The sequence below is a fragment of the Ixodes scapularis genome, unplaced genomic scaffold, assembly GCF_016920785.2.
Source record: "Ixodes scapularis isolate PalLabHiFi unplaced genomic scaffold, ASM1692078v2 PGA_scaffold11__112_contigs__length_91849675, whole genome shotgun sequence".
Classification (NCBI taxonomy): Eukaryota; Metazoa; Arthropoda; class Arachnida; order Ixodida; family Ixodidae; genus Ixodes; species Ixodes scapularis.
Genome location: NW_024609837.1, coordinates 31722725 through 31866903, shown reverse-complemented (window position 1 = coordinate 31866903; position 144179 = coordinate 31722725). Strand labels below are relative to the sequence as shown.

Genomic DNA, 144179 nt, shown 5'->3' with positions numbered 1-144179 from the left:
GTTTCGAGACATCTAATGTTAACAAATAAGGTTAATCCTAAGTACTTTTTCTACATCTGCTTTTCTTTTCATAAACTAGATTGATTGCGCTGAAGTTCAACAGCAGAAACTTCACATCTTTCACCAAGAGTAAATTAGGCCCATTGATCCTAGGCGTGCACTGAACAAAAAACGTCACGTGTACCATTATCTAGTGAAGAGATAGAGCGCAATGCTTTTTCTGATAAGCTCTAAGCAGCCTAGCTGGACGCACTTGAGCGAGAGCGTTAATTTTAAGAAAAGAACTCAAGTTACACGCTAATACCACTTCTTAACACTCGTCTAGAAACCAGCTCTCTCTAAAATAAATAATCCACGTCTGTCAACAGCATCTTTGGCCACTTTGTATGGACACAAACCTGTTTCACAGCTAAGCTGTATATAATTCCTTGGTGGGTATTTCTTCGTGTCCGTCGAGAAAACAGCAGTCGGCAAAATACCGTTCCATGAATCTTAAAGCGAAAAAAAAAAGTTGTGCGGCCCTCAGGAATTGAACTCTGGCCTCTGCATGCGGGCCGGGTGCGTTGCTACTCGGCCACGCACGCGGCAATGTGCAAATTTTATAAAACTTACTGCACTTTGCGCAGAATAAACATTACAAAAAGTTGGTGCTCCAATCCACGTTGTGGAGGTGGTTGGCCAGAGAAGCTCTGGTATCACCTGCAACTATTGCCCACTGCACTATACGAAATGATGAACGACAGAAAAGAAAATGGACTGTTCCAAAACCTTTCCAAGTTAGCCTACCATCGAGCATGGGTCATGCATTGATCTAACGTTAGCTAACGATCTCTTTTGAGTGAGAACGGAAAACATCACCGTGTACCACAGTGATCACAAAGTATCAATGCACTTTCAAGATGAAAGGTTTGGTCCAGCGCATTTACTATTTTTCTTTCATCAATCATTTGGTATAGTGCAGTGGTCACTGGTTGCAGGTGATACCAGATCTTCGCTGCCCGACCACCTTCACAGGGTAAATAGAAGTTAATTTTTTTTTCAGTAAAGTTTTTGCATATGCGCCGTTTTACAGCCAGCGCTGCCAACCTTGCGTGACAGCAGAAATATGAGTTTCCGGATACCGATTGCTTACAGATGCTTAGTGCTCGTTCTACTTGCCGCAAAGATATATTTTGCAAACTGGCAAGTGCCGAGTCGCATAATTACATCGGTGGTGCAATCGCATCTACCATGAAACATCGGACTTGCGGACATGGATTTAAAGAAAAAAATTATCTTGCGAAATTTCCAATTTTGTTTTGGAGCCGCTCGTACTGACGGTGGCGCGCAGTCACGAGCCGCCAGCACGGTCTGAACCTTGAAGCAACTAGTGGAGGATTTCTTCCGCGTCATCACAACCAGTGTTATGGCTCCCTACGCTGATCCTGCGTCAGGCAGGGATCGATATTAGCAGCTCGCATCAGCCGCCTCGCAAGGATGCTTTAGGACGTCGACTCCGCCCATAATTACACCGACAAACATCTTTATTCACTGGCAAGTTCCAAAAACACCTAAACAACCTTAGTCACAACCTTTTCTTTCATGTCGCTGCGCCTGATGCGGCCTCCTCATTAATCTGAAAGCATTAAATGTCCCATAAAGCGAAAGACGGCGTTGTCTGTAGCAGTGAAAAGCGGGACCTAGATACACATTGGGGCTGAGCGAGACGGCACCTAAATTCTCCTTTGGATGCGATGCGTCATATGCGATATGGCTCCATAGCGACGGCATCATCGTTACTAAAAAGCCAGCTGAACTGCTGGCGGTGCAGCAAGAGGAGGGGGGAGGCGGACGCGGGTATGCGCTAGCCTGACTTTAGGCCTAATGTTACGCCTATCGTTACGCCTTGAGGTCTAACGTCGTCAACCGGTACGCACTGCTGTTTGACGTGAGGGGAGGGGGGGGGGGGGCGGGTATGCGCTTGCCTGACATTAGGCCTAACGCCAGGCCTAACTTTACGTTTTGATTGTCGTTTTGGGGATTGTTTGCGGGCTTTATGGCGCAAGAGCTACGATGGCCATACTGCGCCAAACTAGGTAAACTAAAATAAACTAGAGGAGATGCACTAAGGAAGAATTTCCACACTAGTTTGTGTAAAATCGCTATATTTTCCAGAAAAAGCTAAGTGACGGCCGATTGATATCAGAGGCTGTTCCCCTAGGAACAGGCTAGGATGGAAATGTATACCAGTACTTGAAAAGCTCTGGAAAAAAGGACTTGTGTTGTTCTAGAAGACCAGGGAAAAAGAAAGACATATAGAACAAAGTGTCTTCACAGGGGTCGTACCACCGGTGGTTCCTCACTAACAAGCAGCTATCGATGGGTGAGGAAGGTGTGGCCAATCCTCAAGCGGCATAGAAGAACCTCACGGAAACGTTTCCGGTTATACAGCTTTCCCAGGTACCGAGGCCTGGCTTAATGGTATGAAGTTTTTTGTTATAGGCCAAATCCAACTCGGCCTGCGACACTTCTAAAAGTGCAAGCCGTATTGGCCTTGCAAGATCTTGGTATGGTATGCAGGCGTGTGATGGTAAAAGGTTACGCGAGGAGGCGGCCAGTCTATGTGCAGCCTCGTTGCCTGCAATGCCCACATGGCTCGGGATCAAACAAAACTTAATATCCTTCTCATCTCCGAGACCCAGTTGAACTTTAGCTCGTACGAGTTGAGTAAACTTATTCTTGGCTAGTGTCAGGGAACATACCACAGCAAGAACACTTTGAGAACCCACGAAAAAAACAGCTTTCATCACTTTGTTTCAGGTAATATAGTCAAGTGCTGACAGCACGCCATATAGTTCAGCAGTAAAAATGCTAGCAACGCTTTTTAGCCGTGCCACTTGTGTAAACGAGTTTGAATGAACAGCAGAGCCTACATACATTGAGAGCTTGGCTCCATCAGTGTATACCCTACGGTGAAAGGGAATCCACGTGGAGCGTATTTGAGTTGTAAATAAAACAGATCAGCGTTTTTTTGTGCAGTTATGGTTCACATTGGTTTTGTTTGGAAACCGGAGATAAATAGTAGGAGCCGAAGTTGCTTGCTCCTATTGTTCGGGGATCCAAAAATATCCGCCGTGGAGGGCGGAAGAGGGCCGTTCCGTGGGAGCACGGCGCTGTCTCCTCGCTGGCGCCAACGGTTGGTTGCAGTGGCAAGCAAGCGCGACTGTTATCATAAGTTTTCGGAACCAAGGCCTTAAGCAATGGCCTTTCTCAGCGACTTGCGAAATTCGAAAACAATTCAAATTTCTAGTTTTTGTGTTTTTTTTTTTTTCAACAAACAAAGCAAAAACGTTCACCAGCTCTTCATTTAACAGCTACATCGCTGTTTGTTTCGTCTCTGCTTTAACCGTACGAGAGAAGTGTTCGTCGTTTGCGTCGGTACCATTCCCTTTGTTTGTTGACGGTACCCTTCCTTTCCTGAAGATACGCATAACAGCCCGTTACCAACAGCGAGTTCAAAACCGGGCCAGAAACCATCTCAACTCGTCGCGCCAAAATCGGGGCTCAGAACGCCGACAATCGTTTTGGCCTTGTCGCTTTAGTTTAGGCCTTTTTGTTTTCATACTTGGTTATTGTAGTTAAACTAAAACTTCATTCCAGAAGGATGCCTCACTTTTTTTACATGTAATCAGCGTACCAATCTTTTTAAGAGGAGTAAAAATAGAAAGCAATATTTATATCGAATATGCTGCTTCCCCCACATAAAAATTCTGACTTACATATCCCATAGCAACAATAAAACGTCAAGTCACAATCTAAAAAGGGAAAGAAACAACAATTTTTTTTTCATTACAAAAAGTTTTGTTTTTGTATCAACTTCCATAGCTCTCATCACACATCATTCGATCACGAGAGAGTTTACGAAGGCATCTCCTCTCTCTCTCGTTGCTTTTCTTTGCTCGACCCTCTTACACACTTACGTATTCATCCTTCACCTTGCGCTTTCTTAATCTACGTGTAGGAGGTCCCCGGCGAAGCAAGCGCCACGCATCGGCTCGGCAGCCCTCCCCACAGCATAGCTAGACCTGATATCCCTGACTCTCGAGGCAACTTCCTTGATCCCCTTTCTCTATATTCTCTTTTCCCCTTTACTTCTTTATTAAGTAATCGACTCTTAATACTTTCTTTTCCTGTTTCTAACTTTGGCGGGCACTGTCTTTCCAGAACCCTTCTCTTTCGTCTTCGTCACTGTCATTGACTTGAGGCAGCCTGTCTGCTTCCTCTGCGAAACAAAGACCTAAGATGGCAGGCCCGCGCAAGGATGCCAAAGTTGAATATAACGGGTGCTCCCCGGTTAACATCAGAAGAAGAAAAATCTCTTGACAGTATATGTCTGGGTTAAATGAGGTTATCGGTTAGTAGGAAATCGGTCAGGCCTGCCAGATTCTCAAATAACTATCATGGCGTATTGATTATTTGTGTATGTTTGTGTAATAACGCCTAAACGATGGCACAACGCTCGCGCGTTACGTCCTCGTCAGTGAATTCTGGATCTGGTCCAGGCAGAGAACAATTTCTTTTAACTAGGTGACGTTGCCTTGCGAAATATATTGGCGTCACATCGCACTTACATGGCGCTCACTCTGTGATTTATTCAAAGTTTTGGGAACGCGTTCACGGTGTCGACCAGGCAAGATTGAAGTGATCTCGCAACAAATGGTACTCATCGACTTCTTTATTTTATCTTCGCTTTTAAAGCCATCTCCAGAGAAACTTCTGAAAGCCCCGTGCTGTGGCTAACATCCCAGACTCAAATATACGTTTTTTTTTTTCGTTTTTTTTTCTTTCTTTCTCTCTCTCTCTTTCTGTGTTTGGTTTGACTGAAATGCGTAATAGCCAAGGCCATGCGTTGGCAGATCAAACGATTCAAGTCGACTTCCGTTCAAACTTTGAAAGGGGAATTTTTTTCCGGTGGAACGAGGCCGTAGTTGGGGTTAGATATGTAAATGTCTTTCTGTAAAATAAAAAAAAAAAATAAGATATTGATTTCGGCTTTGCTACTGATAATATCGACCGAATTGACTTGCCGTATGGCGGCACATTAAGTTCTTCTTGCGGTTTTGGGAACGGGATGCCGTATTGGCATATCTCCTGGTTGTTAATTGCAGTTTTCAATGTGAATAAATGTGTTTCGTCACGACGTAAACGTAATCAAGTTTCATTGTTCCAGTGTTTCCGTTATATATAATTTTTCATTATTTTGATATTTTTTCAGAGGGACTGTCCTTAAGATATATATCGAAATTGAATATTTTACTTAAAGAATCAAAATATTCACGAGGAAACGGCGCCGCGCCGAGGCAGACTGAGGGCGCTGAGTTGGACGTGTTAAAGGGTACCAAAGGATTTCAAATGTTATCGCATTACATATCCTTTGACAGCCCCCAGATAAAAGGAAATTCTTCATGTTGAAATACCATTCTCTCAACTGACTTTCCTTGGCGTGCGGTTAGCTTTAACCGCTTTTCATAAAGACCACCGAGGTCGCTCACGCCGGTACGACGGGCACGGTCAGAGCATGAACAACGCCACGTCATGTCCAATCCCGGGAACATGGTAATGACGGGAAGCAACCACGACCAAAACCACGCTGCACCTATGTACTGAGGGGAAAAAAAAAAAAAGAGCGGTTTCACCAACGAGGTAGAGGTACTTAGAGCGATAAACTGGTATCCCTTTCACCAGGCAAAAGTGACCCACACTTGGCTGCCGCCATGTTGTACAATTTTGACCACTAAACACGTGACCGTACCAAAGTCTGAGTCTTTTACGCGAAACTGAGCCGAGATTTTATTGCGATAGCTGTAAAAGTACGATAAACTATTTTTTCAATACTGTTTGCCGCAGAGATTAGTGTCTAGCTTCAATAAAAACACAATATACAGCATCGCGGCTGACGGCAGCTAGTGGAGGCATCGGGAAGCTGCCCGAGTTTTTGTCGTAAAACCACACTTCGGACTTCAAACAAAAGAAACGTTACTTATCTCGTCCATACTGTTATTAAAGATCAATAAGCAATTCTTTGTGTGCGGTACTTCGTTAAAATCTAGACGTAAAACTATAAGTTCACGTGTCCAGATGGTAAAAAATGTGCAGCATGACGGCGGCCAATTAACGGGTCACTTTCACATGGCAGTTTATCGCTTTATGGCCCTCTACTTCAATGGGTTTTATCCTCAATGATTGAACGAGCCGACCCTTTTGTAGGAAAAGCCGTTGTCCATCCTGGTTTAATTAAGCCAGCGGTTTCGTCCCGACAGCCGGCGCTTCGATACAATTTAGCGAATCGGACAGCGCCAAAAATGCATCGTCATGGTATTTGCCGTTTTTGCGCGCTTGCTGCGATTGGCTAAACCAATCACGCACAGTGAATGCGGCGTAATCCCGTTTTTTTCTTAAGTGGTGTGTTTGGTTTCGCCCGTGGTAGCAACCGCACAAAGACGTTGAGGGCCCTGGCGACGGACTTTTGGCGCGGCATCATGCGCTTTATTGCTTCGAAGCTCTGGCTACGGCCGGACTTAATAAGGAGTTTTAGGCGAGCGTTATTGCACATCCGATACGGCATGATGGGTGTTCCGGAACGAACCGCGCATGTGCAGCCCGCAGAAGACTCGCACATCCGCAGTTCGTACCGGAGGGCTCATCGGACCGTATCGCATGTGCAAAATCAGTTCCTTAAAACTCCCTAATGTGAAACGCAGTGCACCGTGTTTATTCAAAAGGAGGTTGACAATTCTATTTACACTCCCCTGTGTCTACTGTCCCACAGAATCCACGGAGACCAATAAGTGAAACGTACGAAAGGAGGCGCCGAATGTCGAAGCAGAGATAACGTTTCGAATAAAAAAAAAGTAGATTCAAACAAATCTCATTTTTGCTTTTCCACGTTATCGGTGCCTTGTCATTCGCCTGGCTTCTTCCGTAAATCGCAATGATTGGCTCTTTTTTAACGTTGCCGAGAATTACACGCGCAGGCATTGTTCATAAAGAGGTCAACCTTATTTCGAGTAAATACAGTAGTTGTTCTCGCGCTGAGTCGCAATGAGCCTTTGGAGAGTATCTTGACTGATATGTCGCCGGAAATATACATAGGCCTTTCGGGACATAATGGAGAAACCTCTACATGTCCTCATGTATGAGCGTTAGTTTGTATGATGTAAATTGTTCTGTACATGCTATGTATACCCTGTTTTTATGGGGTAGGTCTGAAAGTGAGGCTGTTTGTTCTATCTCCAACGTTATTTTGGTAAGGGTAAGGAATATTTGTAGTAAGGAATATTGGCGCTGCTAGTGGGAGCTGCGTTCACTTGGTGCGTGAATTGAGCACACCCACAGGGCCCGCAGTCCTCAGCGTACAGTCACACTAATCTTCAATTAAACGAATCCGGTTCTTTTATTTGACACTAATCACTGCAGAAAGTGCGCTTTAGAGTTTCAGAACAAGACAAACTGTAGGCTGCTTTATTCGACAAATTGTAATCGCACATAGGATTCATTGAAGAGTCACGTGGTGCATTCTGTAACTGAGAGGAAGCGGCGTACGATAAATTTTTTTTTGATACTCTACTCTCCGTTTCACTAATCGCTTCGTCGAATTTCTTTCGGAATCGCTACCGGAGACGCGCGCCAAAATTGGTGACAACCGACCTTTGAATTGCTGGGGCCATTCTTCGGACTAAATAAACATATTAGAGAAACCTTTGCAATATCAAACTCTGTATTTAGCGGACCTTATAGCACCGGCTTGTTCTCGCGCCCCTGAGCCTCCCAACGGGGTCAAAGACGGAAGTAAGCGAACACGTTTCTTTGACGCAACATCGACCAGCAGAGTAGATGTTGTCAATATACCGAAGCAGTGAGGCGGGTTCTTAATCGTTTAGTTTTAAACTTTTTCTAACTCATTCTTGCTTCTCTTGGTACTCGTTTATTATGCCTTGCTTTTTTTCTTTTTTTTTTTCTTTTTGTAGGCGTGGTTGTGTTTTCAAATTAGAGCAACTCAGTCAAATATGGTCGCCATATGAAATCTCAGGGTATGAGGGCATTACCATGGGGTAATGCCCCCATGGTAATGGGACCAGCTGATTGGCCCCATGGGACCAATCAGCTGGTCCCATGGGGGCATTATCGAGAAGGATCGCGTAGGAAAGGAGGAGAGTACAGTGAAACATGCATCTTCTCCTTTCCATGCTTATGACTGCGCTCGGGCTATCCCGTTTTTTGGGTCGGAGTCTGAATCGACTGCCGAGATTACGCGTGTGGCCCACTAATTACAACCGGTTTGGGAGCTACCCATAATCTTTGCGCGCTGGGACGTTCAACGCTATATCGTTTATTTTGGTAACCTCCTTTGATCTCTACACTCTTCGATATCTCTCTCTTTCTTCCAGCCTGCCTTGCATCCCTCGATGTAGCCTTTTTTTTTTTTTACTGCCATTCCAATGTCCTTGTATATGTCTATTAGGGCGTCTCTTGAGTCTAAACCCTTTTCTAAACATTCCCAATTCTTAAATTGCTGCCCTCCTGAGCCGCCTTTTTTTCTTCTCTTTCTTACGCTGTGTTTTGGTTTATTACATAGCTTTCTTTTTTAGTATTTTAACTTCTGGTGTTTGTTCGTGTTTTCTTAAGGTGTTTAATTCGACTGAATTTTGAGCCGTCCTCAACTGTTTAGTAAAATGAGTTTCTGTTCACAGATCTTTTTCGAAGGTCCGTCAAGCAACATTGACGGTCGCCATTTTCTTGGGCACGAAGGTTGTGATGGGATACAAGCCCTCGGCGAACTCCTGACTCAGCAATCGGTTCCTAAAAGAGATCCACCGAGTTCTCGCCCAACACATACGCTGCCTTTGTGTCCAATACATACTCAGTGCACGTTCCCAAGCAATGGCAGACAGACGACGGCGCGCACTCTTGAAAAAAATATGCTAAAAACGCATCACCGCTGCTGCCATTAGGACAATTAGCAACACGAAGCTTGTGTCTTTTCTTTATGTGTGAGTAGATAAAATGGCGTTTTGAGTTTTATAACCTAAGAGTCGACTGCAGAGCCACGCTACAATCCTACTGAGCTAAAAAAAATTGCGCGTTCGAGAGTGAAGGAATGAGAGTAACTTCTGGCAGTTGTGGCGCTGCAGTCAAGTTCTTAATAATAGTAATGATACCTATTACATCAAAAAATACATGATGCAAGAGGCCTGCAGTAAAAGTTGTAGCACCAACAATAGGCGATGACCTGCTGTGTTAGCTGAATTAAGAGACTCATTCCAACCACTGGTCAAAGCGAGCGATCCATATACTTTTCTAGCCCACCATAACAGTGCCTTGATATCATCCTGAAATACGTTATTTCCATAAATAGTAAAAAACGTGGCACAATTATGTAGGATGGAAGAAGAGCTGACTGCGTAAAAATGTGCCATTTCCAGTTCCTTTTATGAAGCATAGTTGGATGTCGTTTTATCCCGCTACTTTGTTTTCGAATTCGTGGTGTATTTATGGTTACTAAATTTAGTCGTCTTGTTGTATTGTATAGGGTGAAACAAGGAGACGCCAGGCTCTTTAAATCGACCGGAAAATTCGGTTTCTTAACCTATCGCGCTACGACTTTGTGCAGCACGTTGCCCACAGATGGTGCTTTTTTTTTTTTGTTTTGTAAAATTTGCGAAGAGCGAACTTACTTGAGGAAAAAGTAAAGAAAGAAAAAGGCAACACGGATCTGATATTTCAGATCGGAAATCTAATTGGAAAGCAAATGGACCTTTTCCGAGAAGCGTTCTGCGCACGCGCGAGCGCCCGATGCCAAGCGGCGGAAGTCGCAACAAAAAATCGAGGAAATTCGGAAGGAGGCTATATATCAGCGAGTAGAACACGTAACTGCAGCATATATATATTTGTGTTAGACAAAAAAAGAACGTCCACGGAAAGGAAAACACGACGTTTGGGTGGACGCTACGGATGCCCCTCTTTAAAGTCGCGTTGGGCAGGCGCCGCTGCTCAGAGAGCGAAGAAACTGGTAGCGTAGCTCCCTATATCGATTGGTAGCGCAGGCAGGTGACTTCCTCGATTTTTAGCTCGTACAGCCACCGCCTGGTGCCGTCGGTATGTGGAAAAGGTCCATTACCTTGACCGACATCGAAACTTGCCACCGCGTTCCGACTAGGGAGATGCCGTAAAGTAACGTCATAGTCCAGTTTCAAAGGCAGCAAAAACGAGACGCCGTTCTCGATAAAGCAAAGAAAAGAAGGATTACATGCCGGGACCTAGGTCTTTCAGATACCACGCCTGTTGACATAAACGAGCATTTATGCCCCACCCTCAAAATACTACTTGAAATTGCAACGTCATGGAAGCGTGAGATGCAATGGCAATACGTTTGGGTGCGAAATGCCAAGATACTTGCTCGTAAGGCAGACAATGCCCCCATCGTTACAATTTCCGATGAAAGAGATCTTGATATGATCTGCTAGCCGAAAGCTAGTTTTATGAAAACTTCAATGTTTGATTTTTTTTCCCGATATGACTGGAAATCTTGGAATAGTGATAGTAGAAGTCCTAAACCGATATTGAAAACAGTGGACTAATAAATCATTGAGCTTATTTCACCTAAATGTGCAATCCGCCAGATTAAAAGGCGAAGATCTCACGTTGCTTTTCGAGTCACTAGATACCATTTTTGATGTGGTCATGCTCACCGAAACGTGGTATAGAGACGATGATGCTTTCTTTGTTCTACCGGGTTACAGTCATTTTGTCCTTAATTGGGGTTACGGTCGTGGTGGCGGTGTGTCATTGCAGGCAAGTGTTTCTGGATTTGAGCTGCTCAGTGATTATTCTATTGTGACGCCGGCGCGCTGTGAAGAACTTTAAAAAAAAAACAAATCGTGATATTTACTCAGTTTTATACCGCCCACCTACTGGAAACGTTGCGGCTTTTATTAGCTTCTTAGAAAATGTATTTTATTTTGTCAATGATGAAAGATGTCAGTTGTTCTGCGGTGGCAATTTCAATATAAACATGTTAGAAGACTCTCGCCTCAAAGATGAATTGATTGTTTTACTGACGTCTAATAGTTTTTTGTAATGTGATTATAACCCCGACACGAATTACAAGCTCATCATCAACATTGATCAATCGTTTTGTGACCAACAATGATGAGAGCAATATCACTGCGGGTGTTCTTAGCTATGAGCTCAGTGATCACCGTCCCATATTCATGTTTGTTAATCAAAATATCCCACGAAAAGAAACCATAAGACCTCCTTTAATATTACAAGACATAAGTTCTGAAACACGTAACAAATTTAGAAAAAATATTATCACTATTAAATGGAGTCATGTGCTATGATCTAAAGATGTCAACGAATGCTATGACCTTTCCCTAAAGGAGCTAAAACGTGCCTACTGCACAGCGTTTCCATACACAACAATTTATGTCAACAAGAAGTCTCGAAAGCCCTGAATCAGTACACAGCTCTTGAAACGAATTAAAAAAATTAGTTTTCTGTACGATTCCTTCCTTAAAACTCGAGACGAAGTAAAGTTGCGTGAATTCAAAAAATTTAGAAACTTCGTAAATACGCAGTTAAAACGTGCAAAACAACTTTATTTTGCTTCCAAATTTGATGGGTTTTGTTTTAGGCAGCCCGAAATTATGTGGAAGCGTTTGAACTCTTTAATGCGGAACCCGAACCAGGACGGTATTGAAAGCATGACCATTAATAATAGTGAAGTACTCGGTACCGAACTGAGCAATAAATTCAATGACTATTTTGTAAGTGTGGGGAACGGTACTTGTAACAGTACAGCAATAAATAATTTTACCACCTGCAATGAAATCTTTTTTTTTTTTTTTCAATCCTACTGATGAAGGTGAAGTTTTTTCTATATTTATGAATATAAAAAATAGACATAGTCATGACTGTGAGGATCTCCAAATCGGACCTGTTAAAATTTCTTGGATTTGATACTTTCATGCTTAACTCATTTGTATAATCTTATATTATCATCCGGTATATTCCCGAAGAGGATGCAGGTTGCTAAAGTTTCTGTTCTTTATAAAGGTGGGGATAGGAATGATCTGAGTAACTACCGTCCGATTTCCATTCTTCCTATTTTTTCAAAGCCCATTGAAAAAATTATGTGCTCTCGACTTTTCAATTTTCTGGGCAAATACTCCTTGTTGACGGAATCGCAATTCGGTTTTAGGAAACATAGATCCAAAGAAACAGCTTTACTAGTACAGAAATAATTAATATTAGAAAATTTTGAGACTAAACTTTTAACTTTACGGATTTTCATAGATTTTAGCAAAGCGTTTGATCGAATAAACCACCAGACCCTTCTAGACAAGTTAAAATGTTACGGGGACGCAAGGACGCAAGAAGCGAGGACGCAAGAATGTGGAGTAGGGGTTTGGTGGGAAGGAGAAGGGCGCGCACCCGAAAATCTCTCCCCCCCCCTCCCACTACATTCGACACACGGACACACCAATTCCCCAAGGACGGGAGAAGGTCGAAGGTCGCCATTTTCAACACGCCGGCCAAGTGACGTACAAGACGTACAAGCAAACACGCTTTTTTCTCTTTCTCTCTCTCTCTTCAGTTTTTTCGTGGGCCTTTTTTTTTTTTTAGTTCGCATTTGCTTTGTATTAGCAGGGTGTCGCCATGGGTGACATTCTGAGCGCAGTTCGTTCTTCGTTCTTCATCTGGAATGTTATCTTAAACAACGATGACGATGGCATGAAGACGTCTGGATACTGCCCCTGAATGTGTTGTTTAAGTAGAACGTGCCATGCATCAAGTGTGTCGTTGGGGATTTTGAGTTCGACATTGGACTACCCAGAAAGGCGGTTGCGGGGAGACGCAGAGACGAGGTTTGATTTGTTCTCAGTAACTCAGTTTTAGCGATTGAAGGGACCATTTATTCTGACTGCGAGACCCCGGTGTTGAAAGCGCGGCTTCTACGAACTCCTAAGTTTCATTTAAGAGAAAAAAAAAAGTGTCAGTATTTGGAGGTGTTGCGTTTGGATAAATGCTCATTTTTTGCGCGAAGGCGAATTAAGTGAATGTGACTTGTGAAATGTCAACAGATCATTTTTGACAAGATAGGTGGGTGAAGTAGAGTTAACACATTCGTTGACTCGCATTCGCAAAACCCGTGAAGCTCTACCATGTAATGTCCGAACGTTCGTGGCACATTAAACAACTTCGCCGGTTTCGTCCGAGTTTTGTCAGCACTTTCAGCCGTGCTGGGCTGAGTCTCGCCGATCCCCAAGACAAGCGAAATAGCGTCCGTCCTCCTGGCGAACATTCCGTTTGCCTTCGGGGACTAAATCCTACAGATGCACCCTGTCTGAGGGGGACGAATGGCTGCTTTTGCTCGCGCACGCCTATCGGTTAGTCCCAGTCGAGCGTAGTTAGTCCACAGCTTTTGCGCACGGTACCAAGCTTGAACCAGATGATCCTTTCGGGGAGCAACTGGGAGTTCAGAGGACCAAATGCTGCCATTAGTCCCTTGAGGCCAACTTTTTTCTTAGAGTGTATAGGGCCAGTGTGGCCAGACGGGTCTGACGTTTTAATGCAAGGCTCACTTAGGCGCGCTTAGTGTCACTAAATAAGCAACTCATTTAGTGGCTCTAGGCGCGCCTTTAGACTAAAAATAAAATAAAGTGTCACAAAAGCAAACACAAATAATATTTAGGTTTTCAATGTGATATTTCACACTCAATAATCAATAACTGCGTGTCAAACAGATTTCGAAGAATAATTGTTTATCACGTGCTCCTTTCGCGGGTTAGCAGGAATGTAGTCAACATCAACTTAAAGTGATCCGTTTATTTATCGTGTGATCAAGAACGCCGTTTACTCCAGGAACATTTAGCTAAGGGACCTAAGCTAAAGGTACCTTTACGCTGCCGTGTGAATTGGTATTAGTCAGCATCCGGAAACTCCATCATCGTTGCCTTCGCCCCGAAGATCATCCCGACGAGTGTGTGCTCCGCGTCGTCTAACTTATGACGACAACTTTGAGCAAGAGGGATATTTTTTTTGTGTGTGTAATGCATATATGTATAAAGGTTTTCTTCTTTTTTTTTTTTTTTTTGAGGCAGGAAGTTGTATCTGTTATCTGCCTAGTACGACCGAGCAGCACGGGGAAGGTTGCTTCACATGCGAATAAAAAAGTCACGCGCTGTTCCAACCAGCAGCAGCCATGACCACACCGATCTGCTTGTTTGTCCTTATTATCTAAATGACACAAATAATAACCACTCGAACCGATCTAATCAGAAATATATGCTCCTAGGCAATAATAAAACTTGCAACCATTATCATGCATAATCATTGAAATAGCACATGTTTGTCAATTATACTCACCACTAGCCATTGGTAGCCATTTAAAGTCAATCTAAGTAAAAAAGATATGCTAATAGCCAATAATAGCCACTTCAACCAATTTCAGTTCGTAAACACAAAATAGCTTATACTTTTTAATACTTGTCACAAATAGTCATTTGTAGCCATTTTAAGTCAACCTAATAAAAAAGATAAACGCATACATCAACAATAGCCACTTGAAGCCATTGACATCCATAAACACTGAAATGGAACAGAATTGTCTATTATACTCACTAATAGCCATTGGGAGCCATTTGAAGCCAATCTGGTCAGAAATAGATGCCAAAAGCCAACAATAGCCACCTAAAGCCATTCCAGTCCGCAGACACAAAAATAGCCCTGATAGACATATGTAGCCATTTCAAGCGAATATAATAAAAAAATTTACGCTCATGGCATTATTAGCCACTTGAAGCCATTCACGTCCATAATCACTGAAATTGAACATAATTGTCAATTATACTCACTAATAGCCTTTGCTAGACGTTTGAAGCGAATCTGGTCAGAAATAGATGCTAATTGCCAACAATAGCCGCTCTAAGCCATGCTAGTTCATAAAACGATTGTAATTCAAAGTTTTCAATACCAGTTATTCATAGACATTTGTAGTCATATCCAGCATATATATGTAACTGGATACTTATCTCCAATAATAGCGAATCGAAACCATACTCACTTACATCCATCGAAAGAGCACATAATTTCCAATTCTCTTATCAAAGGTCATTTGCAAATTTCAAGTCAATCGGTTAAAGATGTGAATAGCCAACAAAAGCTACTTAAAACCATTCATGTGTGTAAACAAAAATAAAAATCGCTTGTTTATCAATAATATTCACTCGTGTCATTTAAAGCCCATTTCAAGTCGAACTTATCAAACATGTACGCTCATTGCAATCTATGGTCACTTAAAGTCAATCACATCTAATAGGGCATGTCTCAGAAGAAATAAAACAAATAAGTCAACAAGCTCAAAAAGTGAAAGCTGTTTACAACTCCCTGTAACGCCGAATTGGAGCGCAGCTCTTGAGGAGGAGGAGGGAAGGGTACTGAGGAAAGGGTAGATCCCTCCTCCTCCTCCCCTCATTCTTTAATATGCTCCGGGGGGGGTCACCTGACCTTGGGGGGAGAAGGTCACGTGACCTCGGGGAGGGGGGGGGGGGTGTCACGTGACTTCGGAGGGGGAAGGGGGGTCACGTGACCTCGGGGAGGGGGCCACGTGACCTTGGGGAGTCACGGGGGGGGGGTCACCTCGGGTGGTCACGTGACCTTAGGAGGGGTCACGTCACCTCGGGGAGTCACGTGACCTTGGGGGTCACGTGACCTGGGGGGGTATCATGACCTTGGGATGACCTTGGTTACGCCGACGCCGACGGCAAAGCCGACGCCGACGCCGCTCAAGCCGGAAACGGGCGCCTAAGAGCTGCGCTCTAAAAGTAATTAATTGTTTAGATTGTACGCAATAGCTATGGCGAATCGTGACTCGTCTAAGAGCACACACTGCATTTCAAGATCAAAATAATTATGCCCATTAAAATAAATAAATATTTCGTACATTATCAATTTCTTTACAAAGTCAGACCCACCTGCTCCAGTACCGGTGAAAATGGTTAGTTGTTCACTCCTTGACGCCAGGACATAGCCTCCTCTATACTCACAAAGCCTGGCAGTTCGATAATGGAGCCTTAGAGTGCCCGGTCAATGATTTGGATCTCGAGGCGTAGCACAGAGCATTTCTCGGGGAGTCTGGTATTCAGCGCACAGCTATTGCAGCCGCGAGGACCCGAAACATGCTTTTCAAACCCGACGAGAAAAGAAGCGGTAGCCCGAGGAACGCGAGAAGCACGAGCGGACATTCCATCGTTCAGGCCAAGTTTGTTTGGGTTTCTCGCCGCAGCGGGGCGCCTGTTACATCACTCTTGTCTGCTGCTAAACCTTTTTACTTTCAGCGGCCGCGTCACACAAGGATCCAACGTTACTGGAGCAAGCGCAGTTTCACAGCTCCGCCTGCGACCTGGCTCAGTGGCGGTCACGAGAACTAGCAGCGCTGCAGTCGAGTCTTGCTTCCGGATTGTCTAGCCCGCCCAGCTCGAGTAGCGATACTTGAGCTTGGGCGGATTCTTGATTCATACTAACACTTCACAGCGCAAGAAAACAGACGAGCACAAAAATAAATTGCAAACACTCAAGGAAAGAACACTTCGGTCGTCTCACTCAGTCCTTTCTAGAACACTCTACGAAGGTGGCGCTGCGATCGAAGTTACTTGGGTCCACCTGATCGCTTTCCCCATTTTGAGGTGCAACTGGAAGCATGAGCGGAGCCTGTAGCTCGTCCCACTCGTTCCTTCTAGTACACTCTAACGCGGTGGTAGTAGACAACGCGCGAGACAGGAAAGCAAGATCCGACTGCAGCGCCGCTAGTTCTCTTGACCGCCATCTGGGCCACTCGTCTCTGCAGGCGGGAATAGGGAGCTGGGAAGCTGAGCTTGCTCCAATAACGTTGCAACGATCTGCCAGGCTTTGTCAGTATAAAGGAGGCTATGGCGGGGATCGCAATTTCTTCTTCCGTAGCCGCCTCGGTTGCTCCAAAACAAAGCGCCGGCCTACCGATCCCAAAATGGCGGGTTCGAATGCTGGCCGAGGTGCTCGCAGTCTGACAGAGGCTTATTGCGGAAATCGCGCCGTGTAAACGAGCTTTCGGTTGCACGTCAAAAGATACCCAGGTGGTCGAAATTAATCCTCAGTCCTCCGCTAGGGCGTGCCAAATGCCTTCGTTGGTTTGGCACGTAAAACCCCCAAATTTGACTTTCTACTTCAGTTTCTCACTTCACTCCGGAGTTCGTGCATTAGTCTCCAAGGTATTTGGTTTCGCCTTGAATCGATGTAACGTTGCCAACTTAGTTTTTGCGGGAAGAATTCAAGGGGTCAAAGTAGTTTTGCAGGTCGATTGGTTCATACATAAATTAGAAGTGCACACGTGTCTTGTGATCTAGATATGATTTAATCTGCGCACGCAAAACCGCTAACTTCTGACAAATTCCAGTTGTTCTTTTCATCCCGAAGCGTCGACGTTCCTACTATCATTATCATTATTATACTCCTGGCTGTCCAAACAGGAAAAAGCAGACGCCATGACCGGCATTTTTTGTACTGCCGGAATTGTAAATTTTCCAACGATTTCGGGTAGCTTATAACGTGTTTTTTTTTTTTTTTCTTTTTGCCCGGGGGGGCAAGTTAACTTTTATTTCCGTCCTTGGACTGAAGCTTGAAGCGCGCTCATCACGTGACCCGAACAGCTCCTTACACTCTTTCTGCTGACTGCCGTCAAAGCCCCAAGAGAGAGGAAGAAACAACAAAATTTGCAATCCGCAAATTTTATGTATATTTAAAAAAAAAAAATATATATATATATATATATTTTTTTTTTTTTTTTTTGTTATGCACTGCATTTGTTTTGTCCTGTTTAGACGGCCCTTTCCTCGGGCGTGCGCGACGTTCTTGCGAGATTCAAGCTTCCGTTTCGTGTTCTGCCGCGTTTAACCCAGATAACCGGGACAGAGCAGAGGTAGTACTGGTGCTACTATTTCGCCTTCTTTCCCTTTTTGGCCATTCCGCGTCCTATGTTTTTGATTTGTTTTGTTTTCCTTCATATTTCAAACGAACATGCCAATCCTGTCGAGGTTTCTTTTCTTTTTTTTTTCTATTTTCGATATCTGTTTGCATTATTCCTTTTCAAATGTGCCTAAAAATTGCCGTCAAGCGTAGTTGTGCAGTCTGTAAAATAGGCTTCCATACCAACAACAAATATGACAAAGGAAACGGACAGCCAATAAAAACAGCGCGTTTTTTTTTTTCTTTTTTTTTTTTTTGTGGTGAGTTAAAATAGGCACGACGAAGCGGAAATTGCCGTTTACTTTGGGTTGAATTGCTCGAGCCCACAAAAGAAGCGCTTTACGTATATGGCGTCGTCTTCAAAACCTCATATCTTTATAGACCGTTTTACTGAAAGAGGGCGAGAGAGAAAAGGGGAAAGGGCTACAGGCGCTTTCCTCCTTTCTGATTGTGTAGAAAGAGTGAAAGTCCCGGATGAGAGGCTTCGCCGGTGTTGGGTGTCTGCTGTGCGCGAACTTCGTTCGCGCTTTCTTTTCTGTTTTAAACTCGCAAACTTAATTAAAGCCAGAGGCTTCGATGGCAACAGTCGCCCGGTCATCGGGACACCACTGCTGGGTCATAGGGTGCACGAATAAAAACAGAAAGCATAGAATACTGTCCGAGGACATATGTAGCTTGCAAGGAATCCAGCAAGGCGAGAGCGGCTGCAATGTCTTTGAACTCCATCGCTTTCCACGTGACTCCTGTCTCCGGGGGCAGTGGATTGCTTGCGTCCGTAAACCGAAAAGGCGTTTTCTCAACGCCATCCTCTCGACTTCGCTCGGAACATTTCGTGAATGGAGCGCGCACCGAACGCTGTACCGCCGATAAACATGGGGTACGCTCGCAATGTGCGTGCGAGTTTTCTCATGATAACTGCTGTTTCAGATTGTAAAATTTCGTAACTGAATTTATCTTAATAGTGATAATTTGTAGTGGTGACTGAATCGATTTTATCATCTACAACACTTAGTTAGAGGCTTTTATTTCCGCCGCCGGGTGAGGCTGGAAATTGTTGAAAACGTAGTTCTATTGATTTTTTTTTTTTTTTTTTTTTTTAATTGCGATCTCCTGCGCGATACCAGAGAGCCGGCAAAAGCGCTCCTTCGAGTGCCGCTGGTGGGTTGTCTCCGTTGACTAAGGCGCTTTGAGGCTCTTGATAGTCACTGCAGGGAACGACTCGTGTGTTGCGATCTGCGTTTTCGAGCCCAGTGCGCACGTTTCTCTGTTTGAGTCATGGCATCCGCCAGTGTGGCGACGGGGAAAACAGCGGCAGCGAACGTGCCAGCGATAGAAATTGGAGGTGAGTACTCAAAATATTGCATCAAATAGTAAAGTAATTCGTGGCTGCTTCGAGGCTTTCTGCGGTTCGATAAAAGTACATCTACAGCGTCTTCATCGTTCATTCACAAGGAAATATAAGAACACGGACACGTAGATAAAAGCAGCGCAGCAAAACGATCAGTAGCAGCTCCGGGCGTTTACAAAGTTAATTGAGGTTCCCGTTTCGTGTATCGCTTGCTGATTACAACTAAAAGCGGCTACGTTTAAATAGGCCCATTGCTGGCAAAAATGTATAAATGGTTCATCATTTCCAGTCATTCGGAAAGCAATGGAGCTTAAAAACATTCCAGCCGTACTTGCCTTGCCGGATTCCATGCAAGCTACATAGGTCCTCGGACAGTATTCGACGCTTTCTGTCGTTATTTGTGCACCCTATCACCCAGCAATGGTGTCCCGATGACCGGGGGACTGTCGCCATCAAAGACCATGGCTTTAATTAAGTTTGGGAGTTTGGAACGTAGAAGAAAGCGCGAACGAAGTTGGGGCACTGCAGACGCCCAACACCGGCCAAGCCTCTCATCCGGGATTTCCACTCTTTCTACACAATCAGAAAGGAGGAAAGCGCCGGTAGCCCTTTCCCCTTTTCTCTCTCGCTCTCAAAATGGCGCTACCCACGATAAAACGGTCTATACCGCCGTATCTATGCTCACAACAGCAAGAAAAAAACATTCGTTATGTTTGTTTTTTTTTTGTTTGTTTTTGTCAATAAAGCTGTTACAAGTCGTTGCATGAGTCTGGACATAAAACGAACATTTTTCTGCTATATTTAACTTCATAAATTTTGAGACACTACGTTCAATATATATTCGTGTGTTATCGTTTTTCTCTGTAAGTATTTGTTTTTGCGTCTGCGAAAATTGGCAAGTATCAACCAAACCTTGTAAACCGCATCAATTCCGTCGTTTTGAAACGTGAATATATTCATTTCATCGCGAAGCACTCTTAATAATAGTAAATCTAGCATAATGAAGAATACAAGCCATATATTAAATAACAAAAAAGCTAGAAAAGTTATTTTTCTTTGTGCTTGAGATATACAATTTAATATTAAAGCGCCTTAGTGGCGAGGTCATCAGGTAAGTTTGTTTTTGATGGGCTGTGGCCTTTATTCGTTTTGTTCAACTCATAATTACACACGTCAGTATATGCACCTACGCCCACAAAACTTAGTCAGGCTACTATAAGCTAGGCAGTATAAATTACTCCGACATTTTATTAGATTGTAAAGGTTCAGAGGTATAAAGTCCTTTTTTTAGGAACTACTGTTGTACACCAACAGTTGTAGGGTTATCTGTCCGGGTGCGCAATATAGGGTAAAACCGCTAATATGCCATGCTACAAAATTGCAACATAATAATGTAGATGCATATTACCTAGCGCTTTAAATTACACTCTTTAAAAGGGCCACGAAACGAATTTCGGGCTGGGATAAATTATTGTAAATTGGGACTTTACTAATCGGATATCGTTTAGTTGGCCAAAGGAAAGAAGCTAGAATGTCAAAAGCCAGCATTTCGGTACGAACATTTGAAAACATAGCGGACTATTTTGTACCTTCTTTCCTTCGAAAGCTCTCCGCCTTTTCACTAGGATACATCCGCGGCTTCCAAAGCGCGTCGGCGGTGCCAACCTGACGTCAGCCGAGCCCAGCTCACGCATTGGACACGAGAACTGCGTCACTCGGACGTATGCGCTCCTGAACAATCAATTCGTCGACAAATATTTGGATTCGCGTTCGCGGCGAATGAGTGCCTTGACGGAACTTATCGTCACTGGGACATGACAAGTTCTATGATGTGCATAAAAATCACGGTGGAAGGTAGGAGTCATCACAAAGGTGCCGAAGAATGTCAAGACGACGTAATTTCACAATTCACATTTGAGTTGTGGATTAAAGCTGAGGAGGAAGAAGTAGGAAAATCGGTTCATGACGCCTTTAAGAAGACCTCACCAAAAAAGAGAAGTGTGATCTGCGCCTCGTATGATAAATCATGCGGGTTCAAAACTGAGCAGTTGGTTAATCTATTTAAATACTGCGACTGGCGTTTTCGTCTACGCAATTAAACGTTTAATTAGAACTGACACTGTGACACAATTTGTGAAGGTGTGTACAAATATCCCCATGAAAAAGAGAGAGAAAACATTTCTTACCTCCAAATAGTGTAAAGTTTATTTATATACTTATGTGGTACTTAAAGGCAAGCTGAGGCGGTCTTGTATTTTTTATTTTTCAACTCGGTATACGCAGCTGCCGGAAATTGTTCTCAAAGTAGCTGAAGCCCCTCCTTCTTGAAGCGTTACGTCATAAAAGGAGTTTTCGTAATCTCCGTTCTCGCGCATCTTCAGTGCCTATCAAAGGTACTCACGTGCACTCTTGCTATTTGCTTTTTAAAAAGTAAAAAAAGGCGTAAAAAATGCTGTCAGTGCAGGGCAATATAGAAAATGAACCGATGTCACCTAGCGTTCCACGCATGCGTGACGCTGCCATAATGGTAGTTCACAGCGGGCAGGAGACAGTGGACGGGTTAGCTCGTGTCGTCTCGTGCTTTTCTCGTGCCGACCCATAGTGAGGTTGTCGCGCGTGCAGAAAGACTACAGTTCCCACGAGGCGTGCCGGCAGCGGCGGCGCAAGGAAACTAACTGGTGAGTTCATAGAGCTATTATAATGTAATCTAGAAGTTTAACTGGCGCTAGTGTATATGCGATTTCTGAGAAGCAAATTGAAGCAGACAGCAACCAGACTACTTTTGCGGTGCTCCTGTACGTTCCTATAAGAAAACACGCCTGAATTTAGTCTCTTCGCCGTAAGAAAAAGCATAGAACACTTTAGTCATTTGGGTCGTACTGAATAATATGTTCGCTCTATTTCAGGCCCAAACCTGTGTTCCACAGCAGGTATGTAAAAACAAGCGACGATTCTAGGCAAAATAAGAATAGAAAGAAATGTAGAGTGGGTGTTCAAAGTTAGCCAGCATTCCGGTGACACATACATATTTCTAAAATGCCAGTCCTGCAACTATAGGAAAATAACCCGTCTTGAATCTTTACGAGCAGGGTAAAAACATTCAAAACGTAAAAACTAAAGTACGTGGTTTATGAAAGCTGTCTACTTATATTATTTTTTATACCGGGCAGTTTTTATCAGGCACTTGTCTTTCAAGTGTTTCGAGCGTGTGGGCGATGTTCTGAAGGTAGAACAAACGTCTTCGCACAGAGCAGGAAGAATAAAGCAGTACGTATTGAAAATCGGACCATGTTATTAAAGCCTCCAATTTATCATCGTGCATTTCATAACATTTATTTAATTTATTATGTATCTCAGCGCCCGAAGGCATTAGAGAGAAGAGTGGGGCACAGTAAATGGAACAAAGCAAATAACAACGAAAGGAAAAACATACACAAAATAACTACTAAACATAATTTAACACGTTAGTAATGGCACAGTACATGGAATAAAACAAATAACAATGTAAAGGAAAAAAATACAAAAATTTACTACTAAACATTATGTAAGAGGTTAGTAATGAAAATTTTAAATTTATCTGAGGCAGTGATTGTGACAATGGCTGCGGGAAGGCGGTTCCAGTCAACCGAGGTTTGATGCAAAAAAGAGGCATTAAAGGTGGATGTGCTGCAATGAGGGAACCCAACTTTTAATTGACGACTGGTGCGTGATGATATGTAAAATGGTTCAGAAAATCGTTCTTGGCGGAGAGTAGCGTCAGAGTGATATATCTTATGGAACAAGCATAGACTCTTTCGACGAAGAAAAAGAGTGGGAAACGATATAGATGCTTTCGTTAAAGTGGTGCTAGCTGTGCCGATCATAGTCAGAAAGGTTTAAAACGGGCGGAGCGGTTTTGAATAGATTCTACGGCAGATGCAAGGGTGACACGGGGGTTCTAGATTGAGGTGGCATATTCAAGTTTATGGTGAATTAAGTTTATATCAACTAGAAGCTTTAATAAAAGAGGGGCAAGGAATATTTTCTTTTGATGTAGCCTAATAATTGATTAGCGTTTTTCGTGAAATAGTTGACATGAATATTCCTGGGCAGTTGAGTTGAAATGTGACCACCGACGTATTTATAGGAGGACACAGGAAGGAGGGTAGAGTTATTGATGAAGTAGGATGGGTAAATATTAATTTGACGAGAGACACAAATGGATTTTCATTTAGAGATGTTAAGTTCCATAAGCCAGTCGTTGAACCATAGGGTTACCTTGTTAATATCGGTCTGAAAAGCAGAGATTTCGGAGTCGTTAAGGATTTCTTTGTAAATAACACAGTCGTCAGCAAAAAGGCTAATAGAAGAGGAGACACGGGTAGGGAGATCATTAATATAAATAAGAAATAGTAGTGAACCGAGTATAGAACCTTGTGGACACAGGAGTTGACAGGCGAGTATGGAGAATTAGTTCCCTTGGCGTGGACAAACTGAAGACGGTTAGTCAGAAAGGCCTCTATCCAAGCGAGAATGTTCGGGCAGATGTTAAGGCTACTGAGTTTATGGAGAAGAAGGGACTGGAGAACTTTGCCGAAAGCTTTGGAAAAATCAAGGAATATGCAGTCAGTTCTGGAACTCTTGTAAAGTGTGACATGAAGATTATGAGTAAAGGTAAGAACTTGGGTTTCGCATGAGTAAAACTTCCGAAAGCCAGCTTCTGATGTGTTAAGCAGAGTTAGAATCCAAAAAGTTTGCAAGTAGAGAGTGAATTACGGTGTTCAAGGATTTTGCATGGTATACTCGTTATGGAAATGGGACGGTAGTTAGATGGATGTTGTTTGTCGCCACCTTTGCGTACAGGAACCACCTTTCCCACCTTCGAATCCAATGGCAAGACACCATGTTGAAGTGAATGAGAAAAATTTTGGACTGGATAATGCTAGAATACATTTTAGTTTTCTTCAAACATTTTGTGTTAATATGTTATCAGTACCTACCGCAGAAGACATTTTTTTAGGTTATCAATAACCTTAGCAATTCCTAGACTATCTACAACAACAGGATGCATAGGTAAAAAATCACAGGCTAATAGAAGAGGAGACACGGGATAGAAGAGGAGACAGGGAAACAAGAATTCACTGGAATAGAGAAAGATTTAGTGAACACTTCATTTAAAACGAAAGAACACTGATCATTGGATAATTCATCTCCATCAGCATCCCTAAGCGCTATATAGGAAAAAAAGAGGGATTTTAAGAACCTTCCAAAATTCACGCGGGTTATTTAACAACAAGGAGGGTAACGTATTATTAAAATAATGGGATTTCGCATCTAGAAGTGATTTTTTTACACACTAGCTGCAGTACGGTACGCTGACAATCGCTGTTCGTTGTCCGATAGCTTTGCAGCACGAAATACGCCTTTTTTCTTGTTTGCTAGCTTTTTTAAAAACATGTTATACCAAGGCGATTCAGGAGAGGACGAGATAGTGCGAAGTGGCATGTGCGCTTTCATGAGGTACGCAACTTGTTTTTTTAAATAAACACCAGTTATTCTCAACCGAGCGCTCATCAGAACAATCCAAGTAAAAATCAAGAAAAAGGCAAAGGTTCCTATTACTGGAATCAAAATCAGCTCGTGCATAGTCAGAAATTCGCTTAATTACTTTCGACCTAAAGCATGTAGGTAGATCTAAGGGAAAATGCAATAAGGAACTATCACTAAGATCTGGCAAATGAGTTATGGAAGAGATGAGCTCAGGCGATGTTGTTAAGATGAGGTCTAAAACACAACAGGTCGAAGCAGCAGTATGCGTAGGTTGGTTAACCATTTGTGACAAATTAAAATCAATACACAAGTTCTCGAATTCCTTGCACTCAGACGAGAGGGAACTAAGATGAGTAAAAACATCCGACCAAACTATGGAAGGATAATTAAAATCGATTTGGAATTTCAAAACGGGATGCACAAGTAAGATGTTTTAGTAAATTGTTGCAAAAACTCAGAACCTATACCTAATACTCTGTTGACGCCTTCGCCCATGCATCGTGTCGTTGATATAGCTCTCGGTGCTCTAGAGCGGTATAATAAGACTCCCACATAACGCAGAGGGCGTCTGATTTCTAAATTATGTCAAAGGAAGGTGATACATTTATCAAGGAATGTCTTCGTGTTTCTTTTTTTTTTTGCGTGTTGAGTGGCTATCTTCTAAACTGCAATTGCAACATGGGCCATAAAACTTGTAATCAAATGCCAATTAGTGAATTTTTGATAATTAGTCATCATTCAGTTGCATTCTTTTTGAACACATTGTTCAAGAAAGAATGTGGAGCTCGCCAAAAAAATCACCGGCGGAGACCGCATTAGAAAAGCCTTGACAGCTTTTTTTACAAAAAACTGGACGGAGTAAAAAAGAACATTGTATATTGCTCTTCCAAACACCAGGGAATAAAAGAATAGCGTAAAGTATTGGGTGCTTAGAAGCCACATCTGTCTAGGAATGTGCCTCCCCAGCATCTGCATTCACACACCAATCATTTTGGTTTCCGTAGTCCCCGGCTGTTGCTAAGCGCTTTCCAAAATCCTGCCACGCCATTCGCCAGTGTTCTCAATTCCACGGAGCACTTTTCAAGCACGTTAGGAGACGAGTAGGACAGTATAGGTCCACAGTTTCGTTTTACAGTCTTGCCTAAGCATACTCACCCGTTTTGCTCGGGTTTTAGTTCAACTTCAGATACTTTGGCGCAACCAGCTTTGCAGATGCATCACAAAAATGTTCAGGGAGTACACATGAAGGCACAAAAAGACACTTTCTATGCACGTGAGTGCAGGCGAATTTCTTTTGTACATTAGTGTCATCCTAGTCAATGCAAGAAAACGAGGACTTTAGCAATTTTCCTTAACCCCCCTCTCCCACCTTTACAAATGAAAAACAGAAAAAACAACGACAAAAAAACCGAAACGGAAACAACAGGAAGCAAACTGTAGGTTCTCCTGCCGTCTTAAAAACTCCGCTAGAACTGTTCCGCATGTCTTCGCTGGAAAATGCGTCAGCGAAGCATTTTTTGTAGACATCCGCCGTAATAGTTTTTCAACCGCACCGTCTTATTCGTATCACATAAGCCAGTCATGTTTTGGCGAACAGCGCTATTTGAGCGAATCGACGCTTTATTGAATAACAGGGGGCGTGCTTTATGTGGCTTTCATCATTTGCTATACTATCCAAAGGCGAATATTATGTAAAGAGTCAACCGTTACCTAAATACATTCAGAGCGACACAAAGACTGGGATGCATAATTGGCAGAAATGAAATTCGCTACGCGCACAACAATCAACCGGTTCATGGGTTCTACTCTGGCTCAACTTACCTTTGGGAAAGAGCTCACTTTTCCCCTAGTAAATGGCCTTCTTTACACAGATCCCGCAGGCATGCAGCGCCCTACGACGCAATTCGCAGAAGATCTCCGGAAGCGTTTCCCGAAGAACCTGTGTGAAGCTTGAGAGAGCCTCGACGTTTCTGGGCTGCAGCGGGGAAACCAGTACAACAAGGGGAGGCGAAATCTGCAGTTCAAGGTAGGAAATCTTGTAATGGGCGAACTCGTCCGCTGAGTGATGCTCCTGAGAATTCATGACCTCTTTGGCAAAGAAATGGGAGGGTCCCTGCCCTGTTAGCAAGCAACTCTCCAACCTATCCTACGAGCTGGTGCATTGCGAATCTGGTGGAGTGTACGGGTTTATTGATGTCGCCAACCTAAAATATTTCCACGAACCCAAGGATGTAGATGTGTTGCAGGTTCAAGATGGCGACGATTCGGGCCCTCTCGGTCGATTACACACCGTCTCTGCCACGATACCACCTGCGACGGTGGTGAAGGCGACGAAAGGAGCACGAGCTATAAGGGCATTATATTTCTGCCCTCTTCGTTTTTTTTTTTTTTTTTTTTTTTTTGTTTTTTGTTGTTTTTTTTTTGGGGGGGGGGGGGGGGGGGGAGGGAGCAGAAGAAGTAGCCGTCCGTATGCGCTGTTGGGTAGGCGTCGTTCTTGGGCGCGGCCACTTCTTCCTGCCGCGCCATGGCCTCATGTTTTTTTTTTTGTTTTTATTTTTTTTATTTTAAGTGTTTTGTGTCCGACACATAACGGCGGCGACACAGCTCTCACCATCAGACCCACCACAGCCGCATTGGTACCGCCCATCTGCGAAGACCATTTCTTGACCCAGGAGGAAGCCAACGCTTTGGATCCCCGAAACCTCTACAACGTCCCCTGTTTGTTTTTTTGGAAGGGGCGAGGTGTCTGGGCAACCTGGGGATCCAAAATGTTGGCCCAGGTTGCCCATCTGCCAAATCGTCAGGGGTCATTTCCACCCCAAGGGGGCCAAGGGCAACTGGCCACGAGAGCCACCGCTGATATAGGCCGTCACAACGGATGTGCGGAGGCTCTTGGAATAGCGGCGCGGGCAATAACGGTCATTAAATGTCTATGTGTTGTTGAACCAGTGTGTTATGTCATTCTCCAAGACGGAGAGCAGCAAAGGAATTCCGACAACACACACACGCACGCACACGAAAATCGAATTTTTTTTATTCTTTGTGTTTTTCAAATAAAAATTCCAGTTTCTCAAAACAAAAAATCATCATGAAAAGTGAAGACACAGACCACTTTATGTTCCTCGCTCTACAGACGGCAAAAGCGCAAAACAGTACGTAAAACAAGCAGCTATATAACAAAACAATGACAGGGAATCCACATATCGAAGGGATGACTCAAGAAAAGGGCATTCCTCTTCTTTCTAAAGGAACCTGAATAACGGGTCTGATAACAACAATGTAACAATCCTCCAACGAAAACGAAACTCGAAGGAAGAATTCCCGTAAAGGGAAGTGAAGAGCACGAAAAAGTTCACTATGCAAATTAAAAGCCTTCTTTACGGCCGAGCTGTTACGGGCTAGTTTCCCCAGTATCGTGTAAGTCAGCAACCAAATGATAACGCGAAAGTCTGGACAGCTACCGCCATCTATGAGCGACGAAGGCAACCAGACAACCGGCTTGCCGGTCGTCTGAATGCCATCGTCGCTCATATGTTGCGCAACCTTTTGCAGTTTTTCCACTCTGGCCTGCGGACTTGCGGCCGGCCATTACTTCATTCCCACAACAGTACAGCTTCGCTGGTCTTCCTTCCCCACCAGAGTGGAAAGGCTGAACGTTTTTGTAAGGGATGCCTGATATATTCAGAACGATTAATGATTGGCCCCATCGCAGTCATTGCGGTGCCCTGCAGTATAAAAAGAGGGAATCCTTGATTCTCCTATTGTCTTTGCCACCGCTGCTCGTGTAACATAAATAATCACTCGCGCCTGCAAGCATTTGTGATCTCCATCACATTAGGGGGGGAGGGGGAAGGAGCAAAATAATAAAAAAAAAGATAAATACACTAGTAAGTTTATATTGGCATAAAAATGATTAAATAAAGGAGTTCAAAATTTTGAGTTCTGGACAGATCATTTGCATTTTGAAAAGCCTCCCCGACCGAATTATAGAGGTCGGGGAAAAAACTGACAAGTTTGAATTATGATAGAGTTGGGCCTGTCTCCGGAGGTGGGTGCAATTTTCTAAATTGGCGGACGTCAAATTTCAAGCTCTTTCTTATCTTATATTCAACGTCCTTTTTCTCTCCTTCTTTGCTATTGTCAAGCTCACCTCGCCTTTCTTTCTTTCACCTCTCCCACTCTTTCGACAATACTGTCGCTTAATTTTAAGCTCCACACCTATGGGAAGGCTAGCATACTTATAATGACAATTCTTTTTCTCTTTTGCTCTTTTTCTCCTTTGCTCTAATTCTTTTTTCATTATTTTTAAAGCTCCTTATTTTTTTCCTTTCTTTATGAAAAAAAAAACATTCCGCTTTAAGAAATAATTGCTTTGATGTGCGTGTTCAAAGAGGTAGATACGTAAAGTTTTGGATGGAAGTTTAGTCAGCCGGAAGTTAGGCTCCACCAAGGAACGTGTGTTGTCTCGTCTGCTAACGAGACATTTATCGCATGCTATACGACCGCAGACCTAAGTTATTCAGCGTGCATCGCGCAGTTGTGATACACGACAGCACGCCGATACAATGCCTGTCTATACTGGTATTAACATTTAAAGACCAGCAGTAATAGAATGCGCTCGTGTTTCTGTTTCTCTCTTGTGTCCGCTTTTTTTTTTTTTTTTTTTTTTTTTCGCAAAACCATGTATTTATACGATCACCAACTCGCCCAACAACAAACTATTTTGCAGTAATAGACGCCTGGCTCCTCGCAGAGAATTACTTATTTCCCCTTTCATGTTTCGAATTAAGTTATATGTACGTTTGTCTTAGATTACCTTCTTTGTTATTTTCTAAAGACGTTCACGTTTCAAACGCGGAGAGCATCATTTCTTCCTTCGACAACTAAGCCTTGTGATGACTATTTTGCGCAGCGAATGAAGAATGTGTTAATCTTTCTTTTTATCTTGATGTGACAAGGAGTATATATCAAATTGGACGATAGCAAGGCCCAGTATATCTGGGATCTGGCTGTCGCTCTACGTACTCCGACGTGCTGCAGTTACACTAACACACACCACTGTAATCCGCGTTTCAGGCACCGTACTGGTAGGAACGTTCTGGTAAGCTGCTGTGACAATTTTGTTTTTTGCGCACATTTAAAACCTCCAGTCTGGTCATGGTACTTTAACGGCCGAATTTTTGAAATAACAGAACAAGCCAATTAGTGACACAAATAAAATCTTAAAAACGGAGATTTACAAATTATGGGACAGGATGCAAATAATTTTACGAGTGTAAAGAAACAACCGTAGAAAAGACGAAAATACTCCCTGGAGAAGGGGAACAAGGGAGACAAACGGCAAAAATAAATCTCTAAACAAAGCTAAGTGACTGGTGCGCGACCAAAGAAATCCAGCTCGCTTCCACCTTTGCATTAATTTCACTATCAATATAACCATAGACAGCTGGGTCTAGCGTCTCATCAAAATCTCTGCAACGAATATTGTGAACAAAAAAAGTCGAGCAATATTCTTTTCTCCAGTAATGCAGTAGTCTTCGTTACTCTAGCGATCCAAAGCTAAACTTTGCAGATTTGACTTTGCTGACTAACACGTCATTCACGAAATGGGAGTGCGGTGGCGTTGCAGGCATATGTTTGGTATGTTAAAATCTCAAGGGTGGATTTTAACCTCAATACAAAATAGATTTTTCACTGCAATTTCAATCTATGGCTGCAGTTGATAGGTATAAAAGGGATATAAGGGTACATTATGTGGGTCGCCTATCAATATCGCCCGATCAGGCCGAGTTCCACTCGTTCCGAGGAAGTCACATGGGGAGTGCTATCATGGAGAAATACTTTATCGGTACTCAATTGTGTGAGTCGGGTCACGGCCGCTCGATGTCCTAATCGAGTGGCCGTGGTCGGGTGCTGCGGAGGGCCAAGGCTGCCTTGTGGTCCGGGTCTTCCCTGGGCTCGCTGAGCACCGTCTCTTCCGTTCGTCACTGCCCTTGGAACTGTCTTTGTCTCCTCGCGCCCTGCCACGAGCCTCCTTTCTTCTTGCTCGCTCACGGCGCCGTCCATCCACGTGCAGTGCGGCTCATTGTCCCCCACACTACCCTGCCTTCAAGCCTCAAACTCCGGGGGGGTCCGGAGCATCCGGAGTCACTGGACCGAGTCACTGGACTCCAGGCCACCCATCTTCGCGTCGCTGGTGGCGGTGGACGTGCATCAGGTAGTCGGTGAACTTCTGGTAGGGGGACTTGAGCCCTCGCTCCCGCAATAGTTCCGGGGCCAGGTAGCTGTACGTCTGCTGGATGGCCACGTAGGTGGTCTAGGCAAAGTTGCCCAGGATGGCCGTCGAGCCGCAGGCCGAGGTGTAGCATTCCTCGATGCTTGCCATGTGCAGCAGCTTCTTGGGCACTGGGCCGGACACGATGCTTGTGCCGCGGGGCGTCGGATAAGCCGCACCAGCAGGCTGCCACATCTGCCGGTCACCTTGCAAAAAACGGTGTGGGGCTTTCCGATCTTGTTTCCCCAATAGTTCCTGCGGACGGGGATGGCGGACAGCTTGGCCAAGATGGTGGCTTCAGGGATGGCCGTGACCACCTTTTTGGAGTACTTGACACCCAGGCCAACTGGCCGTTGAAGTCCCCAATAGCAACAAAGGCCTTGAAGCGGGTGCGCTGGCCGGCACGCGTCTGCTTATGCACCAGCATGATCTTGAGCACCTTGTCCTTCCGCGTGTCCCTGGCACTTCCCCGGTCCTCCGCGCCTCCGCCGCCCTGCCTTCGTTGACGTGGTCGACGTCGGGATTGCTCACCCCATATCTGCCAACCAGGTTGACCACCCTGACGGTTGGTCCGCCGTGCTCTTGCCAGCCGAGTTGACCACCCTGTCGGTTGGTCTGGCCGTTCCCCCGCCAACCGTGTTGACCACCCTGTCGGCTGGTCTGGCCGGTCTCCTGCCAAACGTGCTGACCACCCTGTCGGCTTGTCTGGCCGGTCTCCTGCCGAACGAGTTGACCACCCGGTGCGTTGGGCTGACTGGTCCCCCACAATTATTAAAAGTAAAAAAGGCCATGCATGTCAGGCACCACTCCCAACCCGTCTCTTTTAACACTGTGAAATTTTAATTTAATGTAACAGTTATGAACATGAATTTTAGTGTACTCTAAGATCGTCGATTGCTTTACACTGTAAAAGCTGGCATGCTCCGGACATGTTAACAATGAGAAGGTTTCACCGCAACCTCTCCAAATCAAAACTTTTATGCACGACTCTGGAATCTGTATACCTTTCCGTTGGCAGTAGAGTCTAGCGAAAGGTGGTAATGACGTCCGTCTCCTTGAAATGAAGATAAACCGCTGCGTTTTCGCGGTAGCGCACACGTCCCAACTGGGTAGGTCCTTGTTTTTTTGGAGAAGTAGTCTCGCATTTTTGCTTCATTTTTTATGCGTAGGCATTAACTAAACTTAGAGTTGCTTGCAAACTGTGGCAGAAAAAAATCTTCCTTCTAAAAACAAAGACGGCAGCATCTACAAAATCATAATTTCTTACTTCCTCCAACAACACTCTGACGTGCGACACTTTTCGACCAGGCAAAAACCTTCAAAAGTTCGCAAGCGCACCTGTGATACTGGCAGAACTGAAGCAACCTGCAATTACGAAAAGATGGCAACGTACGACAAAGTAAAATAATAAAAAGACTATCGACGCAAAAAAAAAAAGAGTTCAAACAATATTTATTGTAGAATGTGAGTCTAGGACTAGGCAAACAGATTTAACTTTCTATCTGGCGCAACCTTTTTTGTTCGAATTTAATTCTTTTATTGCGTTTTGGTGAAAAACCTTCCCCCCTCCAACCCTTAAACTAAGCTTTACCCTTTCAGCTCAGTGCCTATCTTATTATATATATCTCTTTTTTTGTAAACGACTATAACATAATAACAAGGAAAATAAGACTGGATTCGACAGATCAAAGACAAGATTCTTGTCTTTGATCTTTCGCAAATGAATGGAAGAGACTAAAGAGGGTAAATAAAGCGTGCCGGTGCTGAATCTACGGGCAACAAAAATTGTGTCAAAGTTTGTAGCAACGTGACGCTCTCAGGTCGATAGCCATCCTGCGCTGGGACTTACAAACTTCTGTGGTGTCACTAACGCAGCAGAAAAATTGTGCAGCCTTTGAAAATCCCGCCGTGCAATGGCGGGTGCCAAAGTATGTGGTATCAGCAATGGTAGCGCAGTGCTTGAATGCACGGAGACTACTTAGGTCAGCGGTGTGAACTGGCGCTATAATATTTAATTTTAAGGAGTAATTAGCGTTCAGGTCGCAAATAAAAGGAACTCAGTTTTTGACGGTTTGAATTAGTTCCCACGAGCACAGCTTGAGTGAGGCAGGGTCCGTTCGTAACTATGATTTTGAAAATAAATCGTCTCGAATAAGTGTCCTTTATAAGTTATAGTCGTACACTATTACATTTAACTTAACCTCTGAAAGCATTTAGCTACGGTGAACGTTTCGTGAATCCAGTGGTTTCAATACCTTTTAAGGTTATATCTTAGTTCCAGCCTGGACATGTATTTTACTTATTTGAAACTGTCTTTGTTCATGAGTATGCGCCCCTCTTGCACCCTCTGCTACGTCAGTCGCCATCTTAAATTCTTCTCCTCGCGTTCCTTCGCAACCGTGTTTGTGGCTGCATACGTGCGTTTATTCGTTCAAAAAATAGAAGGTACAAGCTTTATATGCCTTTAACGTATTTACATAGAGAAAAAGACGAAAATTTTATAGGCGCAGGAAGGAGCGGCAGTTTGATACTTTAGACCCATGTTCCAGATAAAAAAAGACAGGACGCGGGATGGCCAAAAAAACATGCTTTTCGTGCAAGGCTCGTCAAATTATGAGGCGCTGGAGAAATGCAGCCTTCTGCGTTGAGTCCTTATTTCGAACTCTTTTTGTTCGCCTTCCGCCCATTGAAAAGCATGCGGGAAGGGCCTTAGAACGCACCTAATATCGCTGCGCGGCAGCGTTCTTCCGCATCAAAAAGTTCGTCTGCTTTCCTCGCCGTCACCATGGCAACGAACGCCGAATGAATAGAAGCACGCACGGTACCGCCGCGTGAAGCCAGCAACAGCTGACGCCATTTTACGAACGCCGTCTGCAAGCCAAAGCCGAACGCGGTGTGTCAGATCAACCGCCTCCACCGGTGCGCCGCTAGCAAAGACGACGAAGCTGTGACACGCCGACGGCGATCGAGCAAGCAACAACACCGCGGGACGACTGCAACGGCGGCATCTATTCGGATCAAAGCCCGGCTCCGCCGGTGCGCCGCTAGCAAAGACGACGAAGCTGAGCCACGCCGACGGCGAATGGGCGAGCAACAGCACCGCGGGACGACTGCAACGGCGGCATTTATTTTGATCACAGGCGCGAAATAAGCAAGAACAATTTTTATTTGAATCATAACACCCGATATCCAAGTTGGGGACCACATACCTTTGCTGGGTCTTTCCTGTGAACTTTTTACAGAGACACGGGCTGCCGCCTTAAAAACACAGCTCCGTTTGCAAAATATCGGGGCCCTGAAAAGGACCGTTTAGACCGCTACCAGAACCTATAACTGACGTAACGAGCACTTGACGAGCGGTTGGCGCATAAGTCGTCTTTATGCATGCAGGCGGGTGACGGGCTCAGCGCAGCGGATCCCTCGAAGTCACCGGGGCCGTCAGAATCCTCGCTCTGTCTGCGTCGGGGCTCTAGATTTTGGCGGCCGCGGCGACGAACGACTGGAATCTATCAGTGTTTCCGCGCGCCTTCTCTCTCCTCCAAAACATGAACTTTGCAAGGTGACCAGTGAAATGGTGGCTCTCGCGCCGTCCAGGTGGAAGAGAGTTTTTGACGTGGGCCCGGGTGCCCTCCACCGTATTGGTGTGCGCACCAGTGTTCGCGTCGACAAAGTTAAGCTTATGTTTGACGGTGAGGTGCGTGAAGCTACCGTCATCTGCAAGCTTGCGATAGCCAGCCCAACAATCAGTGATTATTTTTGTTTCAGGGCGGACCCACTCGGCTATTATCCCTTGCAGGGTTTTAGCGTCACGGGTCTCCACGGGAACAAGAAAGCAGCACCCGCTGCAACGCGCCACACCGCCGAAAACCCACTAACCAGGCCTTAAATACCCGCGATGGTACTTGTGCCGACCGAACATACTCTCGTCTGGTTCTACAGTCACGCCGTCGCCACCAATCATGTCTGAATGCTTAAAGACGGCATTTACCACAACCTCCCGACAAAGGCTCGCCCAATCAGTTATTGTCTTACTTGCGATATTAGCCTCCCGCTGAATGACGGCGCACGGTAGGTTCTGGCATCCGGAGGATGATTTTCATGAGTTGGAGAAGCGTCAGGTGCGTGCGATCCTTCGAAAAGGGAACCGCTCCGTATCGAGGCTTCGCCCCGGCACTGAACTTTGACCGACTTCCTCTTGGGCACCTCACGAATCATCCACACACCGCACCCCCCCCCCCCCCTTCCCCCATGTAGCCATCCGCAGATCTAGCGCGGACTTGCAGCTTGTCATCGCATCTTCGCACTCTGGACACGCACGAAAACCCAGGAGCCAGGAGCAGGCCAACGCGCTAAAGCAAATTAATTGCTTCAAGAGGGACTTTCATGGCGCCAAGAAGACGGCACAAGTTGAACGCCATGGCACTGCGATGCTCGCCTCTGGAAGAACAAAGCGCCGAGAGGGAACTGGGCGCTTCTTTGCATTTATTATATTTATTTCATCCGCCATTTTATACCTCGTGACACAATTCTAACAAACTCATTGGTTGATCGGTCGGACCACACCATCGCGTGAGAAAAAAAAAAAAAAAAAAAAAACGCCAAACGTATGTCTACGGGCGGCATCGTCACAGAGAAGACAGCAGTCGAACCCAACAACAAAATGAAGTAACAAAGTGAATAAAAACAAATAAAATAAGAAGGGAGCCGTTGGAGTTTCGGACGGCGTCTTCTTTGATGAGAGGAGCTGCTCTGGCCAGAGCGGCCAGAGCAGCCGTGCTGCTCTGGCTGCTCGGAATATTCCTTTTTGTACTTTTTCTTACTCTACAGGGTGCCACGACCTTATTTGAAGCTGATTTGTTAGATTAACAACAAACAACGCGTTGGAACGGAAGAGGTAGAGAGTCTTGGCGTCAGAATTTGACGCGGTAGAAAAGAAAAGAAAATAACGAATGCACAATACATACCGTATGCCAAGACCGTTATACTCCGCACTTGGCGAGGCCTTATGACACAGCCGACGACCGTTAAGCTATTTATTTTGTTTCTTTAGATTTTTTATCGTGACGACTACTCCAATGTGCCTCGGAGTCTCCAGCGGAGATCCGGCATGCAGGCTTTAATAATTAATATTGTCGTTTGAAGGGCACTCTTTCTATGCTGCTTCGTTCCTGACGCCATAAAAATATTCTTTCTGTTTAGATTATAGGCGCGAAAAATCCACACTGACTGGGGCCTGAGTAACAACTCTGCATTACTCGGGCTCTAGTCCGTGTGGATTTTTCCCGCCTACAATCTAAAAAGAAAGAATGGCATAAACACACATCAGACGCACACGCACTCAAAGTCGGTCCAGAAGTCCAGTGTCCCCGACGTGTTTTTGTATCGCTTTCAAAACGATACACTGATACCGCCAAGTGTTCACCGCCCAGGAATTTGGTGACATTAAATAGTCTACTTTTTGTATCCCTCACTCCCTCCCTGTCTTGCGGCGCATTTTCTCAAAAGTGGTCTATGATCCAGCCGTTGCAGCGTTTTTCTCGTGTCTTCTCGTTGGGTGTTGTATTTCACGCATGCACACAAAAAGATGCTAATAATGAAGCTAAATAATCGTACTTATCAATTATTGGACTAATTTTATTGGACTCATTGTATCCACAAACGAATCCGACCATGAACTAAACTTTTTTTATTTTTGTTTATACGTGGTGCAAAGTAATCCGCCCCATATTTTTATGGCGTCAGAAACGAAGCAGCATACGAAGAGTGCCCTTCAAACGACAATAATAATAATTATTAAAAACTGCCGGATCTCCGCTGGAGACTCCGAGGCACATTGGAGTAGTCGTCACGATAAAAAATCAAAAGAAACAAAATAGATAGCCTAACGGTCGTCGGTTGCGTCATAAGGCCTCGCCAAGTGCGGAGTATAACGGTCTTGGCATACGGTATGTATTGTGCATTCGTTATTTTCTTTTCTTTTCTACCACGTCAAATTCTGACGCCAAGACTCTCTACCTCCTCCGTTCGAACGCGTTGTTTGTTATTAATTTAACAAATCAGCTTCAGATAAGGGTTGTGGCACTCTGTACAGTAAGAAAAAGAACAAAAAGGAATATTCCGAGCAGCCAGAGCAGCACGGTTGCTCTGGCCGCTCTGGCCAGAGCAGCTCCTCTCTTCAAAGAAGACGCCGTCCGAAACTCCAACGGCTCCCTTCTTATTTTATTTGTTTTTATTCACTTTTTACTTCATTTTGTTGTTGGGTTCGACTGCTCTCTTCTCTGTGACGATGCCGCCCGTGGACATACGTTTGGCGTTTTTTCTTTTTTTTTTTTTTTTTTTTTCTTACGCGATGGTGTGGTCCGACCGAGCAACCAATGAGTTTGTTAGAATTGTGTCACGAGGTATAAAATGGCGGATGAAATAAATATAATAAATGCAAAGTAGCGCGCAGTTCCCTCTCGGCGCTTTGTTCTTCCAGAGGCGAGCATCGCAGTGCCATGGCGTTCAACTTGTGCCGTCTTCTTGGCGCCATGAAAGACCCTCTTGAAGCAATTAATTTGCTTTAGTGCGTTGGCCTGCTCCTTGCTCCTGGGTTTTCGTGCGTGTCCAGAGTGCGAAGATGCGATGACAAGCTGCAAGTCCGCGCTAGATCTGCGGATGGCTACACGGGGGAAGGGGGGGGGGGGGGGGGGTGCGGTGTGTGGATGATTCGTGAGGTGCCCAAGAGGAAGTCGGTCAAAGTTCAGTGCCGGGGCGAAGCCTCGATACGGAGCGGTTCCCTTTTCGAAGGATCGCACGCACCTGACGCTTCTCCAACTCATGAAAAGCATCCTCCGGATGCCAGGACCTACCGTTCGCCGTCATTCAGCGGGAGGCTGATATCGCAAGTAAGACAATAACTGATTGGGCGAGCCTTTGTCGGGAGGTTGTGGTAAATGCCGTCTTTAAGCATTCAGACATGATTGGTGGCGACGGCGTGACTGTAGAACCAGACGAGAGTATGTTCGGTCGGCACAAGTACCATCGCGGGTATTTAAGGCCTGGCCAGTGGGTTTTCGGCGGTGTGGCGCGTTGCAGCGGGTGCTGCTTTCTTGTTCCCGTGGAGACCCGTGACACTAAAACCCTGCAAGGGATAATAGCCGAGTGGGTCCGCCCTGAAACAGAAATAATCACTGATTGTTGGGCTGGCTATCGCAAGCTTGCAGATGACGCTCGCTTCACGCACCTCACCGTCAACCATAAGCTTAACTTTGTCGACGTGAACACTGGTGCGCACACCAATACGGTGGATTGCACCTGGGCCCACGTCAAAAACTCTCTTCCATCTGCACGGCGTGAGAGCCACCATTTCACTGGTCACCTTGCAAAGTTCATGTTTTGGAGGAGAGACAAGGCGCGCGGAAACACTGATAGATTCCAGTCGTTCGTCGCCGCGGCCGCCAAAATCTAGAGCCCCGACGCAGACAGGGCGAGGATTCTGACGGCCCCGGTGGCTTCGAGGGATCCGCTGCGCTGAGCCCGTCACCCGCCTGCATGCATAAAGACGACTTATGCGCCAACCGCTCGTCAAGTGCTCGTTACGTCAGTTATAGGTTCTGGTAGCGGTCTAAACGGTCCTTTTCAGGGCCCCGATATTTTGCAAACGGAGCTGTGTTTTTAAGGCGGCACCCCGTGTCTCTGTAAAAAGTTCACAGGAAAGACCCAGCAAAGGTATGTGGTCCCCAACTTGGATATCGGGTGTTATGATTCAAATAAAAATTGTTCTTGCTTATTTCGCGCCTGTGATCAAAATAAATGCCGCCGTTGCAGTCGTCCCGCGGTGCTGTTGCTCGCCCATTCGCCGTCGGCGTGGCTCAGCTTCGTCGTCTTTGCTAGCGGCGCACCGGCGGAGCCGGGCTTTGATCCGAATAGATGCCGCCGTTGCAGTCGTCCCGCGGTGTTGTTGCTTGCTCGATCGCCGTCGGCGTGTCACAGCTTCGTCGTCTTTGCTAGCGGCGCACCGGTGGAGGCGGTTGATCTGACACACCGCGTTCGGCTTTGGCTTGCAGACGGCGTTCGTAAAATGGCGTCAGCTGTTGCTGGCTTCACGCGGCGGTACCGTGCGTGCTTCTATTCATTCGGCGTTCGTTGCCATGGTGACGGCGAGGAAAGCAGACGAACTTTTTGATGCGGAAGAACGCTGCCGCGCAGCGATATCAGGTGCGTTCTAAGGCCCTTCCCGCATGCTTTTCAATGGGCGGAAGGCGAACAAAAAGAGTTCGAAATAAGGACTTAACGCAGAAGGCTGCATTTCTCCAGCGCCTCATAATTTGACGAGCCTTGCACGAAAAGCATGTTTTTAGACCGGAGTTTGGAGATAGTTTTTTTTACAATAACATGGGTCTAAAGTATCAATGTGCCGAAGGGGCATTCATGTGATTAGCCCACTGCAATGCACAAGCTGCTCCCGTTTCTTTGGTTCCGCCGGCGGCTGGATGTCTTACAAGTCCTGTAAGGATGCGTGACGAATTATCTCCAAAATGAAAGATGATCAAGCAAATATTGCAGTGGTCGCGGTTTGTCCCGCAGCCGAAGAATCAACAAAAGCGTGCCAAAGAGTCCTAAAGAAATACGCAGCCTTGTTTCGTGGGAATTCCCTTGCTGCGACCAGTCTAGTGGAATGACAGAGCGCACCGTTTCAACAGCGCGTAGACATTTAATGACGGTGATCGCACGCGCTGCGATTCCAAGCGCCTTCGCGCTTACGCTGCGACGGCCCTTTCTGAAGGTCAGAGTGCCGCCCGCGTGGCCAGTGGCCCTTGGTCCCCTCGCGGCGCAGATGACCACTGATGACTTCGCAGAGGGGAAGCTGGGCCAAAGCCTTAAAACCCCAGGTTTCCACTCATCCACTCCCTTCCAAAAACAAAATAGGGGACGTCTTAGAAAGTCTTGGGTGCCCTCCCTCTGGGTCAGTAAGGGTCTTCGCAGATGGGCGAGCACGGGTCCGACGTCAGTAGTTCCGGACAGAACCGATGCGGCTGGGGTGGGTCTGATTGGAGCTGCGTCGCGCCGCTACGTGTCTGGCACGAGGAACTAGAGATTAAAACTGCATGAGGCTATAGCACCAGAGGAATAAGTGGCTGCGCCCACGAACGACGCCTCCCCAACTGCACATACGCACTCCCAAAGAAAAAATATTCTTACACCCCTTGTCACATATACGACACCCCTAAACCTCAGTTCGACGTACAGCGTGCTGACGTCGAACTGATTGCCCGAACTTTTGCGAGAGGGTTGATGACGGTGCGATATAACATATTGAACAACCAAAGTACGTATCAAAGTCTACAGAAAAGAAACAGAGAAGTTTTGCAGTTCAGCCAAGAAAACCCCGGTAACTTCTTTGCAATCAGTCGCAATTACATTAGCTATTTTAATAAGGTGTACTACTTGGCTTTCAAGCCGCTCGTCAAATTTGGTAGCGTCGGTAGAACTTCTGCCACTACCTGGCAGAAGGCCTCATAAAGAGACTTCGGGGAGGATGTTGTGTTTTAGGAGAGAAGCCAAGGCGTCGACCAGTTGTAAGACCTTATGTGAATAAGGTGAGCCACAATTAAAGAAAGTGGGGCAAAGACATGGCGTTCCTGTATTACTCTCAACCCCTCAAAAATGGGGCAGATTATATGGAAAGGTGGGACGAGGGGAGCCACGCGTCGGTGTCTGTCAGAAGAAACATAGGACCAGGTAGTGGAGTGCAGCGAGGGCGTGGTTTACAAGATTCATTTATCATGTGGCGAAGTATACATGGGCCAATCGGGACGGTGTATAAATGATAGGCTCAGGGAGCATGCATTGTCAGTTAGATCGTCACTTTTTAAACGTGAATGTTTGCTTTTAATGCCGGGGTTAGACAACGAAACAAAAGAGGTTTTGGAAGCGGCCATCACTGTCGAGGAAGTTTTGTTAGCCATTGAAGCCCTGGACCGGGGAAATTCCCCTGGACCAGACGGGCTCAGCGCTGAATTTTATGAGGCTCTGAAGCATTAACTTTCAATAGTACTGGCTGATGTCTTCAATGAGGCTTTCGAACTAGGTGTCCTACCTCCATCCTTCTTGTCGTTTCACACCCTTTTAATCCCTAAACGAATGACATTGTCAAACTTCGGCAGGTAACTTCTTATAAACCTATCAGTCTAACTAATGTTGATTATAAAATACTTATGAAGATGGTGAGGAGGTTACAGACTGTAATTGCGAAACTAGTTTCGCCCCCACCAAATATGCGGGATTAAAGGCATGAGGCACACTCCAACACACGGAGTGTGTTGGAGTGCGTAGTGGCGTGCATAGTGGCGTGGCAATGCTACAATTAGGCCGAGACGATGAAACGCAAATATGCGTTTCATCGTGTACCTTACGACGTGTTGTTGGCTGCTCTTGATCATGTTAGTATGGGGTCAGTGATACGCGAAGGCGTACGCATGGCTTAGAGTGACTGCATGTACAACGAGCCTTGTAATAAGTCAGTCCGTCGGCTAGCTAATTCAAGTGCAGCGCTCTGTTCGTCAAGGGTTTCCCTTGTCACCTCTTCTTTTTTTTTTTGCATTTATTTGGAATCACTTTCTCTAAGTATTATAAGGCATGAAATTGTCAGTGTGTTTAAATTATATTCATCTGAAGTACGTGTCCTTGCTTATGCGAACGACATATCCATTTTCTGTACGAATCACGAAGCATCATCAGAGCTGTCACTAGAGTCAAACATTTTTGTCGCGTAAGTGGTAGTGCTGTCAAATGGTATAAATATCTGGGCTTCTGGCATGGAGAATAAAGTTGTACCCCAAGTGAGTTTGCTAATGCTAAATGGGTCACCACTCCTGTAAAGTACTTAGGAGTGACACTTGAGTATTACCGTGAGAGTGAGGAATATTGGCACAGTCAATCAGTAGAGCTTCGCGAGAAGTAAAAAAAAATTGGAGGGGTAATGTTTTTTTTGTTTTTTTTTGCGCGTTCTACAGTTTGCAGTTTATTTCTTGTGAGCAAACTGTGGTACGTTTTGCAGGTGTTACATTGTTCTCCTGCGAACGTGCAAAAACTGCACTGTGTTTTTGCGGTGTTCATTTGGGGCTCCTCTTGGGAGCGTACAAGCAGAATCAACCTTTTTCGAAGAGTTCGCGAGGAAAAACTAGGCTTATCGCACTTGGTTTTGCGCCAAAGAGTAAATCGTTTTTGTTATTTTCGTGATCCGTTTTTGCGTACTGTTTGTCAAGTAAGATTAGGTCGTTATTTGCCTGAGTTTGTTGTTTCCTCGTCCAGTGTGACCGGCGGTATTCATGGGTACCTCAAAGAAGTAGTCGCATCATGCCGCTTTTTGGCGGCCCGTTTTTCTTCGGAGTATTTGAGCACAGTAACACGTAAGTGGTTGTATAAAGATGTTTGCAAAGCTGTTTTTCCTGTTTCCTTGTACAAGACCAGCTATGCAGGCGCAGGACAGGACGTTTTGAAACGTGTGAAAAAGATGTTCGTTCCACCCGGTGTCAAGTCTTTTTTCTATTTACATACCGGCACCTTACCGGTTAAAACATGGATGGAAGAGAGGGGCTTGTTTGTCCCGTGGGGTGTTCATTGTTTCCTACGTCAAAAGCCAGAGACTATTCAACGTGTCTCTTAGAGTGTTGGGATAGCGTCTTTCTATGGATGTCCTACAGCGCACCTTGAAGAAAGACTTACCACTTGACTCTCACGGGATTAGGTACCTGGCGGTCGAAAACCAGGGAGGCGGCCCATTCGATCTTGTTATGTTGCTGGGCCTGCATAGTATCTGGAGGTCTCGGATGGCTGTGCGCCATGCAGACAGTGATGTGCATGAAGCTAGAAAATATTTCTGTGGAAGTACACTTTTATTTGTTCAAGTTCATAAGGCTCAGCAATGCGCGCCTGAGTGGACGCCCTGCATTGAAAAGCCGTTAAAAATGAGAAAATTTTATCCCTATAATGGTAGCCGAAGGCCGGCTGGCAATTTTAGCATTACCTCTCGTGTTTGGTTCTGTGTGTGTGTGTTTTTTTTTAATCTGTTTTGTCGTGTTAAAATCCGGCAATAAAGAAAAAAAAAGCGTAAGTGGCCGAATGGTTACCGTGCTTGGCTGTTGCGCGGAGGATCTGGGTTCGATTTCAGGGAGCGCAATGTCCTTTTTTTTTATTCTTTCTACTTGGCGTTCTCGCAAATTTGAAAACTTTCTCGTCTGATCGAGGTGCGATAGTTCTACGCGCCGAACGTTCTAGTTGAATGTCCCAGAAGCCCACGCAGTTGCAAAAGGTGGTCCACGTGGCAAGCCGGAGTCAGTCTGGACCTGACGTTCGATCCTGTTGTCACGCCGACTTCGACGCCCGCGACGATCTATTGTTCTCTTCTGTTTCCTTTGTCTTTTCAAGTACAAGTTCGCCCCATTCAACGTTTCAATTTCCTCAGTTACTCTTTGTTTTGTCACCTCGTCATTCGTGACAATATCCACTCCCCGGCGTTTTACCAAATATCATGCAGAAATACAAGTGAAAGCGATCTTAAATGTAACGAGAGCAGCCACTAGGACAAAACCGTTACCACATAAGGTTACAAAACCTATTGCCTGTCAGTCCCTGACGTCCCTCTCTTTTGAGAGAGCCACGCGCTCGATTCCATACACTTGAATAATAAAGACCCTTTCGTAACATGAAGGTTCCCTAGGAGCCCAAGAAAGAATCCTCTGAATTTTAGAGCGAGTGTCCTCTGCTCCGCCAGCGCCTGGAGTGTCTGGAGGCTGTTGGGCAACGGACGAGTCACCCGTCGCCTCCATGGAGCGACGGATTTGCCGTGACGCTGAACGAGAATCTATAAAACGTTAATTGTTCTTCGAGTAGCAGAGTTTGTTGTTGCGCAGAGCGACCGCGATGAAATTAATTTGAGATTTACTGCCGCTACCGCTGGCTTGCGCAAAGGCGTCGGAACGTCATTAAAATTCTGGCACAATGTTGTAGAAATTTTTAAAATCTATTTTTATTAATTTTTTAAAGCAACGCTAATATGGTTATGCAGAAAGCAAAAGAGCGTTTGGGCCGACGGACCACTACCAGGCTTCTATAAAACAAAACATCATTGAATTTATGCGGAGGTGATGAATCTGATCAGCCCCGTCCTGCGTTCTGAGATATGCGGCTTCAGACTTTGCGCAAACCCATATGACGGGTAATTGCATCAACGTTAAGGATGCACGGGCGTAATTCACTATCTGAGTCGTTTATAAATTTTATTACTAATACCTTATATAAAAAAATGGAATCAAATTGCGCAATTGTTTCTCTTAAACCTTTGAGTGGTTCTTTTTCCCTGTTTTGATAACCAAAGTTCTTACAAATAATACGAGCATTTTGAACCGAACCGACATTCCGGTGAATGGGGTCCCAGTTCAAGTGGAGAGTTAATAGCTGTGAATTGTCGGTTTAACAAAACAACTTACTGTCAGCCTACAAAAAAAAACAAAAAAAACGTCGTACTTCAGTCGTGTGCCAATTTGTGGTACTAACCAGTAAACTCGACAAATTTTCAAGTAAAAGTAGTAAACTCGACAAGTAAAAAAAAAAAAACTTGTATTTTAATATGGCACGAGTAGAGCACCCAGAACACATATCCGCAATGAAAGCATCAAATATGTGTTTTATTCATAAACGTCAACTTCTAGCTTGCCAGAAGCAGTTGACGTTTATATGACCAGCATAAATCTACAGGGAACATAAAAGCTCAAGCGGCAGTCTTTCGTTTTACGCCCCTTCACAAGCACCTTCGAAAAATGAGCAACTCATAAATATTACGCCTCATTAATACACTCTTCACAAAAGTCAGTTTAACGTGAAACAAAATAGAGTTGCCGATCTATCGTGCAGCGCGCGTAATTCACAAATTTGGTGCTTAAAAAAGGTTACCAAGTTGCTTTCTATACTGACTATAACTTGTTTCACCTTAAAGAGAACATGAAATTATTTCTTAACTTCTTTCTCCCTTTAATCTTCAACTCAAAAGTGAAAAAAAAAAAAAAGATCACGTGGTCGCGACGTGCTTGGGCAGCGGAGGCGATGCCTCAAAGTTTACACCGTGCACACCTTATAAAATGTGATTCTCAAGTGATTATAAGTGCAATCACGGCCCTTATTAGCCATGAACGCGAATTCCAATTAGCGGCGAGATGTTTTGGTGGGGCCCTCCTATGGTTCCCCCTTGTGACGTCTTACCTTGCGAACAACAAGTTTGATGGTGTTTGTAAATAGCATGGTGGAAGCCTGAAATCATTGCGCTCTCAAACCAACACTGCCAACACCGTCGAAATTAAAGTTCTTTCATTCCTCTTATTTCCGTCGATGGTATACCCTTTCCGACGTCATCGTCAGCTTTTGGGCCAGTCGTGGAAGGCCGACCACAGCGACGCTTTCGGTCGCGCACGTCGCCAATATTCGTCGACGGATGGATTGTTGACGAGCGCATACGTCCAGCGACGCAGTGCTCGTGTTCAGTGCGTGAGCTGGGTTAGGCTGACGTGCTTGGGCGCCGCGGATGCATCACAGTGAAAAGATAGAGAACTCTCGAACAAAAGGGGGTAAGGAATAGTCAGGTCTGCCTTCAAATGTTCGTACCAAAAGGCAGGTTTCAGGTTTTGTGCACTCCTTTACTAGTGTTATTTTGGCACACTAAGCGATATGCGGTTAGTAATATCCCAATTTGTCCCGGCCGAAAATTCATTTCATGGCCCCTTTAAGTACATTGCGCAGCCAAAACTGCAACCCGATGGATCCAATCCAGCTGCGCCGATACTATGACGTCACGTTCGTCGTCATCTTTTGTGCTTGCGCGACCATCGGCTAAACAAATCAAGTGCAAGGAGTGCGCAGCGACCTTCCCCATTATGGGTTCGCGTCCATATGTCTCCTAGTATTTCACTGCGTAAAGACTATTGGTTAAACAGAAAATATAGGACTAAACTCCGCATGGCGGTTGCTATAAGAAGTGGAGTGCACGATAATAAAAAGAACAGTGCTCCATATGTTTTCTTTTCTCAACTATTACTCCGAAGCTGGCGAGAGGCATTCGCAGCGCTCGTTTCCTTTTATTAAAAAAACAGGTCGGCCAGAGTACAGTCAAAATTAGACGAGCTATGACTTTTACTTAATTATTTATTTTATATTATTTATTTAAGATATCGTTGACATTTCGGTCTATGCAGGAGGAAAAAAAATGCAACACGCACAAAGCAAAAAATTCAATCATGCACTCACCGCGTGAAGCGATCGAGCGAAGGTTGGTTGTAGCCTCCCACGCAATCTGAATATATGCATTCCCACGTGCAAAACTTAACTAAACTCATTTGGCTATGATTCAAATAATACAGGATTACAAGAATTCGCAACTTGCTATGGTAGAGCGTTTCAATCAATAATAGTTCGGCATAAAAAAAATGTATTTGAAGACATCATTTTTGTACTGGCAGGGTGAAATCGCTTAAGTATTGCCCCTCCTTTTGGAGCGTGCTGTTGAAGGAAAAATGTACAGCTCAGGTGTAATCTGCGTCAATCCATTGTACACAATGTATAATTCTTTCAAACCAAAAGCTTTCCTTCTTTTCTATAAACAGTCAAGCCGCGCTTTATATATCAATGCAGTAACCGATCCAATGCGCCTGTACGAAGAAAACACAAACCGAAGTCCCAGATTATGTAAATGTTCTATTCGCGCGACATGTTGCTTTCTCTATGGGTCCCTTACGCACCCCGCATATTTCAATATTGGGCGTGCAGAAAATTTGTAGGCAGCTAATCGAAAATTTTCATTTGCATGTCTAAGACGCCTTCAAAGATAGCCTAACTTCTGATAAGCCATGGCGCATATGTAATCCACGTGACTACTCCAGCGTAGGGTATTGACTAAAATAACTCATAAATCCTAAATTATCATACTTTAATAATTTAAACGCCGCCTATAGAATAGCGGAAGTCTAAGACCTTCTTCTTACTTGTAATACTGCACGAGGCAGTTTTATCAAAATTATTTAACATGCCCCATTCTTACTGCACGAGAAGATTTTTGAGAGGTTGAAAATATCCTGGTACTGTGTTGTAGACACTTTTGAAAATACCATACAGTCGCCTAAGAACAATTTAACTTGAAGAGATGAAGGGAATGTGGTTGCTATATCATTTATATAGATTAAGAATAAAGGAATCCCTTCCACTGATCCTTGGGTTAGAGTAAACTGCTAACGGAAAAGAACAAACTTTGGTGCAACTAACATACTGCATTCGTGCTTCTAATTAAATAAGAAAGTGTACAAAATATCAAAACTCGATTTAATTCCGAAGAGTGAAACTTTTGAAATTATTTGTCGTGGGGTACCTGCTCCAATGTTTTAGGGTTTTCTATAAATATTATGTCAACCTTACTTCGTTCGTTTATAGCCGATGCAAGCTCACGTGTTCTCTCAATTGGCTGAGTGACAGTCGATGTACCCTGCCGAAAACCGTGCTGGTGTTTAAACAGTAAGATATTTTTCTCTAAGCATTCATTTATATGTTTAGATATTAGGTGTTCTAATAATATAGTATTTGTAGCATGCCGTTGCTAAAAATATAGAGCGATAATTTTGAAGGTCCAGCTTATTTCTGGACTTGTAAACGGGCAAAATCTTTCCGCATAGCCAGTCTTCTGCTGACTTGGTCTAAAAGAGGGACGCTTGAAAAATTAAATATAATACCACGACACCCACTCGTCATATCTTCTCAGACATCCGTTGGGTATATTGTCATGTTCGGATACTTTTTTATTGTTTATATTCATAAGTAAATTAAAATTACCACTTTATGACAAAACCAACTCTGGCATTTGTGAGTCATTTGTTTTCGTTGACAATGTATACCAGCGGGTCACGTTACACCGCAAAGACAGATGATGCTAACTTCAAGCTTTTTTACCCGTACCATGCGCCCGAGGGATGCAGTGTGGCATCAAAGGACCGCCAAGATGGAGAACCGTCGCTTTCCTTTGTGATATCCACGCAGGTGAGATAGCGAGGACAAAGAAAGGTATTCGTTGGATCCCCGCGCCGAGACGGATAAGACAAATGGTGCAAACCCCCCTATTCCCCAGTTTTGTTTTGCGCAACCTGCTCCACCAGCGTGTTCGTTCACATTATATGGACGCTATTTTTTGTGGTGTGACACAAATCGGGAGAACAAGTGTGCGTAATGTATTCAAAAGTTCTCTTTAAAAAAAAAGAATATTTAATAAAACCAAAGACTTGTCATGTATTCACCTTCACTGAACTAGACGTGCACAGTGCTCTAATAAAACAGACTTCCAAACCAAAGTGCGAGAAAATACTTTTTTTAAAGTAAACCAGCTTTAAACCAGTATCCGGGTTAAACAGGTCAAACCCCAAAAGCAACTCTCGACTGGCAAATATAACAAAGACACAACACCGTTGGAGTTGATGAAATTATTGCCATCAACCAACAACAGACAAACACGTTTGTGAGCACGCAGAATCACTGAATGGTGGCTCTATTGCTAACAGGTTTTATTAAATCTTATGTCACGAAACAAATGACGAAGATAAGCAAAGCTATCATAGATATCTTGAAGTACCTTCTGGATTACTCAGAGGGAGAGTTGACGTTTACTGTGAGCCGTATCTTCTTTAGTTTGTAAATATCGAAGTTATTATTTAGTTACAGGACGCGTGCTACACGTGCGGCATGGAGCGATTTTTTTTATGTCCACGAGAACGCTTGTCTGTTGTAAACTACTTTTAAAAACCGAACACCGAGTTGTTAAAATGTACAATGTATGAAAAGTGTTGCTTTACTAGGTGTCATAATTAAGCACTGAATTCTTTAAAACAAGTTATGTATTTTTTTTAACATTTGAATTCGAATTGGTGCAGCACATAAGAATAGACAAACAAATTTGGCACACTTAGAATCAGTTAAGCAGGAAATACAAATACAAAGACATTGAAAGTGATACGGCATAATTGGTTAACTGGCTCGAAGTTGCGCTTTGATATTGAGATAAAAAAATACACAAATTGCAGAGACATAAAACTTCTTTCAAATTTCACTAATTTCGTACGGAATTTTGAAACAAAAAAATGCAACTGAAAAAGATAAATAAGATATAGGGCCAAAGTTTCGTACCTAATCCCCCGACAAAGACACACAACTTTTTTTCCGAGCACTCCGCTGCTATATAATACCCCCTACCTCCTATTTATCTTCACTAACTCCAAGTAACATGGTAGTATTGTTCTTCGTAGTTTTATATTATATGTCCTCATTTTACACTTCACTGAGCTTTCTTACAAAGCACGCTGACCCTCTCTTTTTTATTAGACCGAACTAAGACACGACTTCATCTAATTATTAACTATTTTTTGTTTCTTTTGTGAAGACTTCGTCGGGTACTATCTTTTCGTTCAACCTTGTTCGAAGAAGGACACAACCCAATCTGCACTCTGAGCTAGAAAGAAAAAAATACTCGCTTCGTCAGCTAAATAAAAGAAGCAGCAAGAGCGGCAAACAAAGGAGAGTACGGTAACAAGCGTCCGACTGATCCAGCTAGCAAAGAAACAAACAAGGAAAGAGCAAAAAGGGCGACACACTAAGTGATAATGAAGAAGGAGGAGCAAGCCGAGGGGGCAACTGAGAGCCACTTAATCGATTGGAAGGGGATGACGTCAGAGTTTGGGGAAAAGAACTCGGATGATAAATAAACCGGGGTCACTTGGAAATATGACACAGTAAAAAGGTTTCTGTATGTGACATTGTTTTGTAAGCCGTATCAACCTCAGAAACTCTCAAGAACCTCTGTGCGGTGTTTAATTAGTCTTCCACGTCTCCGCGAGTAGAATGCGTGATACAGTTATCGTGCAAAAGAGATCGGCTGTTTTTTGTACCTTACTGAAAGGTCGCTTCGAGGCTGTGATTAAACTACTACACTTTGTTTCACCGCAACTTGGCAAGCGGCGAAGGCTACAGTCCGAGCGAGCAAGTCAAGCCTTTGGGGGGATAAACGTGACTATACTTTTTTATACTAGTTGTGTGTAGTGCTGTCCAGGATGCAGACGGGAAAAAAAAGAAAGTCGCTTCTGTGCAGATTTTGAGTGGTGGGCTCATTTTCTAGGGAGAGGAAAGCGACGTCTGGGATACACGAAATAGGGTCCGGTTAAGAGGAGAGTTCCTCCTTTCCTTCATCTTCAACTCTCGGCCCTGTAAATATGGTAAGGACTGTCAGGTGCTTTACATTCACGCCTTCATCGCTGCGATTGGCTTGAGTGGGCCGTACATTCGAACCTTGCAAAGAACGTTCGTTCTTTGCAAGGTTAGGGTAAACCGAAGTATAGCACACTGCACACACATAAACGAATAAAACGTATTCACAATAAAAAAGTGGACATATGCAAAAACTTAAATAAAAAGAAGAAAACTCGCAACTGAACAGTTACCATATTTGTAGAGCATCAATCTGTACCACGTGCCACATGAACATATTAAAACATACCTGACCAAGTGAACTTTGTGAGCGAGTTCGCGAGTTCGCGAGATTCGAAACATGGTTTCAGCGTGTAGCCTCTAACTGGGAATTAACTTGGGCGCCGTTTTTGAATGCGCTGCCGGCCGTTCCTCACTGCGCGGGAGCCCAAAATCGCGTGGCTTGAGCGGCAACAGCGTGCCTCGAGGCAAATGCAGCGCAGCGGGATCGATTCGGCAACTAACCGATGGTATGTGCTGGAAATGTTTTCATACGCCTCAGGCAAGGCCTCGCCCCGCTTCGCAGTAAGCCTAAACATTATCGCTCCTTCGCGGGCTGACGCTGGAAGAAGCAAAAGGTCAACTAAGCAGCACTATCAATAAAAAGAAAAACAGGAACAAGAGCTAAATGAAGAGCACTACAATGCGGAGCTTCTTTTAGCAGAGACTCCGGAGAAGTGAAGTCTTTCCTTAGGAAGTCAATACGCCCGTTAAGAGGATAGAAAAAACAGAGAAGAGAAAGAGAGAGTGAAATGCGACATTACTTACATTGCTTACACGTGGAGCTTAGTGCTCTGTTTGAGATAAACTACGACGGGTGTGAAGAGAAGACGACAAATCGTAACTTAATAAATATCGTTTAAGGCTTCTTCGGGTGCGACTGCAACCACTTGTACCTCGTTAAGACTGCTTGCGTGGAGCTGTTGCTATAGCGACACTCACGACGAGCCAATGGGGAGGCGTTCTGGTACACGACGGAACGTGGTCGGCGCAAATGGATGAACCTAACTTTATTCGCGTGAGCAAAGAAGAGAAAAAGATAAGTTTAGCTGACAACACTACTCCCTATTTCTGGTACCGTTCCCACTATTCTTACGAAATGCGCTGACTTATTGCCTCAACTATATTTCAGGCCTTTCACTTTTTTTATGTGCTAATTGCACTTACAATAATTTTATGTAGCTCAACTGTTTTGCCACCAAATTGTAACTTAATGTAACGTTCCTCCAAAATAGTGTGTAAGTGTTGAGGGCTCTAAATTAGTGCTCCGTTTTTGTGATGCAGACTTCCAACCTCCTCATAAACACTTTGCAATTTTCTAGATATACTCGCATTTCTCTAGGTGCTGTGGCCTCCACTTGAACTACGAATCTCAGACTTACTTATGATAATTGTGATCGGCGCCGCGGCTCAAAATGTGCATGCCCCCCCCCCCCCCCCCCCCACCTTTATTCTTCCATTCCCAACTGCAACCGATCGGTATGGTGGAGTAACCTCGACTCTGACATACATGCATCAATTTTCTAACGCACATGAGTGGCCAGGTGTACAGTCCCGCACATGCATACGCAGACACAGGAGCACGCACATGCATAGTGAAACAGCTAGCGCAACGAAAAAGGCACCAAAGTTCCTTTTTATATTCGTTCATTCGGGGTATCTCTATACTTCAATTGAACATGTGCTGCAAATGTTTGTACTTTGGGGGTAGGCACATTACATCACGCTGTTTTGATAACGTTTTAAGAGTAAAAAAGCGGGAAAATATCAGTGCTTCATCGTGCTAGTTGTGTCGGGCTCAATACGTGCAGGTAGCCGCTCTATTTACGCGTTCTCGCAAAGACGCATCTATGCCCACGTACGCTGAAGCGTGAACCGGCAATAGAGAATACAAATGGAAAGACCCCACTTGGTATACGGCTTGCGGGGAGACAAAGAAAATAAAAAGCACAAAAAGTAACACAGCTTTTCGTGAGAGCATAGCATATTGTAGCGATAAATTAACACTTCATCCGCGCACAACAAAAGCCCACCCCTCATGGAGGTTCTATCTGTAAAAAAAGTGGAAATATAAAAAAAAAGAATGGATTTTAAAACACGCCCCGATATTGCCTCGCTTAAGGATTAATTTGTTTGCTCCTAATGCCAGCAAGGGCTGATTACCACACCCCGATCAAAAGGGTGAGAAAAAAAAGAGTCGCTCAAATTCACGTTGAAGCGCGAACACCCCCAAGTCATCGCCCCGGATTAAGAGAAAACACAGATTACGCTGTTCCTGTTACCATACGGTTCTCTTAATGTCACGTCTGTTAGAGTAACAGTCCGGTCATTATCACAGCTGAAGACAAGTCAACCTGGTAAGGCTTTTGAGATAAAATGTGAAGATGCAGACTTTTGGTTACGACAAAGACAAACCATACCAAACCTAAGTACTTCCACGTGTGGCGATATGGGTGCAGCTACATCAACTTCATTGCTCGGTGTTTTTAAGAGCTACATTATCTAAAACACCTCAAGCTACTTCCAGTGGTTTCTTGCATGCTCACTGAAGAGGGGTATTTTACATTGACACTAAATTAGCTGTTAATATATCATATCCAAGCATAATAGAAAAGTGGGAAAAAATGCGTAGTGCCATAAAACAGGTAAATAACAATAATAATAACAATATTATACAGAATAATATTTATTTGCATACAAAAATGTTATCCTGGGTTGCGTGCAAGGCTGTGCAGAAAGTTTAGAACCCGAACGCGAGTGTGCCTGTCAGCCCGCCACCCAAAATATGAATTGAAAAAGAAGCGGAAATGAGAAAAAAAGTACATGCGTACATATACACGCGTACACAAGCACACAAATTTGTACCTAAGTCCTCAATCCAAAGTGTTTAAAAAAGGTGGGTGAAATGTAGTTTTCAACATCACTCCCACGTACCTCTATAGGACTATATACACATCGCCACACACACACACACACACACTGCACCACTGTCATGACACCAGCTTATGTGGATGCCTTGAAAACAAGCGACACATTACCACAGATTCAGTTCAATGTGGCGTTTGGTACGAGCTAAACTAAGTTCATGCTGCCCTGACCTCTTGTCAGTCCTTCGGATCTACGCAAGGTATGTCCCTTTGAGAGAGCCGTCGATGAGTCGGGAGGTGAGACCCACCCTGGACGACTCTTCTTCGATGAGCCAGGGAATTCAATTTGGTGTTCTTCAAGCGACTGTCTTAGGGAAACGCAGGTTTGTGTTGGTGGGCAAAGAATGTCCGTGTGGTACGCCGCTGCACGCTTTCCAGGCTGTCAACCAAGTTAGTTTGATGTGGGCACCACACAGCACTACAGTACTCTAGGTACGGAAGCACGAGTGCGGTGTATAGAACACAGAAGGAGGTAGGACCACATGCTTTGCAAACCCGTGTCACGAATTTCGAAAGACGTCTGGCTTTAACAACAGCACTGGCAAGGTGTAGAGACAACGTCAAGTCAGAGGTAAACGTCATACCAAGAATTGGTAATGATGTGACCGATGTAAGGGAGATTGCAGACACGGTGTACAATAGGGCTCCTGAGCTGCGGTTCTCACAGACCCGCCTGACGGCACACTTTGATGTGTTGATAAGAAGGCAGCTCGAGTCAGACCACTGATGCGCTAAAGACAGGTTCCGCTGAAGGTTAGGACATTTTGAGTGAGGTGTAGTCCGTGCCAGCAGAGTGATGTCGTCAGCATATTGGACTCTGTGAGTGTCGATATATTGGGAAACATCGTTGGTGTAAGTTAAATGGAGAACAAAGTAGGGCCAAAGACGGACCCCTGAGGTATCCCTACTGAGGTGGCGAAACTTTCGGAACCGGATCTTTGCAAGAGGACGTAGTTTGCGACGCCAGTAAGGAACCGAGCTGACCACAGAAGCAGAGGGCCGCGGATACCTGCCCTTTTTATTTTCCGAAGCAGTATAGCATGGTTCAGAATGTCAAACGCATTACTAAAATCTAGTTGCATTATATCAGTCTAAATACCCCGATCAAAGTTGTCACTGACGTAATGCATGATTACGTCAGTGACAACTTTCCCAGCTCCTGTTCTTCCTGAAGCTATACTGTGTGGGAGCAAGGACATTGTTTTCCTCGTAGATTTCAAACAGCTTACTGTTGATCATGCGCTCAAACGTCCGACACAATATAGATATGATAGACATTGGTCGCTAGTTGCATGTGGAGTGTGTTTATTTTCCTCTGCCCTTGTGAATGGGCAGAGGAAAAAACCCACTTCCCACTTCCATATGTCCGGAAAACCCACTTCCATAGGTCCGGAACAAAAACACTGTCTGTAAATGATTGCAGCATGTTAAGCAGGAGATGGAAGATGAGAGGCTAAAGCAGCTTGAGGAGGGTAAGAGTAAGGTGGTTAGGCCCGATGGAGCGTGATGACTTGACTCGTTCGATGGCTCATTGTAGATCGTCAGGAGAAAGCTAAATGGCGGAGAGCACAGTGGTGTAACGGATGCGGTGTGCTTCCATTTTATCAACAAGCGTGTCTATATCGAAGTCACGTGAGTGGCTACTGTAGACCAATGAGAACATTGTGGTGAAGAGTTGGGCAATATGTAGCGCAGCCTTTACTCGGCGAACTCCGGATAGGAGGCACGGTTTGTGAGGGGTGAACCACAGTCGACTAATGAATGCCCAAAACAGGATAGGATTGTCCTTGATCTTTCCGGCGATGATGCGTGCATAGTTGTTAAATGCAAAGTGAATGGTTTTTTTTAGATGCTTTTGGAGCTGCTTAGCTTCTTGGAATAGGACAGGGCAGTGTATGCGGGTAGCCTTTTTAAACAAAGTCCGCTTCCTACGAGCCACCTTCAGTAACTCAGTGGTCATACATGGGGACCGTGTCCGTCGCGCTGAGGTTGGCGTGCTTGGAACGCACTCTTGCTAAATAGCGGCGACAAGGTCGCACCAGAAACCATAGTTTGATGCACAGTCAGTTATGCCAGCTGTGACATGGGGGCATGGTTTGTGTCGGCATAATTTCAAAACGTCCCAGCCATCCGTCCCCTCCGGGCAAGCGTGATAGAGTACGTCAGCTCAATTGCAGAGTGATCACTTCCGGTGAGGCCGGCAATGACATCGCAACCCCCAACTTTTGCAGGGTCTGAAACGAACGCCAAATCGAAGAAGCTAGTATTGCCGTCGTTTGAAGTGTGCGTGGGTGACCGACATACCTGGTAGAGTCCGGCGGAAGAAACCGCGTCAAGAAGAAGGTCATCCCATCGGTCGCAAGAAAATGCCTCATCATGACAATACCAGTCAATATGGGAGTTTAAATTGCCAATTATCAAGAAGTCTTTGCACGTATTCGCAGCACGGGTGAAAGAAGAGCCAAGGTGTTTGTACGGCGATTCTTTCTTGCGAGAAGGACACTAAACGCAGCCAAGAAGTAGCATACCGCATGGCAGCAATGGTAGTATCGTACCGCGTGGCAGCAAAAGCTCGAAAAACAGCGCTACAACTTCAGGGTGTTCCAAATCATCGCGGCGTACTGCTCTGAGTCCTGAAGGGAAAGTGATTAATACACTTCCTCTCCTGATTTCTCGGTCTTTCTGGATTACAGCGCGCGACGAAAGGTCAAGAAGCTCATCGTCACTCACGCCAGGGTCGAGCCAGGACTCCATGAGCAGTACTAGTACTACTGCGTTATGGTACGTTTATTGATTGATTGGGGGTTTATGGCGCATCAGCAACTAAGGCTATATTGCGCCAAGCTTAGACTATTGCAATTCGGGTTTAAGAAGAGGAAATAGCTATAGTAGCGAAATATATGATAAAACCATGAACATGAATGTGTATAAGTGTAAACAATATGACAATGAGTTTAGGATAAAAAGTAAAATAACAGTCGGTGTAGAAGGCCGATATCTGTGAGGAAATTAAAAACACAACTATATGGAATGAGCGCCTCGTCACCTAGTAGTAGGGCAAGGTGTAGTGGAATGTGTTCTTTATAAAGCAGTGAGTAGTGTTTATACCGGCATTGGTCATACATGGGGCATTCAATGAGTATGTGCATAATACTTAGAGGTAGGTTGCAATGCACACATTCAGGGGCATCCTCCCCGCTCAAGAGGTGTCCATGTGTAAGACGAGTATGACCGATTCGTAGCCTACACAATACGACTTCATAAAAGCGCTCCCGATGTCGGGTGCTCTCCCACTCGCCTAGAAGAGGTTTGATTGCATGTAGTTTGTTGCCGGTTTCGCCGTTCCACTGCAGCTGCCACTTTGCTTTGATGCAACGTTTCAGAGAATTGTGGTAATCTTTGTAGGGTATTTGGTGTGTGTCAATTTCTCTATTATTAGCAGAACTGGCTGCACTATCAGCTGCTTCATTTCCAGGAATGCCAACATGGCTAGGAACCCAGCATAAGACTATGTCAAAATTTTTCGTTGCAGCCAGGATTATCTTGTACTTTAACTCGGAAACCAGTGGGTTTTTTACGCGGTTCATTGATGCGACAGCCTTCGGAGAGCTTAAAGAGTCGGTGTAGATTACAGCGTGAGAAAGGCGTTTTTTGATTATGTAGTCAACAGCTAACAACAAACCATAAAGCTCTGCTGTTAGTATAGAGGCTTTTGAATTTATTCTCCTCACCTGATTTACCAATGGTCCCACCATAGCACAGCCTACTACGGAGTCTTTTTTTGTCCCGTCTGTATAAAAACTGGCATACTCGTGATATTTGGTCTGAAGCTCAAAGAAGTCCTGCCTTATGACTTCCTGTGGAACATTCTTTTTGTTATACTTGGTCAGTGTAAGGTCGCGATGTATCTGGCAGTTGTTCCATGGAGCTATATCCGGAGGGTATTGGACCAACTGAGGCTGTGCATCCATCCCAACGGATTGTGCTGCAGTATTATTCCTCATAGAAAAAGGGGGGACTGTGGAAGGTTTGTTTTCAAATGTGCGTTGGAACTTGATTGTCTCAATATTATCTCGAACGGGGTGCTTTGCGACCGAGCGAACCCTGACAGAGTACATAAAACCCAGGGAAAACCTCCTATACTCAAGGGACAATTCGTTTGCTTCCGCGTAAAGGCTAAGCACTGGGGAGGTACGAAATGCACCAGTAGCCAGTCGCGGTCCTTGATGATGAATAGGATCTAACATCTTTAGAACTGATGCCCGAGCAGAGTTATAGACAATACAACCATAATCAAGCTGGGAGCGAATGGCTGAGTGATAGATACGCAGCAGACACAGTCGGTCAGAGCACCATGATGCATGTGACAAGACCTTAAGGATGTTTAGAGATTTAAGGCACTTGAGTTTTAATCTCTTAATGTGTGGAACGAAAGTCAACTTGGAATCGAACACAAGGCCCAAAAACTTGTGCTCATTTTTTACAACAATAGGAGAACCATACATGTTCAAAGACGGTTCCTGAAGAGCACCACGTCGACGAGAAAAGTTGACACAAGCTGTTTTTTCGCGAGAAAATTTAAACCCATTCGTATCGGCCCATCTGACTAAATCATTGACCGCAAGTTGAACGCGACGTTCACAAATTGAGAGATTACAGGATGAAACGGAGATCTGGAGATCATCAACATATAAGGAATATTGCACCGAAGGAGGAATTACACGGCGAATGGAATTAAGTTTGACAATAAAAAGAGTGACACTCAGTACACCCCCCTGAGGGACTCCATTCTCCTGTAAAAACTCCCTAGAGAGAGTTTTTCCCAGCCTCACGCGGAACGTACGGTGCTGCATGGCACTCAACATTCGACCACGGAAACCAAGATCGAATAAATCTTGCAGAATGCCGTAACGCCAGGCTGTGTCGTATGCTTTTTCCAAATCAAAGAAGATGGAGAGACACTGTTGTCTGTTGACAAACGCCTCACGTACGAAGGTCTCAAAGCGGACGAGATGATCGACAGTGGACCGTGCTGACCGAAAGCCACACTGGAACTTATCAAGGCAGCTGTTTCGTTCTAGAAAAAAACATGAGTCTCTTGTTAATCATCCTTTCTAATGTCTTGGAAAGACAGCTAGTTAGAGATATTGGTCTGTAGCTAGATGCACAAGAGGGATCTTTGCCGGGCTTCAGCACTGGTACAACCACAGCGGTCTTCCAGGAGGATGGAAAGTGGCCCTCGAGCCAAACTCTATTAAAAAGGTACAAAATTAGCTCCATAGTGGATGGATGAAGATGTTCGAGCATTTTATAATGAATACCATCTGGTCCAGGGGCAGTTTGTTTGGAACAAAGAAGTGCCATTTGATGTTCGTATAATGTAAATAGAGTGTTGTAGGGTTCGTGCGTGCCACCTGATGTGATAACAGCTTTTTTTTCTGCATTGATCTTGTATCGCTGGAACGTTAGGGTGTAATGTTCCGAACTGGAGACATACTCGAAGTGTTCACCGAGGATGTTGGCCTGTTCCTCAAGGCTTGCAGAACAAACTCCATTCCGACTCAAGAGTGGGACAGTGAATGCCCGGTAAGAGTGGCTTTATTGATACCGAGATCGTCAAGTGATGTGCATGCAAAAAGAGATGATTCTTTAAAGGTAGGCCAGTTGGCATTTTCGAATTTCCAACGAGGACAGCGTGTTGGGACTGTCGTGGGAAGATGGTTAAATTCTAAGATGATGGGAAAGTGGTCACTTCCGTGAGGACTCGGTATGACCTTCCATGAAAGCAATGGGAATAATGATGGGTGACAAATAGATAGGTCAATGGAAGTGAAAGTGTGAGTTGCTGAGCTAAAATATGTAGATTCATTTGTGTTCAGCAGGCACAATCCCGCAGAAAACAAAAAACGTTCAACAAGGGCCCCTCTAGAATCCCGTCTGTCACTACCCGACAGAGGATTGTGTGCATTAAAATCTCCTAAAAGTAAAAAAGGTGAAGGAAGTTGATTAACAAGGTCTTCTAGCTCCTCCATATGTAACTGATCATTGGGAGGTACATACAATGAGCAGACTGTAATTATTCGATCTAACAAAATACGTGTAGCCACCGCCTCAAGTGAAGTCTGCAGGGCTACAGGGCTACCTCGTTAGTAGGAATTGAACGTTGGACAACCACCGCAACACCTCCAGCTGCGTGAGCTGCATGTGTACGGTCCCTACGAAACACCTGGAAGTGTTTTAAAACATTGGTATGGGTGGTTTTTAGGTCCGTTTCCTGTAAGCAACATGCAATGGGCCGGTGATCCTCTAAAAGATCGCTCACATCATCGTAGTTATACAGGAGGCCTCTACAGTTCCACTGAAGGAAGAAAGACATTTATCTTCAATAAAGGAAACGCCTCAAAAGTGTTTTACGCAAAAATTGTGAAATGTAGTCTATGTGTCTTTTGGTGCCACAATCCGTGGGATGGTTTTCTTTTTTGCAGTGTCTTTAGGCCGTCCTCCAGCCTCGCAGGAGGCCGAGGAAACAGAGCCTGTTTTAGAGAGAGGAAGGTCCTCATCGGAGAGTGGGACGCTCACATCCATCTTCTCATCCAATGAGACCTTGGGTCCTTTGGGCGGTAGAGGTGAATCTGACCGCCCAGGCTTTGAAGAGCTTCCAGAGGCACGGGGAGGCAGCCCCCGACCCCGGCCAGAAGGGCCAGCTAGTGCCGGTGACGACACGTCTGGCTCCTTGGAGGGTGCAGCACCCTCCTTAGAGGGCACAATACACTCATTGGAGCATGAAGGCAGTGGGTTGCCCACTGTCTTCGGACGTACGTAAAAGGACCCTTGTGGGGATGACAGTTCTTCCGGGGAAGTCTGCGTCTCCACGGATGCCATAGACAGTTGGGGTCCCCTTCGCACTGCCTCGGCATATGAACCCCTTGCCATGAAGGCAAGCTGTTCTCTAGCGTCTTGGTAGCTGAGATTGTGTTTGACCTTAAATGTAATTATCTCCTTTTCTTCCTTCCATTTCGGACATGTGCGTGAAAATGCGGGGTGTGGTCCGCCACAGTTTATGCATTTATGGTCGTTTTCACATATGTCAGCGACGTGGTCAGTGGCACTACATTTCGCACAAGTTTCTCGGCCGCGGCAGTTTCGGGAGCCATGCCCAAAACGCTGGCAACGAAAGCACCGCTGTGGGTTTGGAACGAAAGGACGAACTCTACAGTTTAGATACCCTGCCTTCACGGTGGAAGGCAGAGAGTGGATTTCAAAAGTCAGGACAAGGTGTCGGGTTGGTATCTCCTGTCCGTCTCGTCGTAGCGTGATTCGCCGCACGGCCACAGCAGCACTCCGACGCAGCCCTTCAAGGATTTCTTCTTCAGTACACTGAAGGAGGTCATCCTCAGAGATGACGCCGCGGACAGTATTCAAAGTCCGGTGCGGGGTTACACAAACTTGGTGTTCGCCTAAGCTAGTCAACTTCAGTAATGCTGTGCTTTGAGTTTGGTTTTCTACCTCAACCAGGAGGTCTCCAGCAAGTTTTTTTTGCCTTGTAATTCTTTCCGATCGTCTGCTCTAGGACCTTAGAGACAAGAAAAGGTGACATCTTTGATAATGGTTGAGAGTCGTTCGCAGCATGAAGTACAAGAAATCGTGAAAAGGTGTCGGGTTCTTTGGCTTTTTCAAAAGCAGGGGGAGCGGGGCGAACTCTTTTGGGGGGTCGCTCTGCTCGGGGTTTAGAAGAGAGGGGAGCCATAAAAAGGCAAAGGGTGTTCAGAATCTGTGGCACGCCGCCCACCACGGAGCCCAACGAGGGAATAGGTAACACCCCATAACAAATATGGCTTTGCTGGAAGCATTACTCTATTAGCGCTACCCAGAAACTATAACCAAGTGTGGATCTGGACGAGAGTATCTGTCACCACCCAAGGTTAGCCCTTGCCGCCAAAGAAGTTGAAAAGGAAAGAAGAGAAATGAGAAGAGTGAAAAGGAGGAGGAGACAAGGGTGAAAGTAGAGAGGGGATAGTAGAAGTGGCGACTAGACTGAATCATCCTGGCCGGGCCTTACCAGGACTCCCGTCTGCGAGAAGCAGGGGCCGAAGTGGTGTATTGCCTCGCCCCGGGGGCCCCGAAGGGTCCAAACCTACCCCGGGCTCGGCTCAACCACCAGGATGCCCTTTTCCCCGGACACGGGAAAGCCACGCACAGCCATACCTGGGCGGGTGAACTCGCATGGCTCGGGGTCCGTGGAGACGCCACTCTCCAAACACCTGCTTTCAAAGGTGCCCCCTGCGGGGTATGGTACGTTTACACTTGCGGATCCACCAGCGAACCCGCCCAGCTTTTGCCGCTGGGGCGAAACGCTGGGCGGAAAACGCGGCGGCGAGCCGTTTAGGTCCGGGATCTATTTCTGCCGCCGAACGAGGCGTTTCGCTGACCGGATGTGACATTCTTGCGCAGCGCGACGCTGCCTACGTCATGAGTAGTCGTTCTTCCGGGCGCTGCAACGCCCGGGATTGGCCGGGAGACAGTCGAGGTGGGAACTCTCGCGCCTCCTCGTCATATTTGACGGGATCTTACGAGAACAGCTGCCGCAGCCGCCGCCGCCGCCGCCGCTCGAAGGAAATAGATGTAAACGCAACCCGCTCGACGCCGCCGCCGCCGGGAGCGGATCCGCTCCCGCGGCAGCGGATTTCGTCTCAGGTGTAAACGTACCATTAGGCGGGAAAACCCGCCACCGTTATGCGCTAGTCGGTAACTTTGTTTTCCACACTGCGGCAGTTGGTATACCAGAGTGTGACTCTTGTTGGTGCTGTATCAGGCAGGCCCAAAAGCGTTTACAGGCCGAGTTGCTTTATCGGGGATGGATCTTAAGGGGGCGCAGACTGTTGAAGCTCATGCAACATTGAGAGACGGTTCCGAAAAAAATTCATCGTCAAGGACTGGGAAAGAGCACGCGATGCAGTTCCACGGGTCCGAAAATCTGTGGAGCTTTCGGTACTGCGGCAGGGCCATATAAACACATGACAGACGACACCAGTGATCATAGGAATCCCAACATAGGGCAGCTTGGTTGTCGCGAAGTCGTCTGTCACAGTGCCGGCAGACCATCACAAGACCAGGGCTGGGTGCAACGTTACCTCTGATCAGTGATGTCCAAAGATGGACGGGCCGCAATCGACGGGGGCGACGGTGCCGCGGAGGAACACAGTAGCAGAAGGATGACCCACCGAGCACGTATGCAAAGTCCGATTGCCTTGCTTGGTGTAGCCATCAGGCCTGACTGGACGGAGAGAACGAGCGACCCTTGCACAGCTGGGAAAATATCAGGACCTTGGGAGACCGGCAGGTAATCTCTAGTAAAGCGTCTGGGAAACTGCAGAAGGATGACGCTGCAGATGGATGGCACTAAGCACGCCGCACCTCAAAAATGCGAACTTTGGTGCCGGTGCGGCTACTCGGTGCCCATCGTCTCCCCTTCTGCCTGTTCTAAACTAAATTTAATACGAGCCATTAATTCGAAGTGCCACATTTTGTTACAGGAGTCTGCGTTCGCCGACCTAGAAACAAGCGAAGCAAATGAAAGAATAGACTTTTTGCAAGTCATGCGGATGATGAAAAAAAAACAAAAAAAGTCGCGGTTCAAATAGGACGAAACAAATTGGTATCCCACTATCTTGACGCTTATAAAGAGAGTGGCGGTCGCGTTATCTCCGCTAGTTGCAGTAATTTCAGCTTGAAGGCGCGCGCGTGACCATGCTCCGTGCTGAACGGGGACGCTTCCCCGAACTTTCGAGGATACAAAAGGGGCCCTGACGGCCCGTCGCGGGGCGTCACTGCAGTCGCGGAGTAGCCAGAACGGTAATAAACTCTTCCATCTGAGTTTCTGGCTGGTCTGGTTGACGGGCAGAAGCGGACGGCGGAAGTCCAATGCCGCATTCGGCACCCAATGTGAATTATGTCGTTCGCCGCCAGTGGCCAACTCGTCCAATTAGTTCGTATTTTAATGCGATAGCATTATTAAGGTACCACTGAAGATTTTCAGCTATATATATTTTGACCTCCTAATGCTCTGGAGGTATGCACCTTAGACCGTTTGAGCTCACAGTGCTTGCACAACATTGCGCCTCGCGTATGCGGATCGGCAGTAATGACCCCTTCACATTCGCACCCTCTTCAAAGGACCTGACGATCTTGATGTCGTCCTAGAGGTCGCCATTTGAGGTCAACCCAGAGATCGTCCTAGACGTCGTTTTCTAGAGGTCGTCCTCAAAGTCTAATAGGACATCATTCTCAACGTCGTTCTTGAAGTCTTTTTAGAGGTCGTCCTAGAGGTTGCCCTTGAGGTCACCCAAGAGGTCGTCTTAGAGGTCGTTCTGGATGTCGTCTTTGACGTCGTCCTCTAGGAATTCGTCCTACACAACGTCAAGGACGGCATCTAGGACGACGTTGAGGACGACGTTCTAGAGGACGACGTTAAGAACGACGTCTAGAACGACCTTAAGGACGAGCGCTGGAATGGTCTCAAGGACGACAAATATTTAGCGTCGTCCTAGGGGACGAAGCTAATTTTAACGCAAAACTTGACGTCACGTTCTATGCACCAATTCAGTTTCCCCACTACATTGGGCGATGTTCAAAGATAAACGCTATCGCATTCATCGATAACACCCCCCCTGTGGCTTCTACAAATCTCGATCCTTGTTGTTTCGTGACGCGTTTATTTTTGCATTTTCTTTCTTTGTGCCGGCATAAATTTTCTTGTATTCTTAATTTTTTTTTCTGCCCATCTTCCGCGGTTTTTTAAAACACGTCTTTGTTATTAAATGCCCGCTTACTGACTTTTTTTTTTCGACATGTCTGGCGTTTTTATTGTTTTTCGATCGGCGCGGCGGTTGAATGCATTGTCTTGTTTTCAAGTTTCCCGTGTTTTTGCTCGGCATGTTTTCTTCACGTCCGGGTACCGAATTTTCACCTTTCTTTCCGGAACCAGCTTTTATTTTTTTTATAATGCGATAGCGTTAAGGAGCTCTTGTCGCAAAAAAAGCCAGCGTCGGTGGCGTGACGGGAAAAATTCTGATTGGTCGATAGTGTTTTGACGCCACAGCCACATAACCTCACGCGGGAATTTCAAACAACCCACAACGCTCACGTAAAACGGGACGTCACGCATGGAATGAAGGTGGTTAAAGCATGACATGTTATGTGAAATAAAGATCGTGGCATGTCTCGAATGATTTCACTTTAAAAAGTAAATCAATGGCCTTAAAAAAAATTGAGAATTTTAGGCGGGACTGGAACCCATAATCGTTCATTTGCAAGGTAGACACGCAACTGATAAGGCCACGCAATGCGCGCTTGCACGAATGAGAAGCCAATGCAAACGGTGCCCGATAACTCTATCGCGTTCCACTCTTAAAGACGAAGCATAAGCGTCCTCCAATATTTTTTTTTTTTTCGTTTTACCGCGTTCACGCATTTGGTTTCTTTTCTTTTGCCGCGCGTTTCTTTTTTTTTTTTTTATCTTGTCCATGCATCTCAAGCTGCGAGCCAGGGACAAAGGGACAAGGACGACCCCAGCGACGCGGAGTTGGACGCTGGACCGTCGGCGGCTCAAGTCCTGGCCCTCATGGACCGCATCTCTGCCACGCTCGTGCTGGTGACAGAGCGTCTGGTAGCCAGCATGGGCGGGACAGACGGTCAGCGCCAGCTAACGTAGTAAGTAGTGAACTAAGCTAACCTAGTGAATAGCTTTCATGATTTCTGAACGGGCTAGTCATAAAACGGATCGGCGACGAGTTGTAACTTCCAGCATCGATCCCAATACCACTAATCTATTCCAGGCCTCTTTTTTGCCCTTTCTATACTTCGTTTCAGCTTCGGTCCGAGCGCGGCCGATGTTATGAGCCAAAGGGCCAACCATACAGCGCAAAAAGCGCACCGTCATGGCGTGCTCTCTGCGCTTGATAGGACTAGCCGGCGGAGGAGCGCGGACAGAGAGACGGCGAATAGCGGCTGGTCCTATCAACTGAAGAGAGCACGCCATGACGTTGTGCCTCTTTCGCTGTTTGATTGGCCCTTCGGCTCATAACATTGGCCGCGCTCGGACCGAAGCTGAAACGAAGTATAGTATGTACAAGCTGATTTGTCCAGCTCTGCGGAGTGGCTCATCTGAGTTTAATAGTGTATCGCTTAAGAAATATTTGTTTGTTTTATTATAATGTCTGAATAAGGCCGTACAGTATGCATATATGTTTTAGATCAATATAGGTACATAAAGAGGACTGTTGTTCAACGTTTATTTTTCACGAGACCCACAACCCGAAGGTCTTTACGGTAAAACGTGCAACTTGAGGTACACGTTAACTACAAATATAGATACTTAAAAATTATAGGAAAGCTTAAAACTTTTCACATGCTTAAAATGCATATACATGCATAAAAACGGGCAGATAACGCAAAAGGGAGAGCAAAAAGGGGAATAACCGAGTGATGGAGAAGGTGACTGGCTGTATGCTTACCACTTCCTTTTTAAACAAACCAGGCTGGGCGAAAGAAGATAATAAAGCAACCAAAATAAAAAGAAACAGCAAACTGGTGACAGGAGCCAAAGGCTCAGACACCGGTTTCTTGTTTGTCTTTTGTGTGTGTTTCTATCTTCTGTGTTTTCTATTTAAAAACAAAGCAAAAAAACGTAACATTCGTATTAATTTTTAAATAGCATTACCGTCCATAGGTAAATAGGGGCCGTATTTTTTGTCTAAACAATTCATACTAATTTCTTTGAGTAAAAAGACAACACAAAATCAACCGCAAGGCCGCAAACGTGCCCAACTCTCTGCGCATCCAAGCAAACGAGGATGCAACACGATGTTCTCACACAACCCAAGCATGTTCGTTTGAAAACTTAGAAAAACAAAACGTGAAAGCTACACAAATGCGATCTGTGTAATAATGTCGCATGTGCGACGCACGCAGACAAATAAACAAACAGACCTCCCACGCATTCTTCCCCGATCCCTCTTACATGGGTCAAACCCGGCTGGGTTTGGTTGGGGGTTCACCCCGAGCCCGGCGACGGAAGTGCGTCTTTTTTTAAATTCAAGCCAGGGTGACAAGTCGAAAGGAAGCCAACCCAAAATAACATTACGAAGAGGGGATATCATTGCTGAGAACTAGAGTATGTGTTTGTGGGGAGAGTGGGTGCCCCTTGCTGATATACTTAGTTTCAATTTACGAACGAACGCAGTGAACGCTGCGAGCCATCCCAGCAAATCTCGCGCTGAAAACATATCACGAGACTGCGCGCCCCGCGCGTCGCTCCGTCCATCCGTAAGGTCACGTGACACCTAACGACGTGGGGATTGGCTCCGATAGCTAGTGTAGCGTCCGCCGTGCTCCGTCGTGAGGTGAATCGTATGGTAGTCAGAGGGGATTCGCAGTGACAGATCAGGGCCGCTTGAACCGGGTGGGGGCAGATGGGCTCGGCGGAGATCGCTCCTAAGCTGACCCCCTCGAGGCTTGCTTTTAAGGAAGAGAACACTCGCAAAAACAAAACAAACTGAAAAAAAAAGAAAAAAATCTCAGCATTTTTGTTTGGGTTTACGTATTTTTTGTATGTTTTGTTTTATTTTTATACCAGCTCATGTTTTTTACGTCCCACCAAGTCGTTGTGAGACGCTGCAGGCACATATGCCTCGCGATATTAAAGAGATGCGGGTTCTTGCACATGAGCAATAGGAAGAGCTCCTGTGTGTTAAATAGTGTGATTATAGAAAACGAGGTTTATGAAGAGTGTAAACCTTCGACCTGTCTTTTTTTTTTTTCTTTCTTTGTTTTTGTAGTGTTGCGAGATTGTAGTACTTACGGTGTCTTCGTGTGTATGAGGTGTATTGTTGTGAAACCTTGGTTTTCATTTTGATGATTAGTGGACGTTTCATTTTAAACTTTTTTTTAATTTTCTACCAGGGTAACACTCTCTTTGTTTTTTTAGCCTGAATGCTCGATATATACAGATCAATAATATTTATTTCTTTTGCTACCGTATGTAGGATGCACAGTAAAAAAGAAGAGCCTTTTTAATTTGCGTAATATTAGACACGGCATGAAAAAAATTCGTCACTTTCCAAACCCAGTTTTTGCACCTTCAACACATGTGCGCAGACGCTTCACCACCGCTTGTACGATATCGCTTCTGCGATTCCCACAGGTAAATATATAGAACAGCGCAACATCCAGAGGGAAATTTGTTCTTCGAAAAGCTCTGTCCGCGGTAGATAGCTTATCTCAACTATATTTTCTGACTCTCACAAACGCGTATTTAAAAGTCCCCCACACTGCTTCAGAAGCACTCTTGACGACCAAAAGAGGGTGTAATAACCCTATAGCTAAAAAGCAATCATTTGTTTTCTCCAGACGCTTGCTCTTTTTGTGATTCGGGCACGATCAGCTCATTCTTAAGCTTACAGCGAACCCCGCTCACCCCTCCCTGCGAGTGCGTAGGGGCAGGAGCCAGATCACGCGGAGAAAAATTGACTTTTTACTAGGTCCAGGGCCCGTTTGCTCGAAGAGCTAACCGCGGTTAGCGTTGGCCAAAGTCCCTAGTAGGTACCGAAAGTACCTAGTTGTACCTACGTTGTACCTACTACGAAACTTTAATGGCTGGACATAAAACAAATCCGTCCTTTATTATTGGGCTGGAGCCTGCGCCACCTTGTGCTGAAAAAAATAAATCGTTATTTTTTTATGATACAACGTTTGCTTTATGGGAACCGTTTTCGGCTAAATCTAGTTGTAACTTGCAAGAAACGTTTGCTCAATTGAAAAGAAAAAGGATAGTTTCTTTTTTGCATCGAAATTCTTTCTTTCGAAGTGTGGAAGCGTAGACAAGACACCTAGTCAAAGTGCTTTGCAGTTTTCTGTTGTCGTGTTTTGCAAAAAGCAAGTGCGTCGACCGTCGCTTCCAAGTCTGGCAACGCCGTGTGTGCCGTGTCGCGTGCACGGCGTTTGTTTATACAACCAGTTTCGCCTCGTTGCACGCAACGCGCCTTTCTCGTTTTCAGTTATCATCTGAGTTTTCCTGTCTGTATTCTGCCCTTCGACCGACCGACCCACCGACAAACCCTCCGACCGGCCACGGACTGACTGATAAGATTTGCGGACCGATTTCCGACTTTGCTACCGGGCAGAATGTCCAACGCAAGGAATCGCCGACACAGAAGAGACCGCACGGACGCGCAGTACGCAGCGGCAATGATGAGGCGACAGCGTGTGCTGCGGGACCGCCTGAACCCCTTTGAGGATTTCGACGAGGATGGGCTGCAGCAACGGTTCCGATTTGGAAGAGCGGGCATAATGTTTCTCGCCGACACACTGCGTCCGGACTTGGAGCGCCGTACACGTCGTAGCCGCGCCCTCTCTGCGGAGCAGCAAGTGATCATCGCCTTGCAGTTCTACGCAACTGGGAACTTTCTGATCACTGCAGGCGACTATGCATGTGTCAAGTGCTTCACGGGCTGTGAGGCAAGTCACCGTAGCGCTGGCTCGTCGAGCACAAGACTTCATACGGTAAGGGTCCTTTTTTTTTCCTTTTAATTGTAGTTTGCCAGCCGTATTGAAGTAAAGTAAATACACTAAAAATATATCTGAATTGCTGGTGATAGGGATGTTTTGTAGGTTGCCTTTTTATGGCAGTAATATTCTACCTACTAGTAACTAGCCCTCCCTCCCCCCCCCCCCCCCCCCCTTTTCAATAGAAAAAAAAAATGATTACGGCCGTAAGCGTCCTACTTGCCCGATTGGAAAGGGCCCGGGCACGCCATTTTTCTGAGAAACCTCAGAAAGCGACCCGTTTGCACTTTTGGTAAGGACTTGCACCGAATCACAGTCACTTTATAGGTCTTGGTAACTGAACAAAAATAAAAAGGGATCCTATGAAAACATGCAAACTTCACTATTGAACAGGTGCTACTGAGGCACTTTACTGCTACCACAAACTTGAAGGGCACAGCCAAAGTCCTTAGCATTCCTCATTAAAAAGGTATTCATAAGCATTGTAGCTGTAAGTTTACTATATGTGGTTTAATTGCTGAGGGGATCAACGACGCAGATGGCCTGACGCTGCGGAGGGGGCAGCCTTGCAGCACAAGTTCTACGACATGGCCGGCTTTCCTTTGGTCGTGGGTGCTGTTGACGGTACCCATGTCCGGATCCAGGCACCCCATGTGCACGAGGAGGCGTACGTCAACCGCCATGGATACCATTCCATCAACGTACAGGTGGTCGTTGACGCCTCTTCTCGGATTCGCAACGTGGTTGCAAGGTGGCCTGGAAGCACCCACGACTCTCGGATCTTCACGGAGAGCACCTTGGCAGTCAAGCTGGCCAGTGGAGAGTACGACGGCCTGCTGCTTGGTGACAGCGGCTACTCCTGTCAACCATGGCTGATGACGCCATTCCTGTCGCCGTCATCAGCAGCCGAGGTCGCATACAATACGGCACACACGACGACAAGAAGCATTGTTGAACGGTAAATCTAGGCCATATATTGTGAAGGGCACAGAGATATTCATGCAAGACATTTCGAGACGACTAGCTGTCTTGACGTAATATGTGCAACACGTGCATGCTCCTTACGTCTGTTGCTATTCTTTATGGCATAAAAATATTCATACAAATTTTTATATTAATCTAACGAAGCATAAGATACCGTGGTTTTATGTAAGCAAGATGAAAGTAGTATCCTGAGATTACGAATCAATACAACTTATAATAGCTGCCTAGGGTTCTGCGGTTTCAGTTTTTATTTTTCTGGAATCGGCATACTTTTTTCGGTTGTTATTGTGAGTATGAAATTTTCAGTTTTTATCGATGAATATTTTTAGTCGAAAGCTTACTGCCTTTTTCCGGTCGATATCTATTGACCAGTTACGTTTTTTTTCAAGCAGGTTTGTCGAGAATGCAGTAGATTAGGTTCATATCTGAGTTATTCGTCAAGCGGCAACACTTGCGGACATGGCAAACGTAACCTTGGTTATACATGTGCTGTGACGACAAATTCTTAATCGCAAAATTTGCAAACGTAATTCTTGGCAAGCTTCTTTGTTCTTCACATGTGGAGGACTATTAAAGCTGCTTTCCTCTAACCAGATAGCACCTTGAGAGAGGCTGTTTAAACAGCTTTGGTTTTTTTCTTATGCTCCCTACAATGGGAACAGAATGACATTCCATTCCTCCCAGAACAAAAGTAAGACCAAATGGCTTGACAAACAATGAAAACGCTCCAAATCCGCCCTCTAGACAACCACAGCAAACTTGATGGACAAAGGAACGCAAATTGCATCGATGACAAACCCAAATACTTCCTAAAGTGTGCTTCCAACAGAATAGTTTGAAAGCACGGAGATAAGATAGTTGACTACTCGGTCACATGCTTCTATACTCTGTTTACTCGGTCACATGCACCTGTAATGGTCTAAAGTACTGACCATTTAGGTTTAAAATCAAACTTTCGAAACTTACCTCACCACACTTTATTGGGTTTTATCGCTTGAGACTGAAAATGCAGAAACTCAGTTATGTCTTAGGTCCCCAGGACTGGCAATAATGGGGAAAAGCACTAAACTCACCTCAGGTGCCAGTGCTACGCAAGACCCGGACAGAAGTTGATATTTTGTTAATTGGACAAAAAGAAGCATTAATGACAATGGAATTTTTTTCCTAGACACAGCAGTGGAAGTAACACTGTGCCTTGGCACTTTCATATGTCTACTTTTTGAAATGTCAGTTTCGGGCTGTTTAATGAAAACTAACTAAACGTGCTAGATATGTATGTACTCATATTGAGTGCACAAGTACAGCTAAGCTCGTGCGTGCTAAGATGCGTGTGATCCAAAAATAGCGGCACATCGGTGTAAGTCGCAAACAATTGTGTGTTGCTGACCGTCTTGACCGATTGGCCAAGAGTACATGCCTAGCATGACCTATTCTGCTCTCATCGATGGATTTAAGAGTAGTGCCAAGGCATCATTTTGGACAATGTTGAAGTTGAGCATGCAATAACAAGTTTCCACAAATAGTCTCTAGACACCATCTTACACGTCATTCACGACTGATGATGAGTCGCTGCAATCTCAAATGTTCAGGCAAATCTTGCTTGGGATTCCGTTGTGAAAGCGCCATAAGACCCTCTACCAAAACTTTGGCTGCATGCGTCCAGGAGCTTCCACTTGAGTCAGAAATGGCGGTGCGTGGACCACTAACTAATAGGAACACTAGCGGCACAATCAAAGGGTAGGAGTACTTGGATAAGGCGTTATATCAAGTGCTTTACGTTTTACATCTCCCAGACTTACAAGACGGATTCTTATTGATCAATGACAAAAGTAGATGGGTTGCGCTACCACGAACATCTATTCCTGGAGAGTGGAAGGGAAAAGGCTCAACAAGACAAGAGTCTGGCTCTCTTTCTCTTTTCACTCTGTCTCACAAGTAACATGTAGAATGAAATTTTGATGGTACTGTATTTGTTGCAGTATAAAGCTTGGTTACAAGTTAATTCTTACAGCGTTGGCAGCAATCAGGTAGCAAAAAATTCTAACATATTGGCCTGTGCATATGCAGGTGTTTGGTTGGAAGCATATCCACGAAACCCTTTGAGGATAGCGCTTGAATAAAGCTGCACTTTGCTTGTTGCTTTCTATAAAATACATTGCACAGGCTAACCTCAGGTGACCCCGGATGTGAACGCAGTGTAAAAATAATTCGGAAGGAAAATAAAATGGTATGCATAATGCCCAGCTTTCGATATCCTGGAGCAATGGGCTGGAGCTTGGGCTGGAAAAATTAGGAGGTGTGATATCGGGCACGGCAGCCAATTTGCGATTCGAATTCTGCTGTAAATTTGTCCTTGTTGCGTGTCATCCTCTTGAGTATTTGCGTTCCACGCTGTTGTCCGATTTTGCTATTGGGTTTCTGGGAAGGAATAACATGTGGTTTTGATCCATGCGCTCTGTACAGGACAATCGGCCAACTCAAGCGGAGGTTCCATTGCCTTCACGCTGAGCTCCGAATGGCTCCAGAACGGTGCTGCGACATCATTGTCGCGTGCTGTGCCCTCCACAACCTGGCCAAGAGGTACCCCTGCAGGACACCCGTGGCCGCCATCCCCGCTGAGGTTCCCGTTGAGCCCGTAGCAGCCAACCGTGCTGAGAGCAACGAGGCCCGAGACTTTATTGTCAACCATTTCTTCGGCTAAGTGTAAGTGTCTGGATAGGTATCTTCTGGCTGTCCATTTCTAATGCAAGATGCTTTGTTATGATCGTGGCTATTGCTTTCACCTTTTGTTTATCAGGCTTTGCAGATAATTATAAGAAAATTATGTCAGACAGTTGTCTAACTAGATCAAATAATTGCTTGAAATAATATTTATTGTTTTGCTACTTAAACATCAATTGTATTTTTGGAAACTGCAACAGTTAGGGGCTCAACCGTGCTGCACAGTTAGCAAGAAGCCAACAGCTTTGAGATATTGATTAATTTTATTTTAAGCTTTTTTTGTATGATCTAACTGGATGTAAGATTATCATAAGTTCTACCCAAAATAACCCATAAAGGAGTGTGACACACGTGACAATGCTGAAAGTGTGTTATCAACATGACAATGACATTCCAGCAATGCATATATCACTCTTGCACAGATCAATTCGGGTAGTGCTTGCAGATATCCCACATAGAGTTTCGAAATTTGGATGATAGAAATGTAAAGAATGATTGATGGACATCCCCTTATACCTGTTGCTTCCATAGCAGTATGTGTAAATTGCAGCATGAGCGACGAAATAAGTAATGAAAAAAAATTTTCTTACTTCCCGCATTATTGTTACAAAGCTCGAAATGTGTCATTTGAGGCACTTATAATTAGCTCGTTGGAAAGAGTGTGCTCGAAAAAAATCCCTGCCGAAGCTATTGGTCAAACGGGAGTGCAGTGCAATGTCCAACACTCCTGCAATCGCACGCTGCAGCTCAACTGCTTGTTACTGCTTTGGTCTCCTCCCCATCAACTCCTGCACTCTCGCAGAGCTACAAGCATAGGCACACACGGGCTCTCTTAAACTAATAGATTTTGAATTTGATTTCCGGAGTTCATAACAATGCACTTTTCAAACTTCTAACTAATGACACGAGGGATGCTTCTTCAAATTTGTGCACTTCTTCGCACTCTCTGGAGCTCTCTTTTTATACTGTCATTATTTTTTGTAATACATTTCCCACACCGACGGATGCTTTATGGGAAGTGCTGAAGTCAGCCCTATAACAGACTATGTGTGCACAGTTTATAATGAGGCAACTGAAGAAGACAGTTATTTTCCCATTCAATATCTACAAACCGATACTATTTAATGGGTACAGAAGCATGAATAGGAGAGTATAGTGAAACAATGTTCATTTGATACCAATTTCAAAGCTATCAGTACAAATTATATATACTACCCCATAGAATGTTCATTTTTCACTGCATACTCATGGTTACTAGCTCATAGGATTTACATAGTGTACGCTTCTGAGTGTTGAGTCATAACACCTTTCACAGGTTTTTCCAACCTGCAAAGCTTTTCTCTTATTTTTCACAAACCTCCTAGGGTTAGTTCATATTTTCTTCATCCTGGCTGGCATGATAACATCATTTGCAAAACATTTATTTTTAGTAGGGCATTGTCCAGAGAGGAGCTTTATTGTACATACTACACTCTCATTAATTCAAACTCCAGAAAGTCACATATTTTAGTTGGATATATATGATACTAGAGAACATTATGATTTGTTACATGGATAGCGATATATACAAAGCAGATTTTGGCCAGTTTCCTCTACATAGCACAGTAGCTTGCTTATAGTTAATGCATAACTATAAGCAAGTACAGGCATAACACATTTGTGAAAGAACCGTGACTAAGTTTATTCATCCGGCAAAAAAGTCGTCAATTGTGGACTGTTTAGTCAGCACATGAGATCTCAAAACAAAATTTTCAATGCCAGCCAACGCAAGTAGCTCTTTACGGGACTTTTCCTTTGCAGACAGAAACTTCCGGAGCTGAGCGATGTGCTCAAAGGCCTCTGCGGCTGTGACAGTTCGTAGTGGGCCATCCATTTCTTCATCGTCATCTTCACTCTCACTGCTGCACTGTGCTGGCATTACTTTCCGTATTATGTCCTCTAATGAGTCATCATGACAAACACACACATCGTCGTCAAGACTAATATAGTTCGCCTGCACGGCGTTCACATTACGTGTTTCAAGGCCAGAAATCATGATGCCAGTGAGCTGTGCCTCGTCCTCGTTGTCGTCTTGCTCATCATTGCTAGTCTTGAAGCACATAATTTGAACGCCGTTTTCCGTTCATGTGTGCCGTTTTCGCTAATTCATAGTTTTTTGTTCTCGCGGCCCCGTTGACTGCGCTTCTTTCCGAGCACTGGTGCACTGCGGAGAAGCAACACTCGCAAAAGCAAGCTCCGCAGGACTGCTTCTCTGCGGTGCACCGGTGCTCGGAAAGAAGCGCACTCAACAGGGCCGCGAGAGCAAAAAACTATGAATTAAGCGAAAACGCCATTCGAATTAAGTGGCTTATAAATACATAAAAAAGCTTAGCGGGACAACCAAAATTTTTAAACCTGTTTGAATTAACTGGAAGTACGAAATATCCGAGTTCGAATTATCGCGAGCCTACGTACAAGCAGCAAGTAGATTTCAGCTCCAAAAAACTGTTGTGTTGGATAACAGTGTATTTTTTTCTCGGTTGTATATCTATTCTGTGCGGACAAGTGATCACTTTGTGTTTTTATGTATGTGTGTTATTTCCCACCCCTCCTACAATAATGCCCTCGAGGCGATGAAGGTACTCTTTAAATAAAATAAATAAATAAATAAATAAATAAATACTTAAAGAACAAGGTAAGTGGTGACGATTCAAAGTAATAAGAGTTGAAGACCCGGGGCCCCAAAAGGTGACACACGCAACAAAATGATGTAGTGTTGTGTTTGATCCCTTTTTCTGTTCCTGAGTTTCGGGATATTCTTAGTATGAACTTTTTCGTACATAAGCAGCACACAGTCCATAGGTCGCAGGAGCATATCCAGGCAGAAAAAGCCTTTATCTTAAAAGCAGAAGGAATATTTGCAGATGCAAGTCAGAAAGTGTCTGTGGTCCACTCATCGATTACTCGAACATTTTCTTAAAACACAGAAACTCGACCTTGGTCTTCTGCCGGGAGGCTAATCGTCTTGGCGACCTCCTCTCTTGAGCTGTGACGGGGAGCCGCGTTATGAAAGGGAAACATGTGAAGGGATATAGGAAAGAAGGAATTATACATCTGCCTTTGAGCTTAACCCATATTTTTATTTTAGGTATCCATGTAAATTATGTGCCACCTTTGGGGCGTCGAAAGCCTGGGTGCCATACTGCCAGTATGATATTCTGTTGCTTACTTAACCACAGCGTAAAATATTGCGATCAGAACAACCACGCTGGTCTAGTGTAGGGATAGTCAACGACATGGAAAAGATTGTGTGCAAGCTTCCCTTGTAGATAGCATGCATAAAATAAATGAAGTGTCAAACATACCATGTTTGCACGATTCTAACGTGGCCCCGATACTTACATGCAGGCAATTTTAGCTCCCAGATATCGAAAAATTTAATTGCTGCCGATTCTACCGCGCAGGTAAAGTAATGCACTTTGAACACCCATAAGTGCAGCTCTTAGGCGCTCGTTTCCGGCTTGAGCGGCGTCGCCGTCGCCGTCGTCGTAACCGCCGGTGCATGATGGGTAAATTTCTCTGCTAAATCTAGCGGAAAAATTTCTCCGCTAAATCTAGTGAAAAAATTTCCCCGCTAAATCTAGCGGAAAAATTTCCCCGCTAAATCTAGCGGAAAAAATTCCCCGCTAAATCTAGCGGAAAAATTTGTCCGCTAAACCTAGCGGAAAAATTTCTCTGCGGGGTCATGTGACCTGGGGGTCACGTGACCCCCCCCCCCCCCCCCCGCCGAGGTCACGTGACCCCCCTCCCCCTCAGTACCCTTCCCTACTCCTCCTCAAGAGCTGCGCTCTAATTCGGCGTTACAGAGTTGTAAACGGCCTTCACTTTTTTTTTTCATACAACACTTCGCGAGCTCATTGGGTCGCTGGGATTGCGAGACTACGCAGTGTCGCTCCGTGGTTATCGTTTCCCGTCAGTGTGATGACATAAAGGCGAAAGAACGCGCGATACGGATACCAAAATATCTAATGTAAACAAACGGTCACAAAGGCGATTGGGCTAGCTGCCTTGCGTTTTTCTTTTGAGTTTTGGTTTCAATTGTAAGTGCATCTAATTTTAGGCACCCATTTTGGCAAAAAAAATGTGAGCGTTATAATCGTGCAACCAAGTATGTAGGTCAGAAAAAACGCAAAATATGTATACAACACAGCGACAAACAATGCAAGTAGCTCATTACATGAGTTAATCTTGTCCTAATTGTCTTTTTATCAGTTCAATTTGCAGCTGTGCTCGGGTGGTTTCAAGTCTAATGAGTTCTCTTTGCTCCCTGAGCACTTCCTCCCCTATAGCATAGAAACTCCGTGCAGCATCTGCTGCAGCGAGGGTTGCGTTTGCAGCCTGTATGGCCCCATTTGTGTACTTTCTCTCAAGGAGTATATTCTCATGCTCCAGATCCTGCTGTCGCTCGGCCCTTCTCTGGTACTGCTGTGCAGCCTCACGGGTCCAGCGCTGGTTGTGCTGCACAACAGGAGAGGCCAGTGTTCTCTGTGCTGCGTCGTCTTCAACTGTACTGCTGCCAGATGACGAGGGTGGCGGCGTCGTCACCCTTCCCGTGCAGCTGCTGTAGTGACACGCATGACCAGGAAATTGTTTGAGGTTAAAGGGATACTACAACAAAATTTCGGGTTTCATTTTTTGGTCTATATGTGTTCGAAGGAGCAGTATCACATCGAACACAACAATATCTTGTTAAAAAAGTCACGAAAAGGAATTTTAAAACGAATAAAGCGATTGGCAAAGAGCACCAGGTGGATGTCGCTAACGCCTCGTTTGTAATGCCAGTCTAAGAACCTTGACAGCTAGTGACGGTAACTGTCTCGCCTCCGGCTACCACAATAGAAGAGGGGAAGGAGGAACTCTCCTCTTCCAAAGAATCCTTTTTGTATGTCCCAGAAGTTGCTATTGTCCCCCTACAAGATTATAAAAGATTAACCCTTCACTCAAAATTCGTACAAAAGCAGCCGCTTTGGTGGCTGGAACGACTAGGCCATCCTCTCGACGTCAGCCTCGTCGCAGCTTTGCTCGTCCCGAGACGAACTACGTCACGATTGCGTTGGGTGTCACATGCTCTCCGCTGGCTGTTCTCCGAGCGCTTGTCAGGGTGGGCCGTTTGTAACGAAAACTATAGCCACCAGGTTCAAAATACAAACGTGCGATTGTCATTTAGGGATACAGTGGATCATATTCAACCTATTTTTGAACACGACGAGTATATTTTTAATTTCGTTGAGGTATCCCTTTAACGCATAAGCCTTTACAACGATTATCAGCAAACTTAAAAACCCAGGTGACTGACTGGCTGTGGATGGCAGCCCGAGGTACAATATTGTCCTGCATAAAGTTAATGCTCGGGACGTGTTCCGAGCATGCGCAGTGAGAAAAATGGCAGCTCACAGAGGGCTATTGTTGGGCAGGAGTGAACTTGTAAATTTCAGCATAACTTAGCAAACTGCAAGGGCTACAGCTCCAGAGAGCTGCTCAGAGCATTGAAGCAAAGGATTGTGACTAGACACCATACTCGTGCACGTACGTCCTCCGTGACATGATTCTCTCCGTCCTCTATCTCTCCAAGTGATGCATGAGGGCTGCAGTGCATGACATTTTTGACGTCACCCTGGATCAGGGTACATATATGTGTGGGAGAACTGAGTGCAACGTGCGGCAACCTTAATCCAGATGTGACAGTAACACTTGTCATAATTTTACCACATATGTTGGTGGTACAACAGACTGGAGTGCCTAACCCCGCAACTTCGTTTCATTGGCGGTTGGTAGAGTCGCCACATAGACATTTGTACAAGATTTAAAACAAGTAGATGTGGCACACTCACACCAGCCGTCATATGTGATTATTGTGTACCCAAGCACTGTCCGGCTAACTGGGACATTGATACTTTTTCAGATTTTGTTGGCACAGATCAGCATCGAATAAGTCATTGGTGCATTCTCAACTTAATCTCATAAGCGTTACCAAAAAAGAATGGATTTTTGCTACGTTAGCAGGCATGTACGAAGATCATGCAAAAACATTTCCACTGACAGTGGAAAAATTTGGGTATTGAGTGACCTGACTTTGAAGAAAATAGGTGATCTCAACTTGAGAGAAAGACTACCATAGCTTTGTTGATTATGATGTAAATATTTCTTTGTAATTTTGTGGTACAAATAGTTTCAAACTGTGAGTTTTACTGCATTTACCCTAATAAATGGTTTCATTGGCACTTTTTCAGCAGTGCAGAAATGGCTAAATATGTGAAGGTGGTGTCCTTGTGCTGTGTTCTGTTCTCTACTGGACAGGTTTTGACTCGTGCTCCTAATATTGTCGTTTTGCTTCATGAAGTTTGTCTCTATGTAAGGGCACGCAGCAGTAGTGTTATGCAACTGACATGTCTACTTTGAGATGGAAAACCAATATATTCTTTTATGACAATCCAAACTGTTCCCTATGCTCATCAATGTTTTCTAGGAGCATGCCAACAATTGGTGACTTTTGATATGCCTTGTGTCTGTGCTCAGTTTCATACCTATCATCAGTGACAGCAGAACATCCCTATCATCAGTTTCATAACTATCATCTTGTGGAAGTACTCATAATGTGACGAGCAGAACAGAAAAAGAATGCACCTTCAGCGCGTGCTCATTCTCTTCTGCTGCTTGTGCATCCTTGTGCTGTCAGGGCTAGTAAGCTGTAACTGGGTGCAGAGCTTCCACTGTACTATCGCCTCCATTGTCACAGTCTACATACAGTGTGCAACGATATCAAACTTGTAGGCGTAAGGGTGGGCCATTCAATTAGCACAAGTAAGGTGATTGACGAAGCCACGTGCTCATACCTACAACTTTAGTATTGTAATGTATAAAGTATCAACAGGAGCATAGCATACACAGCATGGCCTATAAAGTGTTACCTACTTTTCGGTGTCACCGATGATGACGTCAATCCCACAGATCGTCGGGGAATCGTCCCCGATCACATTTAAAACAGTCTCGACAAGTGGTGTCAGCTGATGGGGGTTGGGACCAGCACCTATGAATTGAAGTACACTTATTTTGTTTTCTAGGATGTAAGCACAATTAAAGGTGGGGGAGGGGAGACAGGGTGTTCATTATTCAACATAGTATCAATGTGCGAATGAACAGAAAACGCGTAAACATGTAATTGCCAATAATGATAAGATTGTTTTCTTACCTTCGTTTTTTTTTTTCACCCTCAGGTTCCTATTATCCGGTCTCGGGTAATATGTGATGTTGGGCAATTTATTTCTTTTTTTTTTTGTTTGACAGCAAACTCACTGTTGCCAGCTACCGGCTAGCCTGGCCCACTCTGCGCCTGAATCGGTTGCGTCGGAAGTGTTTGAAACGTGGAGGGGCGACGGGGCCTCTGAGCTTAACCCCGCCCCCTTTTGCAGCATTGTTTACCGCAGCTGTCTGAAATTTCAAGGGGGGGGGGGGGAAGGGGGTCTGAAGCCCCCCTGCCCTTGTTCCCACGCTACTTGCCTACATACATTTTTCTTCTGTGTTTAGTTGAACAATAGTGTCTACATTGTTTACAGTGCTAAAGACAATGTTTTTGGCAAGCAAAATTTGGACATTAATTTTGAGAAATTACGCAGGCCCACTGCATGGAACAGGATCCAAGGTGCTTTGGGGCTATTTCTGTGTTAGTGCCACTGTGTTGAAACTTGTGCGAGTAAGAGCTAATTAATCTTTGGGCTTGCCCTCTCATGATATTGAGCGAGATGTTAGTTGTCGCGCATTGAATGGGGTCTTCGGTTGAGATATTTGCCCCAAAAATTTGAGGGGCTAATATATCACTCTCTAATAAATTTGTACAGTGCACCCAAAGTTTCCAATAAAGATTTGACAAATATCGCCCTTTTTTCTGTTTTTGTAGCGCAAATATTGGAACTTACCTGTCCGTTGGTCATGTTCTTTGTACAATCTGTACAAAGTTCGGCACTTTTTAAGTAATTTTCTCCATGCTTCTTGAAGCTGTTTCACTGAACGCGGAACTTGGTGGCGGCGGGTCATGGAATTGGCGACTTGGTCCCAGGCGCGTCTTTTGGTTTTAGTAGTCACGGTAGGGCCGAATTTTCCCAGGATTTGGTATTTTCGAGCCTCAACTTCCCGGACTAATTCCAATTTTTCATCTAGGGTCCAATTCTTTTGACGCAGCGGCGCGGTCCCCTTTGAGGTAGTCGCTCGGTTCATTTTCGTTTGCAGAAGGAGCATGATCGTCTGCTACCTTGGTTTGTTTATCTATACAATTGCAACATTATTCCTGCTAACCGTAAAATATTTTTTCAGAAGCAACGCGAAATAACAAACAAGTGCATTTCCAACAACTTCAGTATTGTTTATTTCTCGGTTCTACAACTTTCGCAGACGGCACAACGGAGTTGATTCGGAAAAACTGCATGTACCGGCTTTCTTGGAGGGCGAGTGAATTGAACGATCGGCAGGTCACTGGTCTTTTATGGACAACGTAGCATTTCACTAAACCCAGAGAAAGTTCTGCTACTCATCACTGCTAAAATCCATTGGACCGTTGAGCCTCTGTCCGCCGTTTATCTGCAGAACGGTTGATGCTGCAGCTGCAGTCGCACTGTAAGCAGAATACGAGGATTTTGTACAAAATGGACACCCTGAACAGAAATTTTCCCGGCGTGACTACTTTCAATAAACCGCAATCGCTACTCAAAAGGCAACTCTCCGTAATGCTTCCTTTCAATAAACGTATTCTGATCCTGCTCCTGCTTGAAGTTAGTTTCACAGCGCTCAACATAACGTGAGTATGAGGCTGGCCTCATCACAACCCTATCGCGAAATGTTTTGGTGCTCACCGTAAAACGCTTGTCGTACTCGGCTATCGTGTTCCTTGGAACGCATCCCACATTTCGGCGCTGCGATGCATGATTCTTGCCGTGCTTCAATGAAGCCGATGCGAAGCTTCGACAGTCGGCGACTCCGGGCCACTGTACTTCTACAAATCGGTGACTCTGAGCCACTGTTTGTCGACGGGCTGCTGCCGTCGACTTCAGTCGCAGTCCCCTCGAAATGTCAGTTTCTTTAAGGCGCACGTAGGATACTTGTACACTCTTAACTTAGAACACGGAACCTAAATCATCGCTCTGAAGACAAACACCAATGCGATCCCGACCGCGGAAACTGCGTACGCCGCAGCCATTTTGTCGAACGACGCGACGGGGCAATGCGTAGCTCCCCGTATCCCTACCGAGCCAGTCACGTGACTAAAAAATCCCTCTCCTAGGTACTGCGGCTAACTTTAGCCGCGGTTAGCTGTTCGAGCAAACGGGCCCAGGAGCACGCAGCTTCTACCAACCTCTCAGCTTAGCGGTGACTCTGGTAGAGGGTGCACTTTCAGAAACATTTAGTCACCGCAGGCATTTTCATCGCCATAATGAAGACGACTATGCACTGCGATGAATCCTTGCTTAAAATTTTTTCTGGATTACTTTTTTTTGCCTTTTTGGGCGCCTTACAGTCAGTAAATGATTAATAAAGCAAAAGTGTTAAAAAACCGGCCCACGCACGGTTAGTTAAGCTAACTGGCTAATTAAACTAAAAATTAGTTATCTAAAACAGTACGGAAGGATAAATAAACTGTTTCAAATATGGGACGTCGCTGACGTGGATTAAAATGACACTGAAAAAAGTTTATTGGATTTTCGTCTTCGTCAGCCTGAACCCTGGCGCGTGGCCAGGCAACGGCCGATACATCTTCTTTTTTCTAAACGAGCTGAACATTATAACGTTATACAAAAGAAAACAACAAACACACACAATTTCACACGTATAAACTCGAACGCAGCTGAGCGTAGTTGTGTCATTCGAAAACGAACTGTAGGGCTATAATATTTGTTTAATGAAAAAAGGGTTGTGTGTATGTTTATACAGCCTAGAACTTGGTCTGCCTCACAAGGGCGACGAGTCTCCCAGCTGTAGATGAGAAATTTAGCCAGTGCAGTACAACCGCTAGCCTGGGGTCTTTAACGTGCACCACGCAGTAGTAATACACGACCGCATGCACGGCGGTACGATGCTCATCCAGACCGAAACCGGCAGGCGTAGGGATTTAACTAATATTTGTTTAAAATCTTTATTATTTTTCAAACGCACTTGTGACTTTATCGTCCTTCCCCAACCTATGAACTTCCAGTGCTGGAGGTTGGTCGGATCGGGTCGGCAGGCCAGCTTGATATGATGGCGACACTGGAAGCCTTACAGCTGGCGACGTTTGACGTGCTCACTCCCACTCGGTTTCAGGGCTTTGCTCTGGCATTTCTGTATCATCAAACTCTTGGATTGTCTAAAATTCCTCAGTAGTCCTCCTCAGGTGCTGTCGATTACAGCGCAACTCTTCCTTCCTCCGTCATTACCCGGTAGCACCTTGGCGCCACAATTTGCTGGACTTGAGCTGGGTTGCTCCGCTCATTGTCGGTTCGTAGGCGCACGATGTCTCCTCGTTGCAGGGGTGAGAGACTCGAAGAGATCTTTGTTTCCTGATCATGCTTGTGAATCACTGAGGAGGTCGGCACGCCAAAGTCTAGAATTCGGCTTCTCAACCTCCTTTCTAAAGGATATCGCTCGTCTTCCAGGGGAGCTGTTCGGTGGTTCAGAAGCCCGATCCAGAAGTCCTCACTTTTATGCTTGGTTTTCTTCAGTAGCCTCTTGATTATTTGCACACCCTTTTCATCCTTCGGTGCGCACCTCAAGCGGAATTCCCTGTCTGGCAAATATCCTTGACAATTGCTTTATCACCATTTTACTTAATGTAGTCTGCAGAATTTTAACCTCTGGATAACTCGAGTATGCGACGTAGGCAACAAGATAACTTCTGTCCGCGTATTCAGAAAGATCTACACCCACACGGGCCCATGGCACCCGAGGCGTTTGCCTATTAGATTGAAATTCTGAAGGTGTGTTTATAGGCAAATGAGCGACAAGTCGCAAAAATTAAACGGCCAGCTGGAATGATGAAGAAAAAAAAAAAAGACAGGGCGAAACAGAGACATACACACCGCTGATTATCAACTCATACTTTATACTTCTTCATCACTTTAATCTGAAGATTCAAACCCAAAGTAATGCCAATAAATCAAACTAAATACTTACATTACACTACTAAATTAAACTAAATTAAATTTTATTATATTAGATTATTAGATTTTGCTACTTACACCTCCCCGACCCAACCCACGAACCATCACCGGCACATATCCCTCTTATTTTCTTTATTGATTTACTGGCATTACTTTAGGTGTGAATTTTTGGGTTATAGTCGTGAAGAACTATAAAGTCTCCGTTGATAGTCAGCGGTGTCGATATCTCTGTTTCTCCCCGTGTATGTTTTTCTCTACCGTTCTAGCTGAACGTTTTCTTTTACATTATGTAACAACTAGCTCAACTTCAGCCAACTAGGTCAACTTCACATGATGCACATTTCGCAACCATGTGTTCAATGTCCGTGCTTATGCCAGGGCAGTAGATCAAAAGCCTAGCTCGTGCCTTGCAAGAGTTTAATCATAAATTTCCTTCATATATGTGCTGATAGCCTAATGAAAAAAACCATTTGGCGCCCATACGAAAATAAACGGGTCCATACCGGTAACAGTTTAACCATACCGGTCACCAGTTTGTCAAAGGGGTCCCCCGTATGAGCCATAACGGTCACCTATTAGGACAAACAGGTCACTCCTTTGGCAAACGGGTCGCTCGTCTGGGCAAATGGGCGACTCGTGGGGGAAAAGTTGTCGCGCGTTTGCTCAAACCGGTGACCATGTTGCAAACTGTACCGGTTTAATCAAACGGCTCTCCGGAGCCCGTTTGATATTGAACGTACAGATCGGCGGCGTGGGCACGCCTAGCGTTTCAGCCGTGGCAGCCAATGTTTCCGGAAAGCTGGGAGCGCCGGTTCATCGATTTCAGATCGTCCGCGTAATGCAAGTAATTATATTTATATTTCAATTACGCTGATTTTTGATTATATTGCAACTAAAACTAACACCTTCTTTTTTTGTTTTACGTAAACGCGCGACGTTGGTGAGCCGATATTTTTGACAGAACTTTAAAACTTTGTCCATCTTTGTTGCCTTAATTTACTTATTCAGCTCGAATCTCTCTCGCAGAAGACGCGACCGCGTGAAAGAATGTACGTCTAGACTCCGTTTCACTTTAATTCAAGACGCAGCGAAGGTAGCACGCGTACACGCGGCTGCAAGAACATCGAGCATTGCGAGAGCACGCCCGCCGTTGCAGCACTCAAACTACGAGCTCGCGCTGAGTACTTTCTTCGCTCGGGCGCAAGCCGAGCTTCTGGCCGCCCCGCCGCCATTTCCAAGGTTTGAGCGTGCTAAAATACGCGCGCGCGCGCGTTTGTTTTTCGAGGCTACAACAAAACATCTCACTGGAATGCCTGGGGAGAGGGAGAGGGGCTGTCCCGGTGGTCCCAGCGCCTTAACAAATACTTTACTAGGGGGAATACATTCCACTCTGCTCATTTGCATTAGACAGAACGCCTACAGCGCCGCTGACGGTGTGGAGGTCCGCGTCAGTCCACGCGCATGTGCACGTGGATGTTCGCGGCGGCCGCGGCGGTGTCGTCTCCGCGAGGTGCGTCGATGCACGAGGCACGTGCAACGTGCAACCCTTGGGAAGATTACGGCGGCACAGCGCAGCAAAGTATTTGGTGCAGCACTGAGCTATACTTCGGTTCACCTTATCTGCGAGCGAAGGCAAAGCTAAAAGCGCGAGAGCAGCGCTTTTTGCGTTTCTGCCCAGCTCGCGCGCTCGAGCAAAGCCTGAACGCGCGGAGCTTTCGTGCTGGCGCTTCCAGCTTTGCCTTCGCTCGCACATAAGGTGAAACGAAGTATATTTACCGCCCGGTAGCCGAGACCTCCACGACGATTGATGGCTCTCGCCAAGCCCAGAGAACCTGTCCACGCCGAAGCTATTGTATTTGAGAGGAGTGGAATGTATTCCCCCTAGTAAAGTATGTGGCCTTAACCTCGCGCCCTCCCTCCTCTCTTGTCACCCCTGTCACGTGACCCACAGCAGCGCGCGAGCTACACGCGGATAAGCACCGAGATCCGGAAGGGCGTGCCTTGCAGCCGCTTTTTTCTTTGTTTGCTTGTTGTCAGTTGCTGCTCGAATTTGCTCGTCCTACCTGCTTCAATCTGTCGCCTAACCCTGGGGTCTTATTGGGATCTCTCGACAACGTATTGGATGTGCACCAAAGCTATCAGTGTTCGAAAAGTCCCACGTGTATATCGGCAACGAGCGATTCTTCAAAGAAGTCGCAAATTCTCGCGGTTTGGTTGGGTTCGGCAAATGACAGCTTGTGCGCCGCATCGTGTTGAAACTTCCAAGGAGCCGTTCCCTCTCGTTTGTGTTTGTGTGGTTGTCCTGCTTTGACCGTGTCGACAAATATCACGGATTACATCTTTCAAGTCCGCTATTGTTATGGTAAGTGCACTGCAACCTACGTGTTGGCAACGATTGACCGTTATTTTACGCGTATTCTTCCAGATTATCTATAGAATTATGCAGCGCCTATTCGCGCGGCAGCAGGGAGAATCATTTCCCCGAAAGTCTACCTGTATAGTCTTCCCAGATCGCTTGCACGTTTGTACTTGTCTACAGAAGAGGAAATAAACTTCGAGGAGAATTGAAAACAATCTTTTGTGTCGGTTTTCCTGTCCATTTACAAACACCTACGCGAGCGCATTTGTTTTACGTGTTTTCTCCATGTTATAAATACGTTTATGAGTTCGGGACGTCTTAAATATGTTTAAGATAACCAACCTCCCAGACGATACCCATTTAGGGCTAGCGCATAATTTGCCAATTCGAATGGCGCGTTCAAACGTGTGGTCACGTGCCAGGTCGAACGGGTACTCGTATCATACGGGCACCCGTATCAAACGGGCACCTGTATCAAACGGGTACCGTTTCGAACGGGTACCGTTTCAAAGGGGTACCCGCATCCCATAATCACGTTTGATCCAAACGGATCGACAAGTTTGATTCAGACGGGCGACCAGTTTGCCACCCGTTTGAATCTCAAATGGTTTTTTTCAGTAGGGGAAGCATTTCTTTCTTATTGTTTTGGGGATTACAACTTTAGGTCCGCGCATCACTATGCCTCGTACGCAGGACAGTTAAGATGAAAAAGAAGCCAATTGGCCTTAAACTGTGTTTTATGCAGTGTTGTACACGTTCCTCAAAAAAAGGAACGAAAGCTCGTTCCTCGTTCCTTCTGATTTTTGGAACGCGTTCCCGTTACAAGTTTCATATGTGAAAAAGGAACTCGTTCCCGTTACAGTTTAAAAAATGGAACGTATCGTTACATATACGTTACATTTGTATTTTTTGCTAATTACCATATTTAGTTAAATCAAGCAGAGTTTTTTTTATATATCCCATTAATAGTCAACATACGAGTTTGTATGTCGTGATGGAAGGGCACCAGGAGTAGAAAACACGCGGAAGTAGGGTTACATTTGTTGATATATTCATGTTAAAAATCTCAGCTATGTCCATGTTTGTAGTGGACAATTCAGACGAGCCAAATGTACTTTTACCCACGATTGCACGAGCGTTTTGCAACAACCTCACACGCTTCAATTTAATAGAGCCCCGTGTTAGAACTTAACAACAGTTGCTTCCTCATGTTGCTGTCTGCAAGACGAGCAAGTGAAGAAGAGGGTAGGGATTTTGGAGAGTCAGTCTTGAAAGCTACAAATACTTCGTTGTGAAGGTTGAATTTGTTGTTCAGTTTGAAGGTTGGAGAAAAGAGAAGGAATAAAGGTTATTTTTTTTATGTATCTTTTAAGTGAGTAATGTTCGGGATACAAGGGTGAGTCCGATATCTGGCAATCTGTGATCTTGTTGTAATTGTAGGTCTCGTTATTGAAGTTCAAAAATGGCTGTAGTCGGAGTAAGATTTCTGGGTGTATGAGGGTTCGTGAAACCAAAGAAAGTACCTGAGTTTGAAACGTCCCTCTTTCTTTGTCTTTTCCTACAACAAAAAGTTTTGCTTTTTGTACCGCAGTTTCGGGCACTCAAAAGAGTATCAATGCCCACCAGCTCTCCTGCACCCGAAACTGTTAGCAAGCGAAGACGACACAAAATAATCCATAAGATTAGTAGCCAAAAAGTTAAGAGATCCTGCACTTCGTAAAGATATTGTTTTTGTACTTTCCTACTTTCCCTGTTAGAAATAAAATAAAAATTACCCCATTGGACGAAAAAAAGAACGCCGTTACTCTTTCCGTTCCAGTAAAAATGTAACGCGTTCCCGTTCCAGTTCCAGTGACGCAAAATAGAACGGCGGCGTTCCTTCGTTCCTCCTAAAAGGAACGCGTTCCAGGAACGCCGTTCCTTGGAACGCCGTTCCGTACAACACTTTTATGTAAGGATGCCGCGAACTTTTTTCGACCCGAAGGTTCGATGATCGATCCAAGCGGTTCGAAAGATTCGAAAGATTTCGAATTTTTCGAACCTTCCATGTGGAGAAACTCGACAGAAGTCGAATTTTCGATCTTGTTAAACTAAGAAGTTTAACAACATCTTATGCAGTGAAGAGCGACAGTAGCTATACACATGCATAAATAATTTCAGATTAAAATAAGCTCGACCATGCCCTCTATCCCCGTATTGTTTTCTTTAACAGTCCGAAATATCAGGAGGGGGGGGGGGGGGGGGGGGGAGAGACTGGAGTCCTCGCCCCCCCCCCCCCCCTTCCCCGTTTTTCTCTTCCGACGCCACTGGTATAGTAGAGCGCTCCTCGACCTCAAACGTTGCCGGCATCCTACTTTTTGCTCGGCGTTTCTTCCGTATCGGAAAATAAACCTCCGAAGCAATTACAAACTAAAATATTGTCAAAGTGCAGGCCAGCTGGTGTATGTTGATCATCATGCCAAATCCTGAGACTGGGAATGAAATTCGAAAGAAATATTGTAAGAAGAAATAAAAAAAAGGGACAGGTCAACGTCTCAAACTCAGCTGAATTGAGTTTAAGACGTTATCCTGAGCTGAGTTTTCAGCTGAGTTGAGTTTGAGACGTTGTCCTGAGCTGAGTTTGAGACGTTGTCCTGTCCCCTTTTTGCCGTCTTACACTTTTTCTTTCAAATTTCATTCCTAGAGCTGAGTTTGAGGCGTTGTCCTGCCCCCCCCCCCCCCCTTTTTTTTTTTTTTTGTCTTCTTACACTTTTTCTTTCAAAGTTCATTCCCAGCCTCAGGGTTTTGCATCATGTACAAACTAAACTTACTCAATGCCAGCGTCAATCGGGCGGCGTTCGAACGGATTACTACCAGCGTGCAAGGGGGTAGGCAGGCAGTTTGACAGATCGCTTCAAGGTTTTTCTGAGCCTCAACCACCTGCCTGCTCCTGGCCGTTTCGAACTAGATGAGTATCGTTAAACAGTGCGTTCGTGTGATCACTACTTCGTGATGCATGTTAATGACCCCCCACCCCCGAGCTGGCGTTCACAATTACTGATCTATAGTCACGTGTCACTCTGCACTGGCAAATATTTCAGCACATCCGGGACACTTGTCGTCTCATTTAATTGCTTAACCAACTTCGCAAAGTCTAAATATGAAACCCGAACTTTTCTAAACCTGATTTAGTGAAAACCAGTGAAGTGTGAAAACATTATTTGAAGCAGAAACTGTGGCAGAACATGAAAACCGGACTTCAAAATTCGCGCACTTGGACTTGAAAGAAATTCGAAACCTTCAAAGTTTTTTTTTCGAATTTATCTCTAAAAGAGAATCGAAACTTTCGAACTTTTCTACCTTTACGTAGAAAGAAATTCGAAATCCTCGAATTTATCGAACGATATGTCTATAAGAATTCGAAACGTTCGAATTTTTCGAAATTCAGATCTAAAGAAATTCGAAACAGTCGATTCTCTCGATTTTCAAGTTAGGAAAGTTCGAAATCTTCAAATTTTTCGAACCGCGAGTAAAAATATAGTTCGAAATAAGCGAACCCGAACTTTTAGAAATCGTGAAAACTTCGACCTTTTCGAATTCGAAACTCCACGGTACGTGAAAGTTGCGAATGTTCGAATTCGAACCTCCGTACGGTCGAAAATATCGAAATCTTCCGAGTTCGAACCTCCAGTTCGGTTCGAAAATATAAAAAAAAAAACTTTCGAATTCGAACCTTAAGTGGTTCGCGGTCCCTAGTTTTATGCATGGAGAGCTTTTCGCACTTCAGGCAATTCTTCATTTCGCGCCATCGCGGAAACTAGCCTCGACGTAGTGGTGTCGCTTACAATGCTTGATAGGACACCGTAGGAGAGTTAGGAATATTTATTATATTTATTTTAATTTTCTTTCCTTTTTCGGTGGCGTATTCTTCTTTTTCCAGGGGACATAGGTCTCTTTCATTTAATACTTTTAATTTTAATTTGAGCATCTCGTTGTTTTTTTTGTTTTTTTTTGTTTTTTTTTTTTTCTTTCCTTTTTTGTTTGAACGGTAATATTTTCTCTGTTTTCGCGGATTTTCTTCCTCTGCTTCGACGGTTGGGTTAGAGAAGCGCTGACCCATTGAGGATGCATAATAAATTTCGGTCGCTAACTGAAATAACTGTCCTGTCCGTGCGTGTTCATCGCTATGTGTTTTATTCTTTCGTGTTTCAAGCTACTCTTGATCATGCGCTCATATGTCGGATACAGTATAGATGTGATAGACACTGGTCGGTAGTTGCATGCAGAGTATATTGATTTTCTTCTGCCCTTCTGAATGAGGGTGATGAAAGCCCGCTTCTATATGTCCGGAACAAAGACATTGTCTGCAAATGATTGCAGCATGTTCAGTAGCGGATGGGAGAAGAGAGGCTAAATCAGCTTGTGGTTAGGCCCGACGGAGCGGGATGACTTGACTCGTTCGATGGCGCTTTGTAGACCGTCAGGAGAAACTAAATGGTGGACAGTGAAGTGGTGAGGCATACGGTGTTTGCTTCCACTTCATCAACAAGCGTGTCTACATCGAGGCTACATGAGTGGCTACGGTAGATCAACGAAAACTCTGTGGCGAAGAGTTTGGCGATATCTCTAGGAGTCGTTACTTGGCGATCCCCGGATGGGAGGCACGGTTTGTGAGGGATGGACCGCTGTCGACTATTGAATGCCGAAAAAAAACTTAGGATCGTCCTTGATCTTTGCGGCGATGATGCATGCCTAGTTGGTAAATGCAACGTGGATGATAGTTTTTTTTTATGCCTGTAGAGCTGCCTAGCTTTTTAGAATAGGACTGGGCAGTGCATGCAGCCAGTCTTTTCAAACAAAGTACGCTACCTACGGGCAATCTTCAGTAACTCAGTGGTCATCCATGGGGACCGCTTTTCTCGCGCTGAGCTTAAGGTGCTTGAAACACACTCTTGCTGAATAGCGGCGACATCGTCGTACCAGAGACCTCAGTTCGATGCACAATCAGACCTAGTGGTGATACACCACGGAACAACGTGTGCCAATTGTGACATGTGGGCATGATATTTGTTAGCATGACTTCCAGAAAATCCGGGCGGTCCGTCCCGTGCCAGGCAGCGTGATAGAATACATCAGCTCTATTGCTGAGTGGTCACTTCCGGTGGGGCCGGGAATGACATCGCAAGCCTTAACTTTCGCAATGTCCGAAACGGATTTCAAATCGAGCAAGCTAGTATTGGCGCCGTTTGACGTGTGCTTCGGTGACCGACATACCTGGTCGAGTCCGGCGGAAGACATCGCGTCAAGAAAAAGGTCATCACCTAGGTCGCAAGAAAATGCCCCATCATGACCCTCCCAGTCAATATGGGCGTTGAAATTGCCCAGTATCAGGAAGTCTTTGCACGTATTCCGAGCACGGGTGAAAGAAGAGTAAAGGTGTTTGTTTGGCGATTCTTGCGAGGAGGACGATAAACGCAGCCAAGAAGTATCGTACCGCGCGGCAGCAATTGTTCGAGAAACAGCGCTTCAAGTTTGGGGTGTTTCAAATCATTGCGGCGTACCGCTCTGAATCCTAAGAGACAGCGATTAATACACCTCCTCATCTGTTCCGCCGGTCCTTGAGGAATACAGTGTGCGACAAAAGGTCAAAAAAGCCCACCGTCATTCACGCCAGGGTCGAGCCAAGACTATGTGAGCAGGGGCCCTAATCTGGACACTTGGCGGAAAAGTCGGCGAAAAATTCGGCAGTTATGATTGGCCGGCGCCAAGGAAAAGTGTGGCATTGGCCAATCGCGGCCGCCAGACTTCTCGTCGTCGTTTTCGCCAAGCGTCCAGCTTAGGGCCCCAGTACTACAGCGTTAGGCGGCAATGCCGGCACCGTCATGCTCAAGTCGGAGACCTTGTTTTTTACACTGCGGCAGTTGGTATACCACAATGTGAGACTTTTATTGGTGCTGTATGAGGCAGGCCCAACAGCTTTGACAGCCCGAGTAGCTTTACCGGGGATGAAACTTAAGGGGGCGCAAACTGTTGAGGAGCTTGCAACAGCGTGCGACAATGCTGTTATTAAAGATCAATGAGCAATAATCTGTACGCGGTTCCTCGTTGAAATCTAGACGTAAAACTACAGGGTTACACGTCTAGTGGTCAAAGGTGTGCAACACGGCGGCGGCCGGGTGGGGTTCACTTTCAGCTGCCAGTTTTTCGCTCTAAGCCCCTCTACCTCGTTGATTCCATACACCAATTCACTTTAGGTCCGGCATCAGGCTGATCTGAGAGGCCAATCAAAGAGCGGTAAAAGCGCATGGTCGAGGCACTTGTTGCTTTAGTGTGGGCTAAAGCGCACACCCAGCTCGGCGCACGTGGAGCGAAAGCTCGTGCTGCAGAACCCAGAGATCCTGGGTTCAAGCCCCACCCATGCCCTTTTCGATCTGGATGAGCATCGTACCAGCGTGCGGTCGTGTATAAGTACTGCGTGGTGCACGTTAAAGACCCCAGGCTAGCGTTTGTACCGCACTGGCTAAATTGCTCATCTACAGCGTGTGACTCGTCGCAACTTTAATGGCTGACCAACTACACGCTGTATAAATATCCCCATAACCTCCAATTTGTTTTTTCTTTAGTGGTCTTCTGTCACGGGCTGGAACAGTCAAGCGTGAATAAAGGGCAGGACGATGCACATTCACACTGCCCGATCGCTAATAGCAAATGCACAAGACCTTGAGCGCCGTGACGATGCACTTTTGGCGCTGTTGTTTGGCTCCAACGGATGGTTGCGTGAACTTTGATTTTAACAGCATTTGCAATTTTCGTTATGTAAGTCAAAATGAGGAACTTGCTCCAGGGGCATCAACATATTTTTTTTCTATCAAAGCACATTTATGTTTACGAATGATTACGAAAACCCGCATCTAGAATGCACTGACTAACAAAAAAAGAACAAGAAAATATATAAACAAACAAACAAAATGGGTAGCTCATTAGCTACCTCGAGGAATTTTACATCATTAGCGAAATCTTTTTCGGGGATCTCATACTCAGACTATTTTTTGTTGCTATCTTTGCGTTTAGTTTAGACAAAGCCCTGTTTAACCAACTGAATTTCTCTCTGTTCTAAATATAAAATAGCGAGTAAAAAGGTAGTCTCCCCTTCGAAAGAAAACGGTAGGAAGGAGGGCTGTATCGATTCGTCATTACCGGTGGGACATCTATTTCTCCTTATTAAGCTGATTATCTCTAGCCAAGAAAACGCTACTTTCAATCATTAAAGTTCAATCTTTCAGGTATGTAGCGGGCAAGGCGGACGAAGATGTCAGACGCTACCGCATTTATATGATAAAAACGTGTCTAATAAAACTTCCAGTAATCGAATTTTCGCATGTTAGTGGAAGAAACGCAGAGGAACGTCCCTTCGTGCTGGGTATGATATTGAAGCGAAATATATTGGTTGCGAGCGTTAACTATTGTAGAGTATCCAAGATTTCGGGCGCCATGGCAGCCCCACTTGACGGGATTGGATTGGATAATTTTGCGGAACTTCTTGCAGTGGGCGACCGCAATTAGAAAAAAAACATTTAATTCGGCCGAAAAACAAGTAAATATTCAAACAAATTCCACTACTGTCTTATGGTGGCCATGTTTGCTGACGCCCGAACCAGCCGGTCACATTTTCTTTCTTGTGGTAGCACCCAGGTAGCACAATGTTAATTGGCCCAAAAGTTCTGTTTTGCCTCAAAATATAGCGCACAAAGACGCCCGAAGAAGAGAAGGTAGAGCCGACAATGACTATCCATGGCTAGCGTCTGAGCATCTCAGCCTTAATTTGCCATATAAAGACCAAAGATGCTTTTCACTGTTGGTAGTTTGACCGTCGTCGGATACCTCTAGGCCTAATTCACCAAACAGATGTCAGAGTTAGGCTTTACGTTCGATTGATCGACTTTTATATGGCAACTGCCGGCCTAAATTGCGAAACTTAAGTGCCAAATTTAGTCTTCACTGCTGGTTTTTCGGTTCATCCGTGGCATCTCTAGCTCAAGTCTGGCACTTTGTCACACTTGAGCCAAAGTACGACATCATATGGTGAGCAAAAGAAAAGCCGTATAAACTGAAAAAAAAGCAATCTGGCACTAACAAACTCCTGGGAGCAAAGACCGCATTAGGCACGAGTTAGGCGCCCAAGGAATGACAAGCAAATCTTGTTCCAAGTTAGGCGGTTCCCTGGCGTACTACCTAAGCACACACGTCGCGCGCGTAACCTTGATAAGGCACGAAAAATGCGGCGTGTGCAGACCGGTGAACTCTCTTCCAAACCACAAGGTCACATTTTTAAGAAGGTCTCGCATTATCCATGTTCAATTATGCGCTGTTTCCTGTTCTTAAAACTATCGACTTACTGTTTTTCATTCGGGTCGGTTATGCAGCAAGGCGAAGCAACAACAGGGTGGATATAATGTTTTTGTTTGAGGGTTTAACGCTATACTTGCAAATACTAAGAAAAACTCATTTATATATATATATATATATATATATATATATATATATATATATATATATATATATATATATATATATATATATATATATATATATACCACGGGTCTGTTTCGCAATGACAGAAATAAGATATTTGATATCTGATATTTATTTATTGCGTGCCCAAAAACACCATAATGGTTTTGACATTGGTGCACACAAGTCAGATTCCTATGAAACATGCAAACATATGGAAACCACAATAGTCATATTAGAACAGTCAGCATAATAAGACAGTCGTAACAAAGTACATAAAATACACATCAGGTGTTAAAGGTAAAATAAGGCATGAAAAAAAAATCGTGCTGGACAAGGAGGTTGCATGATGTCTGAATACGATAGATTGGTGACTCCTTTAATCGCATGTCGGGGTAGAACATGTCGCACTGTCGCGTGAATTTCGTTGGCACACGTAGCTTTATGCTGCCCAAAAGGTCAGGTACGTCAATTACACCCTGGATAAGCTTTTGTAGAAAAGCCGCATCTCGGCAATGCCTTCGGTCATCCAAAGTGCTGAGATTCAAAATCTTAAGCAGAGAATGGTGGTCGAAGTAAAGTCTCCTGTGGAAGTATCGATCATAGACTATGCGAACCAAACGCCTTTGCACCGCTTCAATACGTCTACATTCAGTCTCCGTTAAATGGTTCCACACGACAGAAGCGAATTCGAGCCTGGGCCTGACCAGAGCACAAAATAAACGTAATATGGCCTCAGGTGCTTGGAAGTGCCTAGTCAAACGGGAGATCATACCAAGCATTTTGAACCCGGTACCACAAATAGTAGTTACATGAGAACTGTACGTCAGTTTGCAATCGACTAACACCCCGAGGTCCCTGATCATATCAGTTCGAGTAATAATACAGTTTCCCAACGTGTACTTAAAGTGTAAGGGATTTTTACGTCTAGTTAGCGAGATGACTTTAGTTTTGTTTATATTCAAAACATCAGACTGTAACGCATCACAATCTTTTTCAGAACAAATACTTGAGAATAACTTAATGTCATCGACAAATAAAATCACTTTAGCAAACTTTACACACTTTAAAATATCATTTATAAATACCAGGAACAACAGTGGCCCCAACACTGACCCCTGGGGTACGCCTGAAGTTGGGAAAAACGGATTAGATAAAACAGTATCAACTCGAACAAAATTTTTTCTCAATGACAAGTAACTATAAACCCATTCACAAAGTTTAGGGGCGAAACCATATTGTTTCAATTTATGTACAAGCAAAGCATGGTCAACCTGTCGAAAGCCTTTGTAAGATCGAAATATACCGAGTCAACCTGCCCTCGGTTTGAAACGACCGGGGCTGCGTAGTGTAGAAAAGTACAAAGGTTAGTTTCGACAGAGCGCCCTAGAATAAAACCATGTTGTTGCAGCGTCAGATACTTAGATAAATGAGAGAAAAGACATTCTTGCATAATGGGTTCAAATACTTTAGCAAAACCACACAGCAGTGATACGGGACGGTAATTTGATACAATACCAGCATCACCAGCTTTATGAATGGGCACAACTATGGCTTCCTTCCATATTGCTGGAAACATACTGGTACGCAAAGATGCTTTGATATTGTGCCGCTGGCATTCCAAAGCCATTCATCAGTGCTTGTCTGGGATGCGACACCAAACATCAAGAACACTTTTCATAATTCGACACATGAGTCATGCACGTGACCACCAACTTTGTTTTGTCTAGGCATAAATTAGAAAACGCAGAACGACAGCCCCTGAAAGCCTGCTGTGGTGTCGAAAAGAAGCGCGTGACAGTAAAACACCCTACTTCATCACACCTCTGAAGCGCGGTGGCGGTGCCTCGCTCTGAATTTCTTACAGGCTCGATTGAGCCGAGCTTTTGCTGTTCGCCGGTTTATTCCGGCAGGACGTATAACTGATGCCTGTTTCAATATTAATTACTTTCCCTTTTTAAGTTAAGTGAAGAAGAAAAACTCCTATTTATTCTCAAGTTCTTGTATACGGGATGTTTGTCGACCTTGAAACAAAATGAAGCAAACTATCTACTGCTCGGTGCGCAGAAGCAAGTGTCCGCGTCTGTGCTGAAATGCATTCATCATAAATGCATTGGCCGCGCCAGCTCAAGCGTCCAGTCGCCGTTCGCGCCTGATTAGGTACAATGAAAAGCTCCTTGCGGGGCTTGGAAAAAGGGGAGTAAGCACGATGCATGTGCTGTCGAGCAATGCAGCGTATTCGTTGCTAAGCCTCCCGCGGATAAATGATAGTCTTGGGCACGCTTTTTTTTCAAACCTGGAGGAAAAAATAAAAATAAAGGAGCAAAAATATTGTTTTTAAATGTGTTTTATCTGCAAATTACTGAGACGGTCCGTTTATAATAGAAGCGTCGGCGGCGGAAGATAATTTTTGAGTAGCGCCTTGCCTTTTGAATGCCACCGGTTCTTCATCGGTGGACTTTCTGGCAGGTAAAACTCACGTTTTTTTTTATTTCTGTGGTTTCCTTCCTGCTGGCCTTTTGTATTTTAAAAAAAGATTATAGAACGAGCTGGCGTGGGTGGGACCGGAAAGTCCAGGATTGGTCGATAGGGTCATGACATCACAGCCACATGACCTCGCGCGGGAATTTAAAACTATTCACAACGGCTGAAGTTGAGCTAGTTGGTACATAATTTAGGTAAATGGTCAGCTAGAACAATAGGGACAAAACACAGACAGAGAGAAACAGAGACATACACACCGCTGTCTATGTCTGTGTTTTGTCCCTATCGTTCTAGCTGACCATTTACCTAAATTCACAACGCTCACATGAAACGTGACGTCACGCGTAGAATTAAAGTGATTAAAACACGACATGTAATGTGAATTAAAGGTCGCCGAACCTATCTAATGGCTTCACTTTATCAAGTAATTCATTTTCTATAGAGAAAAAAAACTTCCAACATTTTAGGCGGGGTTCAAACCCACGGCCCTACGGTTGCGAGCGGAGGGTCATGGGTTCAACCTTCCGCTCGCAGACACTCTACCAACTAGGCCACGCAGAAACTTTTTTTTTTTTTTCATTTAGCGCGCAATTACAAGTTTGCATTTAACACCAACTACAGGATTCTTTCGGGCGGCTGTACATTTAAAATGATTTTATCTTAAACAGACTTTCTAACGTATCTGCCCACTCGACGGATCGGTGGCCAAGTGGCTTAGCGTACCAGCTCGGAGCACGTGGAGCGAAAGCTCGCGCTGCAGAACCCAGAAAACCGGGTTCAATTCCTACCCCTGCCCGTTTCGATCTGGATGAGCATCGTACCGGCATGCGGTCGTGTACCACTACTGCGTGATGCACGGTAAAGACCCCAGGCTAGCGATTGTTCTGTACTGGCTAAATTTCTCACTTACAGCAGCTGGGAGACTCGTCGCCCGTTGAGGCAGACCACGTTCTAAGCTGTATAAACATACACACAACCCAATTTCTGCCCACTCGGGCAGTGTCTGGCTGTACTCATACACACTCTTGACTTTGTGTAATCAACTCAATGAAAAACAGGCGCGCGCAGATTTCGGGGGCTTTTAACACGCCTCACAGACATACGATACTCTTAAAGACTAAAGAGCGCAAGAACCATAATCATGTCATATGGAGCAACACAATAAGGCTCAAAGGGAATGAATCGTATTGTGTATTTCATTATGCATAATTCCTCTTTAGAGCGCAGCTCTTAGGCATCCGTTTCCAGCTTCAGCGGCGTCGGCGTCGCCGTCGGCATAACCGCGCGAAATGTCGTTCTTCGGACGTGTACGAAACGTCGGGGTGGGGTCGTTTTGCATAATCTGACGTTTTCCATAATGCGAAATGTCGCGGGCGAGACGTTTCGCATAATGTGATGTTTCCAATAATGCGAAACGTCGCCGTCGGCGTTGGCGTAACCGCGCGTTGCTTTATGGCATGTTTCCCATGATGCAACGCGCGATTACGCTGTGGGTCGAGGAGGGAGGAGGAGGAGGAGGAAGAGGAGGGGAGGAAGAGCAAGTAGCAGGAGGGAGGGAGACAATTGCAGGAGCGGCGTTGCGATACGTGGCGTCGGGAGAGTGGGAGCGCTCCGGCGTTCTTGGAGGCTCTCTACGTCGGCCGTCTTCGGCAGCGCCACCTCCAGGCGTAGCCGCAGTTAATTTTCCCTGCAAGGCAGGGGGTACAGGCTCTGTGGGCGGGATCGTCGCGCTGGAAACGCTGAACGTCATGGCGTTGGTAAGCGGGATTCAATGCCGAGAGGCGGTGCTGAGGATGTCGAACGTCGCAGGTACTTTTCGATGTCCGTAAGGGTGTTCGCGTACCTCACGCGTGGGTCGTTCGAGTGGAACCGACGCAGCCCAAATAGATAGATGTGGTTGGCATCCCCGCAGTGGTAGCAGAGTGCGCGTCGGTTGGCTATTCGCCACAGGCCGGTCTTTCTTAGAGCAGCTTGTTCTTGGCGGGCGCGCGCCAATCCTCCTGGCGTCGGAGACACTGCGACGCAGGAGGTTTTCGTCGGGGTGCCGTGTACGGACTCGGAGCTGGTGGTGGTCGTCGGACCATTGTGGCGTAACTTAGAGCGGGATCCTCCGGTACTGATACGGTGACAGGAGCCTCAGGCTGAAAGGCTCGGTGAACTTCCTCTCGGACGACTTCGTCGAGTGAGAGAAATGGCGGGTGATCAGCAGCGGGTAGAATCTTGCGAAGCCCTCCCCGAACGACGTCTCGGATGATCTCCCGAAGGCCCTCACACCTGCGATGTTCAGGTTCAGTCGGGAAGATGCTACAGTCGAAGGAGCAGGCACGCCGACGGTTTGAAGGTAATGGCTTGCTAGGGCAGGCAGTACTCGCTCGATGTTGGTGGCTTCAGTCACAAAACCGTCGACAGTCGTCGGGGTATTGCGTACGAGGCCTCCGAAAATTTCGTTCTTCACGCCACGCATGAGGACGCGAAGTTTCTTCTCCTGGGTGGCCTCCGTATCGGCTCTGGCACTTAGGCGAGGACATCTTCAACTAAGCTGGTCACGCTTTCGTTGGGGCCTTGCACCCTTCTTTGGAGAAGGTCCTCCACTCGCTGCCGACAATAGGGAGTTTTCGTAGACCGCGTTGCCCCCTCCGCTAAGCCTTCCGCAACGAAGAAGTTGCTACTGCGCCTGCGCGCCTATAGCCTTGACTGTGGAGTTCCCGCTATTGTAGCGGGTTGCGGAGGGCCTTGCGGGACGGCGAAAACGATCTACGAAAACTCCCTAATGAGTTTATGAGCGTCCGCTTAAATTTGGCGGCACAGGACTCCCATGTAGTGAAGGAGGCTTCGTAATTTTCTCACCGAGGTCTCGCAGAGCGTTCAAGTACAAAGTAGAGGTTGTGGAGACACTGCTGAGTCGTCTATTCGTTATGGCGGGCCACGCGTTCATATTGTTGCAGCCAAACCACGATGTCCTCGCGGACCTCGCCGTAGAAGGTTGTTGGAGTCCGAGGTGCAACGGTCAGGTATACGGCGGCGGCAGCGGCCGGGGTTTTCGACGACTGGTTGTCAATCGTCGGCCTCGTTTGTTGCTTGGTCCTTTGTGGCAAAACTCCAAATTACGGCGGAGGCCTTGGGTGCGCCAACTTTATGGGGTCTTGCTTGGTCTTCTCTTCGTTGGGTTCTCGTGGGATTGGAGTCGAACTTGCAAAACGCGCCCTCGGAGGGGTACGCGGCACGAACATGCGTTACCCCGATCCTCCATTAGAAATATCACGGATGACAAATGTTGAAGTGTCGAATAACTGGAAAAGCTAGAAATGTAATGGGGCGAACTTGTGCCGAAAGCAAAATAGAAGACGTTTAGCGTCGCAGGCGTCGATGTCGGTGAAACAGCAGAATTGAGCGCTGGGGCGAGAATGACTCAGACTCGCCACGCGGAGCACCTATTGTAGCCGCGTGTGTTCCTGCGTAAATCGTTCAGCGCGTAGTACATTCTTAACTCAATCAGACGACAAGTTTCTTGAACTTATGAGAACGCCATGTTGAAAGAACAAATAAATCAAGTTTTCACTCCGCGCGACAGCCACGCACGCGCTCGCTCGGCGACGCGAGTGGCCATATTAGCTGAGCGGGGTAGTACCTGGACGGAAGCCTAATATCTCAAAAGTCATGAGAAACTTTCAGCAAACGTTTTTAGGGGAAGGTAAAAAATATTAAACCTTAAAGAGGTAAAGTTGGGAAACTACAAGAATTCGGAAGAACTGACGAGAATCTTACGCTCTCAGCGACTTACTCGGGCACTAAATGGAAACAAATTCCCTGTTTTGTTTATCTGTTCCAGGTCACTTTTCAGGATGTTTCAAGCGTTCAATATTGTCCCCAAACCAGAGGCAAGACAAAATACAAGTAAATGTTGATAAGTACTACCAGATATTCTTTGAATAAGATTTGTACATAGGTTGAATAATCGGGTACCGCCTGAAGCTTTGAAAACTTTAGTAATATCGTTTTGCTCTGTCGCATGCTCTTTTTTTTTTTTTTTTGTCACAGGGGACGTAAGAGCGCTTACTACAATTTAAGACAATGCTTCACATAACTGAGAATAATAATTCTAAAAATACGAGCTGTCTGAAAGCGTCCTTATTTGAAAGAATAGCATAGTTAGTTTCTCTAGCTTTAGCGTTGACTGAATTCGCGAGTTTTTCGAGAAAATGTGAGGTACATATGATCTTATAAAAGCAGAAGTCAATAATTCAAAATATACTTAATAGAAAAAATGCTGGAAAGGCAGTCGGATAAAAAAAGGCAAGATGAAATTCGGCGTCATCGGATCTTCGTTTCTATGTCCAAGTTGTAACGTTGGCTCACAACTGTAGGTGTACTAGGGCGAGCAGCGAGATAGAAATTTAGTAAAAAGAAAATCATGGTCCGGCATAAAAAAATATTGAAGTAAAAGCAAATCGCAAGGGAAGCACAGCGCAACTTTCTATCTCGAAAAAATTGCAGTGGCTTAGCTCAGCTAAGCCAGAATATACGTAGCGTGAGCTTATGCGCACAAAATGAGAGGCGCTAACAAGCGGCTTCGGTGCAGCGTCAGACTTGGCTACTGCGCAACGGAGGCGCACAGCTGGGCACGCAGTGGAGCCAGTGCGTCTGCTGCGGCTATGACGTCACTCCTGTGGAATGCGCAGATCGGCGAGGCGCGCGCAATGGCGGCGGAGCGCGCGGCGGCGGCGGCTCCGGCGCGCCAGCTGTGCGCCGTGTGACGTCACTGCTCCTCGCGCATGCGCAGACCGGCGAGGCGCGCGCGGCGGCGGCGGGTCCGGCGCGCCAGCTGTGTGCCGTGTGACGTCACTGCTCCTCGCGCTTGCGCAGCACGGCTCTTTGACAGCCACGCGAAACTGCTCAACCTCGGTTAGATTGAGCTACAAAAAATATTGATACTTTAGAATACTGGAGTTTGAGAATGTCAAAGTGCAGTACCCAAAGGACTGAAATTTCCGACAACGTATAAGAACTCAGGCAGTCATTAAACAACCACGACGCGTGCGCAGTTTTGCCTCGACATCACCAAAAGAGCCACATCATTGAAGATAAACGATTTCGAAACGAATCAGTAAATAAAACATATATATATATATATATATATATCCTGGCTCCGCCGTTTTTTGGCTTTCGGCGGGTTCCTGAAAACTTCAATTCTTTGATTCATTGGATTAAGTACGGTTCATTAATCTCCACATATTCGTTTATATGCTCCTCGGAGACCACGTACGATGGTGTGAAGTGCCCGTGTTGTATATTCAATAACGTGACTCTTGATTCCCGCAGATGATGATGACACCGTGTCTCTAAAGCTCATAAACAAGGAATACTACATGTACACGGGACGAGACAAACAGTGGGAGGATTTCTGGAGCACAAACGAGCACGTACCACGTGACACTAAGCGTCGTACCGCGTTCCACGCGGCAGCGTGTGTTTCCAGAACAACTCCGATTGGATACATTTCGTTTATTGTTCGTTAATAAGACAGGTAGGAAACGCCAGAAAGCCAAGGTGGAGTGATGTAGAGGTTAGCACACCCGACCGGACATTGGGAGGGCCAGGGTTCATATCCTGGCCCCGCCGTTTTTTGGCTTTCGGCGGGTTCCTGAAAACTTCAATTCTTTGATTCATAGGATTAAGTACGGTTCATTCATCCGCACAAATTAGTTTATATTTATATATATATATATAGCCAACCTCAATGCAGTTTGGTTGAGCGCTATCTAGCGACTGAAGCAAGAAACATTGGGTATGCCTGGTAGCTGCGGCTGCATTTTTCAAACGTGAGCTATTACTTTAGTGGCGTCGCTTAGCCTAGTGTCTGGATCAACAAATGCTGTGTAGGCCAGGAAGCCGTGAGCGTGTTGCATGCCAGTACGGCGGAAGCTACGGCGTTTGCGGGCCAATCAGAACAACGACGTGAGGCACCTGACTGCGTATCGCCGGAGTGCGCTTTTACTGCGCAGAAGGCGTTTCGCTGCGTCGCGCTTCAATATGTGAACGTTGCGTTCACACAGGTAGCGCATATCAAGTCCGTCGGAACGCAATGCAGGGCGGAGCGTTCACCCTTTGTCAAGTTACAATGAAACTGGTCATAACCGTGGGCTCTCACTCTGCTGGCCCTGCCTGGTCGTTACCGGCTGTCTATGGCGAAAAGTAAAAACAGGAAATTCAGATAAATAACTAAAACAGAAAAGAAAAAGGGAGAAGAGTATCGAGAGCCGATTCCTATGGAATCTTTAGTGCATAGTTTCGCCTAGAAATAAACCAGCTTGTTTTTTGTGTGTGTCTATTTTTGTTCTTTTAACTATAAGAAAAGGCAGTTTACGTTTTTATTAGATGGTTCTATTTGGTCTGTCCTTTGCTTTCTATTCACGTTTACAGCCGCAAAGGTGATAAAATAGCTTAAAGGGACTCAGTCGTAAATGGTGTGCAACCACCCAGAGGTTCCTTCCACATTTTATTTTTCTTTTTCCTTTTGTCACTTTTTTTCCGTGGGCATCCTATCATTTAATGTGCGCTGTTTAGTACGTGCGTATATATGTGAAAGTTACAAGCGCTCTAGAGGAAGCCAGTTGTATACAACTCTACGTCAGCGAAGAGGCATGCGGTGCTGAAAAAGCAGTCAGCGAGAAATACTCGCGCAATTTCGAAAAGACGTATCGCTCCCCAAGTGGCGACTGGTGGGGCGAGTGTGATACTGCCGTCAGACACGAGCGTGCGCACGTATGCACACATACGTGCGCAGAGATATGTGCCCATATACACGCCCACGCACACCTAATGTACTAACGCGAACAAACAACAGCTTTTAAACCCGTAGATACACGAACGAACACCAAACTCTACAAAAGGTTTTCTTCGAGCGTGTCTGAAATGTTCCGGTTTACTGTAAGCGTCAATTTGTTTATGAGCGGTAAAGTGGCATCTCTAGGAAATATGAGTGGAAGGGAATTTTCGTTTCTAAAGATGCAAAGGAGTTTCGTTATGGCAGCTCGTGCGGTCCCCAGTGCGTGGAATAAAGAGTGAACGGGAACGATTAGCTCTTGATGTTTGAGCTTCAACGTTCCACACTTTAAACGCAAACGGGTAAAGAGCCTCACGATCAACTGGTGGGCTAGTTGGTTGATCATTATGTGGAATTCATAGCGCTCTATCATCGTCTATCGTTCCTTCATGTATTTTCGCTGTTAATTCCACATAGGGACAGAGCCTGTACGTTTAAAATTCGGATTGTGAGAACACGAAAATTTTAAGCTGGGAACACAACTCACGCCAATGATTTATGATTAACTCAGTCAAAGATAGCGTTAGGCCATAAGAAAAACCAAAAGATTTTTTTTTAATGTTCAGATGTTGATTCATCACAAACTCTTCCGTCGCAAGTGTTGAAAGATCGCCACTCTATATTAAAGATTCCTTCATTACCGACATAGATCACTTTAATTTAAGGGTTTTGGGGCAACCAAAATAAGTAAAAAAAATGTATAGGAAGACCTTAAAACAATTTTGAGTGCAGTATGCGCAAACCATTATAATGTTCATTCGTTTCATCATCACATGTATATTGTCTTGTTGCCCGCACACCAACGATTTTCTGGTTTTCAACCCATGACACAAAAAACACTTTTCACACTGAACGTTCCAACGAATATGTTATTACCACCAACCAAGCAAAATGCGAATTTATGGTAGTACGCTTAGCAAGTTGTTATGCAAGGTTGTATTTCTCAATTGAAAGTTCTTTTAACTAGTGCGGCAGATTAGGCAATCCAGAAACTGGTAGTACTACACTCTAAAATATCTATCCTTAAAAGCTTCTTTGACTCCCCAGGAAGTCTTTCAGCACTATCGCCCCCTGGCGTATTAGAAACGCAACTGGGCGATGAAGAACTATTTTGCATCAAAACAGAAGCTTAAAAAACCCTTTATAGGTTTTCGAACTTTTCTAAGTAAGAACGCTTTAGGCTGTGCTTAAAATACCTTTTTAGGTTGCAGAATAAGGATAAACCGAAGAACCCCTAAGATTTATTTTACCACCAGATATTGTTTAGTATGTGCTGGGGACAAACGGCATGCGCTAAATAACCTATCACCCCATGGCCAACGACCTGGTTAACCGCATCCATTCTTCTTTTATAGCTGAACTCGTGATCCGTGAAGCTTTGGCTAGGTAGACCCCTTCCCCACTAATGTTCGTTCATGAGTTAGACGGAGTAGTGAAGCGCGTCTTTGGCCATGGTGTGACCGAGATGGTTTAGATCTTCACGCTTTATCTCACCGGAGATGTTTTGCTAATCACCTACATGAACCTGCTCATGTACCCAGAAGGCAAGAAACGTAACTTCAATATACAATTCGAGACATTCATCTTACAAAGCCGCAGGAACAAAACCGACACACAATTTACATCTCACACACGCCTCTCTATGCAAGAACAAAAGAAAATAATATTTCGAAGCATAAAATAAATTAACATTTATTGACGTTTCATTGCTTACCTGCCATTGGCATAATCATAATTACCCTCGTCAAACTCTGCGTGCGAATACAACTAAAATCTCTCAAAATATCGCGCGCAGAGAAACTAAGTGACTGAGAGCAAACGAGTTAAGGCAAGTTTTTGAAGACTCTCACGGACTGGAGAAATATCACCACTGCCAAGAGGTGACATAGCAATTTCTTAATCACACTGATGCCGACGTTGAAATCTAAAAATAAAAAGAGGCAGATATGAGCTTAAGAGAGTAAATAAACAAAGCAAATGCCCGCCATGTTTCCCCACAATGGAAACGGTAACAACGCTACCGGTAATTTCCCACGGGCATATCGCGCTTCTCCGCGTCGTGACACACCACAGCGAAGCCAAGAGGCGATGATCACCTCCGCCGCATCACAGACGGCACGCGGGCGACGCGATCGCTCTTGGGACGAAAGGAGTTAGACGGCGACAGAAATCCAATCACTTCCACGCGAACGCGTTCGCCGCACCTCTTTCGATCGCTTCACTGGCCTCCTGCTTTTTTGGCTGACGTTTTATTCTCCGCAAAGCCTTCCCATATTGTTCAACTTTGTTGCATCTTTTTTCTAGTCTCACTTTTACCGCCTCCTTTTGCACTCCTCAATTATAACCCTTGGCAAAACAAAAAGTTGATTGCTTCCCTAATAACTTTATCCATCGTAATAAAAAAAAGTAAAAAATTCAAAATCAAGCAAGAACATTTTTTATATATATAAATGTGGGAAGAATCCGCACTTCCATAACACTAAGATGTATACAGCCCCGCCTCCTCGCTTCAAAACTTCCCAGTTTGTTATTTTCAATTCTGAATAATATTTTAGTTTAATCCCCTCGTCTTACCAATTCGCTCGCTTTTATTTTTTTTACACCCTTCTCTATATTAAAATGACATATCTTCGTTTCTTGTTATTATTTCTACTTAATCTGTCCCTAAATATTTTGCAGGTATCATTTCTTAAAATGAACTCGCTGCAGCCTCCTCACACAATCTGGCAACATCTATTTTTCTCTCTCGCCCAGTTTCTCTATCTACCTGCCCCCTTTTTTATTCTGCCTTTCCCGGCCGTCCCTAAACTTCCCGTTCCCCGAGACTTCGTTCTCTCCCGTACACTCTCCCTAAACTCTTCTTTGTTAGGACTCCTCCCCGTTTCAAAGTCACCTCTCTCACTTTCATCTCTTCCGAACCCATCCCAATCTCCTCCCCACTCCCATTTTTCTAAAGGAGAATAGGGGAAGCGTTGCTCTCGTTAAATGCTCATTTGTCGACGTAGACCCTAAGGTAACCCCTCGCGCCAGAAAATGCGCAAACACAAAAGCACGCTCTACTTTAAAGTTACCCTCTATCCCCTTCCCTACCCAAACTTCTCAAAGAACCGGCAATTCCTACAGCCACGAGTAAAGATCCAGGAGAAAGAACCCTAGGGAAAGGGGATGCCCGCGTGCGCTTTTGGCAAGACTTGGCGGTGTTGGAGGACAGAGTGTTTGTAGATCCACGAAAGATGCATCGAAACCCCACTTGTTAGATTTGCCAATTTGCCCAGATCTCAGTGCCGTATGGCGTAGTAGAAGCGAAGCTGCATTTTTGGAGACACCGAAGTTATGAGCCGTTCCTCTATATACGATGATTCCAATTGCTTTGGGGTTTCAGGGTCTGGGTACAAGTAGCGCTAAGCGTATAGCAAATTAGATGCTGATTGATTATACAGTAAAAAGTCGTTTTGAATCTAGGGTATTACGAACGTGAGTCAAGCAGTCAATAAAATTTTGACCTGTTTGGTACGACCGGTACGGCGCTCATCGAAATAAAAGCAGACAGGAGCGGAGATCGAACCTAGGAGTGATCCCTGGGTGCCGCAGACCTATTGCATATTATTGTACGTTAATCGCGACAACCTGAGAACTGTCCATGGAGATTCTTCACTCCAGAGAGCGCGGCAAAGCTGTGCTAATGAATCGTGATCTGGGAAGGGGTCAAGCGATTTGTGGAAACCTGTGCGGTGCTGCAAAGGGGTAGGAATAAGAAGTAATAACACCATTACAAAAACAAAATTGGGATAATTCTAATAAATAAAAAACATAGATAATTTGAGTAGGCATAAAGCCATTCTTGTGACACCCTTAATTGGAGTGACAGAGTATATTTCTTTTTCTTTTTACACGCTTTCATCAGAGCCTGATCGTTTCGTCTCTTTTGCCATGTCTTAGCGGGTGTCATTATACATAGCTATAATACGTTTCTGTCGACTAGCCAGACCGAAACCTAGACGTTATTTGCAAAGAGCTCACGTCTTTGGCATCGAAGTGGAATACACACTTTATTTGTGGACTCTAAGCTCACTTTCACGTTCAGAATTAATATTCGAGTAACCGACGAACATTCGTAGTTCAGTCACGCCTGGATTTGTTGGCCCACACACGGGTTTCCTGTTTGAATCAGAACGGTACCGCTAGTCTTAGAGCTTCTCCTACAATGTTAATTGGGGAACGCACGAATCGACATTACATTTTTACGTGCGCTGCACGCGCTCCCTTTCGAAGCTGATCCGCCCCGCAATGTGTCTTGTTACTGTGTTGATTGCGAATGGCGCCGTCATAATTAAAAGAACAAAAACAGAACAATAAACATAATTTTATTTGCCACTTCCGGCAAAGTATACCAGTTAATCTTGCTTAGACTATTTAAAACTGCATTTAATATAATACAACATAAAATAAAATGAAAGCAGACGCAAAAGGGAGGACCCCGTATGCAAAAACCCGCAGTAGGACACTCCTCTAAACATAGAAAGCTTGTATTATCCGACACAGATCCTTGGTTACCACTTAGGCGCTCTGATATTACGGCGCCTGACACGCGTCTTCAACTGATGTGTTTTAGTTTTGTATCCCAACTACGCGTCAAAAAATGTCCCGAAGTGGCAACAAATGACATCGCTGAAGCCTGGGTCTCGTGTTGGATGTCGCGATTCTAGCGGTTGATGTTTCAAGTACCAGTAAAACGCACGAGCGAACGCAAATGCCTCTATCGTCTCAGAGTTCCAACTTCTGGCTACCGAAGCTTCCATGGACAAAAAGGCTACAAATAAAATCGATCGAGACTACAAATACCAAACACAAATATTTCACTAAAAACGTAGCTAACCTTACCCTAAAATTAGTTTCGTCGTGTATCCTTTTTTTTTTTTAATCTTTCGTTGAAGAAGTGTCTCACTTTGTATATTACTTGTTATACATTTATTGTTACATCGAATGAACGTAAGTCTATAAACCGAGAAACACACATATGATCAACAGCATCGCAGACAAAACCACACTTTATTGCCAAGAGCATACAAAGATTATTTACGAGAATGTCTGTGGAAAAAGAATTCAATACTATATTTACGCATACCTGGATATAAAAGTATAAATATAGCTCCCGGTAAAAAAAAAAAAAAATTGCTTTGTCGTCACTAATTCTGCAGATATTAGTTTAGTCCAGTCAGGAGATACACAAAACTGCCTACCCCGACTGCAATCAGACGTCTATGCAAATCCGACTATATTGACTTTCTCGTGGTTAGTATAGAGCTCAAAATAAAAATCCCCTATACGTAATTCCCGAATTCTGCGACCAAATTCTGCGAGCGGTCTTAATCACCCAGGCTCCCTAATAAAGAAACAAATCGTCCAAACCATGCGTGGAAAAGGACAGGGATGTTGGGCTTTTCCGCTCTGCTTCAGCATCTTCCGACAAAGCCAAACTTGCAAACAGTGCAGTTCTTTTGGGGAGGCGCGAAAGGCAGCGCTGGAAAGGCGGTCGTCCGTGTTTCGTTCATGCGGGACGCTTCCCTAACTTTGTCTCGCTTCGTATCCCTTTCCTCCTCATGCCCTCCTTGTTGCCTCCAATGCTCGCCGCTCGCCTTGCGGGCTTATACAACCCGACAAAGCAAATAATGCTGCTGACTCAATGGTTCTTTTTCGTGTCTGAGCAATAATCTCAGCAGACACGAAAAACGCACTGCCGAATCATCTATTTGAGTTGCCTTTTATGTGAATGTTTAGAGTCCCGTAGAGTCTGATCAAGAATACTAGATAACTTGGAAGCAAATGATTCAAACCACATAAATTATCTTGTTTTGTGCTGTTTTCTCAGTCCGAAATCCGATTAAGTTGTTTTTTTTACGTGCCAAACCGACGAAGGGCGTCTGGCACGCCCCAGCGGAGGACTTGGGACTTATTTGGACCACCTGGGCATCTTTTGACGTGCAACTGAAAGCTCTGTTAACGGCGCCCTGTCCGCAATAAACCTCCGTCAAATTGCGGAAACCTCGGAGAGGATTCGAACCCGCCTCCTGGCGAGTCGTCGGCCGAAGCTTTTGCTTCGAAGACATAGAGGCTTTTTTTTTATTGCCGATTTTATCAAAAACACTTCGCAAGCAACGAATTTACGTTAATATACAGTAGAATAAAAATGCGCTGCAAGAAGCTACCGAGGCGACCTGTTTTATGTTTACGTAATGGGTTACTTTGTGTTTTTTCACATTGTTTCTGAGATCTTGCGGTTGATTTCTCTTCGAATGTTTCTTCTGATCGGCTGGAGAGCTTAAACAAGGGGGACAAAGCAGAAATATTCATTTCGTATATGTCGATGACACGCAACCTCTATGTCATTGACCTCTCATGAACGTGCATTCAGTGATGACATCTATTAGTAAGGCTAGTGACCATTTTTGGGAATAGAAAACAGCCCCGCTAAAGGGGTATTCACACGAGGGAGAAATCCCGGGGATTTGTCCCCGGCACGCGCGCATCACGAGATAAAAACGCGAGGCTTTTGCACATCGCAAAGCCTGACGTTTTCGTCGGGGGATGCGCGTGCCGGGGAGAAATCCCCGGGATTTCTCCCTCGTGTGAATACCCCTTAACTGACCAGTGCGATAATGCCGTTCCGCATTTAAATATTTTAGGTTTAGTTTAACATTTGGGCACAGACCGATACTATATTAAAGGCCGGTTCTCACAGGCAGCGAAGCGTTGATGTAGCGCTGCTCACTTGTCGTCAGCTACTTATCGTCTTCCATGAGTAACAATTTTGACGGTGTGATACAAAGCTAGTACATGCTCCGGTCAACACGCGCTCAGCACGAGGTGAGCGCTATGCTTGTAGCGCTCCGGTGCATGCAAGAACGGGCCTTTAAAGGGGCGATGCAACAATTTTCGTACTTTGCGCAAATACCGCTTAGAACGGATCCCTGACATTAATGACCTATGAACCACGCGTTCGTTTTTCGCCCCACGCAATAGAAGTCCCAGAAAAAAATTAAAGAAAAACGAGCAGCGTTCACCGCCTCAACTCGCAGCCAGAACAAGCGGCCACGTGTCCTGGAGCCGATTATATGCCGCCAATGTTGATCATAGCCACGCGCTGGTGTTGGCAAAGCACAGGGCACGCGCTGAGTTCCAGACATTGTTATGGCTCGGCTATTGTCGTCGTTGCAGCGATTGGACACGGGCCACTACCCGAATGCTTCTCGAGCTAGTAATTATTACGAGCCCAAATCGAGTTCCCACGCAATGCTCGGGTCTAATCTATGAACCGCATTCAAATATCATCACTTGGGTGTACTGCGATCCCCACGTTACGTCATCAAAATTTGCAAAGGAGAGATTGAATGAAAATAATCGCTTTTCTCCTCGAAATTACACCGCAACAAACGATGTTCTTGGCCAGCGGAGTTGCGTGCGAGTATCTTTGACCCCCGCTAGTGCCAGTAAGCTCGTGTATAGTGAAAAACATTCCAACTGAATATCGTTGCACAGGTCCTTTAAATGTTTATCAAGACACCATGATTGGCACACACACTCAAAAAGTAAAGTAAAAAACGAAACAGAAAAACAATGGCTCTGGTGACATTCTTTCTATTCTTGATTGTAATTTTAAATACCGCTTTTAAGACACCTGGAGTGGTTTTTTTTCCAATCTGTCGTAAAGCAAGGCGTCGGGTGGGGTCGATGCAGGGGTGCACTGGCCTCGAGACAAAAACAATAGCATACATTTTAACAAAACACTGCACGTAAGAAAAAAAAAGTTTTCCACATATGTTTTGTGATCAAAAAGGCAGCACTTTCATGCTTTAGGTTTATGAGTCAATAATCTTTACTCGGATAACACAGGCATAAACAAATTTATTGGATGACATCTCAGCGCCACCTCTTTAGCAATTATCCTTGAAACATGCCCCAACAATGCAAATTAGTCTTTTTTTAGACTGCAACCGTATTACGCTGTAAAATGTTATCTTCTATGACGTTCGTTTTTTTTTTTTTTTGAACTACCATTTCATTGTAAGTAGTTTTGGTTGTAATAATACTTCCTGCGCAGTTTTTTTTTTTTTTTTTTATTTGCGATCTAGACAAGAAACAGAGAGCGAACACCTGCGCTTCCATGTTCGAATAAAAAGAAAACTAAATACCTAACGAAATGGAAAAGAAAAAACAATAAGTAAGCGAGAAGGGAGTGACTCGCATGAATGCGGCCGCTTTCAATTCGTTCCGACTGCTTTCGTTTCCTGTTATCGATACGCAACGCGTTTCTTATGATGATCTTCCGTGTTTCCAGAGACCCACCGCCGCCATTCTTCTCAAGGGTAGCTACTTTGGTTGAGTCCCAGGAGGGGAATAAGGAATCACGGCCTCTCTCGTCGAGCAAACAAAATGCCAGCGCTTGTGTGTTGTGCATTAGCCTTCTCTCTGTCCTTGTCTTTTTGTTCGCTGTTCTATTCGCCATTCCTGTTTTGTGGACGAGCGAAAGAAAGGCCTCTTCTCTTTTATGCAAACTAGAGGCGAAGTGGAATTACCTCACTCCACACGGGCAAGGACAGAAATAAGAGCATTCTTAAAAAATTTTTCAGGAAAGACTTCTGCTTTTCGGAAAAAAAAGAAAATGAGATTTTGAAGGAAACTGAATTCTTTTTTTTTTTTTGTGTGTGTGTGTGTGTTCGGGCATAAGACAAATTTGCACAAGCTTTCTACTTACCAACGAAGAGTTTTGGAGTTGAAGGCTTGTAATGATGTCATCAATACGGCGACAAAAAAGAGGAAGAAAATCGGAGGAGACTAACGGAGAAAAGAGGAAGAAAAAGAAGTGGGGAAAACGAGGAGATTTGGGCCGAGAGCGGACGCATTCGGAAAAGCTTGGCTCCGGAAGACAGCGGCGAAGCTGTCATCGATAGAAGTCTGCCGACCTGTCCTCACCGGCAAAACTGAACTGCAAGCCTGGCTCAAGAGTGAACCGGCCAAGCCATCCCAACAACCGGTTGGCTGATCACCATCGGTGCGCTGACAGCTGGAGCCAAACAAGCCGTCTAAACCAAGCGCAAGCCAGTGCCAAGCTCGGCAAGTCGAACTTTGGACGTACGCCCTTTTCTTTTATTTAATTCCTAATAAGTTTCCTTTTTTTCCGTACATTCGGAAAGTAGAACAACAACTGGGTGCAAATATATTTCTTTCATATCAAAAATCAGACGGACCTTTCAGTTTCCTTTCTTTTTACCATAAAGAACCTGACAAGGCTGTATACGGTACGAGCGTTATCTACATACAAGCAGGTAATCCTACGTTTTATACCGTAAAGCACGTAATTTTTTTTTATTTGTAGGTAGAAATACTGCGGTAAGAAAAACTACAAGGTTATAATTCGTTTTTTTTTTTGTTTTTTTTTGCCGAAGAAGGTGTTATTTTTGCTGTAAAGAAAGGCGTCACAGTTTTGACATATTGCGTATTAGGATAATTCTATATCCCGCTCCCAAGGTGCGTTCAAATGCTTCACGTATCGCGCTTAAATTTTATACATGAAAGTGTCACGCTATGAGGTCGTTTGAGAGATCCAGTGTAGTTGCCCGGCATAAATCTAGCGTTCTCCTCAGGCAGGATTGTTGACAATGACCGAAAGGGAAATGCTACTGCAAAAAACTTGCACGAACAGTTCAAAAAATCCTGGGAGCCAATAAAAAGACAAATAAAAAACGTGGCCCTAATGCATAGAAAATATCCTCAATGGAAAATCATTACCTTAGCCACTGCAAAATAATGCACCCACATGCTATGCAATGTGGTAAGCCGGGCTAGTTGTTTATTGTTTAACATATCTAAAACCAGCGCTCAAAAGAACCGGACAAAAGAAATAAACATATTAATCTTGTGTTTTTTTTTGTCCTGTTCCTTTGAGAGCTGTTTTCAAGCGTGTTCACCTACAGTACCTCAATCTTCTCCTAATGTTTCTTGTTTTTTTTTTTTTTATATGATAAATTTTGTTTACAGCTTACGATTTAAAGAAACACTACGTTTTTTAAACGATGGTGGATTTATTTTTTTGACCGGCCTTTGTCACACAACATTTATCAAGAGGCGACCAAAGCGAAGCGAAGACAAGGTTGTCAATTAAAAACCAAAATGGCTCCCGTCCACTTCCCTGCCTCTTGTATTACAGCGCTCTTTTTCTTTTGTTTTCAAGGGGGTTCTTTTGTGCATTCAAGTTGTCCCTCATTACACATGCTCCGTGCTTCCTGCACCATTTTCACCCGAACCGCGCCTTTCTCTTCCCTCGCTCACCGAGCAGAGCCAACGCCGAGGTGCTGTTTTCTGGATTCCGGGACTGCTTCCGCTTTGGAACGACCCAAAAGTTATGGCAGACAAGTCCTCCTAGTGACGTAGCATAACCCATATTCCGCCAACGTCTCCTCCTTTCCGCCTCTCCAATCTTACTTCAAGCGCAGTTCTAGAGAGTACAGACCTTTTTTGCACAGCCTCATGCCAGCGTGCAGCTGACGTACCCTCGACCTGGTGCATTTTTGGATTGCCCGCTGACACAGGGTATGCAACCGCCAAGGGTATGGGCGAAAATGCTTAGAAACGGACGTCGTGCATCAGTCAGTTCCGAGCTCTTCTTTTTACCGCGTTACAATTTCCGAAAAGCTACGGTTGTCTAGCTATCACTGCGTCGTCGTCAGGTGCACAAATAATTTTAATAATTTTAAATTGATAAAATTATTTACACTTTAATAATAAATTGTTAATACCTTGTTAATAAATAAATTGATGATAAAAACTAATAAAATAATACATTTAAATTATTGAAATAATTAACAAATAATTAATAAATAACTTGAATATGTGTGACATGAACGGAAGAAGCTGCAGCGCAAGTGTGGCTACAATGATAGTGAGCTTCAGATTTTCCCCAAAAACCTTTATTTATGAAGCCAGTAGATTGCGAGTGTGAATATCGAGAGCTTTCTATCTCACTCATCGTAGCGTTTATGTTTACGACCCCATCGTCTACGACAAGAGGACCGATTTCAACACGGTGCAGGTGTTTCGATTAGGCTCTCACTGCAAGCCCTATGGCATGGGAAGGGTATGGAAAAGTGCGCATGCCACCACTCAAGCTGTAGCAATAAAATGTCGTGAGCTTACCTGCATAGACGACATTAAACCACTCATATATACTTCGTTGTGGAAACTCGATCCTAACAACCCACAGCCTTCATCCTCGTTTTTTCAAAGGCGCAAGGTGATGTTCTGTCATTAGCCAGCTGCATTCAATCGGGAAACCTCCTGCCAAGTTATTGCAGCACACCATAGCCAAGTCTAGCCAAGTTCCCCCCCTACCGACACCGTTGCCTACCCAGATAGCTGGGCTGTAAGAACTAGACCGTATTTAACATTCTAAGCCGCGAGACGGCGTCGTCGGCGCCACAATTCTCAAGATGGCGGCGCCCCTAAAAAAAATGTTTGTACACTCTAGGTAGTGGACAGAGCGCGCAACCGTCGATTGAACGCCAGCGCCAGTGTGGCAGGTTGATGAAATACTGAGACGGCTCCAATCGGCGACGCAGCACGCGACGCAGCAAACGTACGCAATTACGCGTCCGAGATTCGATCGTGAAATCTCTCTCTCTCTCCCCCCCCCCCCCCCCCCCCCCCCCCCGTCTTGTTTTGAGGTTTCAAGAAGAGTGGGGAATTTGGTTCCTCTTTTTGTGACCAGGCACTGGAACACAAAAACACACATTTCTAAAATAACCATGTGTAGGCTGTGCGATAAGAGGCCGGCTCGGATATTGCGACGAAGTGTCATTTTCAGCAGGGGAAACACATGCACGACGTCACAATCAGGGTGAGTGCGAGGTACTATAAAAATATACTTCGCTGAAGATCACGTAGTCAAGAGCATAATTTTTATTGTTTTAATTGCGCAGCTATACCCACAGCCCTGAAATATCATCGCTGAGTCATACGCCTGCCGGTACGGTTTCCTCGGCGAGTGAAAGCACAGTGCCGATGTTGTGCACGACGCCAACAAACACGAAGTTGCCGCGTGTACCAGCTTGCCCCAGGCGTGGGGGAAGCCTTCGAAAAAGTCGAAATTGGACGACAAGGCTTCGATAGCCGACTTCTTTGGCGGTAGGATTACAAGCACACGCTGCGGCATTTACGTGCCGTCGGTGCCCGCGTATGACAAAAGCGTGAAACCGTACAATTTATCCCGCAAGTCGACGGCCCATGCTTTGTTTGCACGATACCATTTTTACGCAAATTAAACAATTTGACTTGAGCGAATTTTGAAATTCGCGCAAATCAAAGGCTTTCAAACGCTTAGACGTCTAATAGTACGCTTAGAACGTGATCGAGAAAGACCTTTTAAAAATTTATTGACATTGTGATAAAGCAAGCTGTAATTTTTATGCGTTAGAGCACTGGTCTGAATGCAATCCTAAGGGCTGATCTAGCTTTCTTTGTACGATTAGCAAGTTTATATTTATGATTTAATGATGTGCAATGTTACTTTCTTAGAAAACCGTAACAACGCCGTGGCGAAACAGCAACCACGGGCGATGCCTCCCAGCCACAAGGTCTGAAAATTGTCTGTCGGATTAACATTGATGCTTCTGCACCTACAGGTGCTACCAAGAACTCAAAATGCGGATTTCAGGCTCAATGGCACATACAGAAAAAAAAACCATAAGAGATCATTTCAAGTGTAATGAACGAAGAAAGCTTTACAAGCGAAGCAACACACTATGGTATCCTTATTTACTGTGCTTTTAGTGTTCCGAAAGATAATACCAACTTTTTTGCACAACCCTACAGACCGAGCCAAAGGCACGCCGATTGTTTGAAGGAAAGGGTCGGGTGCATGTCACTGAGGCATATTATGCAAATCCCCAAGGAAATATTCTTTTGTGTTAATGTGAACAAAGCTTGAGAAGTGATAGTGTCTCATTAATTCACTATTTAATGTCGTCTACTTGCAGATTTTAAAGCACAAGACGTTTTCGCTGTAGCCTTTAAACTGCAGAATTGAACTGCACGTATTTGAAGATATAGGTTATTCTGAAACATCTGTCTCAAGGCACGTTTTGAGATGAGGAGGTTTAACCATGTCATAAAACGGTCGGCATGCAAGCAAATTTATTTGCGAAAAGAGGAATCCTTTAGCTCAGTATTTCACTTTTCTCATTTCAGGTGGACCTGCTTGAGCATAATAGCAAGCCCTGGCTCTGTGGGAGTGCTGACGAGCTCTTCAGACTGACCACTGGCACCGCGCTTTTGGAGATCAAGTGCCCTAGCAGCATAAGGAACAGCCTTATCGTCGACATCACACGAAAGGTGACATTCGTCAGCTGACTATTAGATGTCGACGACAAGCTATACGTAAAAAAAAACGCACCTTTACTACTCGCAAATGCAGGTGTTGATGTATGTTGTGCACTTAGAATGTTTCTTTTTGGTCTAGACAAGTGTCAATAATGTCACCGTGCTCGTCACCAGAAACGATAACTTCCTGGACACTGCAATCCAAGCTCTGAAAGACTTTTATTTCGACTAGTATATCCCAGACCTTGCACACAAGGACTAGTCCTACATGGAACAATATCTGAAACTTTCACATGAGATACTTCATGTACCTCATTCAAGAAACCAGTGAAATCACAGAAATAGTACGCCTTCTTCAACTTCCCTAGTGAAAACGGCATTGGTTTGAGAAATTTCTTGTGTCCAATAAACACATCTGAATCATACAAGATATATAAGAATATATAAGAAACATATCAGAACATATATGAAGTATATTAGAAACTTATAAGAAAGTCCTCACAAGTTTTTCGTATGATTCTTATGTGTCCTTATATATCTTATATAGCTTATATAGTTATTATATATCTCTTACATGGTTATTATATGTTCTCATATATGGAAAGCCTTCCGGGCTATATGTTCCCTGCCTTGGCGAAAAGTTGCTGATAGGGTCCGGGGTATGGGAACTGAATAGACATGTTCGTTCATTTGCTTTAGTGCTGTGTAAAAAACATCACTCTTCAAAACCGGATTCCGTCCGATCGTCATGAAGTGACTATCGTCGACACTGTATATTGGATATGCTGTGCTGTTTGAGACCTTTCTCAAATCCTGTTCGGATAACGCGGCACCGTGGGGTACGTACAATATATGTTGTTCGATTGATGAGACTCGTTGAATTTCATATAGTAAGCGGGCAATACCCATGCAGTTCGGCTATCCTCTGGTGTGGTCAAATATGTTAGGCAGTTAAGATCTTTGTAGTTTTACACGGCTGAGTGTATGGTGCCGTTAAAAAGGTCCGCATAAAATGAAACAAACATCCCAGTTGCATTTGTTCCGTCGCACACGGACTCGCCGAAAATAGCTTTCATTTGTTTGTTTTTGTTCCCAAAAATAGTTCAACGCTTTCTTAAAAACTTCGAAAAATTCTCTTCGCCATAGAGCAAAAAACAAAAAAATTAAGCGAGGCGATTTTGCTGCCACTAGCGTTCAGAATTTCTCCTACGCAGGCTTCCACAGCCTACTGACGAGAAAACCCACAGCTCAGCGCAGTCGGGCAACACTGACGTACACTCTCAAAACCAGGGACGCGCGCTGGAAATCGCTTCGTTCGAGAGTGTCGCTGGAAAGGTCTATATGATTGCAGGATAACTTATGCGCATACGCGATGTTGAATATTAGTGGAATGCCCAAGCGGGTGGAAACTTCACTTCGTGCAGTGCTGCGGGGCAGTACAGATAAGAGATGCGGAGTGTGTTCAAATGGAGCTTTTCAATGGCGCCTCCGAGTTTTACCTCGCGTGCTCAGACGTATTAAGAAAAACAGTAATCGCAAAAAGTTATATTTTGTCTATGGACGCACGAAACACACTTCCTGATCAACAATACTAATGTAAAGGCTTGAGCTAGATGTATGCATACTTATTGGTTGCTGCTACAGCTTGCTGATTCGCACACAAGCAAGATCCCCGAGCTTCGCTCGGGGATCTTGCTTGTGTGCGAATTAGAGGTGTGTGGACGAGCCAGCACTGGCTCGTCCACCATACCTCAAAACGCTAACAGAAAGGCTCAAGTACAAAAAATACAATAATCATGCATTAAGACAAGCTATACGTCTCGGGATTGTGCTAAAGCTTCGAGGTCTGGCCATTTAGGTTAGTTTAGAGACCACAAATGACGCTCTCTGGACCAGAAAGCATAAGATGACGGCAGTAATAGTCCACGCTCTGTGTATAATCTCTTGTCGACGTGTCGATCGAAACCGAAACCATGCCACTCTCCTCCCTGGCCAACTAGTTCCCAGAGTGCAACGCGCGCCGTGTTGCATGCAGGGCTTTATGGAAGTAGTCTATTATCATCGGGACTCCGTGGATGGAGCGGCGCTGCTCTACGCCGCGCTGCCAGTGACGTACAGTACTCGGGGCCCTCTCGCTTTCGCGCTGCGGGTCAGTCCCAGACACGAAGCTTTGAGGCTTTCCGGCGTGGGCCGCGGCGCCCGAACACACGTGTGCTGGGCTGTACACGTCTGTTTTTTCGTTCTTTTTTCCTCGGGTGCGTAAAAGCCGAAGTACAAAGTCCACTCGCCGAACAGCGTTCACCCACACCTTCTCCAATTTCCGGTCCGTTGGAAACTTGTGAAAAAGCACTTACGGGTTTATCAGCGGGTTGTTTGAGCAGCCCACAGCGCTACAAGTTGTACTCGGCATCTTTCGATCGAGGAACAGCTGGGCAGTATTGGGCGCACCGAGTTGCTCGCTAAAACGAGTCTTGGAGTCCTCACAAGGAAATAAACAAAAAGCTATACCGAAGCTACACGGGCTACAGATAAAAGCAACGGCTAAACACGCCAATTACAAGCCGAAGTAGCGGTGGTGCGCCTCAAGGAAGCGCACTCCGCGCAGCACCTGGACCGGAGGAAAAAAAAGAGAACGATACTGACGTCGCGGCCCAATGTTGCTTTAGCGATCGGCAACCCGCTGGCCGCCCGCTAAGGAGCAGCGGCTCGCGTTGGGTAGCATTTTTATTATCGGCATTGGTTGAGAATGCGGCGTCCCACGGACGTAATATTTTGGATGGGGTCGTATTTTGTATCACTACAGCGATACCAGTAATTTATTTCATTTTGAGTTTTGGCCGGAGTTGCCCTTTAAGTTACTGAGTATCGACGCCAAAAAGTAATTGGAGTAGAGTAGAAATTACGCAATTGTAATAGTAATTGAGTAAACTACTAACTACTGTAAAAAGTAGTGAGTTACTTTGAATTTACTTTCGAAGTTCCTTTTTTATATTTTTGCTGTAGCAAAATGAACAGCAGTTTTGATCAATGAAAAACCCTGCGAGCCAAAAATAAATGCAGTCGATTTATGGCTTGCGTTTTTACCGAAATAGTTTATTCGCTCGCATAAGCATTGCCTTTCAAAGTTTTTGATAGGAAAGTTTTCCCCTTTTCTCATTAAAGACGTCCCCAGCCAAGCTAAACAGACGTTCCACCGACGCGCTGAATGGAACCGCAGCATTGAATTTGAGAAACAGGCTGTGCAGGGTCGGGTAAGCGAGTGTCGGCATCTTAGGTGTCCATGAGGAAACATGTGAGGTTTGCCTCGGGTAGAGGGTCTTTTATAACAAACTTTCCTCCTTTTTTTTTTCTTTTTTTTGGGCAAGTTAAGTTTATTATGATTGGCCCCTCTTTATTCCGACAACGTTATGAGAGTACGCTGAGCGAGTGCACCTGACCGTCAAAGGTTAAAAACTCGCGCCACGACAATGAGATCATCCGGACGACTGCGCGTCTCGTTGTAGTGCTATAGTGCTACGCTACTGAAAACAAAAATTGTTTTGGTTTAACAGAAGATGAATCGAAGTATACTTCGCCGCTGACGAGGGTAAAGCGCGAGACACATGCGCGTCAAAACTGTCCGATCCGGCGTGCGAACTGTCGGGAAGATGGCTGCTCCGAATCGCCGCACAGGACGGTTCGCGACACATGGTTTCCGACGCGTCGTTGCGTCGCTCCGTTCAGCTCCGCCCAGTTTCGGGTGTCCCTCTACCAAATGGATGGATGGATACTAATGGCTATAGTTATAACGGGCGGTAGCTTGCGCCACCTAGCCTAGAAAACTAAAATACCTCCATCGCCCTTCTTGGTTTTTCTGGCTTTAAAACAAACATAATATTTTTATTACCTTCTATTAAAGTGTGCGTGTGTGAAGAGTTTCCGTGAGGCTATTTTTCTGCTCAAAATCTTTTAATCGCGAAGGGCCGCAGCGGACCTAAGAGCCATCCCAGCGAAACGAGCACTGCGTAAAAATCACGTGACTACGTACCGCGCACATAACTGCGTCTCTCCCGAAGCTCACATGACATTGGAATGGCTCGTAGCGTCCGCTGCTGTCCATCGTAAGGTGAAACGGAGTACATTCGGGTTTCGACGGGCTCGATCGGTCTCAGAAGGCAGGCTTGCTTTGGCGCTCGAAATCAGCAGCTCGTTTTGTGCGCGCGGGAAAACTCGATGGCGTCCGTTTCCTTCACAACCACGACCCGCCGCGCGTGACGCACCGCGCACCGCCACATCCGCTTCCCCGAACCACATGGCGCCTCCTCGCCCGATCGGTCCGAAAGTCACTTGACAACATGACCTTCGCCATCCGTGCTCATTGGCTGCGGCCACTGCGGCCTTCCGAAAATCGGACCGTGCGTGCGGCGATATCTGGCAAGTTGGACGCATGCGGGCGCCGGACGGAGCCCCCGTCCGACGCTCCGGTGCGACGAAAACCCTCGCCCTCGGACGTCGTTCCGGCGGTTCGCACGTCGGATCGCATGGCTTTTTCGCGCATGTGTCTCGCGCTTAACTCGCAATCTTCGCCGGCGACTACAATATTCTGACGCGCCTGACACGCCTGACAAGTAAATCTTTTTTAACAAAGAGGAGGTCTCCCAGGCATGGAAGGTGGGAAAGACGCGAACGATTACGTGAACAAGCATCGTCGCTCGTACAGTTGCAGCTGGAAGGGGGAACGTGCTCCCATGAACGGATTATCCGTGCCAGGGTTTCTGCGCGGAGGAGTCCGGCTTTGCAAAGGCGTATGCGCTGACGACGAGGCGACCATTGGAACAGGCGCCCAGCTGCAAGGTCATTCCAGTGGCACCTCCCGTGGAACCTACCGCTTGATTCAGAACTCACTAAAGACAAACAACATGAAAACAACAACAGCCCTCGGAGTGTCCCCATATTTCATGGTTGCAGCTGGAAACGCGGCGCCTGCGTGCATTACCGGATTAGGAATACCCGACCAAGGCTTGTTAAGCATCTCTTCCTGCGTTCGTGCGCGCCGGTGTTATACTTTGTTTGCTCGTCGCCACCTTGGCCCAAGGACGCCTTCCCGAACAAGGGGACTCCTTGTTCGGGAATGCCACTTCATCTGCCGGCGTCTTATTCATTTCTGCGCTCAAACGTTTGTGATAAGCAACATTAGCACTAGATTTCGGAAGTAGTTAGTAATTTGAGTGGAAGTTACCTGAAAAAAGTAGTTAAATTAAACTACTAATTACCCAAATCAAGTTGTAATTGAAATTTACCAAGTTACTCGAAAAAGTAGTTAAACTACAGTAGTTTGAGTAGAGTGGTTGAACTACGTCCAAGTCTGCAACCAGGTGACCAATTGCTTTTCTTCTTAAAGTCCGACCAACGAACCCATTTTCCGCTAGGTAGGAAAATGGCCCTCGCGCCCTTCTCTTTTCACCCTCTCCCAACAATCACGTGACGGCAGGGGCTCGTTTTGTGTCGGCTTTTTCTGTAGGGATAATCCTCAAAAACCGCGAAATGAGCGACTAGCTGCGAGCGCAACAACGACCTTGAGACGTCCGGGTGTCTTCCCTCGTTGACGCAGGCACGCTCAATCCGCGGGACTGAGGAAGCCAGCGCGACCGAACGCTTTTTCCCATGAGCTGCAGGTCCGAGGCCGCTCGGTCGGTGGAGATCGAGGGGTCTTGGTATGCTCTGTTCGTTCCAGCAGCCGCTCTCTGGCATCGCGCGGCTGCTGGAACCATTCCCGTGTCTGCACAAGGATTGGCTTGCACAATAAAGGGTTCAGGTCGTTGATAATACTTTTATTTTCTAAACTTATAAATCAAGTGGCTTTCCCTAATCTCTTCATTACTGTTTGAAACACATCTCCTCTCATAGGTTGTTCATCCCATTTTGGACTCTTTTGCGTATTTATTCGTCCTTACCTCTGCTTGATCACTGTGTGATAACTTGATAAAGACTTTTAAATATTAGCGCGGGCTTGCGCGATCAACGCTGTCCCGGATTTACCCGAAATCGGAAAGAAAAATGGAAGCAAATGCTCTGGGTACAGGTAGTCTGGGTCTGAGCTTCTCCTGAAGACGCTCCGGACTTCCCCATGACCTTGGCTTAAACATAAGCCCGCTTTCGTCCTCGCCTCCATCCCTCACTGAGGATCAGCGCCGCAGCGCGGAATACAGAAAGAAGCCGACGAGCGTCAGAAGGGGAAGATGTTTCCTCCAATGGGTTTCATACTGCCTGCGGTACGACTTCTCGTGGCGGGAAGCTGTACGAGCACTCTAAAGGCTGGAGGCTGCTTGCACGGGGTCCTCAAGCCGACGCCGTAGGCATTTATTTGTATACAATGCCGTTTCAACTTAGGGTGGCGGGACATATTTTAGGAAAGGCGCCCGCTACCCCTTGTCTCCCCTTGGCACCGTCTTTAATTTTCGAGTTAAACGCGGGTTCTGTGGATTGATGGCAGAGCTTTTGCGCGGCTTTGCAGGAGCGAATATGTGTATGTCGAACGGAACGGAGGCGGGGCTTGCTGGTTTGCAACTGCGGCTTCAAATTCCCTACCTGGGGACTTGGGGAAAACGAGCCCTTTCAAAGATGCGACTATACATAAATTAAATAGACAGTGCCTGTCAGCAGTGCCCGTTCAAGTGAACACCCACTCCCAAGCATCCATGCTGCAGTCGTGGTCGGTCTTTAGCTCAGTCGAAATTCGCCGACCGGACAACCGCTCTGCCCCATCATATCTCTGCACCTGTCCTCTCGACCCTGACGAGTGAGCTAACTACCCAGAAACAAGTAACTGTTCCTTTCATACAGAAAATATCCAGACGAAGTTCAATTGAATATAGTTTTGAAGTTAGAAGTTATAGTTGCCGAACTGCAACATGCTTCCAAAAATATTCAACAATCATTCGCTTTCGTTCTCTCGAGTTGCATCCAGAACACGTGAAAACACGAGTTTGGGTTGGCAATGCCGCATGCGCTGCGCTCTGGACATTCCCAATGTACGGCGAACAACCGACGGACTTGCCTGGCAGCGTTCGTTTCGCTCGCTGCGTCAACAGTGTTTTGACGCCGCGAGCAGCGTCGAAGCCGCCGGGCCATTTTTGTCGCTTGTTTGCAACGTACTCGCTCCATTGAAGCAACCGGCGACAATGAAAAGTATGTTTTAAAACCACGTTCTGCATTTTGGCACTGAATATAAAGTTCTAACTACTATGCCAAGCTTAATCTCAAAGAACAGCCGAGTTTTAGATTAAAACGTTTTTCGCATTGTCATTAGCTGCATGAGCTTCCTCCGTATAGTTGGCAAGGGTTGGCTCTCCTTACATGCTCTGCGGGTATAACGAGAATATAGAAATATTCAAGCAAAAGGAGCCCGAAATTTGTAGCCCCGCCGGGGATATCTGAGCCATCAAGTTACACTGTCTGCAATTGTCACAGCAGCTATAGCAGTAAACATTCATCCCCAGTAGTCAAAGTTCTTTTTCTATTTCTAGCGCGCTGCCACGCGAATGGAGTAATCCCTTTTCCTATGAACTACAAAATTCCTTACGTTATGGTGTTCAGAAAGGATAGTGCCACCACAATTTTCTAGATACTTACCTCTACCGTGGTTACCCGAAAGGTTTTAATTCAGAGAGTTCATACCCGACAGGTAAACCGATACAAAAGCTCTCAAGATCTATATTATGTTATCAGAGTTTACTAAATACGATAACTCCACAAAAAATATAAACACCCCCCCCCCCGCCGTTTTACACCGAGGAAACACCCTCCCCCTCCCCCCCCCCCCCCCCCCCCCAAAATGGAGGTCTGAATCCGCCCCTGAACGCGGGCCACACAAAAAAAAAAAGAAAAAAAAAAAGAGGAACTTTGCCTTTCACAGTTTTCAGCCCTTCAAAAGAAAGTTGTTTAAAACTTAAGATTTGAAGCCGGCATTTCCGGCACATCTGTACACTCTCTTACGGCTCCAAACACGCCATGTCTGTCAGCAAATCGGTGCCTCTCATTCTGAGGCATGCAGGTGCGCTCTTCTTAAATAATGGTGCTGCACTTCGCGACACGATTCTTGCAATCACAACATCGGTGGTTCTTCATATTTTGCTCAAGCAACTTAATGTTTTTCACCAAAATGTAGCACTTTTAGGGTGGCCGGTACAAGCGTATTCCAGCAATCTCCTGCGTTTGTCACGTAATTGCAATCATGGAAGAAAAAAGTGAAAGCCGTTTACAACTCCCTGTAACACCGAATTAGAGCGCAGCTCTTGAGGAGGAGGAGGGATCCAGGGCACTGGGGGGGTGAAGTGACCTGGGGGGGGTCACGTGACCTTGGGGGGTCACGTGACGATGCCGATGATGTCATCAGTGACGTCACTGATAACGTCATCAGTGACGATGACGATCCGGACTCCGATGACGTCATCAGTGATGATGACGATGACGATGCGGATGTCGGTGACGTCATCAGTGACGTCACTGATGACGTCATCTGTGATGATGACGATGACGATGCGGATGCCCCCCGAAGTCCCGTGACACCCCCCAGGTCACGTGACCACCCCCAGGGTCGCGTGACCCCCCGCCGAGGTCACGTGACCTCCCCGATGACGTCATCGTCACTGATGACGTCACCGGCATCCGCATCGTCATCGTAATCATCACTGATGACGTCATCAGTGACGTCACTGATGACCTCACCGGCATCCGCATCGTCATCGTCATCATCACTGATGACGTCATCAGTGACGTCACTGATGACGTCACCGGCATCCGCATCGTCATCGTCATCATCACTGATGACGTCATCAGTGACATCACTGATGACCTCACCGGCATCCGCATCGTCATCGTCATCCTCACTGATGACGTCATCAGTGATGATGACGATGACGATGCGGATCCGATGACGTCATCAGTGACGATGACGTCATTGGGGAGGTCATGTGACCTCGGCGGGGTCACGTAACCCTGGGGGGTGGTCACGTGACCTGGGGTGTCACGTGACTTTGGGGGGCGAGTCACGTGACCTCGGGGGTCACGTGACTTCAGGGGGTCACGTGACTTTGAGTGTCGACCCTGGTGGAGGGGTCACGTGACCTTGGGGTGACCTTGGGGGTCACGTGACCTTGGTATGACCTTGGGGGCCACGTGACCTTGGGATGACCTTGGTTACGCCGACGGCGACGGCGACGCCGACGCCGCTCAAGCCGGGAACGGGCCTCTAAGAGCTGCGCTCTAAAATGTAAGAAATGCCGATGGTAGCCAGTTTTTGCTTACCTTGTCGCCCTTTTTTAAGTTAAATATACAGTTATTACAGACCCACCATACATTTTGCGTGTAGCACGAGCATTATTACGATAAAATAACCTGGCAAAAAAAAACATAAAAAATAAAAATTAGTAGACGCGTATTATTTCATCATTGGTATTTTTTTCCTTGGAATGATGTCATCAAGCTGTTATAAAAGGTAATGTTTTTTTTTCTTTTGCTTTGTTTTGGAGCATGTCAAGTAACGTCCGTCTTAGCCCTAGCCCGTGGTTTTTAACCCTGCAACGGTGCCATTTCGTTTCACACTTCATTTTTACCTTGCTGCGTTGATAGCATTGGTTTCTGCCAATAAAAGTACCACCCTAAGAAGGATACTGAGACAGAATACTCCGTTGAACCTTAAGCTGAGACTAGACGCTCCGCCTTCAGAGCAAGCTTTCTGCCCTTCCTAACACAAGTGTTAAGGCACAGGCACGCACAAGCAAAGCACTGCGGAAGCCAGCCAGCTGGCGCTGAAGTCGGAAATTTCAGTCTCAGCTTAAAAAAATGGTAAACCAAAATTTGATTTAAAAAAAAAACGCAGGAGATGTAGGTGGGACGCTACAATTCCTACAACAGTATTCGTAAGGTGATATGTCGAATGAACGGCCGTATTTTTGGAAAAAAAGGCCGCGATTGAGCGAGGCCGACGAGGCGGGTGACGTCAAGATATCTTGTTTGCTCGTCTCTCCGCTTCACCCCCTCAAGGTGGCGAAGCGGAGAAGACGCGAGGCCGTTCACTCTCCTTCTCGGAGGAATAAGGCGTAAACATATCTGTCAAATGCGCCTCTTTTTTTTTTTTTTAAATACGGTCATCCGTTCGAGATATTGCTGTATGAGTGATATTTTGGTGTTTGCAGGATTCCGTTGCACGCTCTTGCCGCCGTGTTTCTTGCAATCCAGATTTCGGCTCAGCATCCCTTTAAGAATGAACAAAGTATAGTGGCGACAGAAATATGGGAAGCTGTATAAATGAGTTGAAGAAATATAACATACAGATTAATAAAAATCTATTTACAAGCTGCTCGTTTTTCATAGAACATCATAAAACAGGGGTCACACAGCTTACACATCACACAAACGAGTCTGCATACAGATTTGAGAGCGAGTCACCACGAGATCCGTGCTTCGAATGCCGCATGGCAATGAGTTCAAGGATAAAACTGGCACGCGGCATTCGACTCACGAATTTTCCGGTGACTCGTGTTTGGGGACGGTCATTTGTATGACTTATGAGCAGTGTGCTTTACAGTACGAAGCCCGGCTTTACAGTACTAAGCGCCGGCTAAGTTATGTGGACGATATACCAGCACTCATCTGTGTTTTGATTGTGTGCAATTTCTGGTCCACATAAGAGTCTAGGTGAAGATGGCTGATGCTACATCTGCGTCTACGCCATGAATTGTTTACAGCAATGTGCTGCGGCGATTCGAAACTGTATTCCCACGAAAATATTACAGTAAATTGGTGGCTGACGCAAAAGCTATGGCCTGTCAATTTCACTACGCCCCCGGCGCATCAGCGCTCTCTGAAGTGTGATCATAGGACGCATTGCTAGATCACGTTCAAAAGCACTCTTTCAACGTAAAATAATATTCAAAGAAAATAGATTTTACGAACAGCAGCATTTCCAAAATAACACCAATTGAAAAAAGAACGAAAGGCAGGTCATCGTCAATCTTGAGTCTGGGACTGGAATAAAATAAAATGAAAAAAAAAAACGCAAGCACACCTACAATAATAGACTCTCGTTCCTTTTCTCACATATGGTTTAGAGAAAGCATGCTACGAGCTAAACAGTCAGTCGGAGCATCGAAAACGTTCTCCCCCCTTTAAAGAAAGCCAACCAAAACCGAGCAAAAACAAAAACAAAAAAACGATCCGTACTGAAAGACAATCTGGTGCAAACGCAGCAGAATGGATCGCAGAGGTAAACAAAGGATCGTGTTCCTGACCCTTACGTCGCTGCTATTTTAGTTAACTTGCTGCTGACTGTTGTTGGGGTTCTACCTATTTGTGTGATGGCTGGGTTCCTTGTCAATGCTTCCATTCTGTTTTAAACCATATCACTTGTTCTGCCTTGTCGTTGACGTTTTGTTTCGTAGTGGGCAAGTCGTTGGAAAAAGGAGCGCAGCACCGTTGGGATTAGCGTTTCACCCCGTACCTGACACGTCGGAGCGAAAGCCCGACGTACAAGGGGGGAGGCCAAGGCTGCTCCCGAAGTGCTCCCACGCAGGCCACCGGTCTCGCGATTGACAAGATCGCGGACTCCGGCTATTGCCAGGTGGCAGCTCCAGAGACGACCTTCTTGGGCGGTCGGGGGCTTAAATAAGAGGGCGCGTGTTTTTTGGCTAGGATTTCGTTTTCTCTCGTACTATCCTTAGACTGTAACTTATTTGTGTCTGTATTGCGGACTGTCATTTATTTATATGTGTAGTGCTGACTTGCTGTTGTTGTGGTTGTTCTTGTTTGTCCTCTTGGGCATGCAGTGAAGCTGGAGAAGTTAAAGAACTTCTCCAGGATGGTTGATTGATTGATTGAGTTTTATAGGCGAAAAAGCGTCTAAGGCTATAGGGCGCCAAAATCTGTGACTATTTTATGAAATGTTTTTTGGGGAGGAAAGAGGGCTCTAGTGGCCAGTGATAGAATAAAGGGATGAACATGAATATGTATATAAATAATGTGGATGACAAATTTTAAAATTGCATAGCAAGTTTAAAGTTGGCGTAAAAATTTAATGCTTTCTAGGAATTAAAAACATTTGTATGATTTATGAAAAGTTCATCCCCAAGCAGAAGAGCAAGGTGTAAAGGCATATGTGCTGAATAAAACTGGGCGAAGTAGTATTGGCGGTATCTGTGATATGCGGGGCACTCAAGAAGAATATGCACTACAGTTAATGGTTCTAAACATCTAAACAGTGTTCGCGTGCAGTTGGATCCTCTCGGCGAAGCAGATACCCATGTGTTAGATGTGTGTGGCCACTTTTTAACCGACAAAGGACTGCCTCGAAAAAACTGTCCCTATGACGGGAACTCGCCCACTCCTGTAGCATCGGATTTACAACATGGAGTTTGTTGTTGGTTTCGCGGGACCATTCCTCTTGACATTTACACTTGTTACTTTTCTTTATGGTCACTTTGTAGTCTTGGTAGGGTATGTCGTGAATATCAGCCTTCCTTGTAGCACATCTGGAAGCGGCACGATTAGCAGCTTCATTGCCGTTCCCGGCAATGAAGCTGTTGATTGTGCCTAGTCACGTGAGTGACTAGGCACCCAGCAAAAGACTATCTGCAATGTGTTCTCTTTAGCTGCAGCAACCACTTTATGTTGTAGCTGTGTTATTAATGGGTTTTTTGCTATCTCAAAGGATCTGAGCGCTTTCAGGGCACGTAGTGAACCAGTGTAAACTACATAGTATAGATGCCTATTTTTGATAATATAGTTTGTGGCCAATAGTAAACCGTATACCTTGGCAATCAAGATAGTTGCACTAGAATTAATCCTCCGCACACCTTTAAGTGATGGTCTAATCACGGAACAGCCGACAGAGGAGTCGGTTTTCGTGCCGTCAGTGTAAAGGCTGGGGTAGTCTTTATATGTATCTTGTAGCTGAAGGAATGCCTGTTATAAGACTCCTGGTGGGGCATTTTGCTTAGTGTACTCAGTGAGTGACAAGTTTGTGATGATAAGACTATGCTCCCATGGTGCCACTGTTCCCAAAGGCTGAGCAACAAGTGGGTTCATCTGAAGGCTAGCCGAAACAGCCGCGGACTTGTTTAGCAATGAAAATTGAGGCTTAACACTGGGCTTACTTGGGAAGGTTCATTCAAAACGTGTTCCCTCGACTAGTTTCCGGAATGGATGTTGTAATACTGACCGTATACTAAGGGAATACATGAGAACTAGTGACGTTTCATTAGCTTCAGCATAGAGGCTCAGCACAGGGGATGTTCAAAACGCGCCGGTGGCAAGCCGGATCCCTGCGCGATGAATTGGATCCAACATTTTCAGTGCTGATGCACTTGCTGCTCCATACACCAAACATCCATAGTCTAGGCATGACCGCACAATCGACCGACAGATTCTTAGAAGGCACAGTCGATCAGAACTCCAAGTCATGGGAGAGAAAACTTAGAATATAAGGGATTTATGACATTTTTGTTTTAGCATTTTGATATTATGGCTGCAAGGGTGCTGAGTCAAATATAAGCCCTAGAAACTTATACTCTGTTTTTATCTGAACTGGTACACTGTACATGGTAAACGGAGGCGTCGGCATTACACCACGTTTTCGTGAAAAACAAGCAAAAGCAGTCTTCTCCATGGAGAACTTAAATACAATATTGTCAGCCCAACTTGTCACATTATTATTAGTCAGTTGAACACGCCGTTCGCAGATTGAAAGGTTGCATGAGGAAACAGGGATCTGGAGGTTATCTACATACAGCGCACAGCGAACTGATGGTGGTATGACACGCGAGATAAAATTGATTTCTATAGCAAACAGAGTAACAATTAGGACACCGCCCTTTGGAACACCGTTTTCCTGTACAAACCATCGTAAGTGTACAGACCCCAGCCTTATTCGGGAGGTGCATCTACCTACATAGCTCTCAATATCATAGAACATGCGGCCCTGTATACCAATGTCAATCAAGTTCCTCAAAATTCTATACCGCCAGTCAGTATTGTAAGCTTCCTCGAGATCGAAAAACAGAGAGAGGCAGTACTGTCTGTAGACAAAAGCCTCTCGGACAGTTGTCTCCCATCGAACCAATTGATCCTGCGTCGAGCGAGACGAGCGGAAACCGCACAAGTATTTATCCAGTATGCATTTTTTTCCAAGGGCTGCAACAGTCGTCTATTGATCATTTTTTCGAAGGTTTTACACAAACAGCTTGTCCATGCTATTGGCCGGTAACTAGTAGCAGCATCTGAGGCCTTTCCTGGTTTAAGTAGAGAAATAATTGTAGCCGTACTCCATGCTGATGGAAAACGTCCCTTCTCCGATATTCTGTTGAAGAAGTATAAAACCAGATAGAGTGTAGAGGGGTGGAGGTGATTCAACATGAAGTAGTGGATACCGTCAGAACCAGCTGCCGAGGGTTTGACACTATGAAGGACCAACTTCAGTTCAACAAGGGTGACGAATCTATTATACGGCTCCCGTACACCACCAGGTGCCTTTATGGTCCTGGCTCCTTTCTGCTGTTTTAGCCGAAGAAATGATGATGAATAGTGCCTGGAACTTCAAACGAACTCAAAATGTTCAGCGAGAATAACGATAATACCACTCCAACGATCAATTTTGAATTGATGAAACGGAACCGTTGCGGGCGAAGTAAAAAAAGTGTGTGTGTGTGTGTGGGGGGGGGGGGGGGTGGCAGGGGGGGCTAAAGGTCTGTTGATTTCCGCGCGTGCAACTGTTTGCAATGCGTTTCTTGCGTCAAAATTGCAGTACTTGTTGGAAGTGTTGCATTCTTCACGGATAATTATTCAACATGTGCATCCCGTTTTAGCCATTTTTGTTTGGAGCTTGACTTGGGAAAGATCGAGCGGGACAAACCTTTTTTTGTCGTGTCAAAGCAAGTGGTGTAGGGTTTTCGCATCTATCCTTGAGACAGCTGGTCAGCAAGTTTATTTTTCTTAGAGACCAGAAAGACCCGTTTCTATGTACTGTAATTCAAACTCGGTTGTACAGTGCACTGCCCGGTTTCGCGATGACTACAACTGAAGACATCATACCTTGTTTATGCGGGCATTTGAAAGAAGTGTTTGCTGCATATCGTTTTTCAACAACGCGTTTTTTTTTTTTTTTGGAGTACTTCTCTGATGTGTCACGTAAAAAGTTGTTAAAACGTTTGAAGGATTTGCTTTTCCCCGTGCCTTTGTACCGTTCAATATACAGTGCAGGCCAGGCCAGAATGTTTTGAAACGTGTTAAAATAATGATAGTCTCCGCGTACGCTAAAATGTCTTTTTTTTTTTTTAAACTGCGCAGCTAAACACTTCCTGTTAGAGCTTGGTTAAGTGAGAAAAACAACCCTGTTCCATGATCAGATAAGTGCTTTTTATGTAAAAAGGAAACCATTGAGCATGTATTTAGAGAGTGCTGGGACGCTGTCTTCTTCTGGGACGTCCTGAAAAGGAATCTTAAAAAGGACCTCCCTTTAACCCTTCAAGGAATTCGTTTTCTGCCAATGGAAGGAGAGGCCGATGTACCACTCGACATGATATTGCTCATGGGCCCACACAGTAATGGAGGAGTCGTACGGCTGTCCGCCACGCTGACGCGGACGTTGGTCCGGTTTATAAGCATTTTGTTAAAAGCTTGAGTTATCGTAGGGCTCCGTGTTTTCGGATAAATCCAAAAAACTCAGAAAAACACCCGCCGGTAAAACTTTGGTCAATTCGGATTTATCCGATAAACTCCAAATATTTATGTTTCAGTGTTTTTTTGTTTTTTTTTACAGTTTGATTAGCATATAGAGTCAATGGTTCTGAGAAAATTCCACCATAATTATCTTTCAAATCTCGGACCGTTGTCAACAGGGGTCTTGCCGCTTGTCTCTTCAAGGTTGATTCAGGGCAACAGGTCGTTCGTTGTACATTCGGGTCACGACAAAAGCCACTCTTTTGGTTTCCGGTTTGGGTCATGCGATTTGTGATTTAAAGAAAGGAAAGGGTGTGTATTAGTAAGAGTGAAAGCTATGGACCATAGGGATTGCATAAATATGGGAAGAGGGGCAGTTCAATCTCTCTATTACCTCCTTAACCACTCCACCTCACGCGGCCGCGGGCTAGATTGATGAAATAGGATGGAATGACTACGAGCCTCCTAGTGACTACCTCCGGGAGTTTATTGACTTTAAGGTATCGGCGTTTATTGAAGTGCCACTTGTGTGTGACGTTTGTCGCGGATAAACAGCGCTACGTCCGTGTTACTTCTTTGTCTATTCCTCGTCTTTTCGCGCTGTTTTTAAATCCGATGGATAAATTAGTATTGCCAATGGCAATGCCACCAACACCAAATTCAACTGAAAATATTTCAATTGATACAAGCGCGTCTTCTTTTTTTATCTGGCATACGTTTACATTCGGTTATTGTTTCTTTATTTATTTTTAATAGGAAACAGCGAAATTAAACTCCGAATTTCGGAGAATTGGGAATAAAAAAAAAATATAAACTCCATAAACTCCGAATCTTGGGCAAAAAATAAACTCCGAAAAACACCCTCCGAATTTGACGAAAAATAAACTCCGAAAACACGGAGCCCTAGTTATCTGCAAGAAGTGTAGAAGGCGCGGCAACCTCGTCCGGAGTGGTTGCCGGTGCTTGAAGTGCTGTCTACTTTGAAAGACTTTTAACGTTTTGAAATCAGTCAAATCAACTGGTGCTTTTCGCTTTTTCTTTAACGGTTGAAAAATGATGTGTGTCGCTGTGCTATATAAGGCAATAAGGAAAAAAAAAACGAATGGGACCTAGCCAGTAACGTGTATGGCCCGCAACCGAAGGGCTTATTTAGGTTCGAATCCTGCCTAAAAATCTTCAAATTTTCCTTTAAGGCAAATGATTTACATTAGAGGCATGCGGCGACCTTTAATTCGCATTACATATTGTGTTTTCAATCACTTTCATTCTACACCTGACGTCACATTTTACGTGAGCATTGTGGTTTGTCTGAAATTCCAGCGCGAGGTCATGTGGCTGTGACGTCATTATCCTACCGACCAATTAGGATTTTCCCGTCACAACGCCACCGACGCCGACGCAGGCTTTTCTGAGACACGAGCTGTTTAACGCGTAGCGTTAAAAAGAAATCAAACATCACTGCTTTCGTTACGGAGACTATTTCAGTGCAACATTAAAAACGCTGTTTTATGGCGGTTATTTATTTTTTTATTTATTTACAGAATACCTACATCGCCTCGTGGGCATTATCGTAGGGGGGGGGGGGGGGGATCACGAAATAACAAATAACAGTGATTTTCACAAACAAGAAAAAGTACATCATTGTCTGAGATACTGACCAGCTCCTGTTGCAGCAGGTTCCAGTCTTTGATTGTTTGAACAAAAAAAGAACTACCCAAATTGTTTGTTTTATAACAGTACTCAAAAACCTTTTCAGAGTTATCGAACCGCGCTGACATGTAACTTGGTTTATACAGATACTCATTTCTATCAATGCCAGTTTCATTATAATAAATCCGATGAAAAAACTTCAACCTTAACTTATACCTTCTAGTGTTTAATGATTCCCATCCCAGCATGGCTTTTATTTCAGAGATACTTGCATAAGGGTTATAGTTATTGCTGACAAATCGTGCCGCTTGATTCTGTACCTTTTCTAATTTTTCGATAAGATAATCTTGGTATGGGTCCCAAATGATGCATGCATAGTCGAGTATCGACCTAACATGCAAAATATAAAGAGTTTCTTTCACCTCTGTTGAAGCGCCCTTAAAAGTCCTCCATATAAAATATAACATTTTGCTTGCCTTTGCTATTGTATAGTCAATATGATTGTGCCATTTAAGCGATTGGGTGAAATTAACTCCTAAGTATTTACAGTCGCTTACTCTGCGGATTATTGCATTTTTAATGGTATAGCTGGCGGGAGACCTTGATACATTTTTTGTGAAGCTGAGATAATTACATTTTCCAATATTTAAACTCATTTTCCACTTATCACACCAGTGTTCTATTTTATCTAGGTCGCTTTGCAATATTTCTATGTCCATTGTTGAATATATTTGTCTATAAACAACGCAATCGTCCGCAAACAACTTAATCGGCGACTGAATGTCAGTTACAATATCATTAATATAAATTAAGAACAATAATGGTCCCAAGACACTGCCTTGGGGTACTCCTGAACTCACAGTTATAGGTAATGACTTGCTACCATTTAAAACCACGCACTGCTCTCGGCCACTTAAGTAATTTTTTATCCACTTTTGAATATTGTTAGTTATATTTAAAGATGCTAATTTCTTCAGTAGTAGGTGGTGTGGTACAGTATCAAAGGTTTTACGAAAATCAAGGAAAATTGCATCTACATTAGTATTGCTGTCAAGTGATTTTGAAATGTAATGTTGAAATTCTGCCAGTTGTTTGTTACATGAACACCCTCTGCGAAAGCCATGCTGGGAAGGGGCAAGAAATTTACAGGATTCCAGGTAATCAAAAACTTCACTATATATAATATGTTCCAGCACTTTGCAACTAATTGACGTCAAAGATATAGGCCTATAATTTTCTACAAGTTTTTTATCCCCTGACTTGAAAACAGGAATAACATTTGCTACCTTCCAATCGTGTGGAACTGCCCCAGTTTCAAGGGAAATTTTAAACATGAGACATAAATACTGGGCTATAATATCTCGACACTTACAAAGAACAATCGATGGTAATCCATCAGGTCCGGTTGCCTTCGAGGTATTCATTTCACGCAAGAGGCAAGTAATACCGTTAACATCAATTTCAATATCTGCCATTGTGTTACCAGAAATAACAGATACTGGTGATTCATCGCTGGTTGTTTCTTGAGAAAATACTGATTTGAAGTAAAAATTAAAACATTCTGCCTTCTCAGCATCACTCTTGATTATTGTATTGTTAACATTTAAGTATGGGATAGAAATATCATCTTTTCTACTTGTTTTAACGTAATTCCAGAACACTTTGGGATTTCGCTTAAGATCATCGTTTAGCCGGGAGAAAAATAACTTCTTTGCTTTTCTTATAGATAACTTTAATGTGTAATTAATTTCCTTTAGCCTTTGCAGGTTTATTGGACAGCCATCTCTGGAAACCCTTCTATATGCACACCGCGCTCTTCTTACGAGTTTATGAATTTCAATATTAAACCATGGTTTTTGTTTTCGTTTTTGTCGAATAATCCTCGATGGTACAAAAGTGTCGATTAAGTTTGTTATTTTATTACGAAAGATGCTCCACAGATCTTCTAGACAGTGCGATTCTGCTAAGCATAAAAAGGTTGAAAAATAGCTGTCCAATTCAGTGCCGATGGCGTCAAAGTTTCCTCTCTCATACATGAATACCTTGCGTGGAAGTTGTGCCCTCTCGGGTGCTCCAGATACATTTAGCGTTGCAACAACCACACTATGGTCACTTATTCCAGGGTACAATCCGACCTGAGCTACAATATTAGGGTCATTACATAAGACCAAGTCTAGAATGGCGTTCAACCTCGTCGGCTGCTGCACATATTCGTTGAAGCCGAAAGTGCCCAATACCTCTGTAAACACAGTGTTAACGCGTGATTTAACAATACATTCTGTTGTTCCAGTAGACCAGTTAAAATCTGGCAGATTAAAATCACCACCTAGAAAAACACTGTCAGGAATCATTGATAACATGTCACAGAGCAAACAAATTGAAGTTTCACTGTTATCAGGGGGGCGGTAGAAGGTCCCGAACACGAGAGCAGTTCCCCTTGGGAAAAAGACCCGACACCAGACAGACTCGGTAGCATTTTCGAAAACCAGTTCATGACTAGTCCATCTATTCGAAATTAGTAGAAAAACTCCCCCACCGTGCCGATGTCTGTCTTTGCGATAAACTGTAAAACCCGCCGGAAATACCTCAGCGTCACTAACAGTATCATCTAACCAAGACTCTGTCCCCATAACAACTTCAGGTTTAAGGGTCTCCAACAAAAGTGCAAACTCGTCTACTTTATTTTTGATGCTACGGCAATTTACCAATAGTACTGAAGGCGCCTGTTTTGTAGCTGTAGCCTCATGATTGCTTGGGCCATCTTTAGGCTTTCCGACCCGTCATTCGTGTTCTCTTGGTTGGCCAGGCGCCCGATATAAAACAGGTTGTCTCGTTTCGCTGTCCCAGATAAACGTCTGCCCATTGATAACCAGTTTATCGTGGTTTAAATGAACCTTGTTCTCTCTGTTCTGCCTTTTCTCCTTCGCATAATTCCAAAGTTGACGCCTCTTTTCTTGGACTGCAAGACTAAAATTCTCGGAGACACCGAATGAAGTATTCTTGAATTTAAAAGCACTTCGCAACGCAGACTCTGACCTTCCAACCCGGGAAGTTGACTACAATTGGTCTGTTTTTCCCATCTTTGTGTTTCCCCAATCGGTGGGCTCTTTCAATTAAAACATCGAGTGATAACACGTCTTTGCAGATTTTTGTGATCAGCCTTTCCGATTCTTCCCATGTTTCACTGCGAGAGTTGTCGGGAACTCCGAAAAATACCAAATTTGTCCTCCTGCCTCTGTTTTCAAGATCATCTAATTTTGCTTCTAATTTCCTGCCACTTCCTTCAATCTGCAAAAGACGTTTTTCAATATCATTAGTTTTCAAGCTTATGGTATCAAACTTCCTCTCAAGATCAGCTTGTTTTGCCTCAATACCAGCTAACTTTCCCAAAACAGTCATTTGACCAGATTGCAATTCCAACAAAATGGTCTCAATTTTCCCAAGCTGTTCAATCTGTGCCTTAGTCATGGGACCGGGGTTTAGCTCCACGTCACCCGACAAAAGCAACAAGGTCTCAAAAAACGAAAACGATAGTTCACAGCACAAAGACATCAATGTAGCAATCACCCAAGAGCCAGCAAAATGCATGTATCTACAAAGCACACGTTTGTCGATTGGGCACGACACTCTGAGAAGCATTACATTGCTCGTTCGGCAACATTTTGAATGATTTAAATAACTAACCTGGTACATGGAGCAGCGTGAGTATGGGCCGAAAAGAGTGTCGTGCCCCAGCGGCTGAAGGCGAAGTAGCTCCCTTTTATGGCAACGGTGCAGCGGATCCGGAAACGTCCCTCGATGCCTGGCCATCTGTCGGTCTTCAAGATGACACAGAAACTTTTCTGGAAAATCCGGTGGCTCGAGGGGACGATGAGTTGACGAAAAGGTCGTCGCTGGCCATGACTCGTAGATTGGGGCTGCCGCCGTCCCGACGGAATTCGCCGTGACAGCGAGAATCCAAATCAGCACCTGGTACATGGAGCAGCGTGAGTATGGGCCGAAAAGAGTGTCGTGCCCCTAAGCTTAGTATGGGTCGAAAAGAGTGTCGTGCTTTTAAGAGAAAATTAATATTGTTGATTTAATGTTGCTCATAAAACAACATTTGTTTTTATGGACGTTCAGCTATTTTAAAGCGTATTTCTCTGTATTGTCATAATACGTGCCTATCCTGACAGGAGCGATTTCGCCAGTGCAAGTACCTGGGCTTGAGATCTGAAACCGGAAACTGAGATTCATAGGCATCGGTACTACAGAATTGCAATGCGATGAATGCAAGAATGTTTGAGGTACCAAAAGAAAAAAAATCGGGCGCTCAAAAAACGATCGCACTATTTTACACTGGTTTAGTTTAAAAAGCTGCCTGAACTTCGGAAAGTCTCCGCAGTTGTGCCTATTTTTAAGTCCGGTGATTCTGCATTGGTTAACAATTACCGGCCGGTGTGACAGTTATGTGGATTTGGAAAATTACTTGCAAAAGTAGTTTATAAGCGTCTTTACTTTTATCTGAGCTAGATGACAACTAAAGCTCAGCACGGGTTTTTAAAGGGGAGATCGATAGAATCTAACTTATGCTTATTTTTAAATTTCTCAGCGCCAATTGTGTCCAGTAGGAAACAGGTGGATGCGATTTATTTCGACATGTCGAAAGCGTTCAACCGTGTTAGTTATGATTTACTTCTACAAAAACTCGCTCTGATGGTTTCAGCCGACACCTCTGCGCATGGTTTTTAGTCATATAAAAGGTCGTCGAACTCTATTCGTGTTAAAGAATGCTACTCCGACGAGTTTGTTTCTAAATCCGGGGTGCCCCAAGGATCGATCCTGGTACCGCTTTTGTTCATTTTGTTTAAAAATGATATAGTTTCCTGTGTTGGTGGCGCAAAAATTCTTCTCTTTGCCGATGATGTTAAACTATTTTTAAATGTGAGGTCAGTATTGGATTTCACTCGTCTTCAAGCTGACATGGAACATGTTTCAAATTGGTGCTTCAAAAATCCCTTGTCGTTGAATCCCAAGAAAACTAAACATATTGTTCTATCTAGAAAGCGTGGATTCATTTCTTTTTCTTACAACCTTGAAGGCGCCTTGATACCCCGGGTATCCTTTGTAAGGGATCTAGGTGTCCGTATTGACAGTTCTCTTTTTCTTAAAGAACACGCGTGTCTACAACTGTTAATGCTGCGTTAAGAGTGTTAGGCATTATTTCTCGGTTATGTCAGCGATTCTCATCACCCTCTTGTTTGTTGCATTTGTTCAAGTCACTAGTTACATCACGGTTAGAATTTGGCTCGGTAATCTGGAATTCATTATCTCTTGGTCAGGCAACAGAAATCGGAAATGTACAAAAGCGGCTGATAAGAATTGTGTAGGACCGCTATATTGGAAGGAGGTCTTTTTATCATTATTTATTTATTTATTTATTTATTTACCCTTAAGGGTTGAAGACATTACAGAGGGGAGTGGGAAATACAAAGAAATGACAAGAGGGCAAAATAAGCACAGTCAAATTTCAAAAAAATAAAAAGTTAAATACAGCATCTTTAAAAATGCATAAGTCATCAATGGTGGCAATGTCATGAAGAAGGTGGTTCCATTCTACAGACGTGCGCGGTATGAATGAATAGAAAAATGCATTAGTGTTGCATGTAAAGACGGCCACTTTGTTCTTATGATCTAAACGACGGGAAATATATCATGAAGGGGTTAGTAGATTGTGACGCATGGCCGGATTATGATAAATTTTGTGAAAAAGGAACAGACGAGAATATTGTCTACGCAAAGCAAGAGTGGGTAATGATAATGATAGTTTTATGGACGTTACACTAGAAGTATGGTGGTAGTTGGAAAGTATGAAACGTGCGGATTTGTTCTGGACGGCCTCCAATGATTGAACGAAGTATTCCATGCCGGGGTCCCAAACGGAGGCTGCGTACTCCAGCTTTGATCTAACAAGTGATTTATAAAGAAAAAGTTTGAGAGATGACGGCACAGAACTAAAATTCCTTCTTAAAAAGCCTAGCATGCGGTTAGTATTGTTAATAACATGTTCAATATGAATATTCCATGAAAGATCAGATGTTATGTGGATGCCAAGGTATTTACGCAACTTCACCGGTTTGCTATATCAAACGCTACTTCACCGGTTTTGCATTATATAAACTTGCCGTGAGGAGGCAGTTCAGAGATTTTGTTTTTCTTCATAAACTTGTCCATGATCACGTCACGTCAATGGATTTACTACGATTCATTGACTTCCATGTTCCATGAAGAGCCAGCTGGAATGTATAAACGTCTTATCCATCTTGCATCTCCCCTGTATCCCCTTTGTCACGGATTCAATTGGCCTTCAATAAGGAACATCACCTGGATATTTTCATGTGTCTTCGGGAATTTACCTTGCTTGTTCGTGAATGGATGTCTTTCGCCTAGAAATATTTTTTTGGGGTATTTGTATTGAGTATTCTAGTTTTTGCGGTATTTGTATTTTAGTATTTTGTGCGGCACACTGGAGACCGAAAAGTTGTTTGTGGGCACGGAAAATAAAAAAAAATATTATTATTATTATTATTATTATTATTATTATTATATTTTATTATTATAATAATATATATTATTATTAATATAATTAATATATTATTATTAGAATAATATTCGAGAAGAAGAAGAAGAAGTCCCGAGAGCAGTCGGTTTTTCCGAATGCTTTCCATATGTTTAACGAAAATCAAATAATTTAGCGCCCGTCTACAATCGATAACCGACCGGAGGCTCAGGTTAAGGACCAGAGAACTTCGCAAGAACGATCCCCACCCAAGACCAGGTCAGTAGAGTCTTTTTGGCTACGGATCCAGGTCAGGCCTCGGCGATTTCACCGTTCCAGGCTCTCGCTACAATCGCTGTACGCCAGCTCAACTAGAACGTCATTCTTCGCGGTGTGCTGACAATGGTTTCTGTTCAATCTGTGCAAACCATCTGCGCCGTAAATGGAATCGCACGATCTATGACGCCACTGGCTGAGATAGCTGAGCTGTGGCTGTTCTACTAGATCGCCTCTGTCAATCGCCGTTTGAGTCCCTCTGAGCGACTGAGCCTGAGAGATCCCTATTATTTCCACCGAACACTTTGGAGTCGTCCCCGGAGACGCCCTTCTGTGTTTATGTGCAGTGTGGTGTCATCTCTACCAGGCTGCTTCCGGTAAGCCCGTACTTCTATTATTCCGGCACTTTTGTCGTCGTCCTCTTTGCTGCTGCTGGGAAACTCGACGCTACAAAATGTCCCCGCCTCCCACCTGTGGTGTGTGTGATGTGTCTGTGCCGACGGATGGAAGACATATGAAGTGTGTGGAATGTCATAGCGTCCTTCATTTGGGGCAGTGTGCTGGTATCGCCGACGCTACCTTCACGACGATGGGTGCCTCAAAACGAGAGAAGTGGAGATGTAGGAGATGTCGCAGTGGTGACAGTCGCTCGGGCGCAGGGGCTGCGGACACTGTCTCTCAAGACGACCCCCTCGCTTTCTCGGCGCAGCTAGCCTCTGTCAACCAAAAGCTGGATATGCTACTTTCTTTGAAAGAAAGTGTTGACACTCTCCTTACGCTGCCAGCAAAAGTCGACGCTCTCCTGGCCTTGAGACCCACAGTAGAATGGCTGCGGACTACCGTTGACGCTGTTGAGAAATCAGTTACATTCCTCAACGACAAGTATGACTCCGTGGTGACAGACCTTACAGCTCAAAAACAACTGACAAAGAACATAGAGGCCAAAGTCGGGACGCTTCGGAACACGGTGAAGGAGCAGGCTAATTCCATCCGCCTGCTTCAGACAGAAATCAATGAGCTCGACCAACAACAGCGTTTGTCTAATATGGAAATTCAGGGCCTGCCCTCCACTCCGAAAGAAAACTTGAGTGTGGTTCTGTGTGACCTTGCCTCGAAGATCGGCCTCTCCCAATTTCAGCCATCTGATGTTCTCTCCGCTCGGCGTCTACCCCCTAAGAAAACCGACAAACCTGGCACTGCTACATTAATTTTGGTCAGCTTTGCGTCGGCTTCCCTAAAGGAACAATGGATGGGTTGCCGTGGGCGACTGAGGGAACTCAGCCACGCCGGACTGGCACCTAAAATATTTTTCAACGAAAACCTTTCTCGGTCTAACCGTGAGCTTTTCTGGAAGGCGAGGATGAAAGGAAAGGAGAAGCAGTACAAGTACATTTGGACGAAAAACGGGCAAATCTATGCAAAAAAAAAAGCAACGGCACAACTGTCCTACGGATTGCCTCCGTAGGGGATATTGAAAAGTTGGTTTAAACCCTGGCAGCTACATTTGAGCAGTATAGTAACTTCTTGGACTTTCAGACCTCGCTCGACCAAAGAAAGGAGAGCACTTTTACATGTTTGCACGTGAACATACGAAGCCTCCGCAAATACTGGGATAATTTTCGAATAATAGTTCGAAACATAATGTTTCATGTCGATGCGTTTATTTTTACAGAAATCAATATTCCGGAGTTCATGCTGTGTCAATACACCCTTTCAGACTACAATACCTTTTTTTCCACACGATCGAAACGAAGTGGCGGGGGGATTGCGGCTTATATCCATCAAATATGGCAGGTCTCTCACCTCGATTTAACTTTTTCTCACAGTGAGGTCCTTTCCCTAAAGCTTGATATTTCGAATTTCTCAATTTCTCTTCTTTGTTTGTATAGGCCTCCTGCGGAAAGTGCTCGACTGTTTCTTGGTGAGCTTGAATCAACACTTTGCAATTTCTCCTCTATGCAATGCCTTTGTCTGGTAGGCGACTTTAATATCGACATATTAAACACAACGAACCCTATTGTGTGTGACTACTTAAACATTTTATCTAATTCTCGTTTGGAATGTGTTATTTCGGCCCCAACACGAGAAGAGATCTTAGGGACCAAATTAGTCTCTTCATGCATTGACCACATTTCCATACGAACACCGAATGGTCAAGTGGAATCTGCTGTAATTCTCGAAAAGTTAGCCGATCACTACTTCGTGGCATGTCGACTAACAGATGATTTAGCTTTCAAACCTGAATGCGGAGCTTCACGACAAGTCCAGATTATTGATATTGTTTTGTTTGACAAATTGGTTGCCTCATATGATTGGAAAGGCTTTCTGGCTTCAGTTAACACTACCAACGTGTATCCAAGGTTTGTGGAGGCTTTTAAAAACTTTACCGAATCAGCAAAAAGAACTGTAATTCTAAGGAGACGCAGACCTAACCATCAATGGCTCAGCTCTTATATTCTTAAACTAATTAAAGAAAAGGACCTTCTTTGGAAACGATGCCGGAGGTCTCCTAATAACAATGATTTGCGTAATGAGTTTCGACAAGTTAGAAATAAGGTTAACGCAGTAATTCGCTCTGCAAAGCGAAGATATTTCATATCGAAATTTGAGGAATCAAGGTTTAGCTCGGCTAAGACATGGTCGCT

General features: G+C 44.9%; 1 protein-coding gene and 3 pseudogenes across 1 annotated transcript; 1 reads left to right on the top strand and 3 right to left on the bottom strand.

Annotated features, from left to right (window-relative positions):
• Positions 1–31079: 31079 nt before the first annotated feature.
• Positions 31080–31635, bottom strand: LOC115314125 (annotated as a pseudogene).
• Positions 31636–68923: 37288 nt separating this feature from the next.
• LOC121835014 (putative nuclease HARBI1) lies at positions 68924–77397 on the top strand. The gene is made up of 4 exons (XM_042288876.1): positions 68924–68983; positions 69525–69944; positions 72434–72673; positions 77123–77397. The coding sequence occupies exons 2-3, from the start codon at positions 69574–69576 to the stop codon at positions 72669–72671; spliced, it is 609 nt and encodes a 202-aa protein (XP_042144810.1). The 5' UTR covers positions 68924–68983; positions 69525–69573; the 3' UTR covers positions 72672–72673; positions 77123–77397.
• Positions 77398–82111: 4714 nt separating this feature from the next.
• Positions 82112–137481, bottom strand: LOC120846042 (annotated as a pseudogene).
• Positions 137482–137500: 19 nt separating this feature from the next.
• On the bottom strand, positions 137501–138530 carry LOC115312813 (annotated as a pseudogene).
• Between the last annotated feature and the right edge of the window lie 5649 nt (positions 138531–144179).

Bases quoted from the DNA above. Each gene is read 5' to 3' on its own strand.
- LOC121835014 (XM_042288876.1), top strand. From the start codon at position 69,574: ATGGCCGGCTTTCCTTTGGTCGTGGGTGCTGTTGACGGTACCCATGTC. The intron at 69,945-72,433 runs GTAAATCTAGGC...CGCTCTGTACAG, and splicing joins ACAAGAAGCATTGTTGAACG to GACAATCGGCCAACTCAAGC.